We start from the raw sequence: 113,374 nt of genomic DNA on the forward strand, positions 1-113,374 counted from the left end.
ACTCCATTTCCTCTAAAAAAGCACGGAACCTTCTGTGTTTTAAGCCCCTGGATCTGATTTGGTTGATGCATTTCACAACGAAAGACATCACATTGTCAAACTTCAGGCATTTGCTGCAAAGAGCCTGCTGATGGATAATGCAGTGCAGAGCAATGGCCTCCTCCACACTTTCCTCTTCCAGTTTTTTTTGAACAAGTGCCACCAGTCCATTTTTCCTCCCTGTCATTGATGGCGCTCTATCGGTTGTTATTCCAACAAACCACTTCCATGGCAAACCGGCATTCTCAATGGCATCACACAGCTGGTGAAATATCTCCTGAGCGGTGGTCTGGCCATGCATTGGAATCACTGTGAGCAACTCCTCTATGACTTCAAAATTGTCATCAACGCCACGGACATAGATTGCGAGCTGGGCAGTGTCGGTGATGTCTGTGGTCTCATCAAGAGACTTAGTATACACTGAAACATTTTGCTTTCGCACACAGTTGATCATAAATGTCACTTGACAGGTCAGAAATGCGCTCTGCCACGGTGTTGGCAGAAAGGCTGATGTTGCTAAACTGACCTTTATTTTCTGGACAGACAATACTTGTAATATGCACTTTTTGACAAATTCACCTTCTGTGAATGGCTTTCCTGCTTAGCAATCATCTCACTAACCACGTAGCTAGCTTCAACTGCTGCATCATTCTCTTTGGTTGCTTTCTTAAAGAAATCTTGTTGCCTCAGTAGATATGTTTTAAGATTAGCAACCCGGTTGGCTCTCTCATCTCCCTGGTATTTTGCATACTCCTCAGCATGTCTAGTTGTGTAATGACGTTTCAAATTGTATTCTTTGTGCACTGCAACTTTTACTGTGCCAATAAGACACGTCGGGATGCCCCTGTGTTCAACAAAGAAATATTGCACTTCCCACTTTTCCTGAAATTGTCTGTGCTCATCACCAACCTTTCTCTTCACTGCAGGCTTTGAAAAAGACATGTTTGGGGCTGTGTAATATATATTTCCACTTGGTGTCACTGTCGCGTTGAAGTTTCAGTGTTTAGCCGATACGTCTTTTCCGCTTCTTTTTCTGTCCCGCTGAGCATCAATTTCCGCGGCCGCTTCTGAGCCCGCAGCTGATGTCCCGCCCCCGAGAGCAATATACCCCACCGTAGGTTCGTTCAGCTCTGCACACAACACTGAAAAGTGCCATTCGTATCGAGCCCGCGGCCGATGTCCCGCCCCCGAGAGCAATATACCCCACCGTGATTGGTAGGTTCGTTCAGCTCTGCACACAACACTGAAAAGTGCCATTCGTATCAAACTCGCGGGCCGCACTAACATTAAACTTTCATATTGAGGTCGGGGCCGCAAACTATCGTCTCGAGGGCCGCAGTTGGCCCGCGGACCGCGAGCTTGAGACCCCTGCCTTATATGCTTCAATGCGTCTATCACACTAGTTATATTGTCCAAGCTATCTCGAATTAACGTGTAACAAGCGTCTCCGGTTAAATTCAATGCCACATATAGGCCACCTTGTTTGGCCAAAATATAGTCCAGCGCCATATCATGCTTTAACAATGTCAGCCTATGGCTCTTTTGAGTATTGGATAAGAAGTCAAATCCCCTTATGGTTTCATTAGCAAACCCCTGCAAGGTATAAGTGATATTATCAATGTGATCTGCCAAAAATGTCACCCCATACCATGGAAATAGACCTATACCCCATTTTTCTCCTATACTGATCCTCCAATGGTAGGATTCCAAATTATGAAATTGTGCCAACTCCCTTTTCCTTCTACCTTCGGAGAGACTATTAGATTGATTCCTATCATGTGTTCCCTCCTATCAAAACCAACAAACTCCTCTTCCAGATCTAGATTAACCTGCTGAGCTGTCACAGATGAATCAACATCCTTCTCCTCCCTCATCTGTTCTCCAACTCCAAAAGTCTCCTCTTGAGTTTCCTCTGAAGTTACACTCACGGACGAAATGGCCACACTGTCCACAATTATAGCATACTTCTGAAGATGGTTGGAAATATGGCTCGAATCTTCCTCCTCTTCCTCCTAAATTTCCTCTACCTCTTCCTCTCCAGGTCTGCATCTGACCAGAAGTTGGTTGTGTGAAGGGACCGGCTGGGACCACTAATGTTGGCTGGGCTGGTTGAAACTGAACTTGGTTTTGCTGTGGTTGTGCTAGCTGTTGATCCAATAGAGACTGACTTGGTATCACCAGAGCCTGGATCTTCTCCTTCTTCTTGGTATCCATCAATTGCACTTGGTTGAGTTTTCGGAGGATCTCCTGATCCTGCTCTTTCTGATCGCTTTCCTTCTTCCTGTATAGCTCCACCTGATGAGCTATATGGTCCATCTAAATACTTTTCGTCATGCTTCCAAGACCAACCACTTCGGCTAGTTTACTCCTCACTGGTTGAGGAAGCCCCTTCAGTATTTTGGCTCGTAAAATCGACTGCTCCATTCGACCTAAATCCGGGTCATTTCCAGTAATGTTTCTCCACTTTTGAATGGCTCTTGACACATAGGCCCTTGGATTTTTTTCTGGCCCCAGTGGTTCAATAACAACATCAGGGTCAGGGTGTACATTTGTTGGAAATGTATCTCTCAGTGCTCTCCACACTCGAGCTCTGTTTGCCGAAAACAGCTCTGGATCGTTTACAGCAGTTCCCACATCTCGGTTAAGTCCATCTCTCTGTAGAATCTCTTCCATAGCTAGAACCCCAAGAAGGTTAGCTAACAATTTCTTAATATCCCCCATGGCAAATTGTGTTCCCACCATGAGCTCATCCATCTTTGAAGTCCACGGATGTACTCCATCTTGAAGAGTAGGCAACTTCTCCATTATATCTGACATATCGGTATTCTGCCAAGGCTTGTACTCCAAATTCTGTCCACGGACTATTACAGGAAGCATCTTCTTAAGTGTTCCTTTTTTTGGGCGAAGTGAATATCTGGCATTTGTTTCTCGGGATTGTTTTCCTTGCAGCTCTTCCTTCTCCGTCCGCAATTCTTCTATGCGGCATTTCAACCTTCTTTTACGTTCTAATGTAGTGGCTAACTCCAAAGCCGCTATACTTTCGTCGATCATTTCGTCCATCTGTTTTATAACCTTCTTTCTGTCTTCTTTCCTTGTAGTACTGGATGTTGTCTGATCAAATCCTACTGACGTCGAGGGGCCCTCGCCCCCTGAATATTCATCGTTGTCTCCAATCTCACATTCACTAGATTCATCATCTCTCGAGTCGTCTTCTGTCTCTGTGTTATCTCCTCTCTTTTCCGCTTTAGCCAGCATCCGCCTGACTGCAGGGTCATATCCGCCCCTAGCCTCTTCTTGATCACTCTGGTCATCATCCTCGGAGTTTCTTCTCCTGATCCTCAGTTTTCCCCGTTTCCAACCGGGACATTTTCTTCTTACTTTTGGCACTTGGATACATTCTTATAGTTGTTTTCGCTCGTCCCGTTTCTATTACTTGGTCATCTTCATCTCGGATGCGGTAATCACCCCTTTGGCTGATCACTGGGAGTTGGGGATAGATTTCCTCAATGGTCGCCTCCTTCTTATAAGGTGGAGGGCTCTTGATTGGTTCCGTATGCGAAAAAGGTGTATTAATTTCCGCCGCCAGTTTTTGTATTTCTTTTGCATTTTTCCGAATTACTTCCGCGCTTCTATCATTCTTAACTTTTGTTACTTTTAACCGTTTCTGTCCCTCGTTTTCAAACAACTGAAGAATGCCGAGCTCTATCTGTCTCTTTTCTTTACGTTGCCTCCCTTTCTTGCCCTTCTTTTGGTCAGTTTTGTAGGGAGAAACGAGCACCTGCATTGTTTTGATTACATCGAGGTTAAGCGTCCCTTCCACTGACCATGGTTGTTCAATAACCTCAATTTCCCTCGGGATACATAAAGCTTCTTGAATCTTGAATCTTGAATATCAGGCCAACATTTGTGCCATTTCTCAGAAATCTTTTCAATACCTTTTATTAAAGGATTATTCTTCTGTACTACATCCCCAGGAGTAATTACATTTGGATTGGTAGTTTTAATGTTCTTTTTCTTCATTTTGACAAGTGTTTTACGTTCCCAAATCCTAAATTAACCCTATTGCTGAAACTTCTAAACTACTTAAAGCTATTTTAATCACTTCTCCCTCTCTTTTTATTTATTTTATTATCAATTTTTCCATAAATCATCCACTCAATTAAACCAATCAATCAATCAATCAATCAAACAAACCAACTAATCAATCAGTCGAATCAAATCAATCAACCAAATCAATCAATCAAATCAATCAACCAAATCAATCAATCAATCAATCAATCCATCAGTCAAATCAATCAACTAACTAATCAATCAATCAAATCAATCAATCGACAAAATCAACCAAATAACCAATCAATCAATCAATCAATCAAATCAATCAATCAATCGACAAAACTAATCAACCAACCAATCAACCAATCAATCAATCAAATCGCTCAATCAATCGACAAAATCAATCAACTAATCAATCAATCAATCAATGTTAGGTGTTTTGCACTCAATTCATTACTCGATTGTAATCTAGTATTTCAATGGAAAAAGATATAAAAGAATGCCCCACTGTAAGGGACTGAACAGCTTATTTCCATAAAAACAAAGCCACCACAACAAAGCCACAGGTACCACAGTCTGAACCGACAACCAATAATCCACGCCCATGCGCTCCCAACAGGGTCAAGCTCCAAAACCTAACACTCTGATAAATATTTCAAATGCGTGTACTCAGTCTGTTGCCAAGCCTTATTCCAAACCAACTACAGCAGGTATACTCGTGAATGCAAATCCTGCAATTTATTAACCCCCATTCGGTTTAGAAGTGTTTAAATACTCATATAATAAAATATATGAAAGTACACCAAAGTACTATGAATGAACACACTTGAATATAGTCAAAAAGCAGGTGAAAAGAGCTGTGGACAAGAACTGCACTGGCCTGGATTCAGACTGGATTGATGCTGCACCCTCTGTCGTCAGCAATCCTCAGTCCCTATCGTATCCTGACCAGGTTTTCACGTCCTCTGCAGCCCCCTCTCTGCGTTTCAGCTCCCCCACATACAGATGATAGGGAGGAAGAAGGAGACCCCCTTTTCCCAACCAAACTCCAACAGAATAAAATAGAAAAAGAAATTGAAGTTGCAGGCCTCCGTTTGGCAAAGACAAAATCAATAGATAACTAGTGTTTGTATATTTCTTCAAAAAGTTACTTTATAGTCCTGCAAAGGCATATAAATATCTCAAATGATCTCTCCACTTTTCTTCAGAATCATAAACGTCTTTTCTGGGAGCTCATACACTTTAACCAATTAAAAATGTTCCCTTAACAGAGACTCATCATTTGTATCAGAAAATGTTCCACAGAAAGCTCATCAGTTTTAGCGAAATAAAGGTCCTCTGAGAAAAAGTTCATATATATATTTACATATATGTTTTACTGTTTCAAAATGTCCTCTTCTTGGAGGCTCATATCTTTTACTAGTACAAAGTCAAAACATCTTCTTCAAAGAGGCTCATATGTTTTAACAGTAGCTACACAGAATCCTTTTTCCTGGATATTACTGAATCTCTTCTCTCCTCCGTATCTCTCCCTCAAACGTTGGGCTATTTTTAGCCCTTCACACACACAGGCAGCAGAGCCCAGCTCCGTCCAGCACCCCATAAACTCAGCATTCTTCCAAACACACAGTATACATTCAATCCTAACTTTCACCCAGAGCGCTCATTCATACATTTCCCTATAGCATGCTTTTCCTTACCGCTCCTATTATCCCTTTATTTCTAAATTTCTGCTACCTTAATAGGTGTAAAATACTCAAATGACTAATCCAAACATTCGTTCGTCAACAAATGCCAAATAGAAACCAATACATTTCTTATTCTACACCCAGTTCCCAGAACAGACCCAACAAATCAACCTAGTAACTTTTCAGGATTTCTAGGCCCATCTAACATCGCCTCTTCTGAGGGCTTTATCCAAATCCACGGCTCCTTTTTCCTTTTATTTCCTTTATCCTTATTCTTTCTATATTTTTACCGTTGACCAATTGCCCTGGGCCCAGGGTTATTTACCTTACCTTCCAAATCTGACTATCTTTCAAAGTCAATTTTCACGCAGTGTGTACTTTACAAATGTCTTACCGTTAAGAAGCTGGGGGCCCATCTTCGTTACTAATTAGGCTTATTCTACCCTTTTGCTTTTAACTTCACATCCTTTATTTATACCTATATTCTTTCCTATTTCTGTTTCCCTATTTATTTTACTTCAATACACTCCCCCCTATTGCGTCGTGCACTACGCAATAAATCCCCATTTTAAACCGGAGTCTCACTCCAACATCAACACAAACATGGCATATCCCCACACATCAGTTCGCCCGGTGCGAGCCAAAGCAACACCTCACATCCAACCCCACAAATGCTCACCGGATTGTGATGCCTTGGCAGGAGATGTGTTGTAGAGTCGCCTGAAGATCGCAAGACGGCCAAGTTTGTGACGCCAAGTTTGAGGTATATCTTGTAGCGATGTTTGTGAAGATGATGAAGTCTCCGGAGACACCAGCTCACTGGCGTAAAGTATACCCCCGCAGCCCCCGCGAGGCGGGGGGGGCCCCGGCCCCCCTCATATGAGAACGGGCCCCCTACCTCTATACCCCAAAGCGGCCGCCGACAGCATGTTAGATTTCTACTAGAGCGGCCGCGGCCGGCCGCAATTTTGAAAGACACTACATGAAATAATACTGCGCCAGTGGATACATGAACAACTTACTTTTATTTTGAAACATTATTTTGAGTAGGCTAGTAGTAAGGAGGCCGTGGCAGGTGGCGGTGGGGGGCCCCAGTCTAAGTACCTGCAGGGGGGCCCCAAGTGCTTGTGTTACGCCAGTGCACCAGCTTGTATATAATAAGGTTTATTACAACGTGAAAACAGGCCTCCTCTACCGAGTTTACTTCTGGCAAATGTGCAATCCCTGGATAATAAACTGGACGAACTCCGTAGCAGGGTGTTATTTCAACGGGACATTAAGACCTGTAATGTTTTGGTTTTCACGGAGACTTGGCTCGACCCCACGATACCGGACGCTGCCATTGCTCCACACGGATTCTCCATTCATCGTCAGGACCGGACAATAAACTCAGGGAAGAGCAAGGGAGGAGGTGTGTGCTTCATGATTAACAACAAGTGGTGCTCAGATGTGGAAATAATTTCTTCGGACTGTTCTCCCAGCCTAGAGCACATCATGATCGGATGCCGGCCTTTTTATCTGCCGAGGGAGTTCACATCGGTTGTTTTAACAGCAGTGTATGTTCCGCCGCACGCTGACAATAACACAGCGCTGGAGGAGCTGTAGCCTATGGGATTATCGACAGGACAGAGACTTCTCGACCAGAGGCCGCATTTATTGTGGCCGGGGATTTTAACAGAGCCAACATGAAGAAAGTCCTGCCGAAATACTATCAGCACGTCAGCTGCCCCAGGCGCGGTGGAAATACACTGGAACATGTTTACACTCCTTTCCGGCATGGATATAAAGCCCTCCCCCGCCCCCCCTTCGGCAAGTCAGACCACATATCTCTTCTTCTGCTCCCCGTTTACCGGCAGAGACTGAAGAGGGACCGACCTGTGACGAGGACAGTGCAGCGTTGGTCCGAGCAGTCTGACTCTGCTCTCCGCCACTGCTTTGGCATCACTGAGTGGTGTGTGTTTGAGGAGGACGATATAAACACACACACTGACGCGGTCATTTGCTACATCGGCAAATGCATCGATGACGTCGTGCCGCGGATTACTGTACGGACATTCCCAAATGAAAAGCCCTGGATAAACGGCGAGGTCCGAGCTAAACTTAAAGCACGGGCCATCGCGCACAGCGTCGGTGATTTGGATGAGTACAGGAATTCCAGGTATGCACTCCGGAGAGCTATTAGCAGTGCGAAAAGACAATAGCTACAGGGACACGGTGGAGTCGAACTACAAGGGCTCCAACGCCAGAAATATGTGGTCTGGACTAAAAACAATAACAGACTACAAAAGGACAACGAGTGGTGCTGAGGAAGTGTCTGCATCTCTCCCAGATGAACTGAACACATTTTATGCACGCTTTGAGAGGCCCCCGGCTGTGGAGGCACAGAAGGCCCAGGATCCCTGCTCACTGGTTTTAACCAGTGCAGATGTGTGTAGATCTCTGAAAAGGATCAACGCACACAGGGCTCCTGGACCTGATGGCATCCCTGGCGGTGCTCTCAAGGTGTGTGCAGTTCAGCTGGCAGATGTGTTCACAGACATTTTCAATAGGTCACTGCTCCAGTCTGTAGTCCCCACATGTTTTAAAGAGTCCATCATTGTCCCTGTCCCCAAAAAGACATAACCCATCTGCCTCAATGACTACCGCCCAGTTGCACTCACCTCCATCATCATGAAGTGCTTTGAGCGGTTAGTCAAAACTTTTATCACCTCCTCCCTCCCTGATTCACTGGACCCCCTGCAGTTTGCCTACAGAGCAAACAGGTCCACGGATGATGCCATCTCCCTCACCCTCCACACTGCCCTCTCCCACCTGGACCAGAGGAACACTTATGTGAGAATGCTGTTCATTGACTACAGTTCAGCATTCAACACCATTGTGCCCTCCAAGCTCATCATTAAGCTCAGGGACCTTGGGCTCAACAGCGCCCTCTGTGACTGGATCATGAGCTTCCTAACGGGCAGATCCCAGGCAGTGCGGATGGGGAACATCACATCCTCCACCTTGACCCTCAACACTGGAGCCCCTCAGGGTTGTGTGCTCAGCCCTCTCCTCTACTCCCTGTTCACGCACAACTGCGTGGCCACACACAGCTCCAACACCATCATCAAGTTTGCTGACGACACGACCGTCATCGGCCTGATCACAGACGGCGACGAGACGGCGTACAGAGAGGAGGTCAGAGCCCTGACATCTTGGTGCCAGGACAACAACCTCCATCTCAACGTCAGCAAAACAAAGGAGCTGATTGTGGACTACAGGAAGAGGCAGAGAGAGGCACACACACCCATCACCATCGACGGGACTCCTGTGGAGAGAGTCAGCAGCTTCAGGTTCCTCAGGGTATACATCAGTGAGGACCTGACATGGACACATCACACCAGGGTCATATCCAAGACAGCTCGACAGCGGCTCTTCTTCCTCGGCAGGCTGCGGAAGTTCAACATGGAGTCCAGGATACTCTGCAACTTCTATAGGTGCACCATCGAGAGTATCCTGACTGGCTGCATCACCGCCTGGTATGGCAGTTGCACCGCCCTCAACCGTAAGACTCTACAGAGGGTGGTGAAAACTGCTCAGCACATCACCAGGACGGAGCTGCCATCCATGGAGGACCTCTACACCCTGCGGTGTAGGAAGAATGCCGGTAGGATATTAAAGGACCCCCATCACCCCAGCAACAATCTGTTCTGTCTGCTGCCGTCTGGCAGACGGTACCTCAGCATCCGGACCAAGACCACCAGACTTAGAGACAGTTTTATACCACAGGCTAAAAGACTGCTGAACTCCTGAGCTCTGTGAATGTCTACTCACATCTGTTTATAGTACACACATACATATATATATACATACATATATATATATATTAGGCATGGCACGGTTTTGGTGAAAAAACCGAACCGTACGGTTTGCTTGCCACGGTGCGGTGCGTCTGTGCACCGTACGGAGTCCACGGTTTTTTTTGGGGTTTTTTTTCTCCAGACGTTCGACGTTGCATTGTAGCCTAATGCCCGTATGTTACCACGTGGTTTTCATTCGCGCGAAAGAAGCGAAAGCTAAGAGGTCGAGGTGTGTCAGCGTGTACAAACATGGCAAGTGGGAGGGGAGAAGGCGGGCCGCCCAGGCCGGAGATAGAGGATGCTCCGGGAGCCGTGGTACGTCATGCCCTCTCGCAGATACTTTGGCACCAATGTGATACCCAAGTTATATGACGAGACAAGGGAGGAAATAGTGACGGAGTTGTCTTTGGCATGCCACGTAGCTCTGACGACGGATGGATGGACTTCTAGGTCCACGGAAAGTTACCTGACAGTGACTGCCCACCACATTAATCCCCAATGGGAGTTACGAAGCTGCGTATTACAAACGCGCCCAATATACGACAGCCACACAAGCAAATTTCTTTCCAAAAAGCTACGATTTTTTTACAACACAGGCAAGAAGCACAAAGCCTTTCCAAGATATAATTCGTGAAGAGGTCACTTCATACAAGGAAACAGGCTGCATCTCTGTGGATGAAAATCCCCTCGCATGGTGGAAGACCAACGCACGTATCCCCATGTAGCAAAGTTGGCACAACGTGACCTGGCTGTCCCAGGTACATCTGTGCCAAGTGAGCGGGTTTTTTCCACAGCAGGGGACATTGTAACTGCAAGTAGGTCTCGTCTCTTGCCAGAAAATGTTGACAAACTCATTTTCATGCAGAGGAATATGAGAATTAAGCTAAAGGGGGAAGGCTGTTTTAAACAGTGCAGTGTTTGGTTCTATTGCAATATTTTATACTGATTGTGTCTGTGTGTATTTTGTTCGAAATTTTGTTAATATAACAGTGGCACTGGCCCTTTAAGTTTAGATACCAAATCCAGCCATATGTTTCAAAGCACTGCACTTTAATTTCAAGTGAAAAAAATACATCCTCACTCTCAGGGATTAGAAGAGTTGTTGATTTTGTTTTCTGTTAGGCTGGTGGGATGGTGGGCTCATATTATGTTTACGGCCTCATGTTCTCATAGGCAATTGTGTTCGCCTGTTCAAAGGACAGCAAACATTCCTGACACTTATTTTGAGTAATAAAGTAAAACATGTTGAAATCATCCATGTCTTCCCTCTTGCTCTATCAAAATACTACCTTTCTGAGATTGTTAAAACAGTGTGCTTAGAGTCAATTGAAATTCAAGTTTGTGCATTATTATTACATTATAACTATAATTTTATACCCTTTTAAATGCTGTATCCTAAACTATGGTTAGTAATAGCATCTGCCTAAGAATATTCTCAGAGACAGGGCTCCTGTTATTGGCTGTTACCAGAATGGCAAGGACCAAGTTGTAATGCATTGCTAAAGGCACTGTGTAATGTTGTGCTGTGGTAGTAAAATCTTTTCAGTGACTATTACAATGTTCCACTGGTGTAACGGCGTGTATTATGGGGCTACGATAAAAAAGTAAAAAAACACCAAGAACCGTACAAAACCGTAAACCGTGGACCTCAAACCGTGATACACCGTGAACCGTGAGTTTTGTGATCCGTGCCACCCCTAATATATATATATATATATATTATACACATCTGCCATACATATCTTTTTATAGTACACATATCTATATATTATACATATCTGCCATATACATCTGTTATACATAATATATGCATCTGTCCATACCTCCTCATTCAACAGTGTAAAGTATTTAAATACTTTCAATGTATTCCACATACAGTATGTATATATTTCACATCCTTAAATCTTTATTGTTGTTATTGTTAATATTGTTCTCTCTTTTTACACTATTTTATTTATCTTATTTGCACCATGTATGTTGAGTTGTTGGAGGAGCATGGGATATAAGATTTTCATTGCCAACATATACGTTGTATATGCTGTGCATATGACCAATAAAACCTTGAAACCTTGAAACCTTAAAACCTTGATAAACCAACCCATCTGGTGATGAGCCAAGCCAAGGTGCATCGGGGTGGATGATAAAACCACCAGGGTAGTGACTTACCTCCTTAACAAAACAATATTCTTGTACTGCTTTGGGCTCCATCTGAAGGCCCCTCTTCATTTCTCCAGTCTGATAGCCTGGCCGCAAAATTCTTAGTGCCAGGCTCTCTGCCGAGTACTGTCCTCTCACATAGCAAACCTCTCTAGAAGTAAGCAATACATATACAAACTAATTAAGTTTTTAAATGACAAGAAAAACTAAATGTGCTGACTGTCACGTCACAAAGTTTACAGTTACCTGAATCTAGAGGAAGTCACTTGCGGCTTTCTTAGTAGATGCCATTCCTTCAGTGTGCTTTGCTCTCTTGTGTTTTTCTCAAGTTGGTGCGCCATGGCCTCTGATGTTGCTATAGAATTCATGTGCAGCTATTGATGATAGGTTAACAAAAAATAGCACTCTGATGGACCCAGACAGTAGTCATCAAGGGGTATGGATGGTCGTGGTGGTGGTACAGTGGTATGTGGACAAGTTTTTGGTGGACTCAATGCTGGAAGCTGATAGGAGAGAACACTCCCTGCTAGTACTTTTCCAAAGGCACTGTCCACCAACGGTACATCCACTGCTATCCCCATAGTTGTTATAAGCGGAGCAGTTTCCCTTGACATGCCTTGGTAAACCTCATTCACCCGCAGAACTGACATGTCTAGAAGGGCACAGGTCAGGTCACAGGCCCTTTTGTATAAGTTACTCCTGGAAACATACACATAACTTAACAGTTAGTTAGACTGTTTATTATTATCATAAATGCTTTCCATGTCAAATTGTACTTCAGTGTTAAGTGGCTCTACACTACAGGCACGGTGTGTGTTTCTGTATGGACATTCAGTGCAATTAGAGGTTAATGTAAAGTGCAAATCACAATGATCATAAACTTGTCTAAAAATACAAAGTACATATTTTTAATACATGTGGCAGAAATACTACCCATTCTTACACATTACCTGATCCCTTTGGCCAATCTTCTCTCTTTGGGCCTAGCTGACAGCACCACCATCTCATTCGTCGGACCAGGCTTAAAGCTCTGTAAACGAATGTTGTATAATAACTTATTCATTTTGAATAAAGTTTAGTTTAGTTTAATTCATATGATCACATATTGTCATATGAAAGGATGCTGTACGTTCAGCCTTATTGAAAGTTAAACAAGGAACAAGATTTACATGACATATTGTGATAATTGTGGTAGTGTTGGAAACATCATCTGGGTTCTGGGTCGGTGCCACTGCTGCTTAGATCCTGTGCAGCTGTGAGTAGGGGGGACAGCCGTTACTCCCTGCTGGCTGTAAGGTGAATTCTGGTAAAGCATTGATGGGCCAACAGCTCCACAGGTTTACAGTCTTTGAGAACAACCTGTAAAAGACATTGATATGTATTGATAATGTAACGTATGGTATGTGTTTTAAGGTTCAGGTAAATATAGAGTGGCTGTGATATTACTGAAATAAAAATGTATTAATGGAATTATGTGGGTTCACACTGTAGCTAGTGATATGTTTTAACCTCACTGTGTACAATGTCAAAGGCTGGCAACCTTACTGTCTCTATTCTCTGGCAATCTTGATCTGTGTCCCATATGTCTACTATACACTGAACGTAGATGGTGTACTATGTGCTATTCAGTAAAATACGTGTTAGAGCAGTAGGCTGTAGGTCCAAACAGTATAGTCACTATCTATTCTCTAGCCTGTATTTTATGCCTGCAAATGACATTTTCATTCCCAGAAAGCAGAGACATTTAACATTATTACTTTGAACCTGCTCTCATTCTCCTACACTGAAGTTGTGAGATCTCTCATTTTTCCTCATCGAGCTGAAGCAGCTTGCCCTCACAGACACCTCTCCTGCCTCATTCTTGTCCAGGGTTTTCCACAGCACTTTACAGCTTAGGCGGCAGCCTAAGCAATGCACACCTGCCGCATTAACTAAGGTCTTCCAAAAAAAAAAAAAAAAAAAAAATATGAGCGATATTCGCTGTGTTACTCTGTCCTGTTTTCTCTCATTCCAAACCGTGACCAACGCCAGCCTCCCTTCTCAGCTGAACGCATTTTTAAAAAAAATAATAAAAAAATAATGATAAAAAAAAACGTGTCATGAATTGGAAATCCCGAAATTGCTGGCTTCTTCATGCGATGAAGCAGGCCTACCTCACCCTGCACGCCTTCTCTCCGAACTGATCGTTTTCTGTTGCTCGGATTGAATGGCACAGACGTGCGCTGTTGACGGTTAAATGGATAGCGCGCTGTAGCCTAGCGCTACTCAGCTAGGCATTCACTCAAACTAAACTTGCGGTGATGATACAATGTGGTACACACATCAGTCATCCATCAGCAGAAGCCTACAACTTTGTTTTTCTTTTCCTATTTCTTCCATTGACATTTAATCAGTAGCCTACATGGCACTAGAAGTTCGGACTCTTCCTTGTATAATACTTCAGGCAGTGACTGGCAGGTTTGATCTTCAAGAGACCTGAAGTTTACTAATAAGTTGGAATTTCCCCAGCTGAAGATAATTATGCTCTGCTATGATTTTGTAGATGGACAGTTCTGAGAATATACATGAAGCAGAATTGAAGAGCAAGCAGGGTTGGCAGCAGAAAGGTAAGTGTTGGATGAATCATGTAATTTAGAGGATCATTAAGATTTCCTCTTAGCAGTTTTAATTTTTGGTTGTTTGCACATTCTTTTAGTCCACCACTTTTTCGACAGTGAACACTAGGGACCTGACAGAGCAAAGCAGAGTAGAAAAGTGACTGCAAGGAGAGGGAGCCCAAAGACAGGCAGGAGCATCCAGTCCAGACAGAAAGAAGGCAGTGACTGGCAGGTTTGATCTTCAAGAGGAGCTTGCAGAGACAGACTGAGGCAGAGACAGAAAGTTTTCACATGAAATATGTCTAATCTTTCTGCATATGTTCTTCAGTTGGACAAATCTGACTTGATAGGTATATTAGTAAACTGAAATTCTTGTTTGAAGATCAGATTCTGTCTTTGCCAGGTCCATACAATATAGATGATGGCTGGTATGCAGCTGATGCTGATACATTGCCCCCTGTACATTATCTTGACCTTTATAACTACCTGATTAACACTCCAGGCCCTTGTACAGGTGAGGCTTTGCGAGCCTATAGGTCACTAGAGGGGTATAACTGTTTTGTTTGTGATCATGTCCAAAACATCAAGCAGCATGATCTATCAGAAACAAGTCCTGTTGCTTTGGTCGCTGCCACAGTGGCTCCAGGACAGCGGATAAACCAAGAAAAATACAAACCCTGGGTTTGTGTTAATAGAAATGGCTGTATTTGGGCAACCCACTGCACTTGTGCAGCAGGTTTAGGAGAGGCCTGCTGCACAAGTGCAAGTGAAGTGTCATATACTGATATCCCATGTCAATGGAAGAAATGTGAAAAGCAAAACATAGCTAGCTGTACAGCTGAAAATATTGACATGTCACATCCAAAGCATGGTAAGGTATTGAACGGCAGACAGAGAAAACAAAGGAAGGAAGTACCAGGGTCATCTATCCAGGGGCAACAGCAAGCCTTTACAGAGCTGAGAGAGATCCTGCCCACTGCAGCAGTTTTAGTCAGGGACAGCAGTGACACCGACACCGCTTCAGAATCAGAGGATGCTGTAGACTAGTGATTTTCCACCACTGTGCCACTGTACACTAGTGTGCCGTGAGAGATCGTCAGGTGTGCCGTGAAAAAATATTTAATTGCACTTCATTGCTCTTAATTATTTTTTCAAAAATGAACATTTATTAATTATCATCTGCAAATAATATGCCACCATGGAGTGTCTGTGCTGTAATATAGTTACTGGCAGAGTAATGTACTATTCGTCCGGGTGGCAACAGGTAGCTAATTGCTTCGTTCCTTCTTATAGACAAGAGCATTAGTGACGCCTGCAACAGGTCGTGGTGACAGTGATGAAGAAGTTTTTAAAAAGTAAAAGTGCAAACTCCGAACTTGGCCCTGGACAACATTCTGACCCAGATGAAGACCCTAGTACGAGTGGTGGTAAAATGAAAGCAAAGACGGTGAGCTCGAGGCAAAACAACGAGAGCTATCTTTCGTTCGGATTTACTTTCACCGGGGATGAGACTACACCGACTCCAATATGCTTGGTGTGTGAGGAGAAGCTGTCCAACAGTTCCATGGTGCTAAGCAAGCTTAAACGCCATCTCCACACTAAACACCCATCGCTTCTAAACAAGCCGATGGACTATTTTGTTCGCCTGCGTGAAAACACGGTGAAACAGGCAACTTTTATGAGAAAAACCACAAAGGTAAATGAGAAAGCCCTCAAAGCTAGTTACCTAGTTGCTGAACTCGTAGCTAAACCAAAAAAAGTCCCACACTGTGGCAGAGACATTAATATACCTGCCTGCAAAGCCATAGTCAACATGATGCTCGGCCCTGACGCGGTTAAAGACATAGTCCCGCTCTCAGATAACACAATTGTCAGACGTATTAATGACATGTCTACAGACATCGAAAGTCATGTTTTGAAAAAGATACGCTTCAGTGGGAAATTTGCGTTGCAATTTCATGAGTCTACGGACATTAGTGGCCATGCTCAGCTGTTGGCTTATGTGCGTTTTGTGGCTGGAGATGCCATTAGAGAAAACGTCCTATTTTGCCAGACACTGCCAGAGAAAACGACAGGAGGGGACATTTTTCGGGTCGCATCGTAATATCTTGACCAGGGAGGACTTACGTGGGGAAATTGCACAAGTGTTTGCACTGATGGAGCTGCAGCCATGGTCGGCGCACCAAAGGCTTCGTTAGTAGAGAAATGAAAGAAACCCTGATCTTATTACTACGCACTGTTTTTTTGCACCGTGAAGCCCTCGTTGCAAAGGCTTTACCAGCAGAACTACTTCCTGTGTTGGATGATGTTGCATAGTGAACTTTGTAAAGACACGACCTTTGAATAGTCGTATATTTGCATCTTTGTGTGAGGAAATGGGAGCGGAGCATACAGCCCTATTGCTCCATATGGAGGTCCGATAGTTGTCGCGCGGCAAGGTGCTGGCCCGTGTGTATGAGCTGCTGGAGGAACTTAAGGTGTTTCTGACAAACGAGAGGTCCGATTACTCCAATCTGTTTTCAAGTGATGAGTGGTGTGCAAAGCTGGCATACCTGGCAAATATATTTAATCATCTGAATTAACTCAACACCCGGGTGCAAGGCCGAAATGAAAACCTGCTTACAAGCACAGATAAAATAAACGATTCCGTTTAAAGGTACATCTCTGGCAACATGTGCAAAGAGCCAACCTTGAGATGTTCCCACTCACAGACAAATGGCAAGATCACACTGCTGTACTGTGCGATGTAATAGATAAAGATTTAAAAAGTCTTGAGGAGAAGTTGTCATTTTATTTCTCTTCAGCCTCCACTGAATGTCTCGACTGGGTTAGGGACCCATACAGCTCAGCATCAGTTGTTGGAAAGGACATGCCTTTACAGGAGCAGGAGGAACTAACTGAACTGAAACAGCATCATGGGTTAAAGCTAAGATTTGCTGATCTTCCTTTCGACAGTATTTGGCTGACTGCTTCCAAGGAGTTCCCCATTCTGGCCAACAAAGCTGTTCTGACTTTGCTCCCATTTTCCACAACATATCTGTGTGAGCTGAGCTTTTCAAGCCTGACTGCGATAAAAACAAAAACAGAGAGAGACTGAGAAATGTTGAGTAAGAGCTTCGTGTGTCTTTCTTCCATTCCTGCCAGGATATCGGCTTTGTGTTCATCTAAACAGGCCCAGGTTTCACACTGAGTGAGTGTAACTAAATGGAGAAACTACATTGTAATTGAATATACTGCATTAGGCTACAGAGTGTCATTTTGTAATATTCTTGGTTTGTGGTGTGCTACAAGATTTTTCCAATGTAAAAAATGTTCCGTGGTTCAATAAAGGTTGAAAAACACTGCTGTAGACTACCCACAACTCCCATACAGATTAGCGAGACTAACTAATGTTGACAATTGCTCTCCACAGACTATAATTGATGATGCCATTCCCACCAAGGCACAGATTGACAATCTGTCTGAAGCAACTGTTGCTCAGTCCCAGTCACACCTTTGGAGTGCTCAGAGAAAAGGAAGAGTGACTGCCAGCAACATCCACAGGGTCATCAATCGCAAAGCAGATGGAGCTTCAGCTGTAAGGACCATCATACAGTATGATACCAAAAGCATCTCCCACATCCTCGCCGTAAAATGGGGTACTGAGCACGAAGACACTGCAAGTGATGAGTGTTATCGGCACATGCCGACATAACACACAAACTTTGTTTTAAAACACACAGGCTTCGTCATCTACCAGCCTAACCCATTCCTTACAGCATCACCTGATTGGATCTCAACATGGGACTGTCATGGAGATGCAGTTCTGTAATTAAATGCCCTTTCAAATACAAGGACTTGTGCTCTATTGAGATCCTACAAATCCAAGATCCAACTTTTTGCTTAGATACCCATGGTAATCTGAAGAAGACAGACCAGTATTATGATCAGGTACAAACACAAATGCTAGTGACCAACTGTACCCAGTGCAACTTCATTATTTGGACAGAGCCTGGTCTTGTCATCGTCAATGTGTCACGAGATGAAGATTGTATCACTAATTTGTTACACCACACTAACGTTTTTGTTGAAACACACCTTATCGTGGTGGAGAGGTTTGGGTGCCCCAATGAACTTGGGGGCTGTATTATCTGGAACCTTGTGTTCCTGGTAGGGTCTCCCATGGCAAGTTGGTCTCAGGTAAGGGCCCAGATTAAGATTGGTTCAATATACCTCAAAGTCAAAGTCTACTTTATTGTCAAAGTTTCCCCATGTGTTATACATACAGAGAATTGAAATACTGTTTCTGGCATTCCCACAGTGCAAATATAAACAAGAACATATAACATAAAAAGATAAGAGCGTAGAAAAAAAGGGGGGGGATAAAAAGGGGTATACAAAAAAAAACCTAAGTAATATATACATATGTTAGACACAATCAACACAGTTTGACGGTAGTGCAAGTAGTTCTTTAGAGCAAAAAAATACTTTGTGAAAGTACATTTTCAGTAGCAGCGGAGAATAGAAAGTGACTGGTGCTGGATGAGGGACGGGTGTGTGAGGGAGGGGGATTAATGTCCTGGTACATTTCCATTGAGGCTGTGGGGAAAGGTGGGTGGGACGGAGCGCGGAGAAGTCAGGGGAGAGATGGGAGCGGGGGTAGAGGGAGATGAGAGAGGGGGAGAGAGAGGGAGGGACGGAGAGAGGGGGAGCGAGAGGAGAGAGGGAGGGAGAGAGGTAAGGAGGGAGGAGAGAGAGACAGAGGATTGAGGGAGGGACGGAGGATAGAGAGAGAGCGAGAGATGGAGGGAGGGAGGGACAGAGTGAGAAGAGAGGGAGGGAGGGAGAGAGTTCAGCATCCTGACCGCCTGGTGGAAGAAGCTGTTCCTCAGCCCGGTGGAGTTCGAGCGGAGGCTGCGGAACCTTCTCCCTGAAGGCAGGAGGCTGAAGAGGCTGTTGGAGGGGTGGGTGGGGTCCCGGGTGGGTGGGGTCCCCCGCAATGCTGAGTGCTTTGTGGGTGAGTCGGGTGCTGTAGATGTCCTGTAGTGTAGGGAGTGAGACCCCAATGATCCTCTGAGCAGAGTTCACGATGCGCTGCAGGCTCTTGCGGTTGGAGGCGGTGCAGCTTCCAAACCACAGCGTGTTGCAGCAGCTGAGTATGCTCTCAGTAGAGCCTCGGTAGAATGAGAGCATGACGGGGGGGGGCTTGCTGGGCCTTCTTTGCCAGTGCAGTGGTGTAGTTGTTCCAGGTGAGGTCATCTGTGATGGTCACACCCAGGAATTTGGTGCTGCTCACCTGCTCCACAGCAGCACCATTGATGGTCAGAGGGAGGGGGGTTGGGAGTGGGTTCTCCTGAAGTCAACAACAATCTCCTTTGTTTTCCCCACATTGAGGAAGAGATTGTTATTTTGGCACCAACGGGCCAGCTGGTTCACTTCCTTCCTGTAGTTAGTCTCATCGTTGTGGCTGATGAGACCCACCACGGTGGTGTCGTCAGCGAACTTCACGATGTGGTTGGAGCTGTAGCTGGGTTTGCAGTCATGGGTCAGCAGGGTGAAGAGAAGGGGGCTGAGCACACAGCCTTGAAGCAGGCTGGAGATGACTTTTTCGGCACAGGAAGGATGGTGGTTTCCTTGAAGCACGTGGGAACAACAGCCTGGCTCAGGGGGGTGTTAAAGATGTCTGTCAGGACATCCATGAGCTCCTCTGCGCAGTCCCTCAGCACTCGACCAGGAATGTTGTCGGGTCCAGCAGCCTTGCAGGTATTAATCCTCAGCAGTGTGCTCTTCACACTGTCTGGGGACAGGCACAGACCCTGGTCGTCGGCGGGGGGGGGGGGGGGGGGGGGGGGGGGGGGGGAGCCAGGCCCAGAAGGAGCCAGGCCCAGAAGGAGGACTCAACGGCGAGCGTCTGGTGGCCGGACTTGACACAGAGCCCGGCCGGGCACAGCCCAAATAAGCAACGACGGCAACACCTCCACTTCCCCGTCCCGCAGGCCCACCACCTGCAGGAAACAGCGATGAGGTCGAGTGAGCTGCCAGAAAGGGTGGCAGTGAAAGCAGAGGGTCTTGACGGACCAGACCCGGGTGGCAGAAGCTGGCTTTGGGGACGTGGAACGTCACCTTTCTGGGGGGGAAGGAGCCGGAGCTTGTGCGGGAGGTGGAGCGTTACCAGTTGGATCTGGTGGGGCTCACCTCTATGCACAGCGTCGGCTCTGGAACCTTACTTCTTGACAGGGAATGGACTCTATTCTTCTCCAGAGTTGCCAAGGTGTGAGGCGCCGAGCGGGTGTGGGGATACTCACAAGCCCCTGGTTGAGTGCCGCTTTGTTGGAGTTTACCCCAGTGGACGAGAGGGTTGCCTCCCTACGCCTATGGGGGGGGAAACTCTGACTGTTGTGTGTGCTTATGCACCAAACAGCAATTCAGAGTATTTATCCTTCTTGGAGACCCTGAAAAGAGTCCTGTATGGGGCTCCCGAAGGGGACTCCTTAGTCTTGCTGGGAGACTTCAACACACACGTTGGCAATGATGGAGACACTTGGAGGGGCGTGATTGGGATGAACGTCCCCCCGATCTGAACCGGAGTGGTGGTTTGTTACTGGACTTCTGTGCTAGTCATGGATTGGCCATAACAAACACCATGTTCGAACATAAGGATGCATAAGTGTACGTGGTACCAGAGCAGCCTAGGCAGAAGGTCAATGATCAATTTTGTTATCGTATCATCGGACTTGAGGCCGCATGTTTTGGACACCCTCGGTGAAGAGAGGAGTGGAGTTGACAACTGATCACCATCTGGTGGTGAGTTGAATCAAGTGGCAGGCGAAGCCTATGGATAGACCTGGTAAGCCCAATTGTGTAGTGCGGGTGAACTGGGAACGTCTGGAGGAATTCCAAGTCCAGGAGGCCTTCAACTCACACCTCCGGCGGAACTTTTCAGGCATCTCTGTGGAGGCGGGGGACATTGAACCAGAGTGGGCGGTAGTCAAAGCCTCTATTGCTGAAGCTGCGGCGAGGAGCTGCGGTCTCAAGGTCTTAGGTGCCTCAAGGGGGGGTAACCCTCGAACCTCCTGGTGGACACCGGTGGTCAGGGAAGCCGTCCGACTTAAGAAGGAGGCCTTCCGGGATATGTTATCCCTGGGTACTCCGGACGCAGTTGTAAGGTATCGACAGGCCCGAAGGGCAGCAGCCTCAGCCGTGACCGTGGCAAAAGCAGCAGGTGTGGGAGAAGTTCGGAGAAGCCATGGAGAAGGACTTTTGGTCGGCACCAAAGTTGTTCTGGAAAACCGTCCGACACCTTAGGAGGGGGAAGCAGGGAACCATCCAAGCTGTGTAGAGTAAGGATGGGACGCTGTTGACCTCAACTGATAGTGTGTTAGGGCGGTGGAAGGAACACTTTGAGGAACTCCTGAACCTGACAACTCTGCCCTCTATGTTAGAGGCGGAGCTGGAGTATGAAGGGGGATCAATTCCAATCTCACGGGGGGGAAAGTCACTGATGTAGTCAAATAACTCCACAGTGGCAAAGCCCCGGGGGTGGATGAGATCTGCCCAGAAATGCTGAAGGCTCTGGGTGTTGAGGGACTGTCATGGCTGACACGTCTCATCAACATTGCGTGGAAGTCGGAAACAGTACCGAAGGAGTGGCAGACCGGGGTGGTGGTTCCTCTTTTTAAAAAGGGGGATCAGGGGGTGTGTGCTAATTACAGAGGCATCACATTACTCAGCCTCCCCGGGAAAGTTTACTCTAAGGTGCTGGAATGGAGGGTCTGGCCAATTGTCGAACCTCAGATCGAGAAGGAATAATGCGGATTTCGTCCTGGTCGTGGAACGACAGACCAGCTTTTCACTCTCGCAAGGATCCTGGAGGGGGCCTGGTAGTAAGCTCATCCAGTCTACATGTGCTTTGTGGATTTGGAGAAGGCGTATGACCGGGTTCCCAGGGAGATACTGTGGGAGGTGCTGCGGGAGTATAGGTGAAGGGGGTCTCTACTCAGGGCCATCCAATCTCTGTACTCCCAAAGCGAGAGCTGTGTCCGGGTCCAATCCTGTTTGTGATTTTCATGGGCAGGATTTCAAGGCATAGTCGTGGGGGAGGGGGTCTGCAGTTCGGTGGGCTAAGGATTGCACCACTGCTCTTGATGCAGATGATGTGGTCCTAATGGCTTTATCGGTCTGTGACCTTCAGCACTCACTGGATCGATTCGCCGCCGAGTGTGAAGTGGCTGGGATGAGGATCAGCACCTCCAAATCAGAGGCCATGGTTCTCAGCAGGAAACCGATGGACTGTCCACTCCAGGTAGGGAATGAGGCCTTACCCCAAGTGAAGGAGTTCAAGTATCTCGGGGTCTTGTTCCTGAGTGAGGGAACAATGGAGCATGAGATGGGCCGGAGAATCGGAGCAGCGGGAGCGGTACTGCAGTCGCTGTATCGCACCGTTGTGACGAAAAGAGAGCTGAGCCAGAAGGCAAAGCTCTCGGTCTTCCGGGCCATCTTCGTTCCTACCCTCACGTATTGTCATGAAGGATGGCTCATGACCGAAAGAACGAGATTGGGGATACAAGCGGCCGAAATGGGATTTCTCCGCAGGGTGGCTGGCATCTCCCTTAGGGATAAGGTGAGAAGTTCATTCATCCTCGGAGTAGAACCGCTGCTCCTTCGCGTTGAAAGGAGCCAGTTGAGGTGGTTCGGGCACCTAGTGAGGATGCCACCTGGGCGCCCCCTTGGGAGGTGTTCCAGGCACGTCCAGCTGGGAAGAGACCGAGGGGTAGACTTAGGACCAGGTCGAGGGATTATATCTCTTCGCTGGCCTGGGAGTGCCTTGGAATCCCCCAGTCAGAGCTGGCTGATGTGTGCCAGGGAAAGACAAGTTTGGGGCTATCTGCTGGAGTTGTTACCTCCGCGACTCTGACGGATAAGTGGGAGAAGATGGATGGATGGATGGACGGACAGACGGATGGATGGAAAGTTGGCGTGCCCTCTCAACATCACGCCCAGGTAGCTGCTTTCTCCCCTTCAAGAATGGAGGCATGACCAGTGTGGCACCAAGCCTAGCCAGGTTGTCACCTATCAGAAAACCTCTATCTGCCATCACCTGATTGCCTGGATTAATGTTACTGTAAAAGTCAGATTTACCACTGATCTCTTTATCTGATATCCTCCTTCCCCACATTTTGGAAATAAATGATATTGAGCCATAGGGTGTGATTCCTATTAGAGCCTTAAGAGTATTGTGGTGTTTATAATTCGACCAGGTCTGGGCTCTAGCCCTGAGATTGAATGGCCTGTCAATGAAAAACTCTGTGCAGTCAATGATAACTACGCATTTCTTAAACCTCTTCTTGAACTTCTGTGGCATGTTTTTTCCGAAGAACATCTGCAGATGGCCAGGATTAAAAAAATTGGAGACGCTTTGCAAGGACAGGTATGACTTCCCTGATAATATTTGAAACACATGCAGAGGACACACCAAACCGGAAACCAAGGTCTAAATGGCAAGTCCGTGTCGGAGCTTCATCAAAGTTAAAAGAAGTTGATTTTCCTTGGAGATAACCCTTCTTTCTGAAATAAGCGGTGCAATTAAGTTTAAAATCCAAAGAAACGCAGCAAAAGATGGCAGTCCAAAATAAAATGAAAAGAATTTCTTTTTGTGCTTAATTTGACTAGCTGCATCATTCTTTGAGACAATGACATTTTCTGAAGAGATCGACAATTTTGACAGCTTGTCTTTGTAAGAGTCTTTCTCTAAACGCAACCTACGTACCTCTTGCTGTAGCATTTCACACAGATGACATTGTCCCCCATTGTCTTGGTTGTCCCTTTTTTCTTCCTGGCTGACTTCGATGTCAGGAACAACAATCTCTGGTCCTGGTGCAGTTGCAGAATAAAGCAGTCTCCTTCCCACTGCTCAATGGTACCGACCATGTTTATCTGCTGCTCTCTTAGCATATGCAGTTGGATTGGCTAACTCCGGCCCCAGGTGTTGTGAAGCAAAGTCAGGGTGGTCGAGGTTCGGACGACCGGCATAATAAACATAAAGACATAGACCATTTAAGCATGTGCTCTTGAGTGACTATATTTTACCAAATGTTAACAGCTTCAATTTTGAACACTGGAGAGTTCAAGTTAGGCCTAAAAAAGCAAGCTTTACAATGATTGCTGCTGTTAGCCTGGGCCTAGACCTTAATTGTAGAAAATGTCCCCTCTATAAATAAGGTAGGCAACAATATTCGATGGGAATGGAGTAGGGCAGTTCACGTTTCATCCTTTAAAAACTGCACAGAACACAGTAGCTTCAGCAGAACAGCAGACTTAGGACAAAAGGGGGAGCTGGTGTTAAGTGAAAGCTTGCAGTCTTTTTTTGTGTAAACAAACACATGACGAAACGTTGGTCAAAAATGAGTTTGCTTGCACTACATTAAAAAAGACTGCAAGCTTTCAGTGTGTTACAGCTCCAACTTTTGCCCTTACATTTACACATTTAACTTTATCTTGTACTGTGTCAATTGGAAAGCATATCGATGGAGCCAAGTTAATACGGTGACAGCTAGTTCTAAGCCATCAGCTGTGTGGCCTAGCTGTGTGTGTTTCTTTAAAGCTGGACAAACGCCAGCACTGCCAAAACTAGAGCTGACTGTTGTAACTTAATAGGTAACAGTTATAAGATTAATGATTTAATCTGTTTATTGATTTAATGCATAGAAAGCTGCTTAAGGTTCTATTACTATTTACTTGTTAAAAGGAGAGTTAGAAATAATTATATTTTGTTGTATTCTATCTGATTGATATTGATTTGAGATATGTTTTCTCTTCTATTGCCTAACAAAGGGTTAAGAAACTGAACTACCAGAATGCTTAGCGGCTAAAACTATACAAGAGTTCCTTAGGATGAAGGTAGTGCCGCGTATACGAAAAATGACTAGTAAATACATGGAGCTGTTGATTATATGTTTTGTTGGTGTTTGCTGAGCGTGTAATGGTCGCTACTGATTTCTCTACATAAAGAAGCCTTTGTTTTCATATCCGATGTCCTGCTGTTTATTTTGGAGGTAGTTAATCTACATTTTTGGTGCCGAAACCCGGGAGAAGATGAGCCAAGGAGGACTCAATCGGAGATGCAGCCGGAGCTGTGGGAATGACAGGAGACGAACGTCGGACAGAAGCGGAAAGAATGAGACGAAAGCAAAGTACAATCAGAGGTGCCACTACAAGCAGTGGCGGCTGGTGGAGTTTTCTCCAGGGGGGGCTATAACTCCAAAATGTATAAAAAAAACAAAAAAGCATGCATACATGTAGCCTACTAAGGTATCAAACGAGTGTATTTACATAAATGAAAACAACAAAAACAACATTATAGATAGATAGATAGAAGTGCAAAGAGAAACAAGTGCGATTTATAGAGTATGTACAGTATATGCAGTTAAGAGTGATTATGTAAAGATAAGGGCAGTATAAAGAGGTGGGAATAATTGGCATAGCATAAACAGATGTAGTATGAACAAATATACAGATGTGCTATATTACTATACAGATGGCCAATATACATATATAATAAATATCTATCTATCTCTATATCTATCTCTCTATCTATCTCTAGATATATCTCTATATCTATATATATTTAAATAATGTCATCATGTCCAGGAGCCGTGCGCAGCGCACGATAAAGAAAAGTAGTCCTTGGGCCAAAGGCTGAAATTTCACATATCGGTACCATCTGGGTGGGCAAATTCTAGTTGTTATTTTTTTATTGTTATACATCCCTAGATTATGTTTTGATGTGATAACCCTTTCAGAGTGGCAGCTTATTAGTGGTTTTCACCTCTTGAACAGAGAGACCCCTATCGGGCTAACGCTAAAAGACGAATTCTCCAGTCATCACATATAACTGTACCATTACACTATTATCTCGTCTCCATTGAAATAAACCCATCAATAAATACTTTAAATGGCCTACTATGTACTGGAACAGTTCACATTATCAATTTTATAAGGATATATAGTCTACTTTTATGAAATTTGGAGTTTCAAATAATAATATTTAGTGGTTCTTTCTTAAAAAACAATATTAAGTAAAATGTAACTAAATAGTATTCCCTCAGTTTGTATACTATCAACCTAGGCCACAACAACTTTGATGAAACTACACTCAAACAATGTTGTGACATGTAAATAGTTTTGTTTTATTTTTCTTGACATACTGGGAACTGTACATACAAATATTAGGTCCATACCCTCAACCTAGGACTCAGTCAACATCATCATCATCTGAGTCCGTTAACTCGACAGTGGGTTCTTCCTCACTGGGTTGATTGGAACAGGTTTGCAGTTTGCACATATCTGTGCACTTCAGGCCATTGGTGAGACATGTGCACTCTGGCAGTTTGCATGACCTCGTGCACTTGCAGGTGAGCAACTGCAACACTGCATCGGGTGCTGGTAAGCCACTCTTCCACTCAATCGCCAGCTTCCCTTCATCATCTGTGGTCCACCCACTCTCCTTGGGATCCGGCACAGAGGGTTGGGTCTTCAGAGACCGCCTCCATATTGCAGCCTGATAGTTAGCACGCATTGCATGCATGAAGAGGCAATCTTTACATGGTGGGAGTTGACTTGACTCTGCTTCGCCACGTCTAGCACAGAACAGTTGGTGACGAAGGGTGTTCACATCTATTGTGCGTGTAGAATGCACATACATACAGCATGTGAACTCTTGCAGTTTCTTAAAAAGCTCATCAGACACATCCCAAGAACGTCCAAGCTCACTGAAGGCCTCTTGGTAGGCCTTGTTAGACTTCACTAGCTTCAAGGCACCTACAGTGGTATGCAAAAGTTTGGGCACCCCTTAGGAAAACCACTGCATCAGTTTGTCACTTGCTGAGCTTTTGAAGCAGCAACTTCATTTTAACATATGTTATACCTTATGGTAACAGAAACATCTCAGTAGTGAAATAACTTTTATTGGTCAAACAGAAACATGTTTATGTGCATTCAAACAAAAATAGGCATGTGCATAAATTTGGGCACCCCTAAGAAATAATTCCATTAATATTTAGTATTGCCTCCTTTTGCTGCAATAACGGCCTGTAGACGCCTCCTGTAGCCACAGACAAGTCCCTTAAGCCTGGCAGGTGGTATTTTGGCCCATTCTTCCACACAAAACGTCTCCAGTTCAGTCAGGTTTCTTGGCCTCCGTGCATGGACAGCCTTCTTCAAATAAATCCATACATTTTCAATGATGTTAAGGTCTGGGGACTGGGATGGCCATTCCAGAACATTGTACCTGTGCTTCTGCATGAATTCCTTGGTGGATTTTGATCGGTGCTTAGGATCATTGTCCTGCTGAAAAATCCAACCCCGGCGTAGCTTCAACTTTGTGACTGACTCTAGAACATTCTTGTCAAGAATCTCCTGGTACTGTAAGGAATTCATGTGGCCCTCAACTTTAACAAGTTTTCCAGTACCTGTGCTAGCCACACAGCCCCATAACATGATAGATCCTCCACCAAATTTTACAGTGGGCAACAAGTTCTTTTCATTGAATGCAGTGTGTTTTTTTCGCCATGCATACCTGTTCATGTTATGACCAAATAACTCAATCTTGGTCTCATCTGACCACAGTATTTTGTTCCAAAATGCTTCTGGCTTGTCCAGATGTGCTTTTGCATACCTCATGCGACTCTTCTTGTGATTAACACTCAGGAAAGGCTTTTTGCACATCACCCTTCCAATGAGCTCTTCCTGGTGCAAAGTACGCTGGATTGTGGAACGGTGAACAACTACACCATCAGCAGCCAGATGTTGTTGTAGTTCTCTGGAGGTGGTCTGTGGCTTCTCTGTGACCATTTTCACCATCCTTCGCCTGTGCCTTTCCCCTATTTTTGTCGGCCTACCACATCTTTCCTTCACACGGACTGTTCCTGTGGCCTTCCATTTCACAACTACGTTTCTGACTGTGGAGACAGACAGTTTAAACCTGTCAGATAATTTTTTGTACCCTTCTCCTAATTTATAATGTTGGATTATCTTAGCTTTCAGGTCAGTGGAGAGTTGTTTTGAGGTCCCCATCTTGCCACTCCCTAAGAAAGAACCTAGGCCAGGCACAGCCAGCTATTACCTATGTTAAATAGCCTTTTTCATGATTGGTTCCACCTGTCTTTGTAATTGAAGGTCTAATGAGCTAATCAAAGCAATTTTGTGCAGCAACCTGTCAGCTATAAATCCGTACAGGTGTTGAAATGAATGCTATTTATAAGGGTGCCCAAACTTTTGCACATCCCATTTTTTGCATTTTATTTTATTATAATAAAACTATGTAATGCTACCCTAAGAATTTTGGTCTGGAAAACACTAAAACGTCTACATCTTTGTAGGAAAACAAATGTTGTTGCTGTGATCTTCTATTATAAAGGAAAAGCAAATTGTCATGAAATCTCAGAGGGGTGCCCAAACTTTTGCATACCACTGTATCTTCCCACGACCTGCAAAGGCACTGACGGTGTCACAACCAGTGAAGGCATGCATGCCAAGCAGGGCATCAGAGACACCACTACCTAGCGATTGGCCCAGCTTCGTTATGTCCAAGAACCTAGTCCTGTTTTGGGTTCCACATTTTTGATAGATAGGACAGCGAATGTTCTTGTGGAATCCTAAGCATAAGACCAACACATCTGTGTCTTCAGCAACGATGACAACTGCTTTGTAGCCAGACTCTGCTGCATGGAGAGCATGTAACAGTATGCGAGTGTCAGCTTCTTCTTGGGTAGATGCGAGCTCTGTTACCTCCTCCAATTGTTCTTTTTCGAGTCTGTAGCAGACTTCCTCACACGTGACATACAATGTTTTGTTCTGGAGTTTTTCTCTCTGTTTGGGTCCCTTCCATTCATCAACCAAGAATTTTATAAGGCTTGCTTTGTTAGAGGAACTGCAGAGCAGTTTCCTCCATTATTGGATGTTGTGACCAGGTGCTATGTTCTTGAACTGAATGCTTAATGTACCTCTGTTGGCTCTTTCTGCATCTTTTATGGATGTTTCCTTGTAGACGTCAAAGACAACATCAATCCGTTGGCTCTTGGCTCCTTCATGGAGGACCTTGGCTAGAGCTGATTCTGCAAGTTGTGTGAAAGTCTTGTCATCCCCTTTCATCTGCTGCACCAAGCTCATCCCATCGATGATGGTTGCTGATGGTTCTGGGATAACGTCAGCAGGGGCAACATTTTTCTCCAACTCTCTAGCTAGAGCAGCTTTATTTGTCTTGCGCAAAGATCCATCACCATTGGCGAGGGCCCATGGCAGAGGACCCAGGGGATGAGCTAAGACATCACTCATGTGGAGCTGTCGGCTCTCAGCCACTAGGATCATGTGGCCAAATAAGTTTCTATCAGCCTTCAGAACTGCTTGCTTGGCTTGTCCTAGGTTGCGTGGCTTTTTTTGGATATCTGAGAATGTTTTCAGCTTCTTTTTTGACATTTTGTCATGGAACTTTGTAGTTCCAGCTTCTAGTCGTTCTCGTTTGAAAGCTTGATATGCCTCTTCTCCTATCTTGTGAGCACCAAGGAGATCTGCTGCTATAGCTGGTGGGGCAACAGTTGCAGTTGACAAGCTGATAACATCTGAGTGGTCTTGACTAAATGGATTTAACCAACTGGTATCCATGAGCTCAACAAGGGACTGGACATCAGCCTCATCTCTTCTGATTCTAGGCATCTGTAGATCTGGGTGATTGAGATGTGAATCACGTTGACCCACCATGCCCCTAAGCTGTCTCAGGGACAACAAACTCGTAGATTCTAGCTAACAGCTGACCAGTTAACGCCCACGGACGCTTACTAGGAACGCCCCTTATTTATTTTTTTACCTAAAGGAGGCTATTGATTTGCAGACAGCAGATGTAGGGCTACTGAATATGAATGAAATGAAGGAGATGAAAGATTTTTGTCACTTACCGATTTAATCCAGTACACTACAGGATGAGCGTCTTCAGAAAGGTTCCATACTGTAAACGAAGCTCACCTCGCGTGCATGAAATAGCACCCTTTTTAGCCAAAAGGTTCTATCTCCTTGGCTAAGAACCCCCATGTTTCTATATAAATACATTTTCCTTTTTCTTCTGTTAAAAACTGAAAGTAAATGCTCAACTGCACACGATTATTGTCATCCGAATACAACAATGTGCATACGCGTATAAAGGCTGATCTTGGTGCCATCTAAGAATCAGATTTTAAAGAGATAACAACAAAACATGTATGAAAAATCAAACTTTATTTTTTTCCAATAGTTGCAACATTTGACTTTAACAAATAATGTACACATATACAACAAAAATTAATGACCAAAGTTATATCACTGTCAAGATGATATTAGAACATGTGCGATTTCGGGAAATCTCGCTAAAGCGCTGAGCAGTGAAAACGGTAATATAGCCCAAAAATATAAAAAACTGCTTTTGTGCAAGGGTTATCATATATTAATATGCTTATATCAGTCTTACAAACAACTTAATATAGGTAAAGTTTTGCCCCCTCAGATGGTACCAATATGTGGTCTGGCCCAAGGACTAAAGGGAGGAGGTGAACCAAAGCGCAGCACATCCAAGAGTGAGTGACGCTTCAGGTAACTCAGTACCACAGAGACAATCAGTAAAGCTACCAAGGTTGATTATTGAGTTACGTGCGTTTTCCTTAGGATGAAAGTAGTGCCGCGTATACGAAAAATAACTAGTAAATACATGGAGCTGTTGATTATATGTTTTGTTGGTGTTTGCTGAACGTGTAATGGTCGCTACTGATTTCTCTACATAAAGAAACCTTTGTTTTCATATCCGACGTCCTGCTGTTTATTTTGGAGGTAGTTAATCTACACTGACGTTAACTAGCAGGCTAGCAATTACACTTTGCTAAATTACTCAAAGACAACCAACAAAACATTTTATACATTACCTGTGAGAAAATGTCTTCCGCAAACACAATGATGGAGGTTTGGTTCCCAGTCTGCCCCGTTAGATGTGGCTATACTCCGCCACCAGGTAGTCTTGCTAACTTCTCTGTAGCACTTTTGAAGACGTCCACTCGCTTTAACCTCCTCAACCACATGTTCCGCTGGATAAATTTAGTTTTTTCTGAAGGTAATCGATAAAACCCTACACCTTTTGCTTTATTTCTGGCGGTGCAACCCCAAACACAACACGTTTTCGTCATCGTTTCACACAGTAGTAGCCGGCTGGATCTCTCCAGGTCAGTGGGAAGCCGCAGGCATTCTGTCACCCGGAAGTATCTTGGCGCCTATTGTTTCCAAACATTCTGAAATGGCCTATGAGACACGGCTAGAGAGACAGGGGAGCCGGTTTTAAATACAAGCGCCTCAAAAAGTTCTTCCAGCCAGTTCTTAGCGCCTCAAAAAGTTCTTCCAGCCAGTTCTTACTGTAATCACTATCCAAGCTCAAGTATCTAGTATTTCTGTATGCCAAGCAGCACTAAATACTTTGATCTAAAGGCTTTTATTTATTTGATTTGTTTGCTGTGATTTTTTGTTGTGTTGTTAATTTAATGGTTTGATTAAAATCAGTGGCGGCTGGCCAATAGAGGGCCCTAGGGCGCCGCCCCACCACTCACCTCTCACCACATTTCCTTGAATAAGACATAAAAAAAATTAAATAAAAATGAAATAATAAAATAAAAATATTTCGAAATATATGTATATATTTTTTTAGATGTGCAAGATAAATATTTCATAGTTAATGATGAGTAAAGTTGTTTCGTTCATTGACATTGTCTGATTGGTGACGTATTTCCGCCCTGGGGCGCAGGAATCTTTGCCCATAGACTCTCGTTAAAAGTTGTACATGCGCAGTAGCTCCTCTTAAATACAAGAGATAGGACGATGTTGGGGCGCACCTCTCCTGAGCCCCGAGCTGAATGCAGCTGGATTTGGCGGCGGGGCTGACGTCACAGCCTTCTGTCATAAAGTATGTGTATTGTCCATGTTATATATGATATATATTATTTAAATATATAGATATAGAGATATATCTAGAGATAGATAGAGAGATAGATATAGAGATAGATAGATATTTATTATATATGTATATTGGCCATCTGTATAGTAATATAGCACATCTGTATATTTGTTCATACTACATCTGTTTATACTATGCCAATTATTCCCACCTCTTTATACTGCCCGTATCTTTACATAATCACTCTTAACTGCATATACTGTGCATATACTGTACATACTGTACATGTAGGGTACATAAGAGGGTGGTGAAAACTGCTAGAGGGTGGTGAAAACTGCTCAGCACATCACCAGGACGGAGTTGCCATCCATGGAGGACCTCTACACCCAGCGGTGTAGGAAGAAGGCCGGTAGGATATTAAAGGACCCCCATCACCCCAGCAACAATCTGTTCTGTCTGCTGCCGTCTGGCAGACGGTACCGCAGCATCCGGACCAAGACCACCAGACTCAGAGACAGTTTTATACCACAGGCTATAAGACTACTGAACTCCTGAGCTGTGTGAATGTCTACTCACATCTGTTTATAGTACACACATACATATATATATATATATATATATATATATTATACACATCTGCCATACATATCTGTTTATAGTACACATATACATATATATATATATATATTATACACATCTGCCATACATATCTGTTTATAGTACACATATCTATATATTATACATATCTGCCATATACATCTGCTATACATAATATATGCATCTGTCCATACCTCCTCATTCAACAGTGTAAAGTGTTTAAATACTCTCAATGTATTCCACATATGTATATATTTCACATCCTCAAATCTGTATTGTTGATATTGTAAATATTCTTCTCTCTTTTTTACTATTTTATTTATCTTTTGCACCATGTATGTTGAGTTGTTGGAGGAGCACGCGACATAAGATTTTCATTGCCAACATATACGCTGTATCTGCTGTGCATATGACAAATAAAACCTTGAAACTTTGAAACCTATCGCACTTGTTTCTCTTTGCACTTCTATCTATCTATCTATAATGTTGTTTTTGTTGTTTTCATTTATGTAAATACACTCGTTTGCCCGGACATGTCCTCTTTTTACGTCCTGTCCGGAGCGTCCAGGGGGTTTTATAAATTCATGAATACGTCCGGTTTTCACTGTTGGGAACATTAAGCGTGTACTTAAATTGACTGGCGATTCCCCCCACCCCCCAACAATCGCAAGTGTCCTCTTTTTCACAAACTCAAATCTGGTCACCCTAAGTTATAGCCCCCCTGGAGAAAACTCCACCAGCCGCCACTGATTAAAAAAAAAAATAGAAACTGTATATGTTTTTTTGGACCAAAAAAATGCATACAAATAAGGCTTTTATGAAAAGACTGAATGAAAAATGCATACCAACACAATAACGATTTGTTATTGCTAAATTAGGGTAAAATAGAAGGCTCTGGTGGGATCCTAAAGACCCGAATCTCTGAAAATAGCCGGAATGCCCATCACTAGTCTCCGGCGTTGCAGCATGAGTTGTACTGTACAATCTGTGTGGTGTACTGGGCTGTCACTGAAAAACTGTGGCCAATGGGGACGCGCCCCTGAAAATCCCGCCCACCCAAGAGGTTTGTGTCGGAATAGCAAACAAAAAAATGAGGGAGCGCAAACAAGAGTAAAAGTGTGATCATTGAGAAAGAAGCAATGAGAACTGCAAACAAAAAGAGATGTTATAAAAACAAAAGTTATAGATTTACTTTGAGATTACATTTTTTTTCCCCCAAACTCTCAATTTGCTTGATACTGAGAGAGTTTTGTTTGATTTGTTTTGACCCAAATCTGATCCCATAGGTTTCCCGCTTGTAGCTAATTCTAGCTCATCATAATTGAGCAAACATCATAGGCAATGCCCACATTTGTCCTCCACTGACTTTCTGCAGAATAATTCAACTGCACATAGAGAACATGTCTCATCTGGAATCTCTGACTCACTATTACCAGGAAGCAGCCTCCCATTTCCTGTCCACATGGATTTCACAACCAATAGGACCTAAAACAGCAAATGCATTTCCAAACAATGTGTCATCGGCTGCTTGTAAATGGAGCGTTTCTTCAGGGATTAACTTGATACTTTCTTCTGTTGGATTCGAAAGCCTTTAGACTGAATGCATAACTTGTACCCTTCATAACAAGCAGTCTGACTTTCTCATGTAAGTACATCCTTCTAAAAATGCCTTAGGAATCAACTTTTTAAAACAGTATATATTTTTTGACACTGAATAAACTGTATACTTCTATAGGTATTAGCTGTGAGAAGTGGACGTTTTTGAGATCATTTTTTATGGTGAAAGCACATTTTCCACGTGGACTGACACACTGGATTATGATGATGATTTGGTTAGTTTTGCTGTCACTGTTCTGCAAGAGCACACAAGAGGAAAACAGCCAAGAACATGGTGAGTATGTTATCCTTTAACTTGGAACAGCGTAGAAGTATTAAGAATATCAGGCATTCTTTAAAGCTAATTATACTATATACACTTCCTATTTATATAGTATAATTAGCTTTGAAGAATGGCTGACATGAAACATTTCCCTCTGTCAATTTTAATTTACAATGAAATTGACATTGTATTTAAAAGAAGACTATTGCCGCTGTACTTATTAACATTAACCATAGCTTATAAGTTAATGTAATAATAGTTTGAATTATTTAAACACAATTCTGGTTATAGCATTACTTACCTGTACTGACGTGCAGTGATATATACTGTAAGTAGACACAGTAAAGGGAACTGCTCTAACATGTATTGCTGATGGACCACCTCATCTCGAACTGAGAATAGACACACAACTGAGGGTCGACAGGAAATGATCTCAATGGCCCCCATTGAGGTTCACTAAATGTTTTCAAGGTTATTTATGTTCCATTAGGACAGGGGTTGGCAACCGCAGCTCCAGAGCTGCATGCGGCTCTTCAAGCCCAGTGCTCTAGCTCCCTTGAGCTTCGACAAAATAAGATGGAAATTAAATAAAAACATTTGTAGGACTATGTATATTTTGTTGCATGGTTGAACGGTCTGACAATCTTAACTTTTCTAGGATGTTGTTTTTAAAAGTTTTATTAAAGGTCCCATATTGTGGCTGTTTGTAGTGATCATAATTCCATTGTTGAGGTGTACTAGAATAGATTTACATTGTTCAATGTTCCAAAATCATATTGGTTTTCTCATTTTATTTTGCGTCACTCTTACATTTCAGATGTAATGTTAGAACTGAAACAAAGTAGGAACTCTGCAGGCTTTGCATATCGGCATCAACCTGTGCAAGGTTTTAGAAGCTGTCGTCCTTGAAATGCCGGGCACACAGTACAGTACTTCGAACTGTTGAAGGAACAGTGTTAGAAATACATTTCAACCACTGACTTTTTCGTGGTACTGCCTTCGGTAAGGCAAACAGATGATATTTCCCCTCACATTTCAGTGCACAAAATACTTTCTTGACATTTCAGTCTTTCAACAGTAAATGGTCGGTTGGCAGAGGGTGTGCCTATTGGTCTATAGCTAGGGGCGTGCCAACTTGCCGATTGGTCTCCACATTTAGTGACGTCAACAACCCCCGGAAGAAAAAAATGGGAAAAGAAAAATCTGCAACGAGGCGTTTGAGGGCAACATAGACATGTCTTTTCTGTTTTAGAGTTTTACTCGCTACAGGGTGTACTTTGAGGGTAAGGTATATTATTTTGTAGCGATGTTTGTGAAGATGATGAAGAAGTCTCCAGAGACACCAGCTTGTATATAATAAGGTTTATTACAACAGCATAGTATCATGCACCAACACGGGCAATACGAGGTTCCTAGAGCCAATTTTGGAAGTCCCCCCGAACTGTCTTTGTGCATACCATTTATAGGAAAAAAATGTATGTGCGTGTCCAAAGTGTGTGTTGTTCAATAACAAGGTGTGCCCCACTAGAGTGACATGTGTCCGGTGCCCGGTCCCCTGACATATTCCAGCTATAGTTAAGCAACATCCTATGGCCCCCCATTTCCCTGAACAACATCCTCTCTGCACCCCCTATGACGTCAGAGAGTAACCCACTGTATGAACAGATTTAATACACCACTTTAATACACCACTAGGGTTTGTGACTTTGCAGATCGTTTACATGCAGAAAAAGCTACATAACACACGAAAAGACGGGTTATAACCGGAAAAGCATAATAGGGGACCTTTATCCTCCTTGTGAGTGCCTTGAGTTGTTTTTTACATTTTTTTAAATAAAGTAGTTTTTTATACTTTAACGCTGTCTCCTGGGGTCATGCATTTCAGTCTTAGTGCCTTGTGTCTAAAGTTTGTGACAAATTTCCCCTCGGAACTACAGATAAATGGTCCATATCTAATATTTATTTCAAATATACGGACACAGTTAGAACAGTTTTATATTGTCAATCATTTACTCTCTGTTTATACACAAGTTACAAAGCCCCACAAGAGATTTTGTTTGACGAACACAATAAAAAACACATTAAATTGTCTTCATATCTGTCCTCTTTCTGTGCAGCTGATGATGTCCTGCTTACATTGCCTGAGACTTTCAGTCTCTTTGCTCTTCATGATGAGGAAGGTTTTTTTGAATGTTCTATGATCATTTTCCTTAGGTTACCTTAACTGTGGCCCTCAGAATGTGACCCTTCTGCACTCTGGTCAGATGATCTTGTTATGGGAAGACCAACCTTCATGCTCTGCAGTCCGGGATGTGCTCATCTATGAACTGGTTGTTTTCAGAGCGGGCCAACAAGTTAATTATGTAAGATCATTTGCATCACAACAACATTGCTGACTTCTATGACAATGCAGCTTTTTACCTAAACAAACATGTGTTCTTTATGTTGTACGGCAGATAGCTTGTAAAGCTACTTAAGGCAAATTTAAATGTGTCACATTGGACAATATAAATTCATTTTGGTTATTGATGGATTTACTTCTGGTTTGGTTTTGGAAATGTTTAAGGATGAAGTTGCTGTGACACCTGACCAGATAGAATCAACCCACTACCGGATCTGGACTTCCTTTTTGGACTTGGAAGGCGCTTCCAATTCAGTCAGGCTTAGGTCCCGATACAACAACCATACAAGCCCTTGGAAGGAGCAGACATTTCCTGGTTAATACTCAATGATCAAAATATTCAAGCTATCATTATTCCACATTTCATAGTGCAACCATCCTTCAGATGCTTTACTTCATATTATTTTGTTTTTGCAGGGAAGCAAACCTTGAAAGTACCAGAAATTTTTCCAAAGGACAAGTGGTTCATGGTTGGCAGTACCGTCACATTCTACTGCATTCTGCCTTCAACGGAAGCCTTCAGCACAATGTATCTGAATACTGGAGAACAACCGAGCACTACCAAGATCAACAATCAGACATATGCCCTGACCGTCTATCTGAATCGGGCATCAAAAAACACCTGCGACCATGTAAAATGTGAAACAAAGACAAACAATAATAATGGTGCTTGTGTTTATATTGGCTGTAAGTATGACTTGGTGCGGAAATATATAGAATAGATTGTTCTTGATACATCTGTGTCATAAATGCTAACTGTCTTTAAATGTTTCTATCATCACCACTTAGACCCGCCTCATTACAGAGACCTTCAGTGTGAAACCCGAGACCTGAAATCAGTTGAATGTCAGTGGACAGTAAGAGGAGACACAGACTTGCCCTTCAAAGAGCCAAAAGCTCCTCAGCTTCTGGGAAGGTATATTAAATAGGACATATCCTGCTAATTTTAGGTTTGTTTGTGTACGTTGTGTTGTGTGACATGTCTCTATGCTTTAATATTCAAAAAGGTCTTTATTTTTCTCATACTGCCTGTGCTGCAGCACCTCTTCTCACCCTATGTCTAAAACCAGAGCCCATCCTGGTCTGATTGGTTAGCTGGCCGCCTCTGTTGCGATTGGTCAACCACTTAAAGATGTCCCACCCCTTACCCTATCACGTACAATGTGTTGAAGCACTAGCAAATAGAAGTAGAGTGTACAGGGATTTTAGCCTTTGCAGACCATTTACCCACTCAAGGAAAGGGAGAACCCGTAAAAACATAAAGGACCTCTTTAAAATGTAATAAAACCATACGAAAGAGTATTAAAGCAAATTACAGAACACAAATTAGATATTTCAATTACTCAGTATCAAAAAGTGTTCTATTTAAATTAGTGATGCACACCACATTTTCAGAGTCATAATGGAGAGTTCAATCTGTGATTAAGATGTGTTGGGCTAGATTCTGAACCCCCTAAATTCTCCCACCTCACATAGCACCCGTATCTGCCTATAAATAGTCAAAGAAACGCCCCGTATGAATATTCATTTAGGCTGACTGCCTGATGACGAATGCAGGAGATGCCGACAGAACAGCAAAAAAGAAACCACTGTGTAAAATTTAGTTTTTTGTTGGGGATGTGCAGAGAAGTTCATCGTATTGTTTGTTGGACGTAGTTTGAAGATAACACATGTGCGTCTGGCACTCAGGTGTAACGTAATGTTCTTCCTTTTTAGAAATGATATTTAAACAAGTGCAATCTAGCTGGATTTGCACATGTACAAACAGCTGGGACTTGGGTGCGTTTCAATAGTTAAACCATGCACTCGTATCTGTACATGCAAAACAGCATCAGTTTAAACGTAAATATGTTTTTCTGTTTACCGCATCATTTATGAGAATACATTTCATAACATTAAGATATATTCGAGGGGTGGTATTCAATAGCATATCCATATTTATTTATTTCTCAAAGTTAGGTTTTTGTGTGCACTCAGTAGTCTCAAACAGGCGTTTGTTTAATCATTTTAAGATTGGCTTTTAGCAATTTTTGCAAATTAAGTCTTCATACATGATACATGAGGTAATATTTCGATGTATGGTATTATTTTCACCTTTCTCTCCATTTTTCCTTCTGCCAACGGTGTCGCAGTTTCTCATCTCGCCTGTTTTGTGCGTACGCATGGGTCAGAGTGTCCGTGGAGGACCGCACATTTTCCATCAAGTTTGTTTTTTATAAATCGCAAAGATTGCTTAGAAATTGGCGTAGGCCACGTTTATAAATGAGGCCCAAGAGCATTGTCCTTTCGTCAGTCACATAATGCATGACAGATACATTCTGAGGAGTCATTACAAACACTTGAATCTTCTTAATAAGTAAACTATATGAAAAGGAATACTATTTAAAATTATAATATTAAATTCCCCTCTGAAAATTCAAATTAAATTAGATCAAAAACATTAGATCAGATGGATGGTTTCTCAACTCCTGCCTCACCTTTACACATTAAAAATGTGGCCTTTCTTTGATTCACATTTGATGGTGTAAATCTTGTTGTCTGTAAGTTTAATGTAATAACAGTAATTAATAGTAATGACAATTAGGTAAACTATGTTTATTTTTCAGCCCATGTCTAATGCTGTCTAAGGGCAGATGCTCTCAAAAAGTGGAGAAAGTAGATGTTGGTGAGAGAAACTGGACATTGACAGCACAAAATGAGTTTGGGATGGTTGAGCTTTCAGACACCGCAGACTTATCCAAGAGAGGTATGCTTTTATTAAAACGAGCATTGATTTTTTTAAATTTGTAAAATCAGATTGCTAACATTTAAAAAAAATGTTTGAATGAAGTTAAGATTCTTTGTCTTTTCCATCAGTGCACATGTTTGCTCCTAATGGAGTAAAAGTTTCGACTGTGAATGCCAGAAGTGTCACCCTGCAGTGGAATTTGGCGAAGCCACAGTACAACAATCTCAATATTACTTGCCAAGTACGCATGAGTTTTGGTGAAATTTCAATTGTAAGTTGATACATTTTCATCAAAATGTAATTTTTGTAAGATATTTTTTGGCAAGAGAGTGTCTTTGACCATTTGAAAGAGGGACAGAGGAGAGGACATTGTGAGTTAAGCGGAGCTCAGAAGTCGGACTTGGAAGCGGACACTGACAGCTCTAACCACTGAGCTATCCAAGACTATTATTAGCTTTTTTTTTAAAGTAAAATCCTTTTCTGAACTACACTACATTCCTCATTATTGTCAATATTGTGTTCCCAGATTGGAATTGGACTTAATTCCACAGTTTTGAATGACTTGATACCAAATTGGACATATAATGCGACATTAAGATGTGGATCAACACAACATTTCTGGAAATGGAGTGAATGGAGCAAAAAAGTCTTCTTTCGCACCTATGGTGAAGGTAGGAAACTCAAAAGGAAAACTTAATCTTTTATCCTATTATGGAAATGGAATATTCAATGTTTTAATTTTCTGGTCACTGATTATATATTTTTACCACAGTTCCAGATGCACTTGATGTGTGGATGCACATGGAGGGCAACCACACTAAAATTATTTGGAAAGTAAGTCACATTTGAAGGCAACACTTTATCTATATTAGCTATTTATTAGTTGATATACTGTATTTGTGGGCCCTTAATAAAACCAAATGACGTTTTACTTCATGGTTTCCTATGCTCACCTTTAGCTTGTAGGAGCACTGTGCCTATTCTATCTGTTGACACTTTCAAAGAATGACAATACAGTTGCAATTAGTTATTAGTGTCTGTTGAGTGTTTCCACTCCTGCTCATGTTTGACTGTCCATTTAAACTCATTCTTGTTGTGCAGGAGCTCACGGATACAAGATGTCTTTGCAGATAGTTTAGGAATTAATTTACCTATGAAGTTGACCATCCATAACACGAAGCAAACCTGGTTTGTCTGTGGGCCTTGGCATTTCCTGCATGGCATTGATCTTGTCTCCAAGGAAGACAACTTCTTGAGCTCCAAACTGGGATTTGCTCTTGTTGAGCTTGAGTCCATATTTGTATATGCGCTCCAGTATCCTTATCAGCCTCTCGCTGTGTTATTAAATTGGAGCCCTAGACAATGATGTCATCATCCATCATTGTCACCATCCATCCAGCCCCTCAATGATGGGTTCCATCACTCTGTGAAATATGTTGGATGCTGAAATGGTGCAAAAGGTTAGTCTGAGGAAGCAATATCTGCCATATGTTGTATTGAATGTGCAATATGTGCTGTTTTCATCCGGTTTCAGCTGCTAAAAGCGTTGAAATGCATCAAGCCTTGTAAAGGCACCTGCCATTTCAATTGTGATCTCTTCACGCTTGGGTGTCTGATAATGTTCATGCTGGATGTTTTCATTGAGATCTTTTGGATCCATGCACACTCTTAGAATCAACCACTTTTTTTTTTTTAACACAGACCATGCAGTTGACCCAGTCTGTCGGTTCCTCAACCTTTTGACCTGTTTCTTTGGACGATCTTTAATTGGTGCTGGAACTCTTCTCTCAACATGCACCACTAGCTGTGCATGTTCTTTAAGCTGGATTTGGTATGTGAAGTGAAGTTCACCAAAACCGTTAAATATATGTGCAAAATTCTGTACTATACAGTCAATAGAGTCATTTGGTGTGTTCACAGTTTGTGATACAATACACTCATCACGAAGCAGTGAATGAACTCCATCAGCAACCATAGAGAAAAGTAGGTGGTGCACTTTACCTTTTGTGGTTCCCTTTAATCTGCACACGCCCAAACTGTTGAGTTTCTCTCCAGTGTAGTCTTTTTGCGCAAGTGTTTTTTTATGTATTCTTGGCTTATCTTTCATTGCCTTGATGTCACACATGCTGATCAGGTTTGCTTTTGCACCAGTGTCCAGTTTCATGGTTATTAATGTCCCATTAATCATCAGTGGAGCTATCTATTTGTCTTCTCTGTTGACATTCATTAGTTTTTGCTCACTTTCACAGTTCACCATGTCAACAAAAAATGGCTCATTTAAATCAGTGTCCTCCACTATGTTAACAGACTTTCCTTTCTTCTCTTTTGCTTTTGAGAACCACTGCTTGGCTACATGGTTCTGGCCCTGGCAATTAGAGCACTGCTTACCTATTGCTGGACACTGTCGTTGCTTGTGCTGCGAGCCACAGTGCTTACAGCTTAAGGTCCTTTTTTATGACCGCTGTGTAGGCCGCTGCTGTGAACGCCTTTTTCCTTGGCTGGAGATTGCACCAACTGCCTGGCCGTCACTCACGTTAGCCACGCACGCCATCTTGCTGAAAGTCCTTACATGCATTTGGGATAGCTCACTTACATGGAAAATCTTTATAGCTTCTAACGTTGGCGTGCGCCTTTAAACCAAAATGCAGATTTTCCTAGTAAAATGTTAAAGTGATGCCAGAAAACAATATTTCTGTTCGTCAAAAACGGTATAATAACTACAAAAATTGGAAAATCATGTCAAATAGTCTGTCAGATGGCAGAGGCAGCTTTGTTTTTATGTAGCTCTGGAAAAAGTTTTTTTTTAATCTGTATTCTATAAACTATTGACAACATTTCTGTGTTGGAATTCAACAGACACTGGAATGGCTGCCACACATGTAGCGATTGATATTTAAGAAAAATGCAGATTTAAGACATGAACAAACAAGTATTTTCCGCTTCGCTTTAATGCAGTATTTCTGTTGGAAAGTGGACAGGCCATCATTTTGACTGAAGGTGACGTAAGCACCCTCATACATTATTTTTCTAGAAAAAACCTCTGTGTGTGATGTTGCAAAGTTAAATATCTCAGATAAAAGTTATTAGGTCCATTTGCCAAATCCGCATTGTTAGAGGAGGCGTATGGAATTGTTCCACCAATAGCCTTCTTTTGCCCCCCTGCCACTGTCCCATCCCCTTCAAAGCAGATTTTGTGCTGTCGGAAGCAAATTTCTCCTTTATTTTTTATTTGCCAAGTTTATTTCCTGGCTATCCTGCGGGTAAAGGGAAAGGGATACTGAAGGGATGAGATTGATGAAAATTGTGAAAGGGAGTGGGACATCTTTAAGTCTCTTTCTTTAAGTCGGATACCCACAGTTTTTCCTTGTTGGTTTCACCACTAAAGGAAGAAATGCACATTGTATTGAATCCTGTAGTACAGAGTTTTTACATTTTATTCTACTTTCGACTTTCACTCCACTACAATTTAGAGATGAATGGTGTACTTTTACTCCACTACATTTATTTAATATCTTTAGTTAGTTTGCAGATCTGGATGACGTGAAATATAATCAGCCCTTAAATCAGACTTCACCTGCAGTAAATCCAGCAGCTACCCTGCAGTATACAAAGCCATTAAAACTAGCTGCACCTTTACCAGCTCTGAGAACACTTTAATGATCAATAATTATAAAACATATCAGAGATATTATTCTGAAATGGACCAATCAAACAATGACTACTTTTACTGTCGCTACTTTAAGTACATTTAGATGAGAGTACTTTCTACTTTTACTGGAGGAACATTTTGAATGCAGGACTTTTACTGTAACAGAATATTCCTACTCTGTCGTACTTCTACTTTCACTCAGTAAAGTATTTTTTCCATTTCTGTATTTATGTTGCATCGTTGGAGGAGCCTGGAATTTAAGATGTCCATTGCTATAACTACAATGTAGCTATTTTGTATATGACAATAAAGTCTTTGAATCTTTGAGTACTTGAGATGTTGGCAGCAGGTAGTATGAAACAGTCCAGAGTACCAATGTGGAGACAAGATGACTGTTCCATAGCTTCTAAGTAATTTTATAAATGTTTCTATACTGAAAATAAACAATGATTACAGCTGCTAGTTGCCCTAAAGTTACAAGTTGATGGCCTGATCTTCATATGAATGTTTCAGCAGGTAAGCTAATGTGTTGATGCTATCTCTCCCCAGATGCCACAGGCCAAACAAAGTCATGGACACATCGAACACTATGAAGTGACCTGGAGAAAGACCACAGAAAATCACAACCAAAATAGCACCAAAGTGGCTTTTAACAAACAAAGTCTTTCTCTCAGTCTGACCAGGACTAAAGAATATATCGTCACAGTTACAGCTAGGAATATAAACGGCAGCTCACCTCCATCCACCATCACCATTCCCAGCCTCAATCCAGGTATGAAAATAACAGAATTACAGATATCTTTAAATCTGGCAAACATTGGTGTCAATTCGTTTTGAATAGTGGTGGGGACACTTTTTTCACCCCCGATAAAAACACATCAAGTAGTGTATTGATCACCCAATCAGAATATACAGTAGTATAGTGATATACTGAGAGAGACTCGCACATCCGATATGCTTCTGTTCCAGGTGTCCCTGGACAATAACTGTCTTATGTTAGTTTGTGCTGGCCAAAAACTTGCAATAGAAAGAGACTGGGCTACCTTTATGTGAAAGGGATAAGATCAACTCTTCAAGGCTGCATGCCTGAGCCATGAAAAAAGAGAAACAGAGAGTAAATAATAATGATCTAGGTCTATCAGAATCAGAATACCTTTATTCATCCCACAGAGGGGACATTTTCATTAGATACAGCAAAAAGAGCCAAAGACAGCTAAATATTACATCCAGATGCAAAAATCTACAAGAAATACACAATTTTACAAAATACACAAAAATAGACCTCAAACTGTTTTGAGGTGTAGCAGCCAGGTAAATATTGCACAGTAATTAATGGTATAAATATATATATATATATATATATATATATATATATATATTTGATTCAATGCCAATTTAGTTAGTTTACTCACTTACAAAGAAATTAACAGTCTGTCATTTTTATGGTAGGTTTATTTTAACAGTGAGAAACAGAATATCAAAAACTAAATCCAGAAATGTACATTAAAACAAAGATATAAATTACTTTGCATTTAATTGGGGGAAAAAGTATTTGATCCTCTTGCAAAACACGCCTTAGTTCTTGGTGGAGAAAGCCTTGTTGGACAGCACAGAGGTCAAGATGTTTCTTGTAGTTGGTCACCAGGTTTGCTCACATCTCAGGAGGGATTTTGATCCACTCCTCTCTGCAGATTATCTCTAAATCCTCAAGGTTTGGAGGCTGATGTTTGGCAACTGGAAGCTTCAGCTCCCTCCACAGATTTTCTATGGGATGGAGGTCCGGAGACCTATCCATGTCCAGTGTCCTGGATGACGGAAGGAGGTTATCAGCCAATACGATACATGGCTCCCTCCCTTGATGCAGTGAATCGCCCTGTCCCCTTAGCAGAGAAACCCCCCCCCACAGCACAATGTTTCCACCTCCATGCTTGATGCTGGGGATGGTGTTCTTGGGGTAATAGGCAGCATTTCTCTTCCTTCAAACACAACATGTCGAATTGATGCAAATGATATTGAGTTTGGTGTCATCTGACCACATCACCTTCTCATAAGCCTTCTCTGAATCATTCAGAGGATCATTGGCAGACTTCAGACGGCCTGTACATGTGCCTTCTTGAGCAGGGGACCCTCGCGGGCGCCACAGGAGTTTCATCAATTACGGCATAGTGTGTAACCAATAGTTTTATTGGTGACTGTGGTCCAAGCTGCCTTCAGATCATTAACAAGTCCCTCCTGTGTAGTTATTGGCTGACCCCTCGCCTTTTTCATGATCATTGATGACCCAAGAGGCGAGATCTTAGATGGTGGATTTGGAGAGATCGATGGTCATTTTGTGCTTCTTCCATTTTCTAATAATCAAACCAGTTGTCTCTTTCACACCAAGCTGCTGATGATCTTGTAGCCTATTCCAGCCTTGTCCAGGATGTCCTTAGACATTAGTTCCACAATGATCACAAGACCTGTCTCTGGCCTTCCCATTGTGGAGAGGTTGTAATCTGACTTATTGACTTTGGACAGGTTTCTTTTATCCAGGTAACGAGTTGACATCAGGAATACTTTCTTAAAGCGAGAAAACTTATTTAACCAGTGCGTGGGAGCCAGAATTCGGGTGCGGGTGGAGCGACCTGTCACTGAAGGAGCTGCAGACAGGCTGTCTTGGAGGGGGTGGTACAAATTGTCGAGCAGGGAGCCTTACTGAAGTCCTAAGTCAGTTCTCTGTACTCCCTGTCGTCCTCGTTGGAGATGAGGCTTACGATGGAGTCGTCAGAGAACTTCTGCAGGTGACAGGTCGGCGCGTTGTGGGTGAAGTCTGCAGTGTAGAGGGTGAAGAGAAACAGTGCCAGTACCATCCCCTGGGGGGGCCCCGTACTGCAGATGATGGTGTCTGATTGACACTCCCGGGTCCTCACGTACTGTGGACGGTTGGTGAGGTAGTCCAGGATCCAGGAGGTGAGTTGGTGATCCACCCCCTAGTGCTGCAGCTTGTTTCCCAGGAGCAGCGGCTGGATGGTGTTGAAGGCACTGGAGAAATCAAAGAACATGATCCTCACAGTGCCCACAGCCTTCTCCAAGTGGGAGAGGGACCTCTGCAGAAGGTAGATGACAGCGTCATCCACCCCGATGTCAGGCTGGTATGCAAACTGCAGCGGGTCCATCGATGACCTCACAAGGGGCCGAAAGTGTCCAAGGACCAGCCTCTCCAGGGTCTTCATCAGCTGCAATGTTAGCGCCACCGGCCGGTAGCTGTTGACGTCCTTGGGGTGAAGGGTCTTTGGCACAGGTACCACACAGGACATCTTCCACAGTAGTGGTACCCTCCCTTGCTTCAGGCTCAGGTTGGACCGAAACACCACAATCCCAGACAGCTGGTCTGCACAGGATTTCAGGAGCCTCGAGCTGATGCCATCTGGACCTGCTGCCTTCCATGCCTTCCACCTGCAGCTCCCTCTTCACCTGGTTGGTTATGAGGGACAAGACACTGGTGGAGTGCAGCAGGCGAGAATGGGTCGGGGGAGGGATGCCTGACTGATCAAATCTATCGAAGAAAATGTTCAGGTCCTTTGCCCATTGATGGTCCCCTCGGACCTGGGAGTCTGGCTCTTTGTAGCCAGATATGGTTTTTAGGCCTCTCCAGACTCTGCTGACGTTCCTCTGCTGCAGCTGTTCCTCCATCCACTTCCTGTAGCTGTTTTTTCCTTATCTGATCTTTCACATCAGTTCCTTCTGTACAACCTTTAGCTCCTCTCTGTTGCCCAATCCAAAGGCCCTCTTTTTGTCCTTAAGCAGAGCCTTTATCTCAGGGGTAATCAAGGATTTTTAGTTTGGAAAACACCGTACAGTCCTGGTGGGTATGACGTTTTCCTCACAGAAGTTGATATAGTCCGTTATGCAGTCAGTCGGGCTGTTGATGTCCTCCCCGTGAGAGTCAGTGAACACATCCCACGCAGTAATGTTGAGTCTTTAAGGGCCTCTTCAGACGCCTCAGACTGTCTGTAGACCAGAGGTTGATACACGGGCAGGAGGTGGACCAGGTTGTGGTCAGATCTGCCCAGGGGAGGAAGGAGTGATGAGCTGTAGGCCCACTTGGTGTTGGCGTACAGTAAGTCCAGTGTTTTATTGTCTCTGGTGACGCAGGTGACATATTGTTTGAATGTGGGCAAAGTTTTTGAGAGAGAGCCATGATTGAAGTCCCCAGAGATCAAGATGAGCGTAGTTGGGCGCTGTGTTAGCAATCCGCCTACAGTAGAGCTGATGACGTCACATGCCTCTTCAGCATCAGCAGAGGGGTGAATATACGCTGCTATTGTGATGACATGCGAGAATTCCCAGGGCAAATAGTGTGGCTGCATGCTAACTGCTAACAACTCAATGTCTCTGTTGCAGATCCTTTCTGTAATAGTGATGTGCCCAGGGTTACACCATCTATCGTTCACAAACACAGCCAGCCCTCCTCCGTTCCTCTTACCACTTTCTCTCGTCCTATCCGCCCGCAACAGATGAAAACCGTCCAGTGTAGGCTGATCACAAGTGCAAACAATGGGACGTTCACTGCACGAGGAAACCCCGGACACCGTAGTGAACAGAAAAAGTTGCAGAAGCAGTGCAAAAATGATGGGCTGTGCGTCCATAGTATAAAAAAGAAAGCTATATACAATAAATATAACAAAAGAGCAAAAAAGTACGTTAAATAAAATAAACATAAGGAAACTACTCAGTGGTGAGTAGGAGCTGCTGTAACAGGCTGCCACTCCATGCGGCGCCGAACTCCGAAAGGCCGAAAGGCTAACAACTAAGCAGAATTATTTCCGAATAATACAATTTGCTTAAAACTATAATTAAAATGATATTCTTCAGAAAGGATGTTGGCAATCTACATGTTGTTACAACAATCACATTTCAGATTGAAACACTCAATCACAATCATCAAAAAATTATCTAATTTCTGAGTTAGAGCATCGTTTTTAAAAAGGTATAACAATGAAGCCTCCTCTATAAACCTCTATTAGATATTTTTAGAACATGGAAACCCTTTTTGGACTCCTTACAAGGTCCACTCGATAAAGAATAAGATTGGATTCCTGGGTAGGTTATTACAGCAGTGAGCATTTAATATATATATAAATTTGTTATTATTATAATTTTTATTTTTTATATATATTTGTGTTTTTCCTTTTATGTTTTCTTAGCCCCCTTGCGCTAATTTAATAATGAACAATACTGTATTTACTGTTAAAGTACTCTGTATCCTGTAACTCAAGGGGTTAATCTGTGGTGGGTGGGAGAGTGGTGGGAGTGAAATGGAGTTGCATTACTAATTGCAAATGAATGTGCATGCTCTGTATCACTTGCTTTTTCTAAATAAAACTAAGAAAATCAATAAAGATATTTATTTTAAAAATGGCATAACAATGAACATGAATAAAATAACACAGATACATAATAATACAAATCATATATTTTTTTTAAATCGAATCATTTATTTATCTGTTATCGTTATTATAAATGTATATTAAAATGTTATGAAATTTAACCATATGCCTATGTAAACCAAAAATGTTTAACAATTACACAGGACTATAAATAATCTAAAATTTTGATTTAAAAAGGCTATATATTTTAAACTATTCAGCCTACAAATTCAAAATGAAAAACTGTCAAACTAGGATTAACATTACTCTCATGATCTCACTTTACCACATACTCAATCAAAAGACTATGGCACGATAACAGAATTACAAAACTTAAATTATCAGTCATATAGTCAATTCTAAATCTGAAAAAGAAAGTTAAACAAATTATACCAAAAACTTTTGACAAAACTAGGAAAGGAAGGATTAAACGTTCTTAAAACTTTAACTCATTCATGCATTTATCATTGTAAACGCTACTACTGCACCCAATGTATTCAATCATCATTTTGCTATACTAATCCACTTATGGTACTTTGAAAGGGTTTTTCTGTGTTTATCTAGTGTTGAATATAGATGACCAATTTCTAAGATTATACTTCTCTAATTACATGAAGTAATTTGATATATAAATTATTAAACATATTTGTTTTGGGTCTAAGCCATTTAAAACCAGTGCTTGAAATATAACTTTAGTTCTGTCTGTGCAACGATGTCGCATTAAAGAGAAGGGTTTTTTAACCCGTATTGCTCTATGATTGAGGATATTAATGGTATCTGTGATAATATTTAAAATAGCTTGTTCAATACTTTATAAATCAGAAAAACATTTCTTTATTTTTTTGATGCAAAAGTGTGACCTGATCTGCCAAAATGTATATATTTGTATATATTTAACACTATATCCAGTCATTGGAAATATAAAAAACATTCATTCAATGTACATCTAGAAACATCTGGTCATTCAATTCAGATTAAAAAAATAAAAATCTTCAGTTGAAGGCATACAATATTTAAACGCACATTCATAACGTAAACAGACAACTTAGCCCAAATGTATGAGAGTGATGTACAAACTGACACAACAAAAATAAAAATAAAAAAAATAAGTACAGAATAATAATAATAATAATAAAACAATACAAAGACAACAAATAAATAAAAGAAGGGGGGGGGGGTCCTTTAAGCAGTAGACAAAAATGGAAGGAAAAATGAAAGAGATTTGAAGAAGGTTAATACTTACTGTAAAACTTACAGAAATCCGCTCTTAAAGAATATTTAATTTTCTCCAGTTTTAGAAAAGACATAACATCCCTGAGAGTGTTGGAAGGAGCCTTTTTGGATTTCCAGTGAAGAAAAAAGAAGTTGTCTTGCCAATAGCTAAGTGGAAGCCAAAATATGTAATTGCCTTGAGCATCAAAAATCTTCTGCTAAAAGGAAAATACTAATGGGCAGGAAAAGAACATATGGGATAGGTTGCAGGGAGAGGCTTGACACATGTCACAGTTGTCAATGACATTGGAATATGTGTGAGAGTCGTGCCTTTGAGAAATTAATCCTGTACAGCACCTTGAACTGTATGAGAGTGAGCACAGGTTGAACTTGTATGAATTTTGTTAAGAGCAGCGTCCCACCAGTGATCATCCAAGGTCACCCCCAGCTCAGCCTCCCAGGCAGCCTTGACTTTAGTGGTAGGTGAGCTGTCATCGGTCAAGAGTTTATATTTATAATATATTTTTTAAATAAGTGACTTTTGAAGGGGGTCAGAAGAAAGAAACTCATCCCACAATTGATTAAGGGGTAGAGAGGAAAAACATTTTCGACTTCTGATCACTTTGCTGGGAGAAATGTTTCAAAATTTGAAACTGAAAACTGAGGATCCGGAGGATTTGTTCTTTAAAGACAGGCTAATTTCGCTTCATGCCTGAGTGTAATTTATATTTAAACAAATGTCAACTATTTGTTTATCGCTGTGGCTATGATAATCAAAATTGTTTATGTCTTTCTAATGTCGTTATGGTACAACGATGTAACAGAAATAGTTGATAATGAATTAAATTACACTGCCCGGCCAAAAGAAAGGTCACCACCTGGACTTAACTAAGCAAATAGGTAAGAGCCTCCCATTGGATAATTACTGCATGGGTGATTATGTTTCAGCTGGCAACAAGTTATTGTACCCTAACTGATGCAGTGAGTAGCTTCTCATTTGTTAAACGGTCATGTCGAAAGACATATCCTGCGGTCGAGGAAAAGATGTTAATCTGTTTCAGAAGGGTCAAATTATTGGCATGCGTCAAGCAGAGAAAACATCTAAGGAGATTGCTGAAACTACTAAAATCGGGTACAGAACTGTCCAACGCATTATTAAAAACTGGAAGGACAGTGGGGAAACATCATCTTCCAGGAAGGAATGTGGTCGGAAATAAATCTTGAATGATCGTGATCAGCGATCACTTAAACGTTTGGTGAAATCAAATGGTAGAAAAACAACAGTAGAACTCACGGCTATGTTTAATAGTGAAAGTCAGAGCATTTTGTTAGAAATAATCAATATATGGGAGCGGAACATTAAAAGATAATTCTGTTTCTGGACGGATCATATTTGTCCCAATTCCGGTAGTATTACCGGATGTTGTTTTTAGCCTCAGATAGCATATAGCTAATATTGTATTGTATGAGTAGAGGGAGAAGGACGCGTGGAGTTACATACTAAACACACCGCCTCTAACTCTCACTCATTGATGCTGCAATGATACTATTGCGTGTTTAATAACTGATAAACCTCAGAAGGATTGCATAATAGAATATCGTAGGTGAGAGCTTCAGGACATTATTAACAAGATGGCGACGGTGACGTCATAAGAAGACCCACCCCCGACGACGTCAGCCTATAGAAGAATCCGGGGAACCCCATGTGACAAGCGGCCAACAGGATCCAGCCCCCGCTACCAACCAATGAGAGGGCGAGACCTGAGCACATCTTATTTCGAAGTTGTTTATTGTATGGCCGGAAAGGGGTGGTTCTATAAAACATGTTTGTATTGTGAAATCGATCTCTCTTTTGTTCCGGACCGCCAGACAGTAACTACTGATGAGCTCCACTCAGTCAGCGGCCTGTGGACGCGTGTACCGGACTATTGAGCCACAGCTGTGAAACTTTTGTAAAACCTACTGCTGCATCCTTTTATTAAATACTCCTTTTAAAACTTGTAAGAGGAGCTTCACTTCGTTTCTTTTAATCGACTCCTGGGCTTCGAATAAAAGAACATTTCCTACAATTTCCACATGCACAATGCGAAGGGAATTCAAGGGATTGGCACTAAACAGCTGTGTAGCCGTAAGAAAAGCAGTTATCACTGAGGCTAATCGGAAAAATCGGCTTCAGTTTGCTAGGGAGCATAAAGATTGCACTCCGGAGCAATGGAAGAAGGTCATGTGGTCTGATGAGTCGAGATTTACCCTGTTCCAGAGTGATGGGCGTATCAGGGTGAGAAGAGAGGCCCACATCATGCCTAGTGCCTACTGTACAAGCCTGTAGGGGGCAGTGCTATGGTCTGGGGTTGCTGCAGTTGGTCTGGTCTAGGTTCAGCAACGTTATGTGCCCAAAGAATGAGGTCAGCTGACTACCTGAATATACTGAATGACCAGGTTATTCCATCAATGGATTTTTTTTTTTCTCTTCCCTGATGGCACGGGCATGTTCCAAGATGACAATGCCAGGATCCATCGGGCTCAAATTGTGAAAGAGTGGTTTAGGGAGCATGAGACACTATTTTCACACATGGATTGGCCACCACAGAGTCCAGACCTGAACCCGATTGAGAATCTTTGGGATGTGCTGGAGAAGACTTTGCGCAGTGGTCCGAGTCACCCGTCATCAATACAGATCTTGGCGTAAAATTTATGCAAAACAGAAATAAATGTTGTGACATTGCAGAAGCTTGTGGAAACGATGCCACTGCGAATGCGTGCCGTAATCAAAGCTAAAGGCGGTCCAACGAAATATTAGAGTGCGTGACCTTTTTTTTGGCCAGGCAGTGTAAATCCCTTTAAGATATTATCTACTCTGCAACAATTAATAACCACATCATTTCAGAAATATGTTTATGTCAAACCTAAGTTTCAAAGAGTCTTTATTTTCAGCTGGACACAGAGTGAAAACTTCTCGGATTATTGGCAGTAACGGGGGCTTCAACTTTTCCTGGTCTGCCAGTCCTGCAGCCAGCTGTGGATACATAGTGGACTGGTGCCCTACCTCAGGGAATCACACTGAGGACTGGCTGAAATTGCCTCCCAATGAGACCTATGCCAAAGTATTTTCAAGTAAGCTTTATTCTTTGCCCACAAAACAGTTGTCAATGTAACATAACATTTGATTGTGTTACACCACAGCTCTCCTGTTGTTTCTCTACCCAAGGAAACTTCACAGACGGAAGAAGATACTCACTTTCCTTGTACGCCTGCACCCAGGGAGCTCCACTGCTACTGGAGAGAAGAGAGGGCTATGTCACGGAGAAAAGTATGATTGAATCATTTGACTCTTCTTTGGAGCAATGCTTGCCCTATAAATGTCACATAAAATACATTTTCACTTACACTGTTTTGCCCATTTTGTCAGGTATAAAAGAAGGCCTGTTTAAGTCAATGAAGGGGAAACAGCAGGATTCCAATTTTGAAGTATCCTGGGACCTTATATCTTTAGCAGAGCAGACTGCTTTCATACAAGGCTATGTCCTGTATTGTTCGGACAACAACAATTCAGTCATCAGTTTCAGCACAGGTAATAATAATAGTAATAATGATAATGATAATAATGCATTTTATTATATAGGTGCCTTTGTAGGCTCTTAAGGTTGCAGTAAAAGAAACAAACACATAATACAAAAACAAAACACCAGCAGAAAACGAGATAATATAATCAATAAGAGCAGATGATGTGTCATGTAATTAAAGCGGATATGCTAGTGGGAAGAGATGTGTTTTGAGACTTGAAAGTGGAGAGGAGTCCGTATTACAGATGTCCGGTGGGAGGGAGTTCCAGAGGCAGGGTGCAGAGCTGCTGAAGGCGCTGGACCGCATGGTGGTTAAGGGAAAGGGTGTTGCAGTGAGGTGGATCGAAACAGAAGACATGAGTGCAGTTTGGTGGTTGTGTTGATGTGTAAGAGGTTGGAGAGGTACAGAGGATTGAGGTTGTGGATAGCCTTAAAGGTGAATCGCAGAATCTTATAATCTATAAAGCTATTTCATGGGCAGCCAGTGAAGTTGCTGAAGAACAGGAGTGATGTGGTTTAATGGAGGGGTTCTGGTGATGATGCTGGTGGCAGATTGCTGGATCAGTTACAGTTTGTGGATGAACTTGAGAGGGAGACCAAAGAGAAGAGAGTAGTCGCTGAAGTGACCAGGGTGTGAAAGGGTGTTGTTAGGTGTTAGGGAGGGGCGGGGGCAGTTGATGTTATGTATGGAAATAAGCAAACCCTAATGACATTACTGATGTGAGTTTTGAGGGAGAGTGTGCTGTCAAGGATAACACCCAGACTCTTAAACTGAGGAAAGGGTGAGACTGAGGAGTTGTCGATGGAAATGGAAAAAATGACAGGTTTGGTTAGGGTGGATTTTGGGCGATGAGGAGAACCTCGGTTTTATCACTGTTAAGGCGAGACACTACAGGTGAATAGGTAATTTTTTTTTACTTAAATACATCAGCATGACATTTCTCCAGTTAATTACTTACATAAGGCTATTGTTTTTTGTATGACAAGTTTTCTGAAATAGCATGTTTAAATATGCAAATCTGCCATTATCTAATTAAATATGCGCATATTTGAATATTTTTTTCAGGAACACAATTCTGAACATTGGATGAAGTCAGGTTTAAAAATTCTTGTTTCATTTTGTAGTCATATTTTAATCGAAAGTTTTTACAGAAAGGATTTTGGATGTCTTTTTTTATCACTCCATAAATCTGAAAATACTGTCAACACCTCAAAATAAAATGTCCAACTTGCCATGTTTTTAGGTATAAAATGTTATATAATTCAGGCTATGAATGATATAAGAACAAACCCCTCTGTGACTCCCTCCCAAGCACAGTCAGACACCAGTGGTTTTCTTATAAACGGGTTTTATGAAGTCTTCTCCCCATCCAACCGTGAAAACTAAAACACGGTATGAAACACATAGTACAAAACGTTAACGAGTTAGCAAACATACATAAAAATAACATACATTGAAAGTAAATGACAAACGGACAAAATACCTCTTTGGCTGCATGCACAGAAAGGAAATCTTCTTTTATAACACTTTTCTCCTTCAAAAGGCATTAACTAATCTTATAATGACCTCTTATAACTCTTAAACGTGTGTGTCACTACAGTACGTAGCCTACATCTTCTCTGTCTCTATCTCGAGCTCTCTCCTGGCTCCGCCGAGGCTTCAAAATAAAAGTCCTACACATGAAATCATTTACTATCGGAAACCCTTAACAAATTATACAGCAACAGTTACACCCTCTGTAAAAACCTTCAGAATATTGATAGGAATAGAACTTCCATTATTTTTTTTGTTGTAAGACACTATTTACAGAAACAATATATTATCTAACCCTTGGCAACAACAATATAGAACATATAAAAAACATTATAACTGAAAACTGAGTAACCCAGCATATGACCTGAACAAAATCAACCCACTGAGCAGTTCATTCAACGCCACTGAATGATCAGCCACTGCTGTGTGGCGCTATCTAAACCTTCCTGTTGTTTGGATGACAGCTTGCACATCGACGCACTCCGTGAACGTATCTCATGTTCGGGGTCATTTGTTTTTAGTTTTACCATGCTTCGTGACAAGTGACAATTGTTGTCGTCTTCCCTGTGAACGTTTTGTCGCTGTTCTTTTGCCATTTTGAAATTGAATGTTCCACGGAAAGCTTAACCAGGAAGTGTCATAGAACACCACATGACGTATCTGAACAAATCACGTTGTGAGAAATTGACAACAGCCAATGAGATTTAGTTTCTTTATCTAAAGCCCCCTTTGTTCTTTCACGATTGGTTGCTGATACAAAGTAAATTACCATATTGGGATCCCGTGAGATTGTGCGGGCGAGACGGAGCTTTACAACGATACCAGGGATTACATGGTGCAAAGAGCGGTTGCGGTACTATATGGAGCGAATACTCATTTTGATTAATTTAGGAGAAATCTACAGACGTAAATAGACAAACTATGGTAAAATAATAACGTAAATGTGTATTTTGTACGTTTTCCGTGTCATAGCATAAAAGAAAACATGTTATGGAATCAATATAGCACAACATCTCAAAATTGACCAGTGCATGAAAAACAATATTTTTGCCTACCTTGTCTCAACTTAAGTTTGAGGAAATTGTAGGAGAACCAGGATAATTCCTGTAAGTAATTGGAGAGAGAGAGAGTTGGCAGGGAGGATGGAGGTCGCTTTGGAGGAAAAATAGAGCTGCATGTCATCCGCATAGCAATGGAAGGGAATGTTGAATTTACAGAAAATATGTCCAAGAGGAAGTAGAGAGATAAAGAAAAGAAGAGGCCGCAGGAGAGAGCCCTGGGGAACACCGGTAATGCTGGAAGTGGTTGTGATTTGAAAGTTTTAAGGGGGAGGGATGAGTGTATGATTCATCTAACTCATAAAAGTCATTACGTTTTTGCAACATTTCAGTCAAACAGAACATTTTACTTACGTAAGGAGATCTGGGAGTAGAGGACCCTTGCTCATAAGAGAATGGATGTTGAATAATCCAAAGGTGACAACAGTGTGGTTGTGTTTGTGTTAAGTGCTAATGTTAGCTGGATCTGGATTTGAATATGCCCAGAGCCAAAGTGGAAAGTATATTCCACTGTGGTACACATTACTTCTGAATTCTACTTGGATATACAGTGGGGCAAAAAAGTATTTAGTCAGCCACCAATTATGCAAGTTCTCCCATTTAAAAAGACGAGAGATGCCTGTAATTTTCATCATAGGTACACTTCAACTATGAGAGACAAATTGAGAAAAAAAAAATCCAGAAAATCACATTGTAGGATTTTTAATGAATTAATTGGTAAATTCCTCGGTAAAATAAGTATTTGGTCACCTACAAACAAGCAAGATTTCTGGCTCTCACAGACCTGTAACTTCTTCTTTAAGAGGCTCCTCTGTCCTCCACTCGTTACCTGTATTAATGGCACCTTTTTGAACTCGTTATCAGTATAAAAGACACCTGTCCACAACCTCAAACAGTCATACTCCAAACTCCACTATGGCCAAGACCAAAGAGCTGTCAAAGGAGACCAGAGACTAAATTGTAGACCTGCACCAGGCTGGGAAAACTGAATCTGCAATAGGTAAGCAGCTTGGTGTGAAGAAATCAACTGTGGGAGCAATTATTAGAAAATGGAAGACATACAAGACCACTGCTAATCTCCCTCGATCTGGGGCTCCACGCAAGATCTCACCCGTGGGGTCAAAATGATCACAAGAACGGTGAGCAAAAATCCCAGAACCACACGGGGGGACCTAGTGAATGACCTGCAGAGAGCTTGGACCAAAGTAATAGAGGCTACCATCAGTAACACACTACGCCGCCAGGGACTTAAATCCTGCAGTTCCAGACCTGTCCCCCTGCTTAAGCCAGTACATACAGTTTGCTAGAGGGCATTTGGATGATCCAGAAGAGGATTGGGAGAATGTCATATGGTCAGATGAAACCAAAATAGAACTTTTTGGTAAAAACTCAACTCGTCGTGTTTGGAGGAGAAAGAATGCAGAGTTGCATCCAAAGAACACCATACCTACTGTGAAGCATGGGGGTGGAAACATCATGCTTTGGGGCTGTTTTTCTGCAAAGGGACAAGGACGACTGATCCGTGTAAAGGAAAGAATGAATGGGGCCATGTATCGTGAGATTTTGAGTGAAAACCTCCTTCCATCAGCAAGGGCACTGAAGATGAAGCGTGGCTGGGTCTTTTAGCATGACAATGATCCCAAACACACCGCCAGGGCAACGAAGGAGTGGCTTTGTAAGAAGCATTTTAAGGTCCTGGAGTGGCCTAGCCAGTCTCCAGATCTCAACCCCATAGAAAATCTTTGGAGGGAGTTGAAAGTCCGTGTTGCCCAGCGACAGCCCCAAAACATCACTGCTTTAGAGGAGATCTGCATGGAGGAATGGGCCAAAATACCAGCAACAGTGTGTGAAAACCTTGTGAAGACTTAACGAAAGCGTTTGACCTCTGTCATTGCCAACAAAGGGTATATAACAAAGTATTGAGATGAACTTTTGTTATTGACCAAATACTTATTTTCCACAATAATTTGAAAATTAATTCATTAAAAATCCTACAATGTGATTTTCTGGATTTTTTTTCTCATTCTGTCTCTCATAGTTGAGGTATACCTATGATAAAAATTACAGGCCTCTCTCATCTTTTTAAATGGGAGAACTTGCACAATTGGTGGCTGACTAAATACTTTTTTCCCCACTGTATGTGGTTGTTAATGTCAAGCCCTGATGATAACCCTAGGACCTAAAACTGATTGACTTAAAGAATAAAGCTTCTTCCATCAACCACGGCACACCAACATTTTATGCCACTTAAATACACACAACCAGGTATCTATAAAGCCTTTATCCTGATGGTCGATGCTTCATTTTTTTAGATTACTCATTTACCCACATGCAAACTGGAAAAACAAATGAGCAACTTGACTTCTGTATACTACATTGCGATATAAAACAACCATCCCACTGTAAACTGTCCTAGAGTAAAAATACTATGCATACAAAAATACTTTGAATATCCTTATAGCTGCAAGTTGTCACAATATATTGTGTAATAATATATAATTTTTTAAGTGTTTTTATACAACATATTCTGATATATAGAAAATGGTAAATGGGTATGTAAATACACACAAAAATCAAAGTACTGTTTATTAGTAATAACGATCTCTTTTGCACTGCTATTTTGCTCAGACGATCCTGCCGCCACCAGCCTGAAAGCAAGAAACCTTAAAATGGGTTTCTACAAATTCACAATGAAGGCACAAACAGCAGTGGGAGAATGTGGTGCTACATTCATTACTGCCATCTTGAACTCCCCGAGTATGTGTTTTTCCCTTTCAGCCTACAATATCTCTTTGTAAAAAATCCATATTCTTTACCAAAACTATGGATACACAATACAGTCATGTATTTGTTCTTTATTTTAATTACCTGTTTCTTATATTTGTTTTAATTCACCAGCTGACAACTTGATAGGCGCAGTCCTTATCCCCCTGCTCACTATTTTTGGTCTCCTTTCCCTCACAATTATGCTTTGCTTCAGGCACTGGGCATGGTAAGTTAAACTATCAACCCTTCTGTGCAATACACTCAATTGTTGCTTCTGATGGTTACCTTTGAAAACATGTGACTTATTGCCATACATCTTTACATTCCACAGTATCAAACAGAAGGTCTTTCCTCCAATCCCAAAGCCAATGTTGACATCAATGGTAGGTCCTTAAAACCATTTCTTAAAGGGGCACTTGTTGTGCATAGTTTACTCGTCCTGAAGAGTGTTACTCAAACCGAGAACACTGTTATTTCATGTATATAATAAAATGTCTCTGCAAGTGTCATGATCCTTGTTTTGTGTCTGTTTCCTGTTTTATTTTTAAATGTTTTCCCTCTGTTGTGTCATGTGTAGTTTTACTTCTTGTCTTTTGGTTTTCCTTGTGTCTGATTGTTTCATTGTTGTCACTTGTTGCCCTCCTATTTCTTCCTCCCCTCCCCAGCTGTGGCTTGTGTTGTGATTAGTGTCTTTGTATTTAGTCCTGCTTTCCCTTGTGTTCTTTGTCAGTTCGTTCTTCATGTGTCAAGTCAGGTGTTTTTCATGTCCTGGTCCTCGCCTTTTGTTTGGACCCATACCTGCCTCCCTTTGTCGCTTCACTTGGGTCCTATTTCCCCCACCCTTGACAGCAAGGAGGTTACTGAAGTCTAATTGGGCTCTAATAGGGTTACTTAAGTCTAATTGATCATTTAAAAAGGCAGGAATGCTTCTATAACAGAAGAGATTGGAAGGCACAACCGAGTGGGATTTAGTGTTTTTGGATCTTGGCAAGTACTACAGCCTTTCAGCAACATGTGCTTTTATTTTGAATATTCATTTTACAAATATAATCGATTTAACCACTTCAGCCAAGTCTGAAATATATTTTTTTTTCTCGACTGCTTTGCCATTTTTAAACTCTTAAATTATCATTAATAACGTTTTCCACTTTTCAAATGCTTTGGTCTATAATCAACTACCTGCAAAACTATAAAATTAACCTCACAAAGCTCTGATTTGTCTTGAGTGCTAGCAAATGTTAGCATGCCTTGGCATGGAAAAAAGATGCCACCCACTTTTAAATTAATGCAAGTTTTTCTCCCCAAGGGTGAACATGGATGTCATCTCCTTCATGTGGATCAGTGCCACCACAGTGAAGTACATATTATGGATGTTCTGGAGCTACAGTGTAGTGAAGAAACACCAACTAATGGTTATGTCTGCAAGGAGAACATATTATTTGTTTTTGCCAACACTCCAAAGGGTTACTACAACCAGCCCCAGAAAAAGTACCCCCCGGAACCCCTGACCACAACAACCACAGAACTCCCATCTCTAAAAGGATTACCATCTTCTCCATTTGGAAGTGTATTTTCTAACCCAACTTACAACCTGAATATTAAGCCTGGTGATCAGCTTTCCAGTTCATTTCCTGAGCTTCAGGAACGAAAAAGTTTACAGAGAAGCATGGATGGATATCAGCCTCAGGATCTCACAGAAACCTTTAATATAAATCCGACAGAAGAGGATCCAGGGAAACCTATGTCCTGTGTCTTCACTTATGTTTTGTTACCACAATCACTTTCCAAATAGGTGTTTCATGGAAAGCCTTTATAAATAGCACAGCCAAAAGACTCCGTACGACACATTCAAATAAACAGTCATTGCAGTGAGTGCGATCACTGCAATTACTTGACAACTAAATTCTTGCTAGAAATGTGTGAAGGTATCACTCAAATCAATATTGTGTAAAAGACAGTTTTTATTTTTAATCATACTAAACATAAACATGCTTTCCAATGTGTCAAAATGACTGTGGTTCCTCTCATTCACAGCTCCTGAGTTCCAAACAGAACAGAATAGTGTGGCCTTAAATAGAGGCTCCATCAGTCAAAACAGATGTGCTCAATTGGATCTGTCAAAACAGCTGTGCTCAATTGGACCGTACCATATACTGCATGAGCATGGTTAAAAATAATTTCTTAGAATCAAATATGTAATTGTTTAGGGCTTCAATGGTCAAAAGTAGTATCATATGATGACGTTTTTGATTTTTTTGTGCTTAATTATTTACATTTGAATAATGTGTAGTTATTTAGATCAGCGGTCCCCAACCACCGGGTCGCAACCCGGTACCGGGCCGCGGGCCATTAGGTACCGGGTCGCGACAAAACGTTTGAATTTTTCTTTTTTTTAATTGATTATCAGTCTAAATATGTTTTATTTTGAAAAGTGACTTCTGGCGGAATGGCGCATGCGTCTGTGCCTCTTGACAGGTCTCGGTCACGTGATACGTCACCAGCCGTTACCGCGAAAATTAAACCGACAAGATAGCAAAAATGAGTAAAAAACAAACATCTTTGGCGAGCTTCTTTGGAAAGGGGAAAAGGCCCAATGAAGAGACAGAAGAAGAGCCTACGACTTCCAAGAAAAGTAAATCTGCATTTAAAAGACAATACCAGGAGTCCTACTTAAAATACGGGTTTATCCTTACAGGTGATTCTCATGCACCGAGCCCGCTCTCTGTAATATGTGGCGACAAGCTGGCAAATGAGTCAATGAAGCCTTCAAAACTGCTTCGGCACCTGGAGACCAAGCACCCTGCATTAAACAACAAGCCTTTGGAGTTTTTTGAGAAAAAAAAACGTGAACAAGAAGGGCAGAAGCAATTACTGATGGCCACCACATCAACAAATGTGAGTGCACTGAGAGCATCATACTTAGTGGCTAATCGTATTGCTAAGGCGAAGAAAACTTTTACTATTGGTGAAGAATTGATCCTGCCCGCCGCTAAAGACATTTGCCGTGAACTTCTAGGAGAGGCTGCAGTTAAAAAGATAGCACAGGTTCCTCTTTCAGCCAGTACCGTCACTAGGCGAATTGAGAATATCGCAGAGGATATTGAGGAGCAGTTGTTGGAGAGGATTAATAAGTCACCTTGGTACGCGATCTAGGTTGACGAGTCTACTGATGTTGATAACAAGGCGACACTACTTGTTTATGTGCGATATATATATCAGGAGGATGTGCAGGAGGATATGTTATGTGCACTATTGTTGCCAACCAACACCACAGCCGCAGAACTATTCAAGTCTCTGGATGATTACATATCAGGAAAACTAAATTGGTCCTTTTGTGTGGGCATATGCATGGACGGAGCTGCTGCTATGACCGGACGGCTTTCTGGTTTAACTTCTCGGGTAAAGGAGGTTGCACCTGAATGTGAGTCAACGCACTGTGTCATTCACAGGGAAATGCTGGCTAGCCGAAAAATGTCACCTGAACTCAACAGCGTGTTGAATGATGTCATTAAAATGATTAACCACATCAAAGCGCATGCCCTTAACTTGCGTCTGTTTGAGCAACTTTGTGAGGAGATGGACGCGGAGTACAAACGCCTTCTCTTACACACTGAAGTAAGGTGGCTATCTAAAGGCAGATAATTGGCAAGAGTGTTTGAATTACGTGACCCGCTGCAGAGGTTTTTTTCAGAAAAAAAGTCACCACTGGCAGCACATTTCAGTGACAATGGGTCACAAAACTCGCTTATTTGTGCGACATATTCAACCTGCTCAATGAACTTAATCTGTCACTTCAGGGGAAAATGACAACTGTCTTCAAGTTGGCAGATGAAGTAGCTGCATTCAAAGGCAAACTGGATTTGTGGGGACGGCGAGTGAACCGAGGGATATTTGACATGTTTCAAACATTGTCGGGGATTTTGGAAGAGACTGAGCCTGATCCATCATTCTCCCAGCTGGTGCACGATCACCTGTCTTTGCTTTTGAAAGAGTTTGAGCAGTACTTCCCGACCACAAAAGACCCACGGACTGCGAAAGAATGGATCCGCGACCCATTTGTGAACAAACCTGGTGAATCGAACCTGTCCGTGCAAGAAGAAGATCAACTGCTGGACATTGCAAATGACAGTGGCCTTAAAAGTACGTTTCAGACCACAACTGTGCCAGAGTTCTGGATTAAAGTCATGGCAGAATATCCAGAGATAGCCGAAAAGGCATCGAAAACCCTGCTTCCATTCCCAACCTCTTATCTTTGTGAAGTGGGATTTTCTGCAGTGACGGCAACGAAAACAAGACTACGCAGCAGACTGGATGTACGGAACACACTTCGGGTGTCATTGTCTCCCATTACCCCAAGATGGGACCAGCTCGTTGCAGAGAAACAAGCTCAGGGCTCCCACTAATTGTCATTATTATTATTATTATTTTATTGACTTGTTCAACTTGTTATATAGAAGTTATTAGTAGGCCTTTTTCTCCTACGTTGAATGCACTGATGCGCAGTCACTTGAATCGAGCTTTTATTATAATTATTTCTTATTAGAAAGGATTTTCGTTGTAAAATAAATAATTTCGTTCACAGAGATGTTGTTGATTATTAATTTATTAACAAAATGTTGTTTATTGTCTGTTGATGTTTGCATTTGACATAAAACCACTGCGGATGATTTATTATTAGACTACAGCCGTCCTGGCGATGCATCATTAACGATAATCGAGCAAATGTAGGCCGAGAAAATGAAGGCCGGTCTGAGAAAATATTGTCTTAGATGAAACCGGTCCGTGGCGCAAAAAAGGTTGGGGACCGCTGATTTAGATTACCTTAATTAATTTGATAAAGTTTGGCAAATGGGGAGGGGCTTAATGAATAAACCTCTGGCCACCAATGCTTTTGGGGAGCCTAATGGTGGCTGTAAAGCAGAGAGCTGTCTGTGAAAAATGTGCTGCAAGATATATATATATTTATGTTTTTTTTTTTCTCTCTGCATTTTGAGTGGATGTTCATGTAATTTTGATTTTCAACGTTTTTCTGTAAATAAAAGCTCTAAAATATATGTTTTAGCAATTCAAGACATTTTATTCTTTTTTTTAGTTATTTCACCAACACTTTTTGTAACACAAATTATCATGATGTAGACCAAGCATGTCCAAAGTCCGGCGAAGCCAGATTTTAATACGGCCCGCAGCTTCGTTCTTATAAGAAGTTCATCCCAATGTCCCTCGACTCCTCTCTCTTCAATGACTTGACCCGGAAATCACGCCATGTTGAAAGACGTCCCAAGCTCGATGCCATCTCTCTTATTTATCATTTCCTCGGTCCTTGCTCTCACCGGAAGTTGCTTTTTGTGCACCATCTTAAAGCGATCCAACGGAACTTGTCAAAAAGCCCATTATGGAGCTCCCCCTACAGGCTTGGAGGTAATGTACGTTTACGACACTGTCGTAAATACAACACCCTGTCGCATTCACGTGCATTTGATGACGAACCGACGAGGAGTCAGAAGGTGCAAGCTATGTCGACCGATAAGGTAAGAGTAATCAAAGGTTTTACAGAAATATGACTACATAGTTTTATCTACTGTGATACTCGAAATGAATGCTGATACAACCAAAAGAATGACAACATTTGGTTTAGCTGAAATACTGCATAGGCTACATTGTTTTGTAAGTGTGAACGTGGATGACATCTAACGCAATATTGTTGACAACATCGAAAAGGCATACTATACATTGGAACGTGCATTTTATTATAAGATAGAGAAGTTAGGTTTAGAAGATTACAAACGTACCTGGCGTGAGATTGAGGAAGAATGACCACATTTTATTTGCATGCTTGTCTGAGACGGGACAGATGACTTTTGGCATCTACAAAAACTACATGTCTCCGTGAGACAGGGATGACACTAATAAGGCTACAGCCTACATTGCATTCTTTCATGAATGACATTGGCAGGGATGTATATCACAATACATCAATTTTCGTTGTTTTATCGACATGGGATAAATCACAACCACTAACGTCACAGTAGTAACAGTTTATTATATCACTGTATTAGCTGAATTCGAAAGGATAATTCATGCATGGCTAACGTTGTATGAGGTTTGGATGTCAATACATTTTTGTGATTGTGTTGCAGGATTCAACTTCCACTTCAGCCTCTTCTGAGGTTGAGACCAGCCAGGTTGGAGGAAGAGGTCAGAGGAGCAGACGGGGGAGGGGAGCTAGGGGGAGAGGAGCAAGGGGGAGGGGAGGTGTGAGCAGGGGGGGTAGAGGCAGAGGCAGACCTAGGGTCAGAGATGTCGACCCAGAAGACCTGGGAAGGCTGCAGGAGCTAAAGGAGAGGAGAGCAGCCGAGTTACAGGTTTGATTATATGAACAATCCTCCACTAAAATGTTTAGCAGTTGCCAAAGTAAGACACATAATAACAATAAAAGGCTTATGTTTTAGATAAAGGTTTGTTCGCTTACCAACCTCCAAAAAGATGCTCTTCTGGAAAGAGTGATGTCCAGACTGCCGGGCCTCATGTTTGACATCTTGTCATTGCAAGAGGTTCCCCAAAGGCCTGATGTGCCAGATGGGGGGCCTTTACATTGGTGCACCTGCACTTACTGCAGGGAGATGACAACTGACATGGAAAGGCTCTGCTGCCGCCAGACCCCCCAAAATTGTGTTAGCACCATGGCACACATGGAATTTTTCATACTTGATATGGGTGTCCTAAGGCTGGCCCGTGCGGCATGGAACGATGTCTTTGCCATAGATGACGAACAGGAACCAGGGGTGGAGCAGCGCCAGTACAGGCATGCGGCATACCACCAATTTGCTATCAACATCGCTATCGACATGTCTAGCAGCTAAAACCTAGCGAAATCTATTGAAAATAGTTTTCAACGGACAATGTCAATTATCATCAAAATCTTTGGAAATATCTGGAATATCCCGAGACTAGTGGGACTTGGTTGGCAAGTAAGCCACATAGCGATCAGAATAACATCACAAAGAAGCGTATGCGAGAGTCCAGCATCAGTCCAAGCGTGATATAGCAAGTTTGCTAACATCGCTAACGAGATGTCTTGCTAGAGGCTAAACCTATCGAAATCTGTTGAAAATAGTTTTCCTCAGTTATAATAACAAACTAGCGAGTCACTTTCCGAACACAGTGAAACATAAAGCAAGTACAACACAGCACAAAGCAAGAACAGCAAATAAGCTATTTACTAATCCAGCAGAAAGGTGGCAAGCTCTGAATCAAACTTGTATCCAAATGTTTCTTTCAGATCTCGCCAACGTGTATAAACTGTTCCGAGAGCAACTCTAGTCCGGTCTCTTACTTTGTCGGCCTCTCTCTTTCTCTTCCTTGCTTCATCAGTCAACGTCTTCTTTTTCTTCGGTGCCTCTGCCATGATGATGTACTGACAATGCTGCGCTTGCTTCTCCTTATACCTGGGTGCGTGGAGGGGGTCTATTTGTTATTGCGGTAGGTGTGCCAGAAAGCAAGTCGAAGTACTTCCGCTCATCTCCCGGCCCGGTCTAGCAAAGTTACATAGCGCAGTTATCTCACCTCAGACCCCCGATGGGCATGAAAGAGAGGCAAATCGTCATATTAAAAGTCATTCTAGCCGCTCAATTTTTTTCAAGCTGTTATTTTAAGGTACAAATGCTACATTGGATCGCTTTAAGGAGCGTTCCATGGCGCTTATTTGTGCCGGAGGAGCGAGGAACCAGCGTTCGTTGAAATCCTCCGCCACTCGCCCCGCCCAATTACTGTGTATTGCTTCTAAAGACTTTAGTAAGAATAGGAGAAAAGAATCCAAGAAGCTTCTCATCTAAATTTAACAGCATTTTTTAATACAACAATATGATAAGTTTACAAGCGACACTTGGCCGAGGTCTATTTAACTGGTCCACAGTCCACTTTCGAGTGGTTAACTGTCTACAGCGTCGTAGGAAGAAGGGCTGTTCTAAAACTTTTCAAGTTGTTTTCTACTCTAAGGTCCTTCCGGTCTCGTCGTCTTTCATTGGTTAGTGGCAACGGGGTGGATCTTCTTCTGTCCCTCTCTTGTGACGTAACCATATCATTACTCTTATAATATCCTTGTTACACGATTAATCTAATATTCGTTAGGGAATATTACATAATTAAATACATAACATAATGATAATTGATATTGTAGCGTCAATGAGTGGGAGTTGAAGACGGTGTGTTTAGTATGTAACGCCGCGCGTCATTCTCCCTCCACTCATATATACAATATGCCATTAGCTATATGCTAACTGAGGCTAAAACAATTCCATCCGGTCCGTCGGGAAACAGTGATTTATGTTCCGTTTCAATATATTGATTTATTCTCATAAGGGGCAGCCCGGAGCTTGCCCCACATCGCTTAGCCCGGCTCAATAGGCTCACTATGGACACTGATCAGAAGAAGGCAGTGTATTTTATTGTCTTTTTTGGACACTTTGAAAAACTGCCAGACCAGTTGGCTAACTTCTTTTGCCATGGTAGGGTTCTAAATTCTATGGATGGATGGATGGATGGATGGATGGATGGATGGAACCCTCTTTATTGTCACATACATGCACACAGCAGAGCACACACAGTGAAATTAGTCCTCTGCATTTAACCCATCCTAGTACTAGGAGCAGTGGGCAGCTATCGTGCAGCGCCCGGGGAGCAATGGGGAGGGGGGATTGGAGGTGTCCGGTGCCTTGCGCACCACAGCAGGGCCTAGGAGGTGAACTGGGACCTCTCCAAGTAGCAGTCCACTTTCCATTTTTCAAGTCTGTTCGGGGACTTGAACCGGCGACCCTACGATTCCCAGTCCAAGCCCCTACTGACTGAGCCACTGCTGGCTAGGAATAGGCTAAAAGAATCCAAGAGACTTCTCATCTAAGTTTAATAGGATTTATTAATACAATGACATGATAAGTTTACAATGGATGCTCGGCCGAAGTCTTCTCCTATTTAACTGGTCCACAGTCCACTTTCTAGTGGTTAGCTGTCTACAACATCATAGGAAGAAGGGCTGATCTCAAACTTTTCAAGTTGTTTTTTACTCTAAGGTCTTTCCGGTCTCGTCTTCTCTTATTGGTTAGTAGTAACGGGGCAGGTCTTCGTCACATCTGACTTCGTCCTCTACTTCTATTGGCTGACGTCGACGGAGGTGGGTCCATGGCACATTCTGCTTAACCTTCTTATGACGTCTCTATTTATGATATCTTATTATACAATTCTTCTGAGGTTTATTAGTTATTAAACACATAATAGTATTATTGCAGCGTCAAAGAGTGAGAGGTAGAGGCGGTGTGTTTAGTATGTAACGCCACGCGTTCTTCTCCCTCTACACATATATAATACAATATAAGCTACATGCTACCTGAGGCTAAAAACAATAAAATCCGGTATGACCAGAACCGGGGGCCTGTACTACGAACGGAGTTCAACCTACTTAGAACTAACTCAGGGTTTCCGCGGTAACCCGGGGTTGACTAAACCTGGACATCTTGATTGGTCTTAAACGGTACTACGACGCTGATTATGAAGTTGATCAGCTGAACCTGTGTTCACTCAACCAGAGTTACTGCGCGTTCACATAAAAGGGGTGGTACCAGCGCAAAAAAACACTCTCGATCATGGCGGGCTCTCCCTATTTCACAGAAGAGGAATGCGAGATCATAATGAGGAGTTATGAAGAGTATAAACCGACCCTGGCTGCTAAATCCAACACCGCGGCAGCAAACAAGGCGCGACTGGGGTGTTGGCAGCAAATTACAGACCGCGTAAATTCGTAAGTAGGCCTATTCCTTTACTTCTATATGTCCGTTAAAATAATCCCAACCTGAATACAGTATGTCAGGACGATGTACAATAACAGTCGGAACGTTACTGTATCGTATGTGCAACCACAAATGAAGCAGGACAACTGAATGTTTAGTCCCCTTCACTAATTCTGTGTATGTCCCTTAAATACTTCCAGAGGTACCAGCAGCGCCAAACGGACCTGGCAGCAGGTGAAGATGAAGTACAAAAACATCATTCAGAATGGTAAGTAAGAATGTGTGTGTGTGTGTGTGTGTGTGTGTGTGTGTGTGTGTGTGTGTGTGTGTGTGTGTGTGTGTGTGTGTGTGTGTGTGTGTGTGTGTGTGTGTGTGTGTGTGTGTCTTGTCAGAGAGAGCTAAATGTGTCTGTCTTTAACAGCCAACAAGAAGAAGGTAGAAATAAGGCGCACAGGAGGAGGGAGGGCACCAGACTCCTTTACTCTTGCTGAAGAGTTGGCCCTAGCCAACAACAGTGGCAGGGTGATGATGGATGGGGTGGCAGGGGTACAGTCTAACCCTGGGGCAGCTGAAATGTCCACCCTCTATGTGCAAGGTAATGTATGGCATTCATCGTTCTTCATGTTAGAGTATTTTGGCTTTCTTCCCCTGAATCATCAGTAACATGTGTCTTCTGTTGCATGCAGTCGAGGGTGGAAACATCACAACCCTGCAGCCACCAGGATGCATTCATCCTCTGACACAGGTAATTCAAATGGATAACATCCATGACATGTAAATTAGGCTATGTCACCCCTAAAGTATGGGTGCAGCGTAAAATTCTGAATCTTTTCAGGATGATGATGATGATGATGATGATGACGAGACCCTCACAGCCCCCTCCGACACACACATGCAGGTTAAAACAGTTTACTGCTACTATATGCCACATTAATGTCCTAGGAGGGTGAGCATCATTTGTCAGTACTGTCTGAATCAAGTGACCTGTGTCATTAATGCAATGTGTGTGTGTGTGTGTGTTAGGAGGACTTGGAGGAGCTTTCCCCTCCTGAAGCCTCCCTCCCAGGGACCTCACAGTCAGACAAAGTACAGTTTCTCCTTCCTTGTTTAATTACTGAATATAATGCATACTAGGCTAATGTGTACAACATGGGGTGGGGGTTGTGTAGGCCACAGTGGACAATGTCCGCAGTTTATACAAGAAAGTGCTGGAGCTAGACCGCACAAAGAAGAGGCTGGAGATCAGAAAGCTGGAATTAGAAATTGAAAAGCTGGAACATGAGAAGAAGGTATTGTCTTATCACTCCATTAATATATAGGCTACCCACACCCTATATGTGTGTCATTGATCTGGCTTTTCGTCACCTTTTCTTCTTGCAGGAAAGAGAGTCATCTAATAAATGAATAATATCAGAGATTGGTGTGACATGTCTTTATTTTTGTGCATTTAATTTGTGGTGTGTACAATTCATTGGAAAAACTGGTTGGTAATGGCATCCCTGACAGCACGGCCTGTTGGATGATCCAGGGTGATTGGATCAGTAATATCAGGGGGTGGGGGAGGATCATGAGGGGGCACTCTTTCCTTCCTTATTGTGGCGACATTCTGAAGAACCACACATGCTGCTATGGTTTGGCAGGCCCTGTCTGGCTTGACCCGAAGGACCTTCAGGCAGGCGAATCGGGCCTTCAATATGCCAAATGTCATTTCGATCCTGGCCCTAGTGACACTGTGTGCATGATTAAATGATCTCTGTTGCCTTGTTTGTGGATCAGGAAATGGTGTGATGAGGAACTTCATGCATGCGTAGCCACGGTCCCCCAGCAGGATTCCATCAAATTGCCCTTAGATGAAATGGAGGAAAAATTAAACAACTGTCACACTGATTTCATGTTCACTATTAAAGCATATTACTTCAGGTAAATCGATATAGGACTTTTACCTTGGTGGAATCTGTCAGACAGTGATGATTCTCTGAATATACGGGAGTCATGGACTGACCCTGGCCACCTTGCATCCAGGCTTGTGATCATATAGTGGTGATCGCATGTCATCTAAGAATATGTGCACAGGTAAGGAACATAACAGGTGAGGCATGCTGTTGCGCATGTAAATGACACCACCCCATGCAGAGGACAGGAAATCATTCTACATGACAACAGGAATTCACAGGTTGACATTACCTATTCCAATGAATCGTGGACTGTACAATGTACGCCTACTGTTAATCTGTTAGTCTTGTGTATTACCTGGACATTGATGGTGTGTTTGGACTTTCTATTCACAAAATCCCGCTCATGCTCTCCCAGGGGTGCACTGATAGGAATGTGCGTACAATCAATGGCTCCAATTACTCTTGGGAAACCTAGATATTTTGTTAGTCAAATCAGTTGCCAGTCACAATTATGAAATGTGCAAATTACCTATTTTTAGATTAGTGGCATATTACCAGCGATTGCATAGAACCCTTCTTTTATCTGACGTGCAGGCAAATGGCCAGGGAATACAACAAATGCATCCACCAGTTTAGTGAGAGCAAGTACCACCTTCCGTATCACCCGGCATACAGTGTTCTTACTCAGGTTTTCAGCATCACCGATGGAATACATATATTGTCCGCTGGCGAAATAGCGCAATGAAAGACATAACATTTGCTCGATTGTGAGGGCCTGACTTCGGCGGGTTACATTAGAGACGTCCGCCTCGAGCAGCTGGCATAGGTAACGAATTCCCTCAGCTGAGAATCTATATCTTTCATGGAGAACATCGTCCGGGTACGCCAGCGGATTCTGGCGGTCTCTAAATACCCTCGCCCTCCGAAGAGAGCCCCTCACAATCTGCGCGCCTATATCGTACGGATCGTCCAGGTATGCTGGCATTGTCTTTAGGGGACATGTCGGTGGAGGAGTGGTGTCTAAATAGGGTGTGGTTAATCGGAAACCTAGGGTTAACCAAGAACTAAAACTGGGAAGACCAGTTTTGGGATCCTACGTATATTGCCATGGCAGCATACCTCGGTTTTAACATATCCAACTTTCGTAGTATGGGTTAACCAGCAACATACGCTGCACGTGACCAAGTTACTCTCGAAGTTACCCCGGTAAGCCAGAAAACCAGCTTCGTAGTACAGGCCCCAGGGTTAACCAAGAACTAAAACTGGGAAGACCAGTTTTGGGATCCTACGTATATTGCCATGGCAGCATACCTCGGTTTTAACATATCCAACTTTCGTAGTATGGGTTAACCAGCAACATACGCTGCACGTGACCAAGTTACTCTCGAAGTTACCCCGGTAAGCCAGAAAACCAGCTTCGTAGTACAGGCCCCTGGACTCTGTTTATCTGGACTGTGTTTATCTCTGTTGATCTGGACTCTGTTTATCTGGACTGTGTTTATCTCTGTTTATCTGGACTGTGTTGATCTGGACTGTGTTTATCTGGACTGTGTTTATCTGGACTGTGTTTATCTGGGGCCTGTACTACGAACGGAGTTCAACCTACTTAGAACTAACTCAGGGTTTCCGCGGTAACCCGGGGTTGACTAAACCTGGACATCTTGATTGGTCTTAAACGGTACTACGACGCTGATTATGAAGTTGATCAGCTGAACCTGTGTTCACTCAACCAGAGTTACTGCGCGTTCACATAAAAGGGGTGGTACCAGCGCAAAAAAACACTCTCGATCATGGCGGGCTCTCCCTATTTCACAGAAGAGGAATGCGAGATCATAATGAGGAGTTATGAAGAGTATAAACCGACCCTGGCTGCTAAATCCAACACCGCGGCAGCAAACAAGGCGCGACTGGGGTGTTGGCAGCAAATTACAGACCGCGTAAATTCGTAAGTAGGCCTATTTCTTTACTTCTATATGTCCGTTAAAATAATCCCAACCTGAATACAGTATGTCAGGACGATGTACAATAACAGTCGGAACGTTACTGTATCGTATGTGCAACCACAAATGAAGCAGGACAACTGAATGTTTAGTCCCCTTCACTAATTCTGTGTATGTCCCTTAAATACTTCCAGAGGTACCAGCAGCGCCAAACGGACCTGGCAGCAGGTGAAGATGAAGTACAAAAACATCATTCAGAATGGTAAGTAAGAATGTGTGTGTGTGTGTGTGTGTGTGTGTGTGTGTGTGTGTGTGTGTGTGTGTGTGTGTGTGTGTGTGTGTGTGTGTGTGTGTGTGTGTGTGTGTGTGTGTGTGTGTGTGTGTGTGTGTGTGTGTGTGTGTGTCTTGTCAGAGAGAGCTAAATGTGTCTGTCTTTAACAGCCAACAAGAAGAAGGTAGAAATAAGGCGCACAGGAGGAGGGAGGGCACCAGACTCCTTTACTCTTGCTGAAGAGTTGGCCCTAGCCAACAACAGTGGCAGGGTGATGATGGATGGGGTGGCAGGGGTACAGTCTAACCCTGGGGCAGCTGAAATGTCCACCCTCTATGTGCAAGGTAATGTATGGCATTCATCGTTCTTCATGTTAGAGTATTTTGGCTTTCTTCCCCTGAATCATCAGTAACATGTGTCTTCTGTTGCATGCAGTCGAGGGTGGAAACATCACAACCCTGCAGCCACCAGGATGCATTCATCCTCTGACACAGGTAATTCAAATGGATAACATCCATGACATGTAAATTAGGCTATGTCACCCCTAAAGTATGGGTGCAGCGTAAAATTCTGAATCTTTTCAGGATGATGATGATGATGATGATGATGATGACGAGACCCTCACAGCCCCCTCCGACACACACATGCAGGTTAAAACAGTTTACTGCTACTATATGCCACATTAATGTCCTAGGAGGGTGAGCATCATTTGTCAGTACTGTCTGAATCAAGTGACCTGTGTCATTAATGCAATGTGTGTGTGTGTGTGTGTTAGGAGGACTTGGAGGAGCTTTCCCCTCCTGAAGCCTCCCTCCCAGGGACCTCACAGTCAGACAAAGTACAGTTTCTCCTTCCTTGTTTAATTACTGAATATAATGCATACTAGGCTAATGTGTACAACATGGGGTGGGGGTTGTGTAGGCCACAGTGGACAATGTCCGCAGTTTATACAAGAAAGTGCTGGAGCTAGACCGCACAAAGAAGAGGCTGGAGATCAGAAAGCTGGAATTAGAAATTGAAAAGCTGGAACATGAGAAGAAGGTATTGTCTTATCACTCCATTAATATATAGGCTACCCACACCCTATATGTGTGTCATTGATCTGGCTTTTCGTCACCTTTTCTTCTTGCAGGAAAGAGAGTCATCTAATAAATGAATAATATCAGAGATTGGTGTGACATGTCTTTATTTTTGTGCATTTAATTTGTGGTGTGTACAATTCATTGGAAAAACTGGTTGGTAATGGCATCCCTGACAGCACGGCCTGTTGGATGATCCAGGGTGATTGGATCAGTAATATCAGGGGGTGGGGGAGGATCATGAGGGGGCACTCTTTCCTTCCTTATTGTGGCGACATTCTGAAGAACCACACATGCTGCTATGGTTTGGCAGGCCCTGTCTGGCTTGACCCGAAGGACCTTCAGGCAGGCGAATCGGGCCTTCAATATGCCAAATGTCATTTCGATCCTGGCCCTAGTGACACTGTGTGCATGATTAAATGATCTCTGTTGCCTTGTTTGTGGATCAGGAAATGGTGTGATGAGGAACTTCATGCATGCGTAGCCACGGTCCCCCAGCAGGATTCCATCAAATTGCCCTTAGATGAAATGGAGGAAAAATTAAACAACTGTCACACTGATTTCATGTTCACTATTAAAGCATATTACTTCAGGTAAATCGATATAGGACTTTTACCTTGGTGGAATCTGTCAGACAGTGATGATTCTCTGAATATACGGGAGTCATGGACTGACCCTGGCCACCTTGCATCCAGGCTTGTGATCATATAGTGGTGATCGCATGTCATCTAAGAATATGTGCACAGGTAAGGAACATAACAGGTGAGGCATGCTGTTGCGCATGTAAATGACACCACCCCATGCAGAGGACAGGAAATCATTCTACATGACAACAGGAATTGACAGGTTGACATTACCTATTCCAATGAATCGTGGACTGTACAATGTACGCCTACTGTTAATCTGTTAGTCTTGTGTATTACCTGGACATTGATGGTGTGTTTGGACTTTCTATTCACAAAATCCCGCTCATGCTCTCCCAGGGGTGCACTGATAGGAATGTGCGTACAATCAATGGCTCCAATTACTCTTGGGAAACCTAGATATTTTGTTAGTCAAATCAGTTGCCAGTCACAATTATGAAATGTGCAAATTACCTATTTTTAGATTAGTGGCATATTACCAGCGATTGCATAGAACCCTTCTTTTATCTGACGTGCAGGCAAATGGCCAGGGAATACAACAAATGCATCCACCAGTTTAGTGAGAGCAAGTACCACCTTCCGTATCACCCGGCATACAGTGTTCTTACTCAGGTTTTCAGCATCACCGATGGAATACATATATTGTCCGCTGGCGAAATAGCGCAATGAAAGACATAACATTTGCTCGATTGTGAGGGCCTGACTTCGGCGGGTTACATTAGAGACGTCCGCCTCGAGCAGCTGGCATAGGTAACGAATTCCCTCAGCTGAGAATCTATATCTTTCATGGAGAACATCGTCCGGGTACGCCAGCGGATTCTGGCGGTCTCTAAATACCCTCGCCCTCCGAAGAGAGCCCCTCACAATCTGCGCGCCTATATCGTACGGATCGTCCAGGTATGCTGGCATTGTCTTTAGGGGACATGTCGGTGGAGGAGTGGTGTCTAAATAGGGTGTGGTTAATCGGAAACCTAGGGTTAACCAAGAACTAAAACTGGGAAGACCAGTTTTGGGATCCTACGTATATTGCCATGGCAGCATACCTCGGTTTTAACATATCCAACTTTCGTAGTATGGGTTAACCAGCAACATACGCTGCACGTGACCAAGTTACTCTCGAAGTTACCCCGGTAAGCCAGAAAACCAGCTTCGTAGTACAGGCTGCTAGGGTTAACCAAGAACTAAAACTGGGAAGACCAGTTTTGGGATCCTACGTATATTGCCATGGCAGCATACCTCGGTTTTAACATATCCAACTTTCGTAGTATGGGTTAACCAGCAACATACGCTGCACGTGACCAAGTTACTCTCGAAGTTACCCCGGTAAGCCAGAAAACCAGCTTCGTAGTACAGGCCCCTGGACTCTGTTTATCTGGACTGTGTTTATCTCTGTTGATCTGGACTCTGTTTATCTGGACTGTGTTTATCTCTGTTTATCTGGACTGTGTTGATCTGGACTGTGTTTATCTGGACTGTGTTTATCTGGACTGTGTTTATCTGGGGCCTGTACTACGAACGGAGTTCAACCTACTTAGAACTAACTCAGGGTTTCCGCGGTAACCCGGGGTTGACTAAACCTGGACATCTTGATTGGTCTTAAACGGTACTACGACGCTGATTATGAAGTTGATCAGCTGAACCTGTGTTCACTCAACCAGAGTTACTGCGCGTTCACATAAAAGGGGTGGTACCAGCGCAAAAAAACACTCTCGATCATGGCGGGCTCTCCCTATTTCACAGAAGAGGAATGCGAGATCATAATGAGGAGTTATGAAGAGTATAAACCGACCCTGGCTGCTAAATCCAACACCGCGGCAGCAAACAAGGCGCGACTGGGGTGTTGGCAGCAAATTACAGACCGCGTAAATTCGTAAGTAGGCCTATTTCTTTACTTCTATATGTCCGTTAAAATAATCCCAACCTGAATACAGTATGTCAGGACGATGTACAATAACAGTCGGAACGTTACTGTATCGTATGTGCAACCACAAATGAAGCAGGACAACTGAATGTTTAGTCCCCTTCACTAATTCTGTGTATGTCCCTTAAATACTTCCAGAGGTACCAGCAGCGCCAAACGGACCTGGCAGCAGGTGAAGATGAAGTACAAAAACATCATTCAGAATGGTAAGTAAGAATGTGTGTGTGTGTGTGTGTGTGTGTGTGTGTGTGTGTGTGTGTGTGTGTGTGTGTGTGTGTGTGTGTGTGTGTGTGTGTGTGTGTGTGTGTGTGTGTGTGTGTGTGTGTGTGTGTGTGTGTGTCTTGTCAGAGAGAGCTAAATGTGTCTGTCTTTAACAGCCAACAAGAAGAAGGTAGAAATAAGGCGCACAGGAGGAGGGAGGGCACCAGACTCCTTTACTCTTGCTGAAGAGTTGGCCCTAGCCAACAACAGTGGCAGGGTGATGATGGATGGGGTGGCAGGGGTACAGTCTAACCCTGGGGCAGCTGAAATGTCCACCCTCTATGTGCAAGGTAATGTATGGCATTCATCGTTCTTCATGTTAGAGTATTTTGGCTTTCTTCCCCTGAATCATCAGTAACATGTGTCTTCTGTTGCATGCAGTCGAGGGTGGAAACATCACAACCCTGCAGCCACCAGGATGCATTCATCCTCTGACACAGGTAATTCAAATGGATAACATCCATGACATGTAAATTAGGCTATGTCACCCCTAAAGTATGGGTGCAGCGTAAAATTCTGAATCTTTTCAGGATGATGATGATGATGATGATGATGACGAGACCCTCACAGCCCCCTCCGACACACACATGCAGGTTAAAACAGTTTACTGCTACTATATGCCACATTAATGTCCTAGGAGGGTGAGCATCATTTGTCAGTACTGTCTGAATCAAGTGACCTGTGTCATTAATGCAATGTGTGTGTGTGTGTGTGTTAGGAGGACTTGGAGGAGCTTTCCCCTCCTGAAGCCTCCCTCCCAGGGACCTCACAGTCAGACAAAGTACAGTTTCTCCTTCCTTGTTTAATTACTGAATATAATGCATACTAGGCTAATGTGTACAACATGGGGTGGGGGTTGTGTAGGCCACAGTGGACAATGTCCGCAGTTTATACAAGAAAGTGCTGGAGCTGGACCGCACAAAGAAGAGGCTGGAGATCAGAAAGCTGGAATTAGAAATTGAAAAGCTGGAACATGAGAAGAAGGTATTGTCTTATCACTCCATTAATATATAGGCTACCCACACCCTATATGTGTGTCATTGATCTGGCTTTTCGTCACCTTTTCTTCTTGCAGGAAAGAGAGTCATCTAATAAATGAATAATATCAGAGATTGGTGTGACATGTCTTTATTTTTGTGCATTTAATTTGTGGTGTGTACAATTCATTGGAAAAACTGGTTGGTAATGGCATCCCTGACAGCACGGCCTGTTGGATGATCCAGGGTGATTGGATCAGTAATATCAGGGGGTGGGGGAGGATCATGAGGGGGCACTCTTTCCTTCCTTATTGTGGCGACATTCTGAAGAACCACACATGCTGCTATGGTTTGGCAGGCCCTGTCTGGCTTGACCCGAAGGACCTTCAGGCAGGCGAATCGGGCCTTCAATATGCCAAATGTCATTTCGATCCTGGCCCTAGTGACACTGTGTGCATGATTAAATGATCTCTGTTGCCTTGTTTGTGGATCAGGAAATGGTGTGATGAGGAACTTCATGCATGCGTAGCCACGGTCCCCCAGCAGGATTCCATCAAATTGCCCTTAGATGAAATGGAGGAAAAATTAAACAACTGTCACACTGATTTCATGTTCACTATTAAAGCATATTACTTCAGGTAAATCGATATAGGACTTTTACCTTGGTGGAATCTGTCAGACAGTGATGATTCTCTGAATATACGGGAGTCATGGACTGACCCTGGCCACCTTGCATCCAGGCTTGTGATCATATAGTGGTGATCGCATGTCATCTAAGAATATGTGCACAGGTAAGGAACATAACAGGTGAGGCATGCTGTTGCGCATGTAAATGACACCACCCCATGCAGAGGACAGGAAATCATTCTACATGACAACAGGAATTGACAGGTTGACATTACCTATTCCAATGAATCGTGGACTGTACAATGTACGCCTACTGTTAATCTGTTAGTCTTGTGTATTACCTGGACATTGATGGTGTGTTTGGACTTTCTATTCACAAAATCCCGCTCATGCTCTCCCAGGGGTGCACTGATAGGAATGTGCGTACAATCAATGGCTCCAATTACTCTTGGGAAACCTAGATATTTTGTTAGTCAAATCAGTTGCCAGTCACAATTATGAAATGTGCAAATTACCTATTTTTAGATTAGTGGCATATTACCAGCGATTGCATAGAACCCTTCTTTTATCTGACGTGCAGGCAAATGGCCAGGGAATACAACAAATGCATCCACCAGTTTAGTGAGAGCAAGTACCACCTTCCGTATCACCCGGCATACAGTGTTCTTACTCAGGTTTTCAGCATCACCGATGGAATACATATATTGTCCGCTGGCGAAATAGCGCAATGAAAGACATAACATTTGCTCGATTGTGAGGGCCTGACTTCGGCGGGTTACATTAGAGACGTCCGCCTCGAGCAGCTGGCATAGGTAACGAATTCCCTCAGCTGAGAATCTATATCTTTCATGGAGAACATCGTCCGGGTACGCCAGCGGATTGTGGCGGTCTCTAAATACCCTCGCCCTCCGAAGAGAGCCCCTCACAATCTGCGCGCCTATATCGTACGGATCGTCCAGGTATGCTGGCATTGTCTTTAGGGGACATGTCGGTGGAGGAGTGGTGTCTAAATAGGGTGTGGTTAATCGGAAACCTAGGGTTAACCAAGAACTAAAACTGGGAAGACCAGTTTTGGGATCCTACGTATATTGCCATGGCAGCATACCTCGGTTTTAACATATCCAACTTTCGTAGTATGGGTTAACCAGCAACATACGCTGCACGTGACCAAGTTACTCTCGAAGTTACCCCGGTAAGCCAGAAAACCAGCTTCGTAGTACAGGCTGCTAGGGTTAACCAAGAACTAAAACTGGGAAGACCAGTTTTGGGATCCTACGTATATTGCCATGGCAGCATACCTCGGTTTTAACATATCCAACTTTCGTAGTATGGGTTAACCAGCAACATACGCTGCACGTGACCAAGTTACTCTCGAAGTTACCCCGGTAAGCCAGAAAACCAGCTTCGTAGTACAGGCCCCGGATGTTATTGATTCTCACAGTCCCTCCAAACCAGTGTTGGGTGTAACCCCTTACAAAAGTAACAGAGTTACAGTAATTTATTACTTTTTGCTGTAACGCAGTAATATAACGCATTACTTCTGAAATTTGCGTAATATAATACCTGTTACAATTCTCAGTAATGCAGTTACAACACATTTTAACCCGAAATTATGTGGTACTTTGTTTCCAAGAATTCACAAACATCGCGAGACATTCCGACAACAGAGAAATAATTGTACGGGTAGAATAGTTACTCAGTAAGCCTGCTTACTATTGGTTAAGAGTGCTGCAGAAACAGACTCGCAGTGGAGACCTGCAGGCTCACAATGGAGAGCTGCATGCTCGGAAAAAATAAAAGAAAAAGACAGGAGTGCGCGCAGGCCAAAGCAACAGAAGGTAACTTTCTCTTGGGCTGCATGCCTCTTCAACCCTGAGAAGTTCAGAGACTCGCTGTGGAGTGTTGAAGAAATGCAGCCTCTGTCCTCTGTGGAATTGCCGGTTTTTAGAAAGCTTGTCAGCCAAATCCCCGTTAACACACCAATGACAAGGTGAACTAACGTTGCCATAGAGACTTGTTCATATACAGTAGGTTACAGGGCCGTGCTGAGACTCCACTAACATGTTATTAATAACACACAGAGACATGAATGTTACCGGTATCACATATTATTCAGCTCACTTAAACGGAACATGAGTTTAAAATCTAGCATGAGTTTAATTTCTAGCTTTTTTCCTACTTTTCAGCATGTACTGCTAGATAGATAGATAGCTTTAATTAATGAGCTGCAATAAGCTACATTTTAGCATTTAAAGCCATACTTTTGCAGTTATTTTTGGTGAAAGTAACTCACAGTAACGCAAACGTAGTGTAACGCATTACAGTTCAGAGACAGTAATGTAATGTACCTTATTATTTCTATCTATTCTATCCAAATGTTTATGTAGAGTGTTGAACTTACTTTACTGGTCAAATTTAAATTGAGTTATAGCCCTGCAATATTTATTAGACCATCTTATACCATTTCATATTTTCACATTATTTTGACTCACCACTTACTGAACCCATCCTCCTAATTTCTTCCTGTCATTGAAAAACCTCCCTTAGCTTCAAAAATGATAATGAGAATTGGTTTGTGCCATAATTACTAACAAAATAAAGCTCCAACATCTTCCGGTAAGTTATGTTACATATTTCAATAGCTCTGGATTTCCAATGAGTGTCTACGTTATTCCTAAATCTTCAAAATCCCAATTAAAATTCAAAATGTAATAGTGAACTACTACTCGCATTTCTGGTGAAGAAACACTAATGATGTAGATAATATGAAACCATGATGCAGCCAGAATGAATGAATTTCCTGGCTGTTCTTCCTGAAAAGGTATGCATGAAAAAGTACTTGTGGATCAGAGTCAATTTCCCAACGCTTCCGTTCCTGCCAATCACATAATGTATTGATGTATCAGTAATGACTCTTCTGGAATTAAGTAAACAGTTTTTGCTGTGTGGCAACTGCTTTCTCTTGTGCCACACTCCATTCGGCTAAAGGTGCTCCATTCACCAATTCCATCTCATTCGCTGCCTGAATCGTGTGCAGAGAGCCCATCTTTGGCACCAGACAAAACTGCTTCTACCTGTTAGTGTTTCGATGTTAGAGAGCTGGAAACATGAATTCAGGAATCCAACACACTGTCATTACATTTCTTTCTACTAGGAACTTAAATGACTTTTGTGAAACTATTCTTGTATTTAATGCTCTTCTTATACTCATAATCTCAAAAATGTCTGTAGTTTACCTTTACTTCTCAATCTCTACTCCTAGAGAAAAGGCGTTGACTAACTTAGTTCCTGTCACATCACCATACTATTTTTAGCTCAACTTTAACTGATCATTTCTCTCCTCACTTACTAACCCCAGGTACTTATATCTGTTTAAAAACCCATTTACAAATTCATTATCATTATCACAGGTCAACTTCTTTCATGATTCCACTCTGGAATTATATCTCTCTCTCGGTAGCCTGATGGCCACTGATTCTGCCTTTCCTGTAAAAAATTTAAAGAAAATGCAAAAACGTGTCATCAACAAACAAGAATCTTCAAACAGCATCTTATCCCCACGCATTCCTTTAAAATCCATCATTTGATGATCAATTTGTAAAAATCTAATTAATTATTTGAGCAGCCATGTTGCTACTCCCCCTTTTTACACATTAACAAAAATGTGTAACAAAAACCTGTTCAAGAAAATGTTTAATTAAGCAATGGTTAAAGGAATACAACATTATTCAGACATTTCAAATCATTATTATTTACACAGTGAACGTTCCAGTTAAAAAGAGCGTCTCTCTCCTTCCATCAGTCCTGGAAGAAACAAATCTCTGGATTTAGTTTCTGTTAGTTCAAACCAGGCTCGGTTAGTCTCTGTTCCTCTTTAAACTCATGCAGTCGCATTGATCAGATGCAAACATTCGTTCTCACTCACAAGATCAGGTTTGGTCAGGTACAACCCAGAGTCAGTCATCAACAGTGCTGTTGTGAAGTAACACTGTCAGTCCAGGTCAAGGGTTATTTGGTCTCAGTCTTATGGTCACGTCATGCTCTGCAGAGTCTTTGATTATTCAGTATAGGTGATATCCATCATTTACAAAAAGAGTGTCATCATTTATTTACTTTTAATTATGACTATATTTTAAAGATGTCTTTTAACTTTCCATTGGGACAGCTGCTTCCATCCATCCATCCATCTTCTCCCGCTTATCCGTCAGGGTAACAGCTCCAGCAGAGAGTCCCAAACTTCTCTTTCCCTGGCCACATCAGCCAGCTCTGACTGGGAGATTCCAAGGCCAGCAAAGAGATATAATCCCTCCACCTGGTCCTAGGTCTACCCCTCGGTCTCTTCCCAGCTGGACGTGCCTGGAACACCTCCCTAGGGAGGCGCCCAGGTGGCATCCTCACTAGGTGCCCGAACCACCTCAGCTGGCTCCTTTCAACACGAAGGAGCAGCCTTCTCACCTTAAGGGAGATGCCACCCACCCTGCAGAGAAATCCCATTTCGGCCGCTTGTATCCGCGATCTCGTTCTTTTGGTCATGACCCATCCTTCATGACCATAGGTGAGGGTTGGAACGAAGATGGCCCGGTAGACAAAGAGCTTTACCTTCTGGTTTAGCTCTCTTTTCGTCACAACGGTGCGGTAAAGCGAATGCAGTACCGCTCCCGCTGCTCCGATTCTCCGGCCCATCTCACGCTCCATTAGCCCGAGATACTTGAACTCCTTCTCTTGGGGTAAGGCCTAATTCCCTACCTGGAGTGGACAGTCCATCGGTTTCCTGCTGAGAACCATGGCCTCAGATTTGGAGGTGCTGATCCTCATCCCAGCCACTTCACACTCGGCACACAAAAAGCAGTGGTACAATCCTTAGCTCACCGAACTGCAGACCCCCTCCCCCATGACTACACCTCGAAATCCTGTCCATGAATATCACAAACAAGATTGGTGACAAAGCGCAGCCCTCTTTTTAAATGTAGTAGATACAAAAACATAATTTCCTTTTTCTCCCACTGAATCTTTATCACCACCTAATTTAAGCCAAAATATCTAATAGATCTTATTTCTGAAACCTTTGCACATACCTACTATCTTAAGTCAAAACATTATTAGGATCTGTGAAACTTTGCTACATATTTCTTAATACACTGCATTATTTATTATCAATCCTGGTCTACTTAAAAAAATATTCCAACCCTTTAATCTGGAAGATAATGTGTGAAACTATGAGAGCTTTGACATGTTATAATTATATCATGTGGTTAATTATATTTGACATGGTCTGTAGTCTAATCTAGGAGCTATAACTGTGACATATGCTGTATGTTTCAACTAAATATCATATCTGAGATCAAGTTTGTACTAAATCTCTCCCTCCTTCTATAGATCAAAACTTTTACAATTTAAAACTAAAGTCACACCACAATAAAGGCTCTAAAATAATAATTGGTTAACATGATGAAAATGTTTCTATCCTGTCCTCCTAACTCCTAAACAGTCTCTGACAAAAAGTGTAGTGGATCTTTCTTATCTCTGTAATTTCCCTCCTTTGCCTAGCGTGTGTTTCAGGTTTATTAACTCAATTACTTTAATAACTTCCTCTTTTGTTATTTAGCAGTTAACAATCACTTATGTCTTATATACTAAAACATTTTTATATTTCACTTTATATATTTAAAAAAAACAATTCAAATTCGTTAAATTTGGTGCGTGTATGAGTGAATGTTTTTTTACAAACTCACTCATTTCCGGCTCCCTTTTCTGCCTCCTCTGCTTCTCTAGCTTTTTGACGGCCCCGACCTTCTCACATTTCTGCTTGCTGAGCTTGTTGCCACTTCCCCATTCTGTTCCATACAATCTGTAACCCAATGTTCTACTGAGCCACACCGAAAACATACCCTTTGTCTTTTGGAACCTCTGCCTCTTCCTCTACTGGGTGCTTCTCTCCTGCCTCTGTTGTAGCCTTGGGAACCTCCCCTTTGTTGGTACTGTGGGGGGCCATATCCTAGTGCTTGTTGTTGTTGGTGGGGTCAATCTCTGGCCCAATGTCCAATCGGTCAACATACAGATGTAACCTGATAGAATGACCTCCCCCTAACGGATTCCAACCCGAAACATCTCCTATTTCCTGAGAGGGGTGTTGCCAGATTTACCTATTTGTTCGATTGCAGGGATTTGCCATGAGAGGGCGCTAACTCCACAAATACACATTACTGAAGTGACAGTTCTGTTAGTCCAGGAAACAAACTGTGTGAACCAAGACTAAACAAACTGGGTGAACTTTGGCCTTTGTTTAGCCTTGGTTCACACAGTTTGTTTCCCGGACTAACAGAACTGTCACTTCAGTAATGTTTGAAGCTCCGTAGTTGTGTTTGCTTAAATATGCAGGACAATTTATTGAATCTTGTGTTGATTTTACACAGAACAGTAGTTTTCTACCTTTATCTTTTTAAGTAGAACGTTGGCTTTTCACCAGCTTCTCACTCACGAGGGGAGAACTGTTGATGATGAGGACTTATTGTAATGCTAATGAACTGGTTGGGCCATGTGAAGGATCCCACTCAGGGACTGGACCGCTGAAATACTTCCGAAAAAATCTCCATTGAATGAAAAAACCAGTCGCAAAAGCACTAAGCCAATCAGGCATGGATAAAACACAGGATCAGTCTATGTGTCAAGGGGGCACTAGTTTCTCCCCTGTCCAAGAACGGGTAATGGTCCGGTCTGACAGCGCACAGCTCGGCTGTCTGCAGCAGAGAGCGGAAGAAGAGATAGATCAGTGCTCTAAACCCGGAAGTAAAAAATGTTACACATCCAAAACGGAATAAATATAAGTTATTATTATTACCAAGTTAAATCCTGTTCATTGTTTTGACTTTTATTAAATACTCGATATTTCTACACACGTTTATTACCAGCAATGTGACATAGAAGCAACAGGAACTGTAACAGCATAAATATGCAAACCCGAGCCTACAGTTAAAACTACTGCTGGAGATCAGAGGGGGGTCGGAGAGCTGTGGCCAATGCCGGGGTGGCAATGGTATTATCCGGGACCTTTCCCGGCCCAAACCATCGACCTGGCCTGATTGGCCCATGGGGAAAATAGTTGTAACTAATTTTTGTCACTTATCTTATTCTTGCATTAATATCAATTCAACTGTAGTCTGCATAAATTCACCATAGCAGCGCAGCCGCCTGCTGCATCACAGCAGATTAAATAGGTTCTACCATGTAAGGGAATTCTCTCCTCCCAAATGTTTCAGATGGTTTGGCCCACGGCTCGTCTTTTAAATAACAACGGCGCGAAACAGAGCGCGTCAGTGATGGAGGGTAGAAAGAGGCCAGGTGGAACGGAGAGGGCTAAGCTTAAAAAAAGACAGGAGGTGGCAGCCAAATGTGCCAAATTGACAGATATGTTCTCAAGACAAGCTGGTAGGTTACTGAGAGATATGGATAATAGGCCTGGTTGTGAATTTGATCAAATAGGCTATAACGTGGCGAACGTTTGCAATGTCAACTCAACTGTCATCTGACTGCTTTTGTTGTTAAATATGTAAAATCTCACAATTTATATGATTTAGAAGTGTATTCCTATATTCAAAGAAGAACCGAACACTTTCTTTACATTCCAGTTCTGATGAACAATTGCTTAACGCTTTATCACACTGTATCTGCTCATCAACTGTAGCCTGCATTCCCACAGGCGCGCACATGTGGTTACCAATGCCGGGGTGGCAATGGTATTATCCGGGACCTTTCCCGGCCCAAACCATCGACCTGGCCTGATTGGCCCATGGGGAAAATAGTTGTAACTAATTTTTGTCACTTATCTTATTCTTGCATTAATATCAATTCAACTGTAGTCTGCATAAATTCACCATAGCAGCGCAGCCGCCTGCTGCATCACAGCAGATTAAATAGGTTCTACCATGTAAGGGAATTCTCTCCTCCCAAATGTTTCAGATGGTTTGGCCCACGGCTCGTCTTTTAAATAACAACGGCGCGAAACAGAGCGCGTCAGTGATGGAGGGTAGAAAGAGGCCAGGTGGAACGGAGAGGGCTAAGCTTAAAAAAAAGACAGGAGGTGGCAGCTAAATGTGCCAAATTGACAGATATGTTCTCAAGACAAGCTGGTAGGTTACTGAGAGATATGGATAATAGGCCTGGTTGTGAATTTGATCAAATAGGCTATAACGTGGCGAACGTTTGCAATGTCAACTCAACTGTCATCTGACTGCTTTTGTTGTTAAATATGTAAAATCTCACAATTTATATGATTTAGAAGTGTATTCCTATATTCAAAGAAGAACCGAACACTTTCTTTACATTCCAGTTCTGATGAACAATTGCTTAACGCTTTATCACACTGTATCTCCTCATCAACTGTAGCCTGCATTCCCACAGGCGCGCACATGTGGTTACTAACGCAATATTAAATAGGGACGATCACATTTGTTGTTTGATATTTGTTATTAAATGCATCTCAAACATGCAATTAAAATAAATATAATTATTTAGAAGTGCTGTATGCAAATATTGTACATGGTTCGCGTGTGCAGGAACAGGGGCAGCGCGAGCACGTTGGGGTGTTTAGTTGCCTTTTTTAATTACTGGAGAGTCTGCACGCGCGTTCTATCTGCGGGAATCAGCATCATGTTTCATGTTCAAGCCTTCCCCTCCCATTTATTATAATGTGAGCTGAGCCCGCTCAGACCCGTGCAGGGAATAGACTGTTCTATTTTCAAGTTGCAATGAGCACTTATCCGGACACCGCGCGGGCACGACGCTTTGATGTGAAAGGAAGAATCTGTTTTCTTGTCGATTTCTATCCATTTCAGACTGAGCACGAATGCAGATGCAGAGATGTTCACGTCCTGTGCTTGCTGTGTGTAAACGAACCGAACACTTGCTTTACATTCCATTTTTCCATTTTTTGACAAACAGTTTCAAATGTGCTGTCACGCTTATCTCCTCTGCAACTGTAACCTATTTCGTCTCGCCGTCATATCGTGCATTTCCACAGAGGCGCGCACACTGTGGTTATCAACTCACTATTAAATATATTTTTTTATTGTTATCGATTGTTTTCTAGCAACAGCTCAGCAGACCACTTCCAGTGCTACTGATGATCCCAAGGAGGGCACGACTACTGAAGGGCCAGGTAGAGGAAGATACTGTAGTTAGTCAAGATAGACATTTGTGATGTAAAATATTGGCATAGAGAAGAAAACCATGGTAGGGTGGTAGACTAAATCATGCAAATCATTTAACACAACCACAATTACAGTAAATAAATAAATGAATTAATCAGTGAATAAAAGGATAAATAAAGTGTGTCATGTTTTCTAGCAACATAGACAACTCTTAATGAACATTTTCTGTAGCCTCAGAGGATCAGGTGCAGTCTGAAGGAGAATGCAGTAGGCATGGAGAGGCCAGGACCACAGAGGAAACAGGTAGCAGGATTTAAAACGAACTAATTACTTGAAATGCATCAAAATAAGCCCAAATGAAATAAGTAATCACTTCAATCAATAATTAATCAATAATTGTCTATGTGACTAATTGCTATAATATAGGAGAGTCAGATGCTGAGAGGGAGGCTCGAGGAACCTTAGAAACAGCAGGAGTGCAGCAGGAGATCTCACAGGCAGCCAATAGCATAGATGAGGAGGCATTTGATTATTTTTCTCGTCCTCAGAGACAAGACCTACAAATGTTTTTTAGTTTCCATCCTCAGCAGCCCACAACACCCCCTGTAGCCAAAGTGTTCTACAACAAACAAGGCACCAACCGCAAATGGTTGACTTTCAGTGACAAAACAGAATCACTGTACTGTTCTGTTTGTTTGGCATTTGCGCCACCTGCTAAAACAAACAATCCCTTCATTAAGGGTGGTATGAAGGCATGGAAACATATCCATCAGCGCATTGAAGAGCATGAACAAAGTAAGATACATAGGAATTGTGCAGATGCTTACTTTCTGATGGCTAAAGATGCAAATGTAAACAGCCTTTTGGCAGGCAAACAGATGTCTTTACATCATGAGAAAGTTAAACAGAAGCGCCAGGTAATGGAACGCATTGTTGATGTGGTTAAAGTCATTGGAAAATGTGGTCTTAGTTATCGAGGGGATAAGGCAGAGGCTGCTTACACCCTAGAAAACACTGCAGTCAATCATGGCAACTTTTTAGAGTTGCTACTGCTTTTGGGCCGATATGATCCCTGTCTTCAGCAACACATTAGCAGTTGCATTGAGTAAAGCAAAATTCACCATGACAGTGGGGGAAAAGGAAGAGGGTCTCTTGTGACACTTTTTTCCAAGGACATAGTCAACAAAGTGGTGGATGTACTCAAAATGCTGATAAAACGCAGAATCGCTGATGAGGTCAGAGAGGCAGGCATGTTTTCGGTACAGATAGACACTACTCAGGATGTGTCATCCACAGACCAATGTTCTGTCATACTAAGGTATGTGACAGATGTGATTCATGAGCGACTGGTTGCTGTGGTGGATTGTGAGAAGTCCACAGGTCAGCATTTCACTGACCTGTTGAAACAGACTTTGGATGATCTCAGCATTGATATTGGCACATGTGTGGGCAACTCCACTGATGGTGCTGCCAATATGCAGGGCCAATATCAGGGGTTCTCAGCATTGCTCTCTGAACTGGCTCCTACACAGATGCACATGTGGTGTTATGCCCATGTGTTAAATCTTGTTCTGACAGACACAACAGGCAGTGTGGTTGAAAGCACATCACTTTTTTCCATTCTGAATGATGTGGCAGTGTTTCTGAAGGAGTCGTGGAAATGCATGCAAAAGTGGGAGGAGATGAGTGAGGACAGACGTCACCGGAAATTGGCTCCAATAGGAGCTACAAGGTGGTGGGCTAAGGATCAGGCCCTTACAAAGGTGTTTGGGAGCTTTGGCGATCCAAGGGATGCTCTCTATGTTGACCTCTTGTTGACCCTGGTGGCAATTGAAGCGGATGACACTATGAAGTCAGTGGTCAGGGCCAAAGCAAAGGGGCATGTGGAAACCCTTTTGAGATATGAGGTTATACTCACAGCCCATTTTCCTCCGCATCTTCAGGCACACCTCCCCTCTATCCAAGTATTTACAGACACATGGGATGAATATTTTGTCAGCTCAGCGTTTGGTTGAGGGGACAGAGGAAAGCCTCAAAACATTTGCCAGGGACTTTGAGGGAGTTAAAGGAGCAGCTGATGTGTTTGTGAGTTGGGCCAACAAGAAACTGGAAGAGGCAGATAGTGAACTTGTTGTGGAGAGTTCTCTCCCAGAAAAACGACTCAGAAAAAAGAAAAAAATGCCAGGAGAGCTCCGGGAAGATGACCCACCAGTCTCACCTTATACTGCATTTGAGGTCAAGGTCCATAATGTTATTCTGGACACAGTTGCTGACAGTATCAACAGGAGGTTTGCAGCCAATGCAACACTTGCCTCAGATTTTGCTTGCCTTGACCCAAACAACTTTGCTGAGTTGAGGGAAAACGGAATCCCCAGTACAGCACTGCAAGAGTTAAGCAAGTGTGTATTGACAGGGTATATACAGAGACTCTTAAGTTGAATTTACTACCTTTTACTACCTCTTTTACTACCTTCAATTTTTTTTTTACTACCAGCACGACTTCAAGCTGCAACTGTAGCAGCGTAAAGTGTGAAGTAAAGTGACGCGTAAAGTAATGAAATATCTTTCCAAAACGAATTAATAACATATTTCATCACAATTTAACAGGGTAATTATAACTTCCACCACTGGACACAAAAACTGGCCAACACACACACACACACACACACACACACACACACACACACACACACACACACACACACACACACACACATAGAGAGAGAGAGCGAGAGACTCTGTAGGTGTATGTGAGTGTCTGTTTGTTTGAGCAAGCTAGTGAGCTACATTTAAGTAAGAAGGAACTCTACCATAGGAGTTGGATTAATCAAGATGACACAACAGGCCTTGGTCCATAGTTTTTACTCAAAATGTCAAAAAGTAACAATTGCATAACAAAAACTAATTTCAAGTGGTTAAATTAGGGCCTTGAAAAAAAAGAATAAACTAGATAATAATAAAGTGCAACTTTCACTGTAATTACAATATCTTATTAACAAAGAAATAACTTTAACTTCAACTGGACGCAAAAACTGTCCGAGAGAGAGAGAGAGAGAACTTAAACAACAGTTAGCCAGCAGGGTCACAAGTGCCTCAACTGTGTGGCCTTTTCTTCAATCATTTTATCCACTTGGAGAAGTTCTGCTTTTTTTCCCCTGTGTCTTCTCCGAAAAGTGTTTGATTTTGTGATGAGCTCAGCCATCTTTGTTCCTGCCTTTCCCTCGGCCATCTCTGCATATTTGTCGGCGTCATTTTGGAGTGAATGGCACACACTGTGGAGTACCTGCCGCCGGTTCCGGAGGTCCTCCAGCTCTTTCTCTGCTGCTTTCCTCTTCAGCTCCTGTGTGGCATTCTCCTTTTTTTTCCGCTCACTATCAAGGTATAGCCTGTATTGTGACCTCGATGAAGCAGCAGAGGCCAGGAGCTCCTTGGTCAGAGGAACTTTCAGAACGCCGCCACAGACAATTACCTTATCGCAGATTAATCTGAGGGCTTCGAGAGATTCATCACGGAGGTTGCACGTTTCTACCTCCTTATTTACTGAGATGCCTCTCTCCACTGTGGCTTGTCCATGGAACAGGAGGAGAGCACTTTGGCAGAACTTTAGCAGGTCAGGGTGGGACATGCAGAGTTTGGAGTGGAGAAAGACATCCAGACGCTGCCTCAGGGGTTGGAAGGAAACAAATTCTTCTTCTCTGCCCACGACCAAGAGAAAGGATGTGAATTGCTGAATGATGACATCACCTGCAACATTGATACGAAAATTAAGATATATTAATTTCATTAACACATTCCAGTCAACTGCTTCACCATCCATTCGACAAAAGTACATACAGTACATCGTAGATACACATAATAGTATCTGTAGCAGTGGTTCTCAACCTGGGGGCACGGAGGTCTTGTCTAAATTACAAATTGATACAATTGCGCGTCGGTGACTTGTTTAGCTGAATCTGCTTGCAAGGTGCCAAAACACCTTCTACATCAAACAGATAGAGTAAAATCACATAACTCACAAGAACACTGGATGTGGCTATCAAAAAAGAAAAGAAAAGTAGAATAATTTGAGTGCTTGAAATCATGCATTGACATCAAGGTTGGTGGGGGGGGGACAATATTCTAACCTTTGAAAGGGGGGCTCAACTTGCAAAAGGTTGAGAACCCCTGATATAGAGAGCTATGAGAGCATAAAGTTTAATTTTGTAAAAGCAAGACACTTTCACACCTGTCACAGTAAAAAAGCAGAAAACCACAAAAGAGATTCCACGCACAAGACCTTAATCAATTTGAATAACTTATCCACTTCTACTGTCCCTATAAAATATGTTCTTACCAGCTGCAATGCCACCTGCCAGCTGCTGCCCCTGGATGAAAGCCTGCACTAATGACTTCATCTGTAGGATGCACCACTCTGGATCCCTGGCCATCCTTGTGGGATCCAAACAGGTGATCTGCCTAACTATGGGGAATTTCAATGGCGATTTCTCCTGCAGTTTCTTTACGATCTTAATCAGACCCTGCAAACACTCTTTTCTGAGGTGGAGTACAGAGAGTTCACCTATCTTTGATCCTGGTTTGCCCAGGAGTGCCTATTAAGGAACATTAAGGAACATTCATGTCAATGCTTTCTTTGAAAGGAAATGTTTACATAACTTATTGTGATGATAATATTAATACTGAACAAATTGTATTTGCTAGTTGATTTGTGCAAGCATCATAATTCACAAATTCACCCCGCAAAACAAATAAACAACAATAAAATTACCTTGATGGCAGATTCAGCCCCCAAGCCTATATCTACCCTTTTGAGGGAGACCCAGTTCTTCTCCTCAGAGATGTCCAATTTAATCAGCTGCAGGGGGGTTTGGTCCTGTAGGAGTTCCCTTTTGATGAACCGCCGCAGTAAACTCTGATGATGACAACAACAACAAGAAGATAGTTACCCAGACATTCATATACATTAATATAGGTTTACATTCAAATTAATGAATCAAAATCTTTACAGTGATACTTACCAACAGGAGCTCAGTTAAATCTTCTGCCAAAAAAGGCAACACTGGCTCGTCTGTTTGGTACTTCTTGAGAAATGGGTTAAAACTTCTCGCAATGGCGAGGAAGAATTGAAGCTTTGGGATTAAGAGTGGATCCCCTTGTGCTGCCAGGATGGCATCATAAGAGGCCGTGTTTGGTTTTGTGACCTTCTTATCCTCAACAGCATTGACAAACTTCTGAATCATGGTCCAAACTTCCAGGACTCTCTCTGCAACCGGCACATTTTCCACCCATCTGTGGCCGCAGAAAGAGAGGGGAAAGCAGGACGACCCGGTGATGTTGGTGTAGTCCTCTCTCCGGGCAGGAACGTTGTGGAAGAGGTAATGGAGAGCGCGCAGGAGTTTGTCAATTTGCCAGCCTGTAAAGCCTGCCTTCATGGCATTGTGGAGGGTATGGAGTCCACAGCTCCCAACCATCAGGACTTGAGCACCTCCATGCAGCTCAGCATGTTCCTTTTGAAGGAGATCCAGGAGTTTGAAATTTACATTTGGGCCATCCATTCCTACTGAGAGAAGCTGCCTCATGTTGAGTTTTGCAACACATTCCTGTGAATTGTCACACAGAAGTTAATGTATTGCTTAAGTAAACCACATTCAATACACATCAGAAGGTAATACTGTATATGCTTCAAATCAAACATTTAGCTTTATTATCCTAAAGTAAAACATGAGTCAGGTCTTGGGATACATTTCACAGTGATAGATATTAGGCCTATGTCAAGGACTGCTTTGTCAAAGTTAGATCATTGGTTCTCCAAATGTGGCTCACTATAATAAACTAAATCCCTATAATATAGGTTTGGCTTTATCAGAGCCATGCTCAACCTTCAGATTAAGGGTGCGTTCGTAAATTGCCACTCCGAGCACACTCTGAAACGTTTTAACAGTTCGGAAATTCACGGCCAGAAGAACGCTCGTCTTTTTCAAACTCAGAGCGCGATTCTATTTTTCAGAGCGTCAGATTGAATTTACGAACGAACGAACGAATTTAAGCATAACGGCTAACACTTTGACCTACAGTCTTGTGACGTCTGGTCACCCTAAGCTTTGTTGGCTGATACATCTTTTTAATTGCATACATTTTACAATATTAGATTACAGAAATTCAACAGTAAGCTAAATAAATACAATTATCAAAAATCCATGAAAATGTGCAAACAATCTCCCCTATGTAACCAATAAGTATAATAGGAAAATAAACTTACTTTGATGTGCTGCAACAGATCGTCAGCTCTCCCATGTCCCAGGAATTGTGAGCCAAAATACCTCGAGCGTACACAACCATCCTCCAAAAAACGAATGTGTATGTCCATTTGTTTTTTCTTTGACGATTGATTGAGGCTCTCATCGAACATAAGGACGTACGGTCCGGCATTATTTATGGCCTCAACCAGTTGCCTCTTAAAATAGGGTGCGATGCCAAATTTTATTATGTACCCGGTTTTATCCTTGCCCAAAGCGAAGGATTTGGCGATTTCGGAGTCCGGGAACATATTTCTGAACAGCTCTCCTATGCCTTCGTTCGAGTTGAACGAGTGGTGTTTCATTGCTACATCTAAACACCACAGTACCTCAGCCTGCAAGGTAGAGGTGGTAGTGCCTAGCGTCTGCTTCTGACCGTCTGTCGTGCACCTGTTGCTGGTGGTAGGACTACTGGCAGGGTATTGCAGGGGGAGAGCAAGCGAGGTTGAGGGAGCAGTGGAGGTTGAAGGAGCAGTTGAGGTTGAGGGCGTCGATGTAGCCGTTGTGCCAGTGTAAAACAGTGACAGCGGTAGCTGAGCATTACGTCCACGCATCCTAGCTTGGTGGCTACTTGATAGCATGTGCGATTTCACCGCCTTCACCCCCATCCAGGTAATGCTTATCGTCTTCTTGCAGACGTTGCAATAAGCCTCTTGGCTGTTGCCAACTACTGGCCTAAGCCATTCTTTAAACAACGATTCCTCCAGCCAGAGGTCCGAAAATTTGCATTTGCCCATGTCTTAACTGGCGAACTCGCGAAGAGGTTTGACCAGGCCCGTCGCGTTCAGGTAGGCATGGTAGGCAATTGCCTAGGGCCCCCGAGTAGGAGGAGGCCCCCCAAAGACGACAGGTTAAGATTTTTTTTTTTTTTTTTTTCAAAATTCAAAGAAAAGTCTGATACAAATGCAACATGAATCAAACAACATGCATACCAATAAGACAGGTCATGTATTCAACAGCAATGACGATTTTAAATAGCTTCATAATAATAAGCAGTCATCTGTATATGAAGGGCTCTGCTGCGACTGCGAGGGCAGCAACAGCGCCTCCCTAGAGCATGCGATGTCCGAAAAGCGCAACGACACATTGTAGTCGAAATACCCCAGCTCGAGGGGGCCCCCCTTTCCCATGCATTAGCGCGACAGCGTCAAGTGCAAGTGAAAAGTGAAAAATTAAAATGAAGCGAAATTATCTCTCCGGCAATCAAAAAAAGAAGAAGAAAAGGGAAGAGGAGCAGAAAAGAAAACAAGACACCGGTAAGTAGAATATACACAATCAACATGAAAATTGTGCCAGGCAGGGTATACCATATTTTGCTAGAGTAGCGAGGTTGTAACGACGACTAGCTAGGAACCAGTGGTTTGGCATGCTAGCATGCTAACCAAACTTAAACTGCTACCTTTGACTTCACTATAAGTTCATAACGTTATCAGCTGGCCAAATTGATCAACGATTAATTCCTCTTAATATCCTAAATAAACTTCACATATGTTTTCAGTCGTTAGAGCCTTGAGACAACCAGTGAAATAGTTATTCCTGTAGTAGCTAGCTATTTAATAGGAGATTAACATGGGAGTTTACAATAATTTTGCTAGAATACCATTGGGTTGATTTACTTACTTTATTTACATTTTAACGGTTAACATCCCGGCGCAGATCAGCCACATGAAGAAAACAGCCACTTTAGTGTCAATTAATCCTTTTCTAAACCTATTCTGCTGTTTGTTGTTGTTGGTCTCCATGATAGCTGTAAATACCACTGGACCACCGTTAAAAACTGTACCGATAGCTTTGAGCTTTTTCTATGGGACACAGACAGTACACAGACACACACAGACACACCACGGGTGCGGGGATGGCGCTGTTGCCACTCACAGAATTGATTTCAGGAAAACAGCTCGTCTTAGTGACTGTATTTCTGTTTTCAAACCTGTGAAAACGGGATTATTGTAAGATTTTATTATTATTATTTTTTTTACTTTTTTTTGGTGAAGCAGTGCTTCACCTGTAGTCGTATAGAAACCGCCACTAAACCGCCTAGTAGGAACTGTGTGTAATGCTTTTAATATCTATTTCACCACAATTATCAGACTGTAAAATGATAGGATTTCAAAAGCATTTGAAAAATAACCAAGCTAATCATACAGTACTTATTCTTTCTCCAAGGGGCATTGCTGAAATTTCTTCATCCCGCTCTACCAAGTGTTGTCTCTGGTGCTACTGAAGGTAACGTTCTTTTCTACCTATTATTAGTGCCTTCTATCAACACACTTGATGTTATCAAAATGACTTTACATTTTTCTAATTCAAGTCATAGTTGTGTGTATTCATTCCACTTGCCCACAGAGTCTTCTGGACATTTCAAATATGTGGGACATTCACTAATGTTAATGAATAACTGAGTTGTTGAGATCAATGCATGCAAAATGTGCAATATAAATAAAAAGAATATTATTTATGTATTTATTTATTTTTGCACCAGGGCCATCAACATCGTCTTCGTCACATGTTTATGAGGAGGAGCAAGTGGAAGACAACATTGCGGCGTCCACACCACTTCCCAGCAGTGGTTCAACAGAAGGTGCATTAAGCCGCACAATTTCAACTTATCACCTATCATAGTGACCCAAAGTTATAGCAGCATGTGCTGTGAAAGTGTATTAAAATGACCATTTGCTATAAAGCGTTACACAAGTAGATCACCATACCTTAAGCATTTAGTTGTCGTACTTCACACATGAAACTGTGCCATGAATTAATTTGTAATTACATATTTTTCAGCAGTGCCATCAACTCCATCACGACTTGAGGAGGAGCAAGTGGAAGCATCCACACCACTTCCCAGCAGTGGTTCAACAGAAGGTGCATTAAGCCGCACAATTTCAACTTATCACCTAACACCCATGTGCTATGAAAGTGTATTAAAATGACCCTTTCTTTTTAAAGCATTATACAAGTAGATCACCATTCCCTAGTTGCTGTACTTACCACATGGCAATTGTGCTATAAATTAATTTGCAACTATATGTTTTCAACAGTGCCATCAACTCCATCTCCACTTCATGAGGAGGACAAAGAGGAAGATGACATTGACATGGCAGAGACCACCCCACCATCCAGAACTGGGGTACCTGTAGGTATTGCAAGCACCACATTAAGTGATGACCCAGGATGTTGGCCCAGTGTCCTAACAAGCAGTATGCGCTGTGAAATAGTCAAAAAAGGACCTGTGCAAATCATGGACATTGAATTCCCGCAAAACTTAGACAATCCTCCTCGAAGATTCACCAAGGACAGTTACAAAAGAACCATGAAAAATGGTGAGAATATACATCGATCGTGGCTGGTGTATTCCATCCACACAGATGGAGTGTTCTGTTTCCCTTGTACTGTTTTCGGGAAGCGTGAGCGTGACAATGCCTTAACGACCTGTGGCTACGGTGGATGGAAGAACCTTTCCTATCGCCTAAAAAAACACGAGTGCACAAAGGTGCACTGTGACAATGTGAAAAAGTGGCACGACCTTCAGAGGAGACTGCAAACCAGTACACTGATTGATCAAAGACAGATGGAGTTGATGCAACTTGAAGTTGAACACTGGAAAGGCGTGATTCGGAGAGTGATTGCCATAGTTTCCCATCTGGCAGAACGCAACCAGGCTTTGAGAGGAACTACCAGTACCGTGTATGATCGCCACAATGGGAATTTTCTGGCTCAAGTGGAACTCCTAGCACAGTTTGATCCGGTAATGAATGAACACATCAGACGAATACAATGCAAAGAGACAAAGGTGCATTACCTGAGTGGAGTCATTCAGAACGAAATCATTCAGCTGGTCGGAGACAAAATCCTACAGGAGATTGCAAGAAGAGTGCACAAAGCAAAATACTTCTCCGTGATCATGGATTGCACTCCTGACATCAGCCACAAGGAACAACTTTCTGTTGTTCTCAGGATTGTCAACTGTGAAACACCTGTTTCTATTGCTGAGCATTTTTTGGGATTTGTACATGTTGAAGACACAACTGGTAAAGGGCTCAGTGAAATCCTGCTTGACCAGTTGGAGAAGCACAACCTCAGCATTTCAGATTGCCGTGGGCAGTCATACGACAATGGCAGCAATATGATGGGCCACAAACAGGGTGTGCAGGCAAGAATTTTAGAGCTGAACAACAAGGCGCTATGCATCCCATGCAGCAGTCACACACTAAATCTGGTTGTGTCAGATGCTGCCAAGTCTTCAGTGTTGTCCATGTCTTTTTTTGGTATGCTGCAACGACTGTACAACCTTTTCAGTTCCTCTGTGCACCGCTGGGCAATTTTGAAGCAGCATGTGAAGCAGCTCACCCTTAAGCCACTTTCAGGGACGAGATGGGAGGCCCGAATTGACAGTGTGAAGGTAGTGCGGTACCATCTACCTGAAATACTAGACGGACTGTCAGCACTGGAGACATATGCTACAGAGAAGGGGGACTCAGAGACCATGTCCTCAGCAAAAAGCTTACATGGTGAGCTTAAAACATGGTCCTTTCTTCTGTGCACAATAACCTGGTACAACGTTTTGTATCAGGTTAACCATATGAGCAAGCTCCTCCAGAGCCCGGATGTTTCAATGCAAACACTGAAAAAAGAAACCGAGGGAGTGACAGAGTACCTAGAAGATTTCAGGGAAAATGGACTCGCATCAAGCCAAACGGATGCAATGGAGATTGCAGAAGATCTGGAAATTGAGAGGAAATTGCCTGAGAAAAGGCAACGTAAAAAGAAAAGGCAGTTCCTTTACGAGAGTACAGATGAAACCCAATCGACCCCAGAAGAGGCCTTCAGAAGGGACTTCTTCCTGCCTTTGGTTGACACTGCCATCACCAGCCTAAAAGACAGATTTTCCAGACTGGAGGGGGTGTATGCCCTGTACGACTTCCTGTTCAGCATTGATATCATGAGGGCCACAATCAAGACTGGGAAATTGCATGAGAGATGCAGGAAAGTGGAACAAACCCTCCATGATATTGATGCAGACGACTTGGCATTGGAGATCAACTCTGCTGTCCACACCTTTCCAGATGAAGTATCCAGGTGCCCATTTAAAATGCTGGACTACATATACAGTGAGAAGCTGTTGGACCTGTACAGCAATTTAAGCATTGCACTGCGCCTACTTCTGACCCTTCCTGTCTCGGTTGCCTCCGGAGAGAGGAGCTTTTCATCTCTGAAGCGCATAAAGAATTACATGAGGTCAACTATGAGCCAAGAGAGGCTCTCTGGACTGGCACTCATGTCAATTGAGAGTGACGTCCACAGGTCTTTGGACTTGGAGGGGATTGTGTCTGCATTTGCTGAGGCCAAGGGCCGCAAGCAGCAGTTTCAGTAGGAAATAAAAATAATAATAAAGGCTACTTTTCAGTGTATGTTTGACCTCTTTTGTGATTAAAACGCACAGAATTGCGGAAATTTTTTTTTTAAAGGCCCCCAACAACTTCTTTGCCTAGGGCCCCCAAAATCCTAGAAACGGGCCTGGGTTTGACAGCAAGCTAGCCGGGTACCTAAAATGATTTTTTTTTTTTTTAAATCAATATGTTTATATTGGATTATCTCCGTTAATATTGGTAGTAGCCTAAATGAAGTAGCGTAATTGGAAGTTAGTCTTAACTAAGTTTGTTGTAGAACAGATAACAAGAATAAGAAACTCGAACAAGATCGGAATAATACTGTAGGTTATATAAGGAAAGACCCATTGCTTGAGGCATTTAGTGTCTTAGAGTCCCTCCAGATTTCTCAGTCATCAGCCACCGGACCAGGGCGGGCTGCAGTCACTACAGGATATCCTCTAACCACGGCCAGCATGTCTTCAATGTCCGTACGCTCTTCATCGGTTCGCCCGGTGGCCAAGTCGGGTCCTTCATCCGCCTCAATATATCCCTGTATCGTACCTAAAATGATTGAGGGAGTGCGCGAGGTACATGTGACATCATTGAATAGCCGCGAAAATTTTGTTGGACTTAGCAACAATAACTAAGGGGGGCGTGGCTTGGCGAACTTCAGCACCCCCTGCTCAAAATTACTTCCCGCGGCCCTGCTACTTGCAACATGAAAATAAATCCACGCAAGTTTAGTAATTTAAGGAGATAGGCCTGCACGTAAATTACACAAATAGAAAAAATCATACGCCCAGCTGGATTGGTGTTCGAAAATTTACTACCTCGTCAGATGACGTTTACTACTTTTCACTACTTTTTACCGGCCTTAATTCGGCCTAATTTCATTTACTACCTTTTACTACCTTTCACTACCCCGCGGCAACCCTGATTGAGGTTTGATGACAGAGCGACTGTCAGCAGGTTGCATGACGAGCTGTATAGCCTGGCATCCCAGTGGGAGAGACTGAAAAAGTCTCCTCTGGAGGATTATGTGGTCAGGACAGGAAGAGAGGTCACACAGACTGATGAGGAGGGTAGTGGAATTTCATACATGGAGCCAGAATTTGAGCTGGAGAGCAGGACATGCTCTTCTTGCAAAAACTGTGCCATCTGCGTTTACTTGATCCTCACACAATATAACCTCCTCACAGATGCTTACCATGTAATCGGGTTGGCTTATAAGTTTCTCTTGACTCTTTCAACCACCCAGGTTGCATGCGAGCGGAGCTTCTCTGCCTTAAAATGTGTGAAAACCAGGCTACGAAGCTCAATGTCGCAGGAACTCCTTGATGCATTTATGCTCATGTGTGTTGAAAAGGACATTTTGATGTCCATTGACAATGACACTGTCATTAACGAATTCGCAAAGACAAGCACTTTGCTGAGGAAACTTTTGCTGTTTTAATCTTAAATACAGTATGTGCAGTTTGATTTTTGAAATAACTTTGATTTGTGAAATAACTTTTCTTCTTTATCATTATCTTTATTTTATTTGAATTTGAATTATATATTGTTAAAGTGACGCAAAGTATTATATACCTTTGTTTAAAACAAATAAAAAGCATTGAGAGAGAATTGTTTTTTGTTTTTTTTATCTTTTCATGGACTCAAATTCCTCCTCCATATCAGAGTGGCCTGAATTTGAATTAAATTCCCGGACTGAGAAAATGGCCCACCCCGGCCCTGGCTGTGGCACTTTCCGATGGCCCATTGGGTGTGAAACTTAAAGAGAGTCACAGCACTGCTGATCCAACACGTTCTCACTCCCAAATCGTCCTATGTTGACTTGAAGTAAGGATCCCTTGGCGTTACATTTAAACGCACTGGGAAGCTTTAGCGTCGATTTTCAACTTGCAGGAAAGTCCCATAACAACACAGATGGTCTTTTAAGACCCAGTGGTCTGGTAAACTCTTATTTTGAAATGACCAGTAAATACAGTTTAATAATAATAATTCATTTTATTCATGGGCACCTTTCAAAGCTCTCAAGGACACTTTACAGAGCATAATTAAAAACAAGCAACAAAGAAGGTCAAACAGTAATTCGAGACTTAAAAAAACAAAGACGTAAAAACAAAAATCAGTTTATAGTAATTATGCCACAGAGTAGGCAAGTTTAAAAAGGTATGTTTTCAGGCAGGATTTGAAGGCTGAGAGTGAGTCCATATTGCGGACTTCTTGTGGGAGAGAGTTCAAGAGACGGGGGGCAGAGTGACTGAAGGCTCTTGACCCCATGGTGGTCAAGCGGGCAGAAGGTACAGTGAGTCGGTTCTAGCCCATTGGCTGCCCTATATATAATAATATATAATATATAAAAATATATATTGTATTTTTTTTAAATATATGTTTTTTGGTCAGCTTGCGGGGAGTGGGGGGGGGGGGCGCAAAATCTCGAAATATCGGTTGGGGCATGTTCATTTAATTCAATGAGGGTTTTATATCCCATGCTTTAAAAACAAAGGGGGGCGCCCCCCCGCCAATTTTGCGCCCTAGGCGGTCGCCTTGATGGCCTGTGGGAAGAACCGGCCCTGCGAGAGGGAGTGTAAGTGTGAAGGAGTTCAGAGAGATATGGAGGTGCAAGAGTGTGAAGGGCCTTGAAGGTGAGGAGCAAAATGTTAAAGTCAAAGCGGTATTTAACGGGGAGCCAATGGAGTTGTTGAAGAACTGGAGTGATATGATCCATGGAAGGAGTTCTGGTGATGATATGGGCTGCTGAGTTTTGGACCAGTTGGAGATTACGCAGAGATTTTTGAGGAAGACCAGAGAGGATGGAGTTGCAATAATCAATATGGGATGTAACTAGGGCGTGGATGAGAATGGCTGTCCAGGTTTTCACTAAACTACCTGCTATAGTTTAATAAACTCCCCTCTGGAAGGGTTATCCGGACAAGTATGGCAGATACAACTCGAGTCACTTTACGAAGTTTTATTGTGCACACATACACAATAAATTCACCCACTGATTAGCCCAACTGTTTCAGCTACACTAGCCCGTTGGTAACGTTAGTTACTTAGTGACATTTAGTTAGGTTGTAAACCTGCAATGCAAACACAAAACAAAACCCGAATTAACCAAGCAAATTATACACTCGTTCATATTAACATTAATTCCTCATTTAACCTAGCTTAGTTTATAGTCACTCACCGACAAGGCGTACCAGTCCTGACCATCAATTGAATGAAAACAACAAAAGGTGGAGGCACCTTGTGGCGAGTCGTGCATATACACACACACAGGTCGGAAACCAAGTATGATAACAAAATAAACCTTAATATAACATGAAAGATATTACAGCAATCAGTTACAGTAACCTGGTTTGATTACAATATATAAACATAACTCTTCCTATCACTTATAAATATATATATGTAAATATATATATATATATATATATATATATATATAAAGCAATAGTTTCCTCTGCTGGAAAGTTCTACACCTCCCACTTGGGCTACTGATTCTCGAATCCAAGTAGGCCACCATAACCAGCTCAAACAGTTACACTTCTATATGAATTTCACCCCATAACCATGCACATAACGTTGCACTCTTGAACATGAATGCCACAATATGAATAACTATAGGATCAAGGTAGTTTTAATGTCCATAACCAACACTCATCATCCTTGATGAGATGACATCTTGATATCCTTTACCGAAACACACCACCAACCTCTAAGAGAATGGCGGTGGAGAGGCATTGATCCTTTACCGAAACACACCATGGTGGGGCTCCTCCTAACGTCCCTGTGGAGGATGGTGGAGGGACAGTTCTCAGCACCACGGCTTCTCTAGGACTGCCCGCCGATAACCGGACAGCTCTGGCATGTTCTCACTCTCACGTCTCGTACTACACCCTTCACATCACGACACGCCTCCACGACTAGACCCAGCCTGAACTGGCCCCTCAGCGCGTTCTGGTCAGCCAACCACACCAGGTCCCCCGCTGCAACATTTCTAGCAGGCGCGTGCCACTTCTGTCGGATGTAGAGACCCGGACCCGCCAGCTGGCTCCACCGCTTCCAGAACTTGTTGACCTCGATCTGGACTGCTCTCAGACGCACGACGGGGTAAGTTGGATACTCGAACCCTCCGGCGTCCCCACTGGGTCCTGCGCGTCCGAGCAGGAGGGAGTTGGGAGTGATAACTTCCACGGTCTCGTCTTGTACCTGGGCCCTGGCACCGATTGGTCTCTCATTCGACAGGTTAGCAGCCAGGTAGAGGAGGGTCTGGAACTCCAGAGCTGTCATAAAACCTTCTTCACCAACGCTACTCAACGCTCTCTTAAGCACACAGACCGCTGCCTCAGCTGCCCCATTTCGGTGAGGAGAGCCAGCCGGGTGAAATACCCACGTCCAGTCGGTTCCTGCAGCTGCCGCCTTCCCTTGGACCTGATCCTTCTCGGTGTCACTTAGGAACTCATAAAGCTCCCGTAACACCGGCCTGGCGCCCACGAGGTTGGTTCCTTGATCCGACCAGAGCTTTCTTGGGTGACCCCTGAGAGCTGTGAAGCGCTGGTACGTCTTCAGGAATCCTTCCGTCGACAGATCTTCCACGATGTCTGCATGCACTGCTCTCGAAGCCATACAACTGAACACCACACCCCAGACTTTCATCTTTATTCTTCGTTTTACAGTGTCTCTAACGACGTAGGGACCGAAGAGATCCAGTGCCGCAAACTCGAAGGGTGCGGCTGGTTCAGTTCGTTCGAGGGGAAGCTCACTCATCACCTGTTTACACATTCTTGCTTTGATCTTTCGACAGTGCATACAGGAGTCAATGACACTTCTGGCGATCCTTGGTCCCTGTACCACCCATGCTTTAGACCTCACCTGGAGGAGTGTACCAGCAACATCTTCATGGTTAGCCTCATGGGCCTCCCGCGAGAGAAGGGTGCTGATCCACGCATTGTGGGGGAGCAGAGGCACACCGATCTCCCCCTGGGTAATGGTCTGGACCAGGGGTGGGCAATTCATTTTTACCGGGGGCCGCATTAGCAACCCGAGCACTGCTCGAGGGCCACATCGACAATATTTCAATTAAATTCTGCTCAATATTATTTTTGATATACTGTAAGATAAATAATAATAACAATTTCATTTAACCTAACTTAACTTTATACAAAAGCAGAATGCTTTTGATGGTTTATTTAAGCTCTTAATCCTTAAATATTTATATTAGGCTATGTGAAATTAAAATAAGAAAACAAAAACAATCATTGAATCACTGCAATTTATTTTTAACTTGTTCACACTTTAACTTTGTTCCACAAACAAGGAAAAACAACAAACAACTTAACAAGTTTATAGAAATACTGCAATACAACAAACAATAACTTGTTATGTTTTCCACCTCATTTTACCTCTTCAGTGCGAACAATCCAGTCTGTTCTGGGCTTGAACAAGGGCATTGAAATCTGGCTGAATGTCTGAGGTGGCTATGCGAAGGACAGCTGAGAGGTGATCATCAGTGATAGAGGATCTGTGTTTGGATTTGTTGAACTTCATTACTGAGAATGTCTGTTCACAAACGTAGGTGGATCCAAAGAGGACTAGAATCCTCTGAGCATGCCTCCTCAGGTGTGGAAAGTTCTCCTCTTTGAGGGAGGAGTAAAAGTCCAGCAGTGAGACTGACTTAAAGTGCTCTGCCAGAAGTGTGTCAGACTGCAGGTCAATGAGCTCCATCTGAACATCGCTTGGTGCATTGTCCACACTGCAGTTGAAGGGAGAAGAAACCATGTGCATTTCACTCTCAAGAGTTTTGAAATCTTGAAATTGCCTCGAAAACTCTCCATGCAATGCTTCTAACTTGCTTGAGTACTTGTGGAGGTGATCGGCTGATCTTGTGGCTTCCTTTAGTGTTGGCAAGTGGGTCAGAATGTTGTCCTTCACTTGGCTTGAGAGAAGCTGCAACTTTCTCATGAAAGCCGTCACTGCACTGTACATCTCATGCACAAAAAGGCCCTTGCACTGCAGTTTGACATTCAGTTCGTTCATGAGTGCAGTCACATCCACAGCGAATCCGAGGTCTGCCACCCAGTCTCCATCTGAAAGTTCTGGGATGTCATGTCCTTTCTTCCCACAGACATACTGAATCTGTTCTCTCAGGTCCCAGACACTTTTCAGTACTTTGCCCAGGCTGAGCCACCTGACGTTGTAGTGGTAGCTTATGTCACCATGTTCACTCTCATTTTCCTCCAAAAGTGCAACAAATTGCCGATGATTTAACGCTCTCGCTCTGATAAAGTTAACTGTTACAGCATCAACAACATGGTTCATTTTTAACACTGTCTTACACAACACTTCCTGATGTATAATACAATGCAAAAATGTCAATTTCTGCACAGGGTTAATTTCTGTCACTTTATCCTGCATCCTCTTTAAAAGTCCAACATTTTTCCCGGTCAGATTTGGACAACCATCTGTTGTCACACCTGCCAGCTTGCCCCATTTCAGTCCTAACATGTCCAAACACGCATTTACCTCTGTGAACAAGTCATTACCTGTGGTTGTCCCTTTAATTGACTGCATGGCTGCCAGCTCCTCCGTGATTTGAAAGTCTGCAGTTATCCCACGTAAGAAGATGAGCAGCTGGGCAGTGTCACGTACATCGCAGCTCTCATCCAAAGCCAGAGAAAAACAGTCAAAGTCGGCCGCTCTGTTCTTCAGCTGAAGCTCCAAGTTTCCAGCGATGGCCTCAACCCGCCTCGTTACAGTGCGTCGAGAGAGTGACACGTTCTCAAACGCGCCCTTTTTCTCCGGGCATATCAGCGCAACAGAGTCCAATAAGCACTCCTTAATAAACTCTCCGTCAGAAAACGCCTTACTTTTTCTGGCGATTTTGTGAGAAATTACATAACTTGTCCTGACGGCTGCATCTCTGGGGGTGTGAAGTTTGGTAAAAAGTCCTTGTTGGGTTTGCAGTTTTTCCATCAACGCATCAGCCTCCCTTGCGCGCTCTTCATCAGACAGATTCCGGTATTTATCCTCGTGCTTGGTCGTGTAGTGGCGATTCAAATTATAATCTTTAAACACAGCGACCTGTGTACCACAAATTAAGCACACGGCTTTACCTTTAATTTCTGTAAAGAAATACCTGGCAGTCCATGTCTTGTTGAAAACACGGCATTCGTTATCAACTTTTCTTTTTTTAGCGTGGGCGGACATCTTGGGGGTAACCGGGCATCACTTGTCGCTGTGCACCTTCACTCACAGGTTACGCGCGCACATACGTCCATAAATAACACTTTTCAAAATAAAAGCAGCGCAGTTGTATTGCACGCACCACATAAATGTTTTTTTTTAATTTATTTTGTAATTTGTAATTGCTGCTGTTCACCTTCACTTACAATCACGCAGGCGCATACGTCCACACGGAAGTAATACAAATAACGCCTTTTAAAACAAAAGCAGCACCGTTGTATTGCACACTCGACATAGATATTTAAAAAAAAAAAATTGTGTAATTTATGATTGGCCTCACGCGGGCCGGACAGGGACGCACAAAGGGCCGGATGTGGCCCGCGAGCTGTAAGATGCCCAGGTCTGGTCTGGACCCTACCATGGCATCGCAGCAGTCCTGAAGCTTCATCCCTGCTGACAACGAGTCTGTTTAGTGTCGTCACAGGAAATGTAACTCCCTTCTGGGTGGCCAGGCACATGTCTTGGAATGCAGCTTTGAGTTCCCTTACTGTCAATACTGCCGCCCACATGGCTGGCATAGAGGCTCTCCCTATATAGGCCAACCACTTCTTCACAGCTCTGCGGACATAACCGACTATTCCACAGAGCTTAGCTAGAGAACTGCACCTTGTTGGATCCACTAGGTCTATGAGCGCAGCTCCCCACAGCGTCTCTGTTTCCGTGGTCTCAGTTGAGATCAATTTCATCCCATTTTCTGAGGACGCTGGAGCCCCGCTAACTCCATCTTTCACTACTGGACCTTCACCACCAGGACTGTCGGGGTCTAACAACTTCCTTGCTTGAACTCTGGTGAGGACTGCCGAAAAGGCCTTTCTCTGGAGTTTGCTCACCATCTCTCTAGCATCGGTTGCCACTTCTGAAGCGGACTTCATGCGCCAATCCTCGACTGGACTAGACAGGAACTTGGGACCCTCCTGCCACTCAGAGTCCCCACCCAGCAGTTCAGGAGAGCACCCCTTCGTGACTAGATCAGCGATGTTGACCTCACCTGGTATCCACCACCAGTCAGTCACGGGTCCAGCCTTCTGAATCTCTCCGATTCGGTTTGCGAAGAACGTCTGGAATCCGTAACTCTCTTTCTGGATAGCTCCCAGCACCGTCTGACTATCAACGAAGTGGTACCACCTCTCCACGTCCAATCGCCCATGCTTCAATACGTATCCCTTTAGACGTGTGGCGAAGACAGCCCCGCAGACCTCAGCCTTGACCGCGTCGCCTTTCTGGTCGAGGGGGGTTAACTAGGCCTTTGACTCCACCAGCCGGGTGACCACACCATCTGACTTCTCCCATCGCAAGTACAATACAGCGCCATAGGACCCACAGCTCCCGTCAGAAAACGTGATTCCCCAGGACTTACCCTTCCAGCCGGAGGGCGTGAGGCTTCTATGGAACTTGCTACTCAGGCGAGCGTACTCCTTGAACAGCTCAATTGCCTTTCCTCGGAGCTCGTCAGACAGAGGTTCATCCCAGGTGTCTTTATTAAGCCTGCCAGCCTCCTGGAAGGCTCTTCTCACAAGGATCACTCCTTTCTGGTTCACAGGTGTTGCTAGACCGATTGGGTCAAACAGCCTGGCAACCTGGCTCAGTAGAACCCGACGAGTCAGCGGTTTTGGTGTCTTCACTTCCACTTCTTCTTCCGCGTGGTCAATCTCAGTTCTCATCTTCTTCTTCCTTGGGCTTGGACTCTGTTCCTTCCCGCCTCCCACTTTGACCAGACCGGACCCAGGGCTTGAGGTAGAAGCCTCCTGCTTTTAATATCTCCTCCACTCCCTCTAGGACCTTGTCTAGGCATTGCAGGTCATTGTGGGACGTGAGGAGGTCATCGACGTAGGAGTCTTCCTCAATGACTCTTCTCTCCTCCCTCATATCAGAGAACTGGGGCAACTTTGCAGTCTCCCGCATGGCAACCTGCGCAATGCACCCCGCCGGTTTGTCTCCCATGTTCACCCTTACCACAGCGTAGTCCTCAATCTCCTCATTTGGTGAGTCCCTCCACAGGAATCGATGCACATGAACTTCTCGTTCCTCCAGTCACACCGAATTATACATCTTAGTGAGGTCTCCGATAGCTGCGTGTCCTCCCTCCCGGAATCTGAGGAGCACCGCTCTGATGGGATTGAGGACGTCTGGGCCTTTGAGTAACATGCTATTCATGCTCACCCCTCTGAACTCCTGACTGCTATTCCAGACAAGGCGCACCGGCGTAGTCACTGAGTGGGGGTTTGGTGCGGTTAGGTGACTCACCCACCATACGGCACCATCCCAGCTGTCCATTACGTCCTTGGTGAGTTTAACAGCAGCTCCCCTCTCCACCATCTCGTGAACTTGCCTTGTGTAAGCCTCTTTCCACATGGGGTCTTTCATGAGCCGCTTCTCAGACCTCAGGAACGTTGCTTCCACAGCCTTTCGGTTATTGGGAAGAGAGGCTGGGTTTTCGTTCCAGGGGTACATTGCATCCCAGTGTGGCTGGATGCTATGTGTGTCACACTCTCTGAAGGTCAGGCCTGCCCTTATTATCTCCAGCTCCTTCTCGTCAGCCAGGGACATCTCCTTTCCTCCCGGTGGGCACTTTCCACAGCGACACCCTCCGCAGGCAGGGTCACAGGCCGCTCCGATACTGTCCCATCTCAGCCACTCAATGACCTCTTTATTGCACGTTGCTGTCGTTCGAACTTCCACGCTGCTTTCTAGTTCCAAATGGCATCCCGGCCTTCCTACAAAGTGTTCTTCAACTTTGACGGCCACTGTCCTCATGGAGTGTGCGAAGTGCGTCTTTGAGTGCCATGTGGTCACCTCCACTTCTTCAAAGAGGTCCGGATGCATACCACTCACGGTCTTGCCTAGGGGACCGTCCCACAACATCAGGTCGCCGACCCTTTGCAGTCTTTGAGGAGCTAACCGGCCTTCTCAGGTACTGATCAGTAGATCAATCTCCTCTGGGCGGGCCAGTTCTCCCGGCTCAACTTCAGGAAAAAACTGCTCCAGCCGCTTCGATGTCACGACTCTGTCCACTTTAGCGATGTCTTCCATCCCGTAACAGATCATTTCGTGGAGCTTCAGGGTTCCTCGTGAGGTCCACACTTTTATTGTCACAAGATACCTTTTTGTATTAACTTTCACCTTCATTGTGCCGACACCCATTGTGGTGCGTAATGTAATTGGTTTCAGACGCAAGATCAACCAAGGCGCCAAGGCCGTCTCCTCTCTTTGTCGTGACAGGTACGAGCATTAGTGAAGGATTTTTAACCCCCGCACCAACCCAACCCATCGTGACAGCCAATCCGCACCGCCCGACCCGCAAAATTACGCTCTGATTTTTTAACCCAACCCGACCCAACCCGCGAAAATGGGAGAAAAAAAAAAAAAAAAAGATACCAATGAGTTTACGTCGTGATTTGTCCGGTATGGCGGTGTCTGTGCTCCAACCCGGCACACACACTGAGCTCACACACACTGATAACACACTTTGAGGACACACTCTGAACACACACACACTCTGAGCGCTCCGCTCCATCACTGCTCCGCGCGCCTCTCCGGTACTGACGGATTACTGCTGAGCCGACCAAGGCCCTGCTGATAATGCTAACTCTCTGAGTAGGCCTATTAACGAGGGGTTTTGCTCACCTTGTACTGCTGTTTGATTGTCCCAAACTTTTATATGATGCATTACTTTAGGCATTCACGGAATCTCAATCATGGAACGGCAAAATGTTCCAAACAACATAGTTTTATTCTTAACACACAGCAGTGCACGCACGCACACACAACAGGCGGTCGCATTATAAAGCCAGAGAACATCAACCATAATGTAGCATAAACAAAACTGTCAAATGATTGGCTATGGAACACTCGCATTTTCTCCGCAATTTGAAGACGAAAAGAAAAGAAACTCACACAATACCGTAACATGGTAGGCTACATATCTCATTTGCGAGCCTATAATATTAGGCCACCTTCCCACTATGATGTAGGGCTATTTCTGCCCGCACTATGTAAAAACAAAATGGCATCAACAGTGCCGGGATTTAATCGATTACGACGTGCTTCCAGGACACGACCGGCCGAGCTGAAGGTCCGCTCACTAGATGCGCTGGTTGCTGGAATGCAGAGGACCGCTTTAGCCAGCATGGAGAGTAGAGGATATTCAAATTTGCGATCCCTCCAAAAATTGAGGACGTTGTCATGGCAGTCCTCCAGAGTGAATTGTGCCTGTACATATCTTTGTACTTCATCTGGCTCGATGAGGTCAGGAGTGTCTTCCCATTCCAGGAACATCCTTCTCCTTTTTACTGCATGGTCTATCAACACGATCAATTAAAGGCCGTCACTACGATAAGCCAATTAAGTTCAGTTAATTCAGTGTTGTTTAATAGCCTAATATGTTTGGACTTTGTCACATAGCCTACCGTCTAGAACAGACATGGGCAAACCACGGCCCCCGGGCCACATACGGCCCGTTAGGCTTTTTAATCCGGCCCGCCGAACTTGTCCAGATTATAGTAAAAACTCCTTCATTTTCCACTTTCCCTGCAATGCCCACGTTTCCTCAATAGATGGCGCACTCTAACCACATTAACCGTTATTGGAGTGGCGAATATTACCGTATTCCCGCACCATAAGGCGCACCGGATTTTAAACCGCTTTATAGTGCGGTAAATACGGCACTCTTTATTTTCAATTGAGCCCTTCTGTGAAAATGAGCGGACCAAAGAAACGGAAAGTGGACAGCGAATGCCGAGTGTTTAATAAGAAGTGGACAACAAAATACTTTTTCACTGAAGTTCGATCAATGGCTGTATGTCTGATATGCCAAGAAACTGTTGCGGTTTTCAAAGAGTACAATATCAGCCGTCACTTTGCCACGAAGCATGCAAACTATGCTAGCAAGCAATCAACACAAGAACGGGTGGCTACTGCTCAGAGGTTGGCAGCTAATTTACAGAGTCAACAGAACTTTTTTCACCGACAAACTGCGATTCAAAAGTCAAGTGCCAAGGCAAGTTATTTGCTGGCATTCAAATTAGCAAAGGCTAGCAAGCCTTTCTCCGAAGGCGAGTTTTTGAAAGAATGCATGGTAGAGACAGCAGGTCTCTTGTGTCCGGAGAGCAAAGCCAAGTTTGAAAAAATCAGTTTATCACGCAGGACAGTGACTCGCCACGTGGAACTGATTGACGAAGATATAGTCAGTGAGTTAAACAAAAAGGCGGAGTCTTTTAAGTTATATTCACTAGCGATGGATGAAAGTAACGACATAAAAGACACTGCTCAGCTCCTAATTTTTATCCGAGGGATTAACGACAGTTTTGAGATAACAGAGGAGCTTTTGAGCATGGAATCACTGAAAGGGAAAACGCGAGGAGAGGACTTATATGAACAGGTGTCTGCTGTCATCGAGAGAATGAAGCTACCTTGGAGTAAACTTGCCAATGTCACCACGGATGGATCGCCAAATTTAACTGGAAAAAACGTCGGGCTGCTGTCGGATCCCCCGAGTCCCCCCGTAGTTCGGACACTGGGGAAAGTGCTTCAACGAGTCTGGGAGCTCAAAGAGGAGATTCGCTCATTTTTGGAGTTAATGGGGAAATTCGACGAATTTCCCGAGCTGAGCGACACAAACTGGCTTTGTGACTTTGCGTTTGCTGTGGACATATTTTCACACATGAATGAACTGAACGTGAAGCTACAGGGGAAAGATCAGTTTGTGCACGACATGCACACAAATGTGAGAGCCTTCAAATCCAAGCTGGTTTTATTCTCCAGGCAAATGTCAAACAAATCTTTCACACATTTTCCCACACTCGCCGTGCAGAAAGAGGCAGCCCGAAATGCGAAGAAATACTGCAAATCACTGGACGACCTGCACAGAGAATTTTGCCGTCGGTTCTGTGATTTTGAAAAAATTGACAAGTCACTTCAACTGGTGTCCTGTCCCCTGTCACAAGACCCCGAAGCAGCACCGCAGGAGCTGCAATTGGAACTGATCGATCTTCAGTCTGACTCCATCTTAAAGGAGAAGTTCAAGTCTCTTAAACTGAATGACTTTTACGCTTCACTTAACAAGACCACGTTTCCAGGCCTCCGGAGTACTGCACAGAAGATGCTGGTGTTGTTTGGCTTGACCTACGTGTGTGAGCAGACGTTTAGCGTCATGAACATCAACAAAGCCCATCACAGATCCAAGTTAACTGACCAACACCTCAGATCTGTCCTGAGGATTGCCACAACAAAACTAACTCCAGACTTTGATGCACTGGCAAAAAAGGGAGACCAACAACACTGTTCCCACTGAAATTGGTGAGTTTTTCTGCTGTGTTTACGCACAGCAGCGGTACAGTAGCTGAATTAACACGCCACACATCGCTCTTAATTTGAATTTTCAGCTGCAGGTAGGATATTTAATACAGCCTGTGTCCGTGTGCTTGTGAACGATATACGTGTACTATTTGCGTATGAAGGTGAGGGCGTCCGTGGCGAGTTTGTAGAGCGCGCAGTCAAGACAATCCATCCATGATTTTGCGGGGTTTAACACAAGTAGATATTATTGAGCTTGAATATTTCGTTGTGTAATAATATGTTTTGAATGTTGAAAAAGTGATTCAATTTTATCAATGAATGTTGATTTCTTTAACTTTGCACCTTCGATTGAAACTTATTAAAAACAGACGCAATCTTGATAAATCACAGTGTGTATGCTATTTTAATCTATTTACATTTCCTCCTCCCAGTATCGTGCAAAATAGTGTGTAAACGCCATATCTTACATATTGCTTGAGACAAACTTATTAACTGATAAGGGCTATTTTGCTCATTTGAAAGAT

The 113,374-nt window shown here is 43.1% G+C and overlaps 8 protein-coding genes across 11 annotated transcripts; 4 read left to right on the forward strand and 4 right to left on the reverse strand.

The window, feature by feature from the left end:
• The first annotated feature begins 34,397 nt into the window (after nucleotides 1–34,397).
• LOC134868116 (oncostatin-M-specific receptor subunit beta-like) lies at nucleotides 34,398–64,157 on the forward strand. Of its 3 annotated transcripts, XM_063889008.1 has the most exons (18): nucleotides 34,398–34,550; nucleotides 34,641–34,796; nucleotides 36,999–37,147; nucleotides 37,351–37,501; nucleotides 37,603–37,872; nucleotides 37,975–38,101; nucleotides 39,792–39,931; nucleotides 40,042–40,184; nucleotides 40,440–40,584; nucleotides 40,686–40,747; nucleotides 44,112–44,334; nucleotides 53,117–53,296; nucleotides 53,391–53,492; nucleotides 53,592–53,753; nucleotides 58,966–59,094; nucleotides 59,236–59,329; nucleotides 59,435–59,486; nucleotides 60,410–64,157. In XM_063889008.1, the coding sequence occupies exons 2-18, from the start codon at nucleotides 34,682–34,684 to the stop codon at nucleotides 60,893–60,895; spliced, it is 2,730 nt and encodes a 909-aa protein (XP_063745078.1). In that variant the 5' UTR covers nucleotides 34,398–34,550; nucleotides 34,641–34,681; the 3' UTR covers nucleotides 60,896–64,157. The 3 variants fall into 3 exon arrangements, with proteins under 3 accessions (XP_063745078.1, XP_063745080.1, XP_063745081.1); XM_063889010.1 differs by lacking the exon at nucleotides 53,592–53,753; XM_063889011.1 differs by lacking the exons at nucleotides 53,117–53,296; nucleotides 53,391–53,492; nucleotides 53,592–53,753.
• Nucleotides 64,158–68,528: 4,371 nt separating this feature from the next.
• On the forward strand, nucleotides 68,529–70,297 carry LOC134867992 (myb/SANT-like DNA-binding domain-containing protein 4). The gene is made up of 7 exons (XM_063888827.1): nucleotides 68,529–68,893; nucleotides 69,083–69,150; nucleotides 69,304–69,477; nucleotides 69,569–69,627; nucleotides 69,718–69,780; nucleotides 69,906–69,968; nucleotides 70,052–70,297. Exons 1-7 carry the CDS (start codon nucleotides 68,739–68,741, stop codon nucleotides 70,199–70,201), a joined length of 732 nt encoding a protein of 243 aa, XP_063744897.1. The 5' UTR covers nucleotides 68,529–68,738; the 3' UTR covers nucleotides 70,202–70,297.
• A 2-nt stretch (nucleotides 70,298–70,299) lies between these two features.
• Nucleotides 70,300–71,997, reverse strand: LOC134867991 (putative nuclease HARBI1). The gene is made up of 4 exons (XM_063888826.1): nucleotides 71,333–71,997; nucleotides 71,133–71,248; nucleotides 70,826–70,937; nucleotides 70,300–70,727 (listed from the first exon to the last, which is right to left on the reverse strand). Exons 1-4 carry the CDS (start codon nucleotides 71,760–71,762, stop codon nucleotides 70,351–70,353), a joined length of 1,035 nt encoding a protein of 344 aa, XP_063744896.1. The 5' UTR covers nucleotides 71,763–71,997; the 3' UTR covers nucleotides 70,300–70,350.
• Nucleotides 71,998–72,354: 357 nt separating this feature from the next.
• LOC134867981 (myb/SANT-like DNA-binding domain-containing protein 4) lies at nucleotides 72,355–74,155 on the forward strand. Its single transcript, XM_063888815.1, has 7 exons — nucleotides 72,355–72,722; nucleotides 72,912–72,979; nucleotides 73,159–73,332; nucleotides 73,424–73,482; nucleotides 73,573–73,638; nucleotides 73,764–73,826; nucleotides 73,910–74,155. The coding sequence occupies exons 1-7, from the start codon at nucleotides 72,568–72,570 to the stop codon at nucleotides 74,057–74,059; spliced, it is 735 nt and encodes a 244-aa protein (XP_063744885.1). The 5' UTR covers nucleotides 72,355–72,567; the 3' UTR covers nucleotides 74,060–74,155.
• Nucleotides 74,156–74,157: 2 nt separating this feature from the next.
• On the reverse strand, nucleotides 74,158–76,021 carry LOC134867980 (putative nuclease HARBI1). The gene is made up of 4 exons (XM_063888814.1): nucleotides 75,191–76,021; nucleotides 74,991–75,106; nucleotides 74,684–74,795; nucleotides 74,158–74,585 (listed from the first exon to the last, which is right to left on the reverse strand). Exons 1-4 carry the CDS (start codon nucleotides 75,618–75,620, stop codon nucleotides 74,209–74,211), a joined length of 1,035 nt encoding a protein of 344 aa, XP_063744884.1. The 5' UTR covers nucleotides 75,621–76,021; the 3' UTR covers nucleotides 74,158–74,208.
• Nucleotides 76,022–76,213: 192 nt separating this feature from the next.
• LOC134868025 (uncharacterized) lies at nucleotides 76,214–78,003 on the forward strand. Its single transcript, XM_063888878.1, has 6 exons — nucleotides 76,214–76,581; nucleotides 76,771–76,838; nucleotides 77,010–77,183; nucleotides 77,275–77,333; nucleotides 77,424–77,486; nucleotides 77,612–78,003. Exons 1-6 carry the CDS (start codon nucleotides 76,427–76,429, stop codon nucleotides 77,720–77,722), a joined length of 630 nt encoding a protein of 209 aa, XP_063744948.1. The 5' UTR covers nucleotides 76,214–76,426; the 3' UTR covers nucleotides 77,723–78,003.
• Nucleotides 78,004–78,005: 2 nt separating this feature from the next.
• Nucleotides 78,006–79,866, reverse strand: LOC134868024 (putative nuclease HARBI1). The gene is made up of 4 exons (XM_063888877.1): nucleotides 79,039–79,866; nucleotides 78,839–78,954; nucleotides 78,532–78,643; nucleotides 78,006–78,433 (listed from the first exon to the last, which is right to left on the reverse strand). The coding sequence occupies exons 1-4, from the start codon at nucleotides 79,466–79,468 to the stop codon at nucleotides 78,057–78,059; spliced, it is 1,035 nt and encodes a 344-aa protein (XP_063744947.1). The 5' UTR covers nucleotides 79,469–79,866; the 3' UTR covers nucleotides 78,006–78,056.
• An 11,371-nt stretch (nucleotides 79,867–91,237) lies between these two features.
• LOC134868057 (uncharacterized) lies at nucleotides 91,238–94,691 on the reverse strand. Of its 2 annotated transcripts, none has more exons than XM_063888932.1 (4): nucleotides 93,900–94,691; nucleotides 92,659–93,240; nucleotides 92,409–92,552; nucleotides 91,238–91,387 (listed from the first exon to the last, which is right to left on the reverse strand). In XM_063888932.1, exons 1-4 carry the CDS (start codon nucleotides 94,671–94,673, stop codon nucleotides 91,307–91,309), a joined length of 1,581 nt encoding a protein of 526 aa, XP_063745002.1. In that variant the 5' UTR covers nucleotides 94,674–94,691; the 3' UTR covers nucleotides 91,238–91,306. The 2 variants fall into 2 exon arrangements, with proteins under 2 accessions (XP_063745002.1, XP_063745001.1); XM_063888931.1 differs by having other exon boundaries at nucleotides 91,238–92,232.
• Nucleotides 94,692–113,374: the final 18,683 nt, after the last annotated feature.

The sequence above is a fragment of the Eleginops maclovinus genome, chromosome 8, assembly GCF_036324505.1.
Source record: "Eleginops maclovinus isolate JMC-PN-2008 ecotype Puerto Natales chromosome 8, JC_Emac_rtc_rv5, whole genome shotgun sequence".
NCBI lineage: Eukaryota > Metazoa > Chordata > Actinopteri > Perciformes > Eleginopidae > Eleginops > Eleginops maclovinus.

Bases quoted from the DNA above. Each gene is read 5' to 3' on its own strand.
- LOC134868116 (XM_063889008.1), top strand. From the start codon at position 34,682: ATGGTGAAAGCACATTTTCCACGTGGACTGACACACTGGATTATGATG. The intron at 38,102-39,791 runs GTATATTAAATA...TTTATTTTTCAG, and splicing joins GCTCCTCAGCTTCTGGGAAG to CCCATGTCTAATGCTGTCTA. The intron at 53,297-53,390 runs GTAAGCTTTATT...TCTCTACCCAAG, and splicing joins CTATGCCAAAGTATTTTCAA to GAAACTTCACAGACGGAAGA.
- LOC134867992 (XM_063888827.1), top strand. From the start codon at position 68,739: ATGGCGGGCTCTCCCTATTTCACAGAAGAGGAATGCGAGATCATAATG. The intron at 69,151-69,303 runs GTAAGTAAGAAT...TGTCTTTAACAG, and splicing joins CAAAAACATCATTCAGAATG to CCAACAAGAAGAAGGTAGAA. The intron at 69,478-69,568 runs GTAATGTATGGC...TGTTGCATGCAG, and splicing joins GTCCACCCTCTATGTGCAAG to TCGAGGGTGGAAACATCACA.
- LOC134867991 (XM_063888826.1), bottom strand. From the start codon at position 71,762: ATGCCAGCATACCTGGACGATCCGTACGATATAGGCGCGCAGATTGTG. The intron at 71,249-71,332 runs GTAATATGCCAC...CAAAATATCTAG, and splicing joins AGGGTTCTATGCAATCGCTG to GTTTCCCAAGAGTAATTGGA. The intron at 70,728-70,825 runs GTAAAAGTCCTA...ATTTCATCTAAG, and splicing joins GTCTGACAGATTCCACCAAG to GGCAATTTGATGGAATCCTG.
- LOC134867981 (XM_063888815.1), top strand. From the start codon at position 72,568: ATGGCGGGCTCTCCCTATTTCACAGAAGAGGAATGCGAGATCATAATG. The intron at 73,483-73,572 runs GTAATTCAAATG...GAATCTTTTCAG, and splicing joins GCATTCATCCTCTGACACAG to GATGATGATGATGATGATGA. The intron at 73,639-73,763 runs GTTAAAACAGTT...TGTGTGTGTTAG, and splicing joins CCTCCGACACACACATGCAG to GAGGACTTGGAGGAGCTTTC.
- LOC134867980 (XM_063888814.1), bottom strand. From the start codon at position 75,620: ATGCCAGCATACCTGGACGATCCGTACGATATAGGCGCGCAGATTGTG. The intron at 75,107-75,190 runs GTAATATGCCAC...CAAAATATCTAG, and splicing joins AGGGTTCTATGCAATCGCTG to GTTTCCCAAGAGTAATTGGA. The intron at 74,796-74,990 runs GTAATACACAAG...ACATATTCTTAG, and splicing joins AACACACCATCAATGTCCAG to ATGACATGCGATCACCACTA.
- LOC134868025 (XM_063888878.1), top strand. From the start codon at position 76,427: ATGGCGGGCTCTCCCTATTTCACAGAAGAGGAATGCGAGATCATAATG. The intron at 76,582-76,770 runs GTAAGTAGGCCT...AAATACTTCCAG, and splicing joins ATTACAGACCGCGTAAATTC to AGGTACCAGCAGCGCCAAAC. The intron at 77,334-77,423 runs GTAATTCAAATG...GAATCTTTTCAG, and splicing joins GCATTCATCCTCTGACACAG to GATGATGATGATGATGATGA.
- LOC134868024 (XM_063888877.1), bottom strand. From the start codon at position 79,468: ATGCCAGCATACCTGGACGATCCGTACGATATAGGCGCGCAGATTGTG. The intron at 78,955-79,038 runs GTAATATGCCAC...CAAAATATCTAG, and splicing joins AGGGTTCTATGCAATCGCTG to GTTTCCCAAGAGTAATTGGA. The intron at 78,434-78,531 runs GTAAAAGTCCTA...ATTTCATCTAAG, and splicing joins GTCTGACAGATTCCACCAAG to GGCAATTTGATGGAATCCTG.
- LOC134868057 (XM_063888931.1), bottom strand. From the start codon at position 94,673: ATGGGCAAATGCAAATTTTCGGACCTCTGGCTGGAGGAATCGTTGTTT. The intron at 92,553-92,658 runs GTAAGTATCACT...TGTCATCATCAG, and splicing joins ATTTAACTGAGCTCCTGTTG to AGTTTACTGCGGCGGTTCAT. The intron at 92,233-92,408 runs GTAATTTTATTG...GTTCCTTAATAG, and splicing joins GGGCTGAATCTGCCATCAAG to GCACTCCTGGGCAAACCAGG.